The 128,339-nt window shown below is 38.4% G+C and overlaps 6 protein-coding genes across 17 annotated transcripts in view; 4 read left to right on the forward strand and 2 right to left on the reverse strand.

The window, feature by feature from the left end:
* gfi1ab (growth factor independent 1A transcription repressor b) overlaps nt 1-2,846 on the forward strand; it is a 6,784-nt gene extending 3,938 nt beyond the window's left edge. For both annotated transcript variants that reach the window (XM_027146362.2, XM_027146363.2), the window contains 5 exons: nt 1-92; nt 780-1,150; nt 1,338-1,475; nt 1,570-1,735; nt 2,192-2,846. The exon at nt 1-92 is cut by the window's left edge and continues 97 nt beyond it. In XM_027146362.2, coding sequence (XP_027002163.1) covers nt 1-92; nt 780-1,150; nt 1,338-1,475; nt 1,570-1,735; nt 2,192-2,370 — 946 coding nt within the window. In that variant the 3' untranslated portion in view covers nt 2,371-2,846. The remainder of the gene's footprint in view (nt 93-779; nt 1,151-1,337; nt 1,476-1,569; nt 1,736-2,191) is intronic.
* Nucleotides 2,847-16,603: 13,757 nt separating this feature from the next.
* On the forward strand, nt 16,604-24,883 carry glmnb (glomulin, FKBP associated protein b). Its single transcript, XM_047813614.1, has 18 exons — nt 16,604-16,614; nt 16,730-16,880; nt 18,273-18,383; nt 18,464-18,572; nt 18,909-19,161; nt 19,340-19,442; nt 19,520-19,698; nt 20,007-20,060; nt 20,151-20,181; nt 20,279-20,368; nt 21,362-21,403; nt 21,492-21,565; nt 21,673-21,757; nt 22,544-22,656; nt 24,138-24,195; nt 24,275-24,410; nt 24,583-24,674; nt 24,756-24,883. The coding sequence occupies exons 1-18, from the start codon at nt 16,604-16,606 to the stop codon at nt 24,837-24,839; spliced, it is 1,776 nt and encodes a 591-aa protein (XP_047669570.1). The 3' UTR covers nt 24,840-24,883.
* Nucleotides 24,416-28,796, reverse strand: LOC113642951 (protein SPO16 homolog). 2 transcript variants are annotated; one of them, XM_047813663.1, is made up of 6 exons: nt 28,179-28,796; nt 27,964-28,057; nt 26,262-26,430; nt 26,050-26,128; nt 25,281-25,388; nt 24,416-24,945 (listed from the first exon to the last, which is right to left on the reverse strand). In XM_047813663.1, exons 1-6 carry the CDS (start codon nt 28,239-28,241, stop codon nt 24,940-24,942), a joined length of 519 nt encoding a protein of 172 aa, XP_047669619.1. In that variant the 5' UTR covers nt 28,242-28,796; the 3' UTR covers nt 24,416-24,939. The 2 variants fall into 2 exon arrangements, with proteins under 2 accessions (XP_047669619.1, XP_027002592.1); XM_027146791.2 differs by having other exon boundaries at nt 24,416-25,388.
* A 133-nt stretch (nt 28,797-28,929) lies between these two features.
* On the forward strand, nt 28,930-43,506 carry tomm70a (translocase of outer mitochondrial membrane 70 homolog A (S. cerevisiae)). Its single transcript, XM_027146788.2, has 12 exons — nt 28,930-29,226; nt 34,905-35,078; nt 35,176-35,302; nt 35,404-35,513; nt 35,776-35,924; nt 37,656-37,863; nt 37,956-38,090; nt 38,434-38,541; nt 39,156-39,272; nt 39,434-39,531; nt 40,956-41,078; nt 41,237-43,506. The coding sequence occupies exons 1-12, from the start codon at nt 29,011-29,013 to the stop codon at nt 41,388-41,390; spliced, it is 1,719 nt and encodes a 572-aa protein (XP_027002589.1). The 5' UTR covers nt 28,930-29,010; the 3' UTR covers nt 41,391-43,506.
* Nucleotides 43,507-44,410: 904 nt separating this feature from the next.
* Nucleotides 44,411-67,665, forward strand: tbc1d23 (TBC1 domain family, member 23). Of its 2 annotated transcripts, XM_027146587.2 has the most exons (19): nt 44,411-44,565; nt 54,930-55,044; nt 56,638-56,743; nt 57,423-57,627; nt 58,212-58,335; nt 58,450-58,574; nt 58,683-58,729; nt 59,780-59,883; nt 60,087-60,209; nt 60,350-60,442; nt 61,060-61,230; nt 61,519-61,561; nt 61,687-61,793; nt 62,084-62,211; nt 63,156-63,200; nt 64,105-64,193; nt 64,310-64,445; nt 65,010-65,204; nt 66,383-67,665. In XM_027146587.2, the coding sequence occupies exons 1-19, from the start codon at nt 44,528-44,530 to the stop codon at nt 66,465-66,467; spliced, it is 2,079 nt and encodes a 692-aa protein (XP_027002388.1). In that variant the 5' UTR covers nt 44,411-44,527; the 3' UTR covers nt 66,468-67,665. The 2 variants fall into 2 exon arrangements, with proteins under 2 accessions (XP_027002388.1, XP_027002389.1); XM_027146588.2 differs by lacking the exon at nt 63,156-63,200.
* Nucleotides 67,666-68,308: 643 nt separating this feature from the next.
* On the reverse strand, nt 68,309-109,544 carry tp63 (tumor protein p63). Of its 9 annotated transcripts, none has more exons than XM_047813519.1 (14): nt 109,285-109,540; nt 101,324-101,458; nt 101,056-101,188; nt 86,706-86,951; nt 78,808-78,994; nt 78,594-78,709; nt 78,212-78,321; nt 77,984-78,120; nt 76,954-77,033; nt 76,714-76,838; nt 72,071-72,216; nt 71,281-71,428; nt 70,417-70,510; nt 68,309-68,889 (listed from the first exon to the last, which is right to left on the reverse strand). In XM_047813519.1, the coding sequence occupies exons 1-14, from the start codon at nt 109,335-109,337 to the stop codon at nt 68,593-68,595; spliced, it is 2,007 nt and encodes a 668-aa protein (XP_047669475.1). In that variant the 5' UTR covers nt 109,338-109,540; the 3' UTR covers nt 68,309-68,592. The 9 variants fall into 9 exon arrangements, with proteins under 9 accessions (XP_047669475.1, XP_027002393.1, XP_047669478.1 ...); XM_027146592.2 differs by having other exon boundaries at nt 101,324-101,461; XM_047813522.1 differs by having other exon boundaries at nt 77,996-78,120; nt 109,285-109,539.
* Nucleotides 109,545-128,339: the final 18,795 nt, after the last annotated feature.

A 128,339-nucleotide genomic window follows, 5' to 3' on the forward strand; every position in this document is an offset into this window, starting at 1 on the left:
GCGCTCTCCTCTCAGCTGCAGCAGCAGTGTGTGTGATCGCGCTTCAGACTATGAGGACAGTTGGAGGCCTCCATCACCTTCTGCATCACCAGGTAAAAACCTATTGTTGTGTTGTATTGTTATAGTAGTTTACTTTTAGGCTCTCTAGTAATACATTGTTTTAATCTTTAACGCCTTGAATCAAATTTTTAATTAGTCATTTTTAACCTTTGAACTTATTATTATTATTATTATTATTATTATTATTATTATTATTATTATTATTATTATTATTATCAGCATTACTTTTTATAATAATTATTATTAGTAGTAGTAGTTTTGGAAATAAATGTATGTATATATATATATATATATATATATATATATATATATATATATATATATATATATATATATATATATATATATATATATATATGAGAACAATGTTTTAGACTCATGGTATCTTATATGTAACCTAGTGAACCAGAGTTAATGTACCCAATGATAGAGACTTAAGCACTTCTGTATATCGTTCTGGGTAAGGGCATCTGCCAAATGCTGTAAATGTAAATGTAAATGTACTAAAAAGACAATAAAATATAAGAAGTTCGCTTCCAGATAAAAAGGATACTAAACGCTACCTTTCTAAGTTACCTTGTAATGTAGACCTCCACTTAAATCCATTTCTAATATGCGTGGGAAATTAAATGTTATCAACACAATGTAACAAAAGGGTAACCTTTGTAACAGACTCTAGAAGTGAGAAAAATACTGACTCATTTTTTTTTCCTCGATAGACTCTGAAAAGTCATTTTCACCCAGTGTTGATGAAACCCAGCCTTTTGCGGTGCCCTTTGAGCCATGGAGCAGCAGTTATTCAGGCTCTGAGATGAGACAGCTGGTCCGACAGAACTTTAATCACCATCATTCTTCCTTAAGTTATTACGGAGAAAGAGTGATTGGACCTGCTCATTTTCGTGAAAGGGGATCCAGCACAAGCATTTATGGCAGTTATGAGTCGACTACAAACCTGTTTGAGCGCCCTGCTGCTGCCACTGGACTGTATGTAGACAGGGAAATCCATAGACCTGAGATGAAAACGGATACAGCAGGGTTATGCACTCGCCTTATTTTGAATGGAGCCTTCAAGTGTATCAAATGCAGCAAGGTAACAGCACACAATTTTACTGTTTACTTTGTAGTAACTTGTAGCAGTGTTTCCAACTTATTTGCTAAATTCAAGCTTGTAGCCTGTCTGAAGATCCGTGGAACCTTAACAAAAAGCTTAACGAAAAGCTGTGCATATGTACAGTATACTGTGTGTGCTGAGGGACCTCTCTGTTTCTGCACTTTAGGTGTTCTCCACTCCACATGGTTTAGAAGTACATGTCCGGAGGTCACATAGTGGAACGAGACCCTTTGCTTGTGACATTTGTGGGAAAACTTTTGGACATGCAGTCAGCCTGGAACAGCACAGATCAGTTCATTCTCAGGTAACAGCTGATCATTTCACCGAAATCTACTAGGTTCAAAGATTTAACTATTAATGTTTTATTCCCCTAATTATCTGTCATCTTGTTTTCACAGGAGAGGAGTTTTGATTGTAAAATTTGTGGAAAAACTTTCAAAAGATCCTCTACTCTGTCAACGCACCTTCTCATCCACTCTGATACGAGGCCTTACCCGTGCCAGTACTGTGGCAAGAGGTTTCATCAGAAATCAGACATGAAGAAACACACGTTTATTCACACAGGTAGGTTTCTTATCAAAGAATGTTTTTTTTTTTGTAAACATAGTATAGCATAGAAAATACACATGATCTTGCATTAAACAAAACTTGTACAGTAGTCTGATTGGAGCAGTGTAGTGGGTTGTAGATGCTTATTCATTATATCACTTCAGTTTTGTAATTAGACCATGAATACTGGGATTGTTTTCCTGCTTGGCCATGAAAGCAACTTTTATAACTGATTTCTGAAATCCCACTGATCTCACTGATTTTCTTGAAAGCCATGAATAAATTATTTACAAATGTGAGAACTCTGCCATGACCCTGCTCCTAACTTTAGATTGATCCTTCTTTAATTTTAATACAAGTTATGTAAATTATTATGGCTTATAGGCCTTATGTTTAGACTATAATATAATCCGATAAAAGTAACTTTAATGTTTCAAATCAAGAGCTGAATTAGTTTTTTCTATTTTACAGGAGAGAAACCTCACAAATGTCAAGTATGCGGCAAAGCTTTCAGTCAGAGTTCAAATTTGATAACACACAGTCGAAAGCACACAGGTTTCAAACCTTTTGGCTGTGACTTGTGTGGAAAAGGTTTCCAGCGCAAAGTGGACTTGAGGAGGCACAAGGAGACGCAACATGGACTGAAATAAGGAGTAAATCAGATTTGAGAAAATTTACTCAACATCTCTGGAGAGTCGGTTGCCTTTCTTGGTCCTGGAATAATGCTGCAACATGGCAAATTATCAGGGCTGAAGTAAAGTAGGTCTAACTTTTCCATTAATGGAATCTAGTGTAGCCTGCAATTGACATGACCACATTAGCAAGAGGTTATGCATCGCTTTTACAACAGTGTTGACTAAGCTACTATTAACCATATACAGAGGATGTGTGGCCATGCAGCCTAGGTACACTCTCAGAAATAAAGGTACCAAAATGTAGTTTTACCTTGTGTCTGATGACATTGTCAAGGATAAATCTTTCCTAACTTTAGTATTTTTTTTGGTTTGTTTACCTGGGAAGATTTATGTGCCGTACATTTTTAAAGTACATCAGTGGTAGTTCCAAGTGTGCTCCATGAATTATTATTATTATTATTATTATTATTATTATTATTATTATTATTATTATTATTATTATTATTATTATTATTACTTAACCAATTCACATTTCCAGGAGAATGTTGTATAATAAAGGTACAAGATGACATCGGATGACCATGTTGATGAGAGAAAAGTATAGTTGGTACCTGCATTTCTGAGAATGTAGGTGTTAATTTTTGTACTAGGCCATGGCCATATAAGCTGACAGGGGATTCCCAAGCAAATGTTTATAGTGTGGGCTAAAGAGATTTCCATGATTTTAATGTTTCCAAAATGCTATTTGTGCTTTGTGTAGCCTAAATTGTGAGTCAGAAGTTGCCCGGCAGGTCTGTCTGGATTCTATAAAATGTACAGCAAAATCTCAAGTGGGAATTCAAATAACAATAACAATTTGAAAGAATTCTGTGTAACACTATACAGAATTATTTCTTAACATGTTTGTGTCCTGCTTTACGATTAGAAGCCTGGTTTAACTGTTCAATACTGGACTGTTCAATACTTTTGCTTTGGTATGAAAGCCCAGGTGCATGTCAGGAGCGCATTACCCAAAAAACTAAAATAAAAACCAATACTACAAAAGGGCGGTGTTTCCGAAACCCAAAATATTATCACCAAAACAACCCGGGAGGTAGTAAAGTGAGTAACGGCCGCGGGAAAGGACACAGCTATCACAAGCAACATCAGCTGAGCTGCAGGAAATCAGCGCCGCTCACAGTGACGCCATGCTGCTCCTCTGCTGGCAAAACACGCACTACAATAACCACGAGATTTAATCAAAACCAAGACTGTTTGTGTATTATATAAACCTTGACTGATTTGTTGACTTTACAAATATTTTCCACTCTTTCAACTCACCTACCCAGATGTGTTTGTGCTCTCCGTTTATTATTATTATTATTATTATTATTATTATTATTATTATTATTATTATTATTATTATTATTATTATTATTATTATCAGGTTGGACCCCACAAATCACCTGCATCATGTTAAGTACAACCTTTTAAACTTATTTAAATGTATGACATTCTGCTATATTTTGGTTTTTAACTATAAACATTATTTATTTCTAAAATACAATAATTGTTTGGCTGTATGAAAATGATTAAAATCAATACCTCCGATGAAAAGTGCTGTGATTTGTGATCATTATTCTCACAAATATTTTTACACTCTACAGATCCCCACAGCTATAAAAACCATGGCTTTTAACAAACCAAAAAAAAAGCAATGAAATGTTCAATTCACCGCAAACAACCGAAATGAAATGTTTAGACACGTGTTTTTATTGTTCGTCGTGTTTGCATCGTCAGAAATGAATGCTGCTAATATTGATGTACTTTTTCTACGTAAATGAATAAGTTATCTGTTTAAAATTCAATCTGCAACATCAGTGGCTAAACCTTGCATTACTGGTAATTAACTCGTCCAACACATACTAACATACTACTAGTATTAATACAACCACTACTACTAATATAGCTAATATATAAACAAATTTTATATATTATTATTATTATTATTATTATTATTATTATTATTATTATTAAGTATACAATCAGCAAAATAAAAAATAGGCATATGGGGCACATATATTTAATAATGAATAATAAAGTTTTCTTTTATAATAAAGAGGTTTTAGCACAACAAATTTACCAGATGTTTTAATTTATCCATAATGAGAGCATAAGGTATTTACGACATAGGCTACACAGAAAGCAACACATTAAATTCACTTTGGTCTCCAAATCACATATGTGGGGGGGTGGGGGGGGGTGGGGGAAGGGAATAATTATTTCGGTTCTAAGTGTGAAAGAAACAAAAACCCTAAACGAAAAAGTAGGCAGTTGAGTGTCGGATTAAAACACGCTGCGTTTCTGCACGTCTCTGAGTTTCGATTCTGTGCGTGTTAAAGTTTATTCGCTGTTCTAAAGCTACGTCCTGAACTGCGTCTCACTGTAGGCTACTAAATAGGCTGCCTACTGTTTACACCTTATTTAATTCGGATTAGGATTGATTAGGGTCATACCTCAGCTAGGAGAAAACACGTAGGTCATATATAATAAAACATATTATGTTTTATTATATATGTTTTATTATATATTTAATAAAGCATAATATGTTTTATTATATATATAATAAAACATATTATGTATTTAACTGGTTTCTCCCTTAACTAGTTAAATTAAATGTAGCTTTATGTTATAGTAACCCGAGTGTCAGAAATGGGGGCTATGAAGTCAAACATTCCTTTATTGCTAAAACAACAACAACAACAACAACAACAACCATAAAATACACAACTAGATCATGTATTAAGACTTTTCATATCTACCCAATATAAACAGTGCACTCGATGCGCTCGAGCATCTCCTGCAGCAGACTAATGAATGCTCTAAAGGCAAGCAACAGATGTCTAGTGTAGGCACTTTACTACTGTACATTGTTATGGGATGACAGTAATTAGGCCTCTTTGTTTACACCTAAAACACTCGAGTCCCACCATGTCATCGAAAGCAAAGGCTCCATTTATTCAGGTTAAACACAGCAAAGGATCAATCAAAACGACACATTTCTAACTGGACCTGAGTGGCAGTGGTTATCATCATGCTTTGTGTATTTGCTTTAGTCAGATAGCTATAACAAAAAAATTCTTTTGAAATTACGAAAATGTCATTGTTCCTTTTATTATTATTATGTTTACCTTCAGGGGTATTTAAATGGCTCTATTTAAAGCTAAAAACCGGACCTTGATCTGTATGGCAAATAGCAGTGTTTATTATTGAGTTCTTATAGTTTAATACTGGATTGTTTCTTCAATTGAATTTCAAAAGTTGTATCCCTTGTGAATCGTGAATGAAAAATTCAGGAATAAAAAGATCTATGGTTTAAAAAAAAAGATGTACACATTTGAATCATGATCCTAATATATGACCATTTTGAATCGGTTATGTATGGATAATTGTGTGCTTCCAGATTTGTGGTTACAGTTTAGGGAAGGCACATATCTGTGTGTGTGTGATGGTCAGATAACCACATATATATGTAGCATGTTCTTTATATATATATATATATATATATATATATATATATATATATATATATATATATATATATATATATATATATATATATATATAAAATATCTGTTGCATTCGGGAAGTCTAAAAAGACTATTACAGTAGCAGTGTTGAGAAGTAAGTCTAGTCCTAAATGTAAGGTCTGGACATGGTTCATTAAGCACACTAACAGCAACAGCTCCAATCCTGTTTCACTCAAAGGGCCCTTTTAGTCTGGTCAGATTGGTGATGGTTTTAAGACAGAGCCTCGAGGCATATGAAATATGAATAGAAAAAGGCCCTAATCAATAGGGTGACAAAGTAATCAAAACACTGCATTCACACACACACACACACACACACACACACACACACACACACACACACACACACACACACACACACACACACACACACACACACACACACACACACACACACACACACACACACACACAAAGCATGGGTGAAAGAGAGAGAGAGCACTTAGTTTATTAAGAGTTAACTCCATAAATAATGCCTTGTAATTCTATCACCTTTACGAAGCATAAACTTCCTGTTTTCTTTGCATCACATTTATTTATAATTAATATCACCAGCACAGCTCATTTTAAGCCTTTAAGAAAGCTGCACACCTTTTATATAGAGCAGACAATACAGTGCTCAATCAACAGACAACAAACAAATGCCGAAAACATATATTACCTGTGTGTCTAAACAATAGAGCAGTGTGTTATGCCAGCTTCATGCCTGGAGGGATGAACATTTGGTTGATGATGTGCGTGAGTGTGAAATCTGTGAAAGGGTAAAGATAACAGGGTTTGTGTTATGTGGGTGTGGGTTACAGGTAGAATATACTGCTGAACAAAAAAAAAACCCTTAATACTATGAGATATACATATATATATACAGTAGGTGTGACAAGACAAGAAAACTGTTTTCACTATGATGGTTTTCATTATATATTAATATTGGCTCATGTTTTGTCATGGCTGAACGTCCTACAACTATTTGCACTTATTTCTGGGAAGTTGATGGAAATATAGCACTTGGATTGCAGTGGGCTTCTTTAATATAATCTTATACTTCCTCACTCAATTTGGACACACACAGTTGCCAAATAAATAACTCTAGACGATGAATACAGACACCATATTTTAAGTTTAGTAAGACTGAATTGGCATAAACATAACAGGCACATTAAAAAATATTCAAAGACAATAGTCATATTTTTACTCATTGTTGTAAAAGAACACAACACTTCATATTTTTACTCATTGTTGTAAAAGAACACAACACTTCATAGGAATAATTTTTTTCTAGCTTGATTAATACGAGAGACAATGATTAATTGTTGCCAGCAGGGAGACACAACACAGAGTCCTGGGACCTTCACTGGTTGTAAAGCAAAATTTCCAGATAAACCCTAAATTTCTACAAATAATTGTATTGGATGTTCTATTTTCCTGACCCAATCATGTAAAATAGTAGAGAATTACTGCATTTTGAATCCTTATAGCCTTGTTCATCATCCTCTGCCATTCATCAGCAGGCAAGTAGCGGTGAGATTCATGCTTTTGTTGTAGAGCTTTATTCATTATTTACCTGATCTGAAAAACAGCCTGCAAGACTACTGCACAGCTGTCATCATGCAGCGCAGCTCAGCCACAAATTATTCATGATATTTGGAAAGAAAAGAAGCACAAGTGGGAGAAAGAAAACAGGTGATGTGGTTAGTAGAGATAGGTTTGTGGGAATGACTCTCTGCACTGGATAACTCACATGAACCTATAAGCATCATTTGGAACATATGGAGTGCTGGGACTTAGACACCTTATTTTTTATTATTATTTTATATTTAAAAATTTAAACCAAATATTGGCTGTTTACAACTCTTTAATGTAAAAAAAAAAACTTGATTCATTTTGTTGTTTTTAAATAATTATAATTAATATGAATGATGAATCCAGGTATAGACATACACTATATGACCAAAGGTTTTTGGAGACATGGCCATCACTACCCATAAGTCATATGTGTCCCAGTACATATTAAAGGAGTTTAGGTATTAAAGGTGGGATTGAGCTGTAGCGATGAGATCAGGGCTCTGCACAGGACACTAGAGTTCTTCTACTCCAGATTCAGGCACAGTGTCTTCATGGAACTCACAGATTTGTGCTTCTTAGTTCAGGATAGGAACTAAGATATATATTACTACTAAATCTACTAATAATAATAGTAATTCAGTAATCCCGGTCTGATATGCCACCTCAGCTCAGGCTCCTCAGTTTGAATGATTATACTAGCATGCTGCAGAACTGAGAATAAGCATCATACACACACACACACACACACACACACACACACACACACACACACACACACACACACACACACACACACACACACACACACACACACACACACACACACACACACACACACACACACACACACACACACACACACACACACACACACACACACACACACACACACACACACTATGCAGTTTTGTTGTGCTCAAGACTGTTCCAAAGTCAAGTCCCTCTGCTCCCATCACATTCCCTGAAGTGAAGAGGCAGTTTTATGTGAAAGGGTGGAGTGGAGGGATGATGAGGGGAGTGTGTGCTTGTATGTGCGTGTATGCTTGTATGTGTAGGAAGTGGATACCGAATGATCCAGACCAGCGGAAGTGACCACAACAATAGGACGCTAGAACAGGCAGAACTGTCAAATGTGATCTGACATTTTCCTCCGTTTTCCATGGCTAATGGAAAGCTTTTCCATTAGCCACCTCAGCATGGAGCCAGCACAGAGTCCCACCTGCTGCTCAAACGGAGTCCAACAAGATCTAAAGAGATGTTTACCTGCTTCATTTAACATTACATATCACTGACTGATCAACTGTCACTGAGAAAATATTGGACAAATTCTACTAAACTAATCAGCTCTGTGAAGGTGAAGATTTATATATGACACAGCAACATGAACAGATCATTGGCTAACTGATCAAAAACATTGTGTATTTTTGGGACACTACATTCTATTATTTTTTGTTTTTTGCACTGCTCAGCTATTTTAAAGTTGCCAGGTGTAACTCCAGGATATGAAACAGTAACAAGAAATGTATTTCAGATAAATCACCCTTATTACTTAGAAAGCTATTGAAGATAGTGTGCAAAGATAAAATTTGGAGTTCATTTATTTCTGTGAGTCTGTGAGTAAATAAATGAACTCCAAATTAGATCAGGTAATTTGAGTGAATAAACCAAACTGTAAAACTTACTTTTAAAGCAGATGTTAGTGAGTCAGTGAATAAAATCATGCAAAATATATCAATCTCTTGTCACGTGTCCACATTAAGTACTTTTGTCTATATAATGTGTATATTTAGTTGTAGTTATACTCACAAGCTAAGAATAACTGCTGACTAGATAATTAAAATAACCAAATTATTCTGTCTGGATAAATACAATTCTTTATTTATTTATGTTTTTTAATAAAAACAATAAATGATTACATTATTATTTTAAACACGCCTCTTTCAATATCACACATACATCACTTTAGTTAGCATGTTGCTTAAGAGCACAAAAGCTCCAATAAATAAAACTCTTGCCATAGAGCCTTGGAAGGACAGGACGCTCAGGAGCTGTTACTAAAAGCTATAAACTCTAAAACACATTTATTCTGTAATACCAACCCTCACACCTTCTCAAACCTGTCATATAAATCTACAGAATAGTATGATGGAAACTCTGACGTCCGGTGTAGTCAAGAGTTCCATGTGCATTAGCTGTTATAAATCTTGCTGTTAACACAGAAACACCTTTAGCAGCTCAGCATTAAAGCAGTGTTCCTCTCTTTTAGTCAGCTCAAATCTTGTCTCTTTAAAGAATGTGATTTTCAAGTAACAAAAAAAAAACCGAGCTGCTCTGTAATACAGTCATCAACTTAACCAGGGATGATGGAAGCTATGAATCTCTCTAAAAAATTCATGAGATCCATTACAGGCCATGCAATGCCAAGCCAAGCATATGGTGGTAAAGAAAAATGACAAAAGATTTTTTCTTAGATATAATAAAAAATGTATGCTACGACATTCAAGTAAAGTTGCTTTTGATGTTCTGATTTAATGAATGATTTGATGCTTGGATGTAGACTTGGTCAAGCCTGTAGTAATGTCTGTTCAAGGAACTGGAGAAGGTCATGGGTCTTTCTACTGATGAATCAAACTGATTGTAAGCTAGCAAGAACTTCTGCTAAATATCACTTCTGACATTTCTGTGTGCCTCATAACCAAACACCTGCTCTGCAGCAAAAAAAAAAAAAAAAGGAAAAAAAAAAAATTAAAATTTCACAAACACACTTCCACATTTTCTCTCCCACTCGGTCAGACATGCCTTGTTTATCTAACCTGAAACATAAGCTTGGTTTTACTGAGCAAGTCAGCTACATGAACAGCTGTGATGCTGTTACAGTGTTGTCGTTGTTCAATCTTATGATGGGCAGTGAGCTATGAACAGAACAACAGTGTTCATTAAGCACAGCCTATTGTATCTGAAAGCATGCTTTCACTGAATAACAGCCTATACAGAAAAAAGTCATTCGCTTGTTTCCACATGTGATTATGTGAGTAAAATGTGATCACACATGAAGGAGCATTTCAGCACATTGTCACTGAATTGCATGTAAACACTGGTTCAAAACTATATAATTATATAATAGATTATATGAATAAAACAAGGAATATTCATTCTGTGTAAAAATTGAACAGAAATAATTCTGAGGATGTGAAATAATTTGGAGAAACAAAAAATGTGAAAATAACCACGTGTCAAAATCGTGATTTATTTTCTAAGGGATAATAAACACCTGAAATATAAAGTTATAAAATGTCCAATATAAAATGTCCAATCTCTTTAATCAGAACATGGCACAATAATACTCAGGCCTAGAGCAGTGAAGCATAAGGAGAGGACACAGATCTGGTCTGTAGGGGTTCTCTGATGGAGCTGAGTCTCCACTCCTGTTTGAACTGAAACATTTATGATGCCAAGTAGAACCTGATCTGCTTGTGTCGTATCAAAGTTCTTCTAAGTGGCACACCACTCCGTTCAGCCAGAGACTCAACACAGATGTAAATACACAGATGTGACGGTAGAGAGATTTACAAACGAGCCCCATTAGGGTCAGTAGTAACATGTATTCTCGTAGAAGCACTTTTCTTCTTATCTTTAAACCTGAAGCAATAGCCAGAGGTAAGACATATTATTAGACATAGCTCTTGAGCAGGCACTCAATTGGAAAACGAGAGACAAGAGGGAAAGAAGGGAAGGGAACCGGGGGGTTAGGGCGGGGGGGCTAAAAGCCTCCATCACCTCAAGAAAAAGACACAGGAACCCCTCAATGTAGCATGTTTGGTTATCCAAATACCAGAGAATGAGTGGAGTGACAAAATCGTTGTGACAGCCTGTTCACATGTAACATCCTAGCCTCTGTGGCCTTTGGGAGTTGCCTATAGAGATGGGGCTTCATTGCTGGGGGAAACCCAGGCGACAATGTATTGATCACTAAAACACATACGGTGTCTCTACTCAAAATACAGGCTGTACTTGAAGCTTCCCTCTCTGTATGTATTGATTGGGAACAAGTCAACACTAGTATTTACCATCAAAATACTGGTTGACTAAAGGTGATGCAGGCTTCAGCTGTAGTTGTGCTGGTGTGGAAGTATGGATCTGTTGTTTTTTCCTCCCTCTGGTCCCAATGTGTAACTAAAATGTAACATGCACAGGAAAAAAAGCCTACCTGGAAAACTTTCATTTAAAGTGAAAGTTCTTTTCAGTTCAGATACAAAATATGTTCAAGGGAAAACATACTGTACTTGTTGTCAGTATTGATACAAAGCGACATCAGTGTGTAAACAGGGAAAGTTAGCATCATCAGAGAGGGGTTAAGCATATGCTTAAGTTGATTTTTCAGCTATTCCTTTTAAATGAAGAATATCACCAGCTTCAAGTATGTAATAGGGTCAGAGAGAAACTGTACAAACAGCAATAAAAACACATCTCATATTTCACCTTATCCGTGCCTCTGAGCTGGCCAGAATTTTCTTGGTTTTTCCACAGCACCTTTTAAATTTCCATTAAGCTTGGAAAACTCAGTGATCAAACACTGTTAACAATTTAATGTAATATAATGCAACAAAAAAACAATCATTTGAAACTGAGAATTTCAAAATAAAAAAATAAAAAAAAGACCATTACGGTGATATATGAATTAGATGACACCAAAAAGAAGAGTCTAATACATTGCTGCCTGAATAGTCCTAGTTGTCACACAAATTTAGTTTCATTTAACATTATGGCCTCCTCTTAACATTTAACAGCTTATAAAATAGCACTCGATGCAGTAAAATGTATTATTCTGTATTTTCTATATTGTGCTTCAACATTTAATTGTGTGCACAATTTATTGAAGCCATGAGATATTAATTCAAGGTCAAGTAGTAGGACTTCAGTTTGATTATGACCAAACTGGGGATCACATGTGATTTTAGACTGTAACACTGAACCTTCACCTGATTGTTTTTCACATGATCACATATTAGTCACATTATCGTGTGAATTTTTTTCAGTTTTTCAAACTGACTGTTGTAACTTCAAACCTCTCTCATAAATTCTGTTGGGGTTGCAGAATAATTTATACTAGCTAGTGACTAACGTGTAGGAACATTCAGCTTCAACCATGTAATAGGATCAGATAAAAACTGTATAGTCATCACCAGAAACAAATCCAGCTCAAATTTCTCCTTATCCTGTGATGCAGAAAAAAAAATTGATAATGAAGGACCCCTATTAAAGACGCTATTACAGAAACTCGTTTCACATAACATTTAAATGTTATCTACAAAGGGCCGGCGTGGCTTTAGGTTTTCATTTCAGGTAAACAGGAACCAAAACAAATTGTTGTTTGCAGACCAAAATCAATTAAATAAACAAGTGGAATTGAGTGAGGCTTCTGATTGGCTGCAGACTTTCCCTTTGCGGATAACATTAACACAACAGTACAGTATGTACAGTACTGTACAGTATTTTCCTGTTCATTTCATAGCAAAACATTTTCATTTAACATTGGTTAGGATGATTATAGTGAATTTCAAAAGGCTAAGAGCATCAGTCTAGCAATGGGTAGGGTATGTGAAGCTAACACAGATTCACAGGGGATATAGCTTTAAAGAGATCACTGTTTTTTTGACATGGTAACTGGGCACCGGGGGCAATTTTTGGTAGACAATTTCAATCTCTGACAAATTCTCTGAAGACCACAGTGCTTAAAACTATCAGAAGGTATTAAAAGAAACTACGGTTCTGGCTTACTACTTCTTTTTAAAATCTAATAGGATAAGATATACTTCATAATCATGAGTGGTGAAATCAGGACAACTCCTGTGTTAATTAATATGTGCTGAATATCATACAGATGCCACAGTGTTCTGAGATCTAAGCCTGAAAGGTCAATGTGTGTGTCAGGTAATCAGGTTACGGAGGTGTTGTCTTGTTGCTGGTGCCTTTTAAAAAATACATGGTTATGTGATAGCAGTGACCTGATGCAGGTCTGCTACTTAACACATGCCTTTAGCAAAGCCCATACTGAACAATGAGCAGTTGGATTACTTGAAGAGTGTTTCATAATACACATGCATGCAAAAGGTATTTAATCTGTGTACTCACAAAACCACCCAGGTTTAATAAGCACAGGTTCAGTGAATCTGCCCTGTAAAGTCTGTATATCTTTTTTAAATGCATTTCCGCTGTGTCTCAAATAAACAATGAGGAAACGACAAGAGAAATGTCAAACATCTGACATCACCAGCCCTATAGATCTGTCAGCGTCGTCTAGCAGAGAGACACTTCTTTCCTAACTCCCAATAAACATCACTGTCTGCTGTCAAAACACTGAATCAGCAGTCTCCAATTAAGCAAGAGCAAATCTGAAGCAGACACGCGACAGGCGTGCTCTTCCATACACTCTATTTGCACTATGCCTTTTGTGTTTGTCCTTTCATCACACAGCAATAGACAGAGCAAACCATCGAACCAGCTGCAGGTTAAATCCTAGTGCTCAAACCTTGTCCTCATCCATTGAGCTAAAATCAGGGTCTTCTATCCATACACTGAGCAGGAAGTCAAACACATGACCCATATCAGCTTTCATACATTGGAGAAATGTTGGATTAAGGCTTTGTGTATAAAAAGAACCCACAACCCAAGCAATCACGGATGCCTTTTTAATATTATCATGGCATGACATGTTTAAATAACCACCGTCTGAGAGAACTATTGTAAGTCAGTGTGTTCTGTATGATCTATAATGCTAACATGTATTGAATACTGAATGTCAAAAAAGCAGACATAATCCAATCGTTAATAATATATATATCCCGTGGACCTCAGAGAGTTCAGTGAAATGATTAACATGAATTTTTGGGTTTGAGTGATTCCTCTCTAGAGCTTTCGAGAAACGTGTCCTGCTCGAGTGCATGTCAAATTGCTAATCTTGTATATTGTAATCCTATTAGCAGACGCTCAGGCACTGTGCTTAATACAAGCTTTACAAAGAGATCTCTCCATGCTGCTGTCCTTTCATACACTTCAGTCTCGACATCATGGCTTGCTAGACTCTTTTGTGTATGTATCATTCCAAAAAAATCTCTGTGATCAAAGAGCAGAGAGGGATAGTGACTAATCCAGAGCTGATTGAGGCCATTTGTAGACGGCAGACTGTCGCAGGACGCTCAACCGTGACAGCGAATCCAATGGAAGACGTCATTCAGAGATGGGTGAGTGAAAAGCAAGTCATGTGTCTGAAAGAGTATTTGTATTCCTTAGATGTATAAAAAACTGTTCAATTTAAAATTACATGGGGTTAGAATTACACTGGTCACACTTTACTTTAAACTGTGACAAGAAACTGGTAATTAATAGTAAATTAATAAGAGAGTAGTTAGTATGTAATACTGAATTTTTTGCAACATACCAAAAACAACATACCTAATTCAGATTTCAATAGTTCAATCCAAAAGGCAATAATTACTCAGATGTTAATATTTAATGATATGTACAAGTAATAGTAGGTGCATGCTTTGTTTTACAAGTTGTAAATGTAAGTGCATAGTTAAGACAGAAACAGCTATTGTTTCAGTGTTTACACAATCATCATTAGTATACAAAAATATCAAAAATAGGTATGTAACTAGAAAGTAATAGACCACAAAGAGATCAAAATTACCAGGTACATATACATACAAGAAAACCCTTTGTGATGCAATGGAAGGAATTGTAGGACTGTGAAAAAGTGTTGGCCCCCTTCCTAATTTTTATTTATTTTTTTGCATGTTTGTCACACTGGGGGGCACGGTGGCTTAGTGGTTAGCACGTTTGCCTCACCTCCAGGGTTGGGGATCCGCCTCCGCCTTGTGTGTGGAGTTTGCATGTTCTCCCTGTGCCTCGGGGGTTTCCTCCGGGTACTCCGGTTTCCTCCCCCGGTCCAAATACATGCATGGTAGGTTGATTGGCATCTCTGGAAAATTGTCCGTAGTGTGTGAGTGTGTGAGTGAATGAGAGTGTGTGTGTGCCCTGCGATGGGTTGGCACTCCGTCCAGGGTGTATCCTGCCTTGATGCCCGATGACGCCTGAGATAGGCACAGGCTCCCCGAGACCCGGAAAGTTCGGATAAGCGGTAGAAAATGAATGAATGAATGTTTGTCACACTTTAATGTTTTAGATCAAACAAATTTAAATATTTGTCAAAGATAACACAAGTAAACACAACATGCAGTTTTTAAATGAAGGTTTTTATTATTAAGGGAAAAAGTGTGAAAAAGCGTTTGCCCCCCCTGTTAAAACATAACTGTGGTTTATCACACCTGAGTTCAATTTCTCTAGCCACACCCAGGCCTGATTATTGCCACACCTGTTTGCAATCATGATGTCACTTATTTAAGACCTGACGGAAAAAGTGAAGTAGACCAAAAGATCCTCGAAAGCTACACATCATGCCGAGATCCAAAGAAATTCAGAAACAAACGAGAAAGAAAGTAATTCCGATCTACCAGTCTGAAAAAGGTTTTAATGCCATTTCTAAAGCTTTGGGACTCCAGCGAGTCACAGTGAGAGCCATTATCCACAAATGACAAAAACATGGAACAGTGGTGAACCTTCCCAGGAGTGGCCGGCCGACCAAAATTACCCCAAGAGCGCAGTGACGACTCATCCAAGATGTCACAAAAGACCCCACGACAACATCCAATTCCTCTACAGCACTCTAACAGACTAAATGCAAGTTATCACAAACTCTTGATTGCAGTTCTTGCTGCTAATTGTGGCCCAACCTGTTATTAGATTTAGGGAGCAAACACTTTTTCACACCACTGTATGTGAATCCTTGAGTAGAAACCTGATCATTTATACATAACTTGATATGTACAAGAATATCCCCATGTTTACATATTAACACAAATGTCCCTATGACATACTAGCTACTTGCTACATTATTTTATGTTATTACTAGCTAATCTCTATACAGTACTTGATGTACTGTAAAATAAAGTGCTATCACTAGATTTATTATTCCATCTCATAAACGGTATTAGGATTATAATGCACACATTCACGTTTGAGTTATAATATACGAGAATACAGTGCTAGGGTATGCTATGACTACAAAGTCAGAAAATACCCAGAAATTAATGCTGATTAATGTAACTGGATACACATTAATTAAAAGTGCATCGCTTTACGCAAAACGTAAAATGTGCAAATTAAATTGTTTGAATAATAAGAATATTATTATTAATTGTGTTTCAGCGAAATACCCAGGGAAAAGATTTGAAAGCAGAAGATCATGAACTCTTTGTGAACGTTGGTCAAATGTGCATTGCTCAGGGTGACAGTGCACAACTGCTGGATTTTATCAGCGATGAGAAAAATCAGGTGAATGTGGAAGTATGTTGACATGCTTCTGCAAAAGTGTTGCTTAAAAAGATTTGTGATTATGTTCCACGTAGTGTTTCACACGGTTGCAAATCATACATTTCATTTTCTATGCTTACAATCAACAGATTTTAATGAAAAAAAAAATGAAAAAGAAACAATAAGGAAGCTTTTCAATTTCAAATCCCATAGACATAAGCAGTTACTGCAGCAGTCACAACTCTGCCATCATTCTGTCCCACTGAGGACCGTGAACCCCAGGAAGTAGCTGTTCCTACAAAACCATCACTTTGCCCTAATTCCTAACTGACTTGCCTCCTCACCCCTTGGGTGTAAAAATGTAACTACAAATCAGTCAGATTTCTCGCTCCACTGGTAGCCCTTAGAAGCAGTGCTCCATTAAGTGCATCTGCTTCTCCTGTCCCTTTCACTGTTTCCTTTCCTGAGCCTCAGGAGCATGTGTGTTTTAAACCAGAAGTCCATTCAATAGATCAGGGTCTGTGTAGATAAAAAAAATAAAAAATAAAATCAGTGTCAGATATTAAGGTATAATAATAACAGGAAACATGCTTTTTTCATGCATGTACAAAGGGAAGTGAAATTTAAAATGTCTTCTTCAGAAAGCAAAAATCTCTGCACAAGGTGCATCAAACCATTTCAACTTAGGTTCAGTAAGAAATAAAACACTTCACTCATGTGCTGTTAGAACTGCAAATGTTGTTGTGGTGCAGCATGACATTAAGTGGAGTTTACTTTTAGCAACCAAAGTGAAGTGTTTTATTTCTCTTTTACCTCAACAACGTGTTTTAAAATGTCTTGTTTCTAGTTAGCATACTGTGCGTTTAATTTCTTGGAACATCAGTGAGAATGTCAAGTTGCTATTACTTATGTTGTAGCAATTATAAACATTTATTAGTCCTCACATGCTTCTTTCTTTTCTCTGTCTCTCTTCTAAGTTAAGAAGGCAAAAAAATCTTGTCTTGCACACAAGAAACCAGAAGGCGTTAACTGCTTTGAAGACTTTCCTGTGGTGGAAAATTTGGTGACTGTTAAAACTGACAATGAAGACCCCTTCCATTAATGTTAAACATCTCCACACAGAAAGTTTCACCTTAGTAATGATGAGACATTTGTCTTTGTTAAATAACAAACTGACTATACTATACTATACTATATATACTAATACTATAAAAACAATAATGTATTAGAACAAACATTACTCTTAATAATTAACTTATTTGAATCACAGCAGGCACTAGAGTGTAAGTTACAGATAAATCGACCGAATAGAAAAAGAAAATCTGACCGAAAAGAGAGATCTCATCAGTGCTGTGTTATAAAATGTCAAAAATATTTACTTACCTTTCAGTTAAGTGGTTTATTTTTATTCAGGACATAGTGAAATCTATGGGTAGTGGTCTCATAGGGCCACTGATTAAGGAAGTGGTGAAGAAAGAGAAGGATTCCGTACACTGTCAGGCTGTGATCACACACCTCATACAGGTAAGTATATAATCTATAAAATATATAATCAAACATGACTGAGTTAAAGAGAGTTTGAAAACAATGTTTGTCCTCTGTAGATCTGCAATGCAGACGAAATCCTGGACGTCTTGATCAAGCAAGTGGAGGAAACTGATCCTGTTGTGATTGCAGACACCATCACTCTGCTCATGCAACAGATTCAACCAGGTAATCGAGCACCTGCTGTAGCTTGTTGTCAGCACTTACAGTTCAAATATGAGACAATTGGAGCTGATAACTTTAGCAATAATTACAAACATAACTGCATGCAGGTTTCCCAACACCACAGATTAATATCGTTGAACTATTATCACTTTGAACTATAAACACCTGTTAGTGATAACCGTCTTACAATGACTAGCCAAAAGAGCATGAACTTGTCCACTTCAAAACACGTACATAGGAAATTGTAGAATGTGTCTCCCCCTGCAGTCTCCAGAAGTAATTACAGTACTGATTTGTCTACTACACCCCCCACCCCACCCCACCCCCCAATACACACAGTGCTGATGAGGCTTGGTGATTCAAAGCCTGCCTTGTTGAGCCTGGCCCTGGATGCTCTGCACAAACAGATCTCGAAGCTACCGGTACCATACACACACAAACAGGAAGGGGAAGACATGCACGGTCTCTGTCGCTGCTGCACTGCTCTTCTGACCTTTGTGCAGCCATTTGTGCAGGAAGTCAAAAGTCAAGATGCAAAGAGTCCAATGGCAAGCACGTATCATTCGAGAATGAGGACCGTACTTTACAAATTGTACGTTTATTCTATAACTTTGCAATTATTCAAAGTAGTGTTAAAAAACATTATAGAGAATGTGGTGTGCTACCTTGACCTTGCTTCTTTCTCCTATTTTGTTCACTCTGAATGACACCAGTTACTAGTATTCGTATTCAAAGTCTTAATTGTGTCCTTGTATGCATTTTGCTTGAAGCTGCATGAAAGGTCTAAGGGAACCTCTCCTTGAAGCTCAACTTGATCGGGAGACTCACAAGTCTCACAATTCTCCCCTCTGGAACTTTGCCACAGAGATCATGGTGAGCTACACAAGCTTTCTTCCATATTAAAATAATGTAAAGGTGCTTTCCACATTCTCATTTATGCTTCATTTTAGAGCACTCTATCAGCTATCCAGGAGCCTCTGCCCAATCTCCTGCTCTTCTATCCCTTGAGAGGGAAGGAAGACAAGAGAGTTGTGCAAGATGACAGTCACCTGCCTGAATCAAGGGCTTGCCTGGCCTACTTGCTCTTCGTCCAGCTTATTGCCATTGAGCTGTTTCCTGCAGTCTTCAGGTAGGATACATTAATAAAGGTCTGCTTTTTGTCTTTTTTATTTTGCAAGTCTTTACCAAACTTATTAACATAGGATGCAAATTGGCCTTCTGAGTTTTTAAAATAATTGAAAGCAATTTCATATAAAACAAAACAAAAGAGAAATCCAAGTATATCCTGTGCTAGCTATTAGACAGTCATTTTCAAACCCCAGCTAAATTCTACCAAAATCAATAAACATATTTTCAGGCAGAATGGATAAGTATAACTTATTGTCTAAAACTTTTTGAAACACAGTTCTCATATCACATTTCATTTCACAATTTTAGCCCAGTGTTTATCCTGCAGTGTAACATGGAGTACATCAACATTTTACTGGGCAGGTAATTTAACAACGTTTTTTCTCTCTCTATAAGTAACAGTAGCCCGTCTTATATTACATTAAAATAACACAACTGCACTTTTTTTCACAGAAAAGATGAACCATGGATCTTGAAAGGTTTGGTAAGATGAGGTTATGCTCCAGCATGTCATGTGATAATGTCTGTAATCAGTGATCAGTGAATTTATTATGCCTCTTACTGGGACTCTGTCTCTTTAGGACTTGTATGTTAAAAGCTTGGAGAGAGTTCTGGACCACAGTCTTCCAGTAGAGTTGCTGGAGCAGAAGATTTTTCACACAGTTACACAAGTAAGACAATCACTAGACAGCCAGTCAATACACAAATGCTCTGAAGTGTTACACTGGGTTGTCAGGTACAAATACCATCTAGGTGCATTTTCTAAGTATACAATTATTGCTTCGGACAACTGCTGACCTGATATCATTCAGGTGGTGGACTATTCTTGGTATAGTTGTGTGAGCTGGGGCTTTAAATGAAAAGTGTTAACTTGTAGATTTACACTGTTTTTTCGATGCTCAATTAGAATAAATCAGACGCAATTGGAATAAATCAGACTCAGTTCTCATTTTCAGTGTAAATGCTTTATCTGGATACTTTTGCTTGATGAAAATGTTCAACTTTGCACTACTGCTAATAATGAACACAAAGCAGAGAACTAGTCACCTTGAATTTCCCCATCAGGAATAAATAAATGTGTATCTCTTCTCATTACCACCCGAAAGTTGAATATTTTTCAGGAAAAAATAACAGGAAATGCCAAAATGTGTATTCCTCTTATTCCACAGCAACTTGTCAACAAATACAATTCTGAACTTATTAATGAATGACGTCTTTCATTTAATGTTAGTAAACCTACAAAATACACAATAGTTAATTCCATATAACTTGCCAACTATAAACAGTTGTTCCTTCATCCGCTTTTCTTATTAAAAAGACATTTAAAAAACCCCAACAAGGACGACTACAATAACAACAATACGATTTCTCATGATGACGAGAAACCTGAAGGTGTAAAAATCTGGTCTGAAAACTTTCCCATGGTGGAAAACTTACTGACGGTTACAAAGTGCTGACAGCCAAGATTCCTTCATTCTATAAATATTAGATAAACCTCCTCTTACAGAACCCTTCACTCTATCAACGATTAGACGTCTTTAAAAAGGTCCTAACACACTAAATATTGTGTTGCTGTATATTTTTGCTTGGTGGACTGTTTCTAAACCCAACTCACTTTAAATAAGTAATTGTAATTATTAATATTTTTGCTTTTCATGATACAGAACCTAATTCACATCATGACCGACTGTCCTATCCAGCATTTGGTAAGTGTGGTGTAATCACTAGTTATTATATATTTCAATAAATGTGCCTAAGTAATACAATTTTATGATAATTCCTCGCCTTTTTCAGAGAGTAAAGGCTCTAGTGGTGTTTCAGCTTTTTATAGAGAAACTCAGTTGGGAAGCGAAGCATAAATTCTTCAGGTATCTCGTGATACAACTTTCTCAATATATTGTATATTGTCATAGAGTAAGATAATATATAACAGATTTTATGCAGAAGGTTAATAATGCACTTCATACAATCCCAGGTGCATAATGAAAACAAGTCAGCACGCAGGAGTGGAAAGTGTTATTCTCACAAACATCAAAAATCAAGTGGAGAATTCAAGCAAGGTCAGATGCAGGTCATGTTCTCTGACTCACATTACGAGCCACAATTGTAACTACAATTATCAAAGCGAAACTTGAAAAGTGAAACACTTTTTTACACCTTTTTTGCACTACAACACTTTAAATCTGTACCGTCACTTTAACTCTGGACTTGCACAGCACAGTGCCACTTTATACACTCTATACACACCATACCACACATAGACACTTTAAGGAAAATCATTAAAAACCATACGCATTGATGTATATATTTATGTATATACATCATTTTCCCCTCACATATATTTTTCATATTTTCTATAGTTTTTATATAGTTTATACTTTTTATTTATCTATCTCCTTTTGGTTTTGGTTTTATTTATTTATTTTATCAATAATTGCATTGTTTTTATGCTTAAATACCGGACAGATGCAAAAAGCATTTCACTGCATGCTGTACCCGGTATGTTATACAGTATGTATGTGACAAATAAAATTTGATTTGATTGTACTTTAATGCTTATTATTGTGGCTGAAAAAATATTTTAAATCTCAGATTTTATAATGTTCTGTGTTATCTGGGGAAAAATAATCATCATTTGAAACATGTCCTCATGTTAATGCATACACCAGAAAGTTAGTGCTGCTACTAAACACATTAATACAGATCACTGTTTTGTTTTAAAACAAAAACCAAACAGTGCTAGATACATTGCATGATTTGGGTTCCTCTTACTCGTATTATTTTTAACAGGAGAAAATGATATTTTTTCTGCTCTTTCTCTACCATGATCTGACTTGTGTTTGTAGTCAGATGGACAGATGGGCAGCTGGTTTAAGGGGACATTACTGCTAGCGCTCCTGAGGAACACGCTGAGCTTACCTCAAGGCCCAGAGACGGACTTATTGCATGGGATGGACAGGTGGGCAGGTTACTGCTTGTGTACTAAATACTTGTTTCATTCATTCAAAGAAATCAACTCTCACTACAATACATGTTTATTTTATGTGCATATAATCTGGTGTTTGGAGACCTTTACGTTTTAAACCTCAGATTTGATTTCACAATACCAGCGAATCTGCTAGTATACAATATAACACGAGATAATTGAATTCGGCCTCTGATTGACATGTGACAGACTTTGATCCAATTCAGTGGTAGACCAACTGTAAAGTCGCCACTCATAATGATGTAGAGAAGAATTGTTTTAAGCATCAGAGCCTATGATAATAGATGTTAGCCTATTGAATTATTCAGAATGATTTTAAAATTCTGATTCCTCCCCCTTTTCAGTTATCTGTGCTTTTCCAATAATAATCTCATTAGTCCATTAATTCTCATTAGTTGATTCTTTCTGGAAAAAAAACAAAACAACAAAAATAAACTCAACCTCAACAAACTCAACCTTGTATGACTTTCAACAAATAATCACAAATTCATTCCACTTAATATAGAAGAGATAGTAGAAAAACATAAGAATGCTGACCCTGGCCCCAACCATTAACCTTTTGCTCTATACTTACAAGTAAATCCATGTGAACTGTTACAAAGTCATGAAATGAGTCATGCTCATGTCTAAAGAGCGCTGTGCAGGCAATAAAATGTCTGACATGTCCTAGTGGCTGTGTTATATCTTGTAATTAATCCCTTTCACTGTTCCCTAACAGGTGGGGCTTACAAAGAAGTTAGGTTATAATTAGGTTATAATTACTGAATAGATCTAAAGGGTAAGCATGAAAGTACTGTAATGTAAAATATCTGAGCTGATATGCTAATCTGTAAAAACATAGACCTAAATTGGAACACACAATCCATATATGCCACCTGCCTCTGCCATGAGAAATGTTTTATTCAAATGATATCATTCAGCCTTGACAATTATTTATTGATGATTCCAGGAAAATACCCATGATCCTACAGCACACAGCATATGGCAGGCAGGTGGGTGCTGTAGGGCAGATACTGTGTCCTTCATAAAAAAAGACCAGAATGAGTGATTGACATAAACTGCTCTGGAGCAACATGTGAACTGTAACATGTGATTTAAATTTTTTTTACTGAGCACTACAGGTTTGATATGTCATGCATTCTGAGATGCTTTTCTGCTTACCATTGTCACACCATTCAATGAATAATCTATAAACTGTTGTATATGATCTTCCCATGAAATCATCGTCACAGAGACTGTACTGTACTTTCCAACATTCTGATGTTTGATATGAACATTAACCAAAGCTCTTTACGTGTATCTGCATTATAAGCTGAGCAGATACTCAGGTGCTCCTTTTAAAGTGACTAATGTGTGTGTATATATATATATATATATATATATATATATATATATATATATATATATATATATATATATATATGTATGTATTTTCCATCTTTGATATATTGTAGGGTCATGGTGTCTCTAAATCTTCTGAGATATCTTCTCATCAGAGAGAGAAGCAAATCTGTAAGTCTGTAAATCTGTCTTTTAATGGAACAGATGAAGCTCTATGAATGGGATGTCCAATGCATTTGTCTTTGTTCAGACAGGTATTTGGACAGAGCTTTGTGACATTGCTGAGAGCTACATAAAAATACTGCGTGTATGTCTCACCATGTCAAAATCATACTATGGGTCAGAACTAAAGAGACTGCATGAGGACAAAAAGGTCACAGTAAGGGGTAAGTGGTTTTCATTTTTAATTGATGATAAATCATTTTAACTGTTGGCAAAAGAGCTTTCCATCTATTATTGTTAGCAATGTCATTTGAAAAAGCATACCCAAGTATCAATAATATTATTATTCTACTTTATTACTTTATATAAGAACATCTTATCATTTTTTATCTCTAGAACTGAAAGAGGCCTCAGGAAACAAATCAGTTCAACGTATGATTGTGAAAAACAAAGCGCTAGCTGGAATGCCCTGTGAGGCACAGGAGAAGGTAAATCCTCTCTCTCCTCATATCCTTCTACAGTAAGTCAGTGAGTGTCAAGATAAAAACGGACCTGTTTTGTCATTTCAGGTATTACAGTGTGCACTTGTTACATATGATCTGATGGAGAGTCTTGTCATCCGAATAGAGGAGATCCTAGAGGAGAGAGTGTGATGTTGTCCAAGCCGTGGTTGCTTTTTCCTTTGCTGGGTTGACTTGTAATATTAAAAGCAATATTAGGTGTGAGCAGTAGGTACTGCATGTTAAATATGTGTTAAACCTGCTAGAAAATAAAAAAATCTCTATTCAAGAATATGTTGTTTACTTAGACAAAGGAAAACACATATACATTGCAGAATACTGTCAGTGTGCTGTTAATAGAAAATCTTTGTAGATGCTGTAATAGAAAACATTCTGAAGGCAGCAGTTAGTCTTAACTTTTAGGTAAGCTCTTAAAAAAGCAGACTAGAACATAAAGGTGATTAACTGTTGTGTGTGTGTTGTGTGTGTGTTGAAGTGTGGCTGCATGGCTAGTGTTTGTGTACTTTGTGCTTTTATATCTAAAGATGATGACACTCTGACTGTAAGACTGTAAGCTGGTGGAAATTAAATGACCTTAAAAATGTCCAGTTTCTTTAAAGTTTCATGGCTGTGTTTGATGATTTGAGCTTGAGCTAAATGCATCCGCTCCCGCACTCTGTCCTTGTGTGGTCTACTGGTGGCCTGCAATATATAACTGCACTGTGACTGTTATAATAAAACTAGGTAATACATGAAAAATACATGTATAGTTGCAAAAAAAAAAAAATTGTTTTAATCGCTCATAAAATGTGATCATAAAAACAAGCAATCTGATTAAACTAATAATACAGAAAAATAGATGTTTTGTAGTGTTACTGAACACAAGAGCATCAAATATCTCCACCAAATATTTGATACAACTGCTGATCAAACCTGCACAACTCTAAATAGGAATGTTTATGCTGTTTCTCCCTAGGATGTTTCATCACTATTCATCACTTTATCTCTAGTCTTTGTATAAAACAGCCATATTCACCATACAAGTTGGTTTTATGCTCTGGCCATTTAAAAACACAAAATGTCTTCTTTTTAAACCAATCTGATGTTGATTTGTATAAATATGCATGTCTGCTGTATGACTTCATGTCACAGATGAACAGATCTGTGACTATCCTGACATTTTATGAGCAATCAATTCATTAATCCAGATAATTGTCTAAGGTTTGCAAACTTTTTTATGTAACTATATGGCTGTTCCACAAATTGAATATAGAGCGCTGTACAAACATAATACAGTATAATTAAAAGTATAATAAAGTGATAAAAGATGCAAGTAAATACGATTATATGTTCTGCTACTTACTTTAGCGATGGTCATCATTCCTTTGACAGTGTCCACAGTGCTATGGACAGGTAAGATTTTGAGGTTACTGCCAAAGAACCTGGTAGAGAAATCAAAATACAGCTTATGAGATGTAAGTTCAATATTATTAACAACTCATTTATTCATGTTTAAAAAACTCAGCAACCAAGAGAAGCAAGAGATTTTTAAAGCACAGTTTTTTCTTTTTGTACCTGTTCTGCACTGCAGACACAATTTTCAATTCTCTTGCACCATACGCCCGTGCCTGGAGCAAAAGAAAGCTGTTTCTGTGGACCTGGATGAATTTTTCAATCTTTTTAAAGAATTCTTCACACTCAGTTTCAGGAAACTCCTCACTTGTGATCAACAAGAATGCCACACCTGGACATGAGATTCAAATCACACTAATCTGAAGTAAAAGGTACAGAAAATCAGATATACTGGTTGTGACTTTAACCATTCCAAAAAAACCAAAACAACAATAAAATAATAAAATACACTTTACACATCCCTAAGGGTCTCAGACCCTCAAATTATTATTTCACCCTAAACAAATAATCTTTATGTCTGTTTACCAATGAGATATTTCAATGAGAAGAAATTAGACATTTTACTGAACTGAGAAAAATAATGATCTCTGTGATGATTGCATACATTACGGCATTTGGCAGACAGCCTTAACCAGAGCGATGTACAAAAGTGCTGTCAAGTCTCTATCAAAGAATACATTAACATTGGTTCGCTAGTTTAGACTTAGGATACCATCAACTTAAAACTGTTCAGTTTTTCTTTTAACATACACATAACAAACAGGAAAAAGAGCTAGTTCAAATGTTTCAGCAAGAGGTAGGTCTTCAATCGTAATTTAAAGATAACCAGTGACTCAGCTGTTCGGACATCTAGGATGTTCATTCAACCGCCGCAGTGCCAAAATAGATGCCGGGACTGAGCTGTAGATGGTGGGACTGAGCGGTGGATGGTGGGACTGAGCGGTGGATGGTGGGACTGAGCGGTAGATGGTGGGACTGAGCGGTAGATGGTGGGACTGAGCTGTAGATGGTGGGACTGTGTGGTAGATGGTGGAACTGAGCGGTAGATGGTGGGACTGAGCTGTAGATGGTGGGACTGAGCGGTAGATGGTGGGACTGAGCTGTACATGGTGGGACTGAGCGGTAGATGGTGGGACTGATTGGTAGATGGTGGGAGTGAGGGGTAGATCTGAGTGAGTGAGGTGCAGTGTAAGGAGTGATAAGTTCTCTAAGAGAGAGCTGGTCCATTTTTGGCTTTGTAGGCAAGTATCAGTGTTTTGAATCTGACACGTGCAACTTCCGGAAGTCAGTGGTTGGAGCACAGCAGTGAGGTGTGTGAGACCAAGTTGAAAACCAAGTTGAAAACAAGTCATGCAGCTACATTTTGGATCATTTGCAAAGGACGAATTCCGTTCAAAGGAATTGCAGTAGTCCAGTCTTAAGATGACAGGAGACTGAACAAGTACCTGTGCAGCCTGTGTGGACAAAAATGGCCAAATCCTTCTAATGTTGTAGAGAAAACCCGACATGAGCGTTTCACATTTGCAACATGCGAGGACAAATATTACAGAAGGGTAGGATGGACATCTGACTGGAAAAACATTTAGTAGAGATGATTCGGTATGGTGATTAGCAAAAAAATGTACAGTGTAACACGCTGGTACTCGTCTAACTTACAGATCAGTAGGTCTCAACTCTGGTTCATTTAGTCATATTATATCCCTGTTTCAAGCCTAAGCTCGGGGCTGTGTTGTATATTACACATTCACCCTGTATCTGCATGGGATCCCTTCATTATTCTCAAAAAAACATGAGTGACTTTAGGTGCAAAGAATCTTTAAAAGGTTTGAATGTGCCCGGTGTATAGGGGTGTGTTTAATTTTACCTGAGAGAGGAAAGACAAGTGTACCGGGTTCAATACTGTCTGAATAGCGAAGTAGATGTTCTTGTGCTAAAAGCAGCACTGTAATTTCCTTATTCTGTCAAGGAAACAAAAATAATTAAGGTTAAGTGTAACGTTAATCTTAAATAGAGGCTAAACTCTAGAAGACTAGCTAGATAGTTAGCTAAAAGCTAATGGAAAAAGTTCAAGCTATTCACCTGAAGGGACGTACTGACAATAACAGTTGTTTTCCACGAAGTATTCGTGTTGTTATTTGCCATTTAAACCGATAAAAGCACCTGGAGATAAGAATATTTCACAAACTAATCCCTGCTAATATTCAGTATACAGTGGCATCTAAAGTTGATGAAAAATCAGTAATATTTCCGTCGCAGATAAAACATTACAATGCAAACAGGATTAACAGTGGAGAAAACTCCTGAGTAATAAACCCAACAAGGCTTAAATCACATTTAATAAACCATTTGACAGAAGGAGAGTAAATCTGAGACGATATGAACGCTTTCGATGATCAGTCTGTTTCTTGTAAACACGGCACAATGGCGCCATCTGTCGGTGACAAAAAACAGACATTTCGCACTCTGATCGTGTGATTTCTTTATTATTTAATTATTTCCCAAACACGCTATACATACCCTCGTGTTAACAACATTACATTTTATAATTTCACTACAATAAATCAATACGACGTATAGTGTTTCCTACTTCACAAAAACACATACTTTTATTGAATACTATATATAAGTATAGTATCGTGTTGTATAAAATCTTTTGAGTAAATCAAATACGAGTTTAAACATGAAATAAATATAACTCATTGTTTTACGACGTAAAACAACAACAACAACAACAACAACAACAACAACAACAGATGGAAACGACCTTCAACATATATTACTACTAATATGTTGTCACCGGAAGTGACGTTTCTCCCTAGTTACTGAGAGTCCTCCGGTATCCCACAATGCCTTGCTTCCTTCTCTGACCTTTCAGCGATTTCCGCTGCCTGCTAAAGTCGGTGTGTGTTGTATGGTGGGACCGATGGCCGCTTCAAAGCCCATCGAACCTGTGACCGGGTCCGGGCTGCCCCGGTGGCAGCTGGCGCTGCTGGTCGGGACTCCCGTCGTGCTCGGGGTCGGAGCCGCTTATCTGTGGAGCCGCAGCCGGAGCCGCGGTCAGAAACAGCCGGGTAGCGAACGCAATGAGGAGAGGAAAACTCCCGAAGGCAGCGAACAGGACAACATGGTAACCACTTCCTAGCTCATACATACATACATACATACATACATACATACATACATAAATATAAACGTGTACTGTTATAAACTCTGTGCCTGCTTGTATCCTTATATTCGACTTATATAGCTGTGACAAACACATCGTGTCTTATCTCACCTAAACTATTAAAGGTCGCGTCCCAAATCGTTGCCTTTCGTATATGTAGTGCACTACTTAGGCTGTAGAAGCTCAATTCAGGCAGAGTGTTTAGTGCACGTGTATAGGGAGCTGTTTAGGTATTTGAGACGTGCCCAGAGGCACCAGGCCAGTCCAACCCCCACCACCCGTTTGGCGTCCTTGCTATGTGCTGCTAATTTTCGACACTCGCTCACTTTGGTGTCGGTTTGGTATTCCTTTTGCTTTATAACGTCTATATATTTCAGCACAAAAGCCTTCAGGACGTTATTTCTGTAGCTTTAGAATGACACATGGGACTTTAAGTAGGTTAGCTTGCTAGCTAGCTAATGAATAGAAAGTGAAAGTGACACTCCGGAAAAGACATTCTGTGACATTTGGACATTCTGTGACATTTTTTCCCCCTTCAACTCTTTTTATAGTTTGAAAGTTAGTGTAATGCAGATTGGGGTGATTTTTTTTTCATGTCCGAGAAGCAGATACGACACCATGGTGGGTCCTGGATATATTCTATATGTACTGATTTCACGTTTCCACACAAGTGCATTATACAGGTTTTAAACTAACTAGATTTGTAAAGTTTGTCACGACAAACTTTGATGTTGGCTTTGCCTTTGCGAATGCTTGCACCGTCAGGTGTTTTTTAAAGTCGAGTGGACATAAGGATCAATGTTACGTTTGGAGGCAAGTGCACAGAAAGCTAGGGTGCCAAAACATATGGAGGCGAGCATGTGACGTCATCCGAATACTATTGAGAAAGTTCCCCACATTGGGCTGGGTGTTTTGATATGTTTTCACGTGACGTCATCAAAATACCCGTGAGGAAGTTCCCCTCATTGTTTTGAGTGATATGTCACATGTCCATGTTGTAAAAAGTTTTTTGATTTAGCATATTTTGGGGGCGGGGCTGCAGGACAACCGAAAGGCCAGTCGGTACACCAATTTAAAACTTTACTCAGAGTATCACCCTAAAGGAGCTGGCCGAGTTTGGTGTAGATAGTTCCAAAGCTTGCTGAGTTATAGACCTCCAAATTTGTAATGGGAGTCTAATCGAAAAAAGGCCAATTTGAGACCCGGTACCGGAAGTACCGGTACTCGGATTGCTTAGAAAAGTAAAAGCAACAAACTTCAGACCAGGGTCTATACAACATTTGGTGCATGTGGCTTGAAAGCCCTAGGAGGAGTTACTCTTGATAAATTTTTGTCTAAGGAAAACTCTTGATAAATTTTTGTCTATAGGAAAACAGAATGTTGGCTTCTACAAAGCCAACATAATTACTGAGGTATACAGTGGATTGTTTATCCAAAAGTCAATCTTTGGCATTGAGTGATTAATAAAATAAATCATTAAAGTGAAATGAGCTGCATGTCATGAGCCATTGTGCTCCAGGTATTAGAAGCAGCTCGTCCTCCAATAAAGCCATGTTTTTCTGCATTCAAAATATAAGGCCATAAACTTTCTTTGTCTAATCAGGCAATGAAGCCGGTGTGAAGCCTGGCATGTAACCTGGACCAAAATGAAACACCCACACGATAAATAAAATAAAGCTATATGTGTAGTAGCTATTGAGTAGACAATAGTATGGATGGTAAATTAGACCGTTATAATAGAAACATTTATAGGTGTTAAAAAATATGAAGCTTATATTTATGACTAATATTTGCATATAAGAGAGATGTAGGTTTAGACAACAGTACCCAGATCGTCCATGGAGTATTCTACAGATATACAAATATAACCTAGGGTATGTGCTCAGAGTCTGCATTTATATAGAGAGAATACAGAATATGCGGTGCAGACAAAAAACCTCCATGACCTAATAGTGTAATGCAGAGTTGAGCAGGAGAAGAAGCTGGCCCTAGTGGGAATATTCCTGTATGTGTTTGGGATAGGAGGAGTCTCTGATGATGACAGCGATGTGTGTTCCAGGGCTCTCAAGTGTCAAGCGTTGAGCGTGACAGTCACGCATTTGGGTATTTTGTCATGCTCTCCTGCCACACATTGTATTTCTCACAGAAAAACTGACTATTTATCATATATTTAAGATGCCACAGCGCCCAAAATGTATCTGTCTGCACCGCTCTTTCTATGTAACCGGGCAGGAATCAAGCGCGTCTCCCCTGAAGTTCTTAGTCGAGCTTGACACTTATCAGCCAATCAAAAAAAGAGACTACACAATAGCCAATCAGAAAATGGTACTATTGTATCTGGCTAAGATTTAACACAACAACCAATGGGGGAAAAAAAGCAAATCCTGGTATTGTTCAGCATCATCCTTGTTCACCCACAGAGAAAATGGAGCTGCGAGCTTCACTTTGAGCACAGAGTACGTCATGATCTCCTGTTTTAATGTTACAACAAATTCACAACTTGTTTGACACAAACAATGACATTTTGACTGCTGTTAGAGATGTTTCCCAGATCATCAGCATCAGTTTTTCATGAGCGTCTGTAACTTAGCCAACAGTTTTACAGCCTGTTCACGGACAACACCTGCTCAGAACATGTAGTTTAGGCCAGTGGTTCTCAAACTGAGGGCCCTGAGATGGTGTGAGGGGGCCCCAGTTCACTGACAACACCTGCTCAGAATAAGTAGCCTTGGTATTCGTGCTTCCACATTGTAATGCTGATGCCGAGAGGGTATTTTTGATGGTCGGTTTGAACAAAACCTCAACACGAAACAGCTTGTCTCTGGACAGGACATTGTCCTCAATCATGACCCTAAAAATGGCTGGGCTTGAGCCGAACTGTTTTAAATGGGAGCCAATGGGAGTGGAGATGTCACTCTTGCCTGTCTTCAAAACTAGAGCCCTGGTGTTCTATTCAGACTTGGTGAAGATGTTCAATCTTCTTTGGTGATTAATAGCTGATATGTTGCACTGTTTTCACCACATTGTATACTGCTTTCCTTTCAGATGCTGCGGAACTACAGTATCACACACTGTCACAGAATCAATCATGATGGTCTTTTTCGATAGTTGTCCGATGATACACATTTTTACAAAGTGATTTATTTTCCAGGCTTGGAGCTAAGACATGGTTATACATCAAAAACATTACATCTAACATTTTAATTATATAGAACATATCACTATAACATAACATCTTTTATAATGTGATTTGGTACATTCTTTAAGAGCTACTTGGCTGCTTCTCACATTACTGATGTTTTCTAACAATAAATGTCACTGCTTCATGCTTATGTATATTATTATACAGCAGAGAAAGGTTAAAAAATAAAAAAGTTCCACATTTGAGCAGTTGGGACAAAATAAGCAGTTTGTGTCCTTGTACCATGGCAAGGTTCAAGGTTATCCTCTATATAGGATTCTCTCTCTCTGTCTGTTTTTTCGAAGACATGTAATCGTTCTAGAAATATGTTATTGTTGTTTTAAGTATTCAGTTAGACAGACATTTTACTGAGGTTATACTGAAATCAACTAATAATCAGTTTGTTACACTGTAAGTTGTAGCACAAGAGAACGGTCAAGCTCCAGCACAAGTGTTTCTATAGCTCTCTAAAGGTAAATGTTTAATCTCATGTTAATCAGAGGTCCAAGGTGTAGTAACACTTCAGTCTCTAATCATTGATCATAAAGTAAATAAGTAGTGAACTATTCTGCATAACGTGAATTTCTTCGTTTTTTTTTTTTTTTGCCATTTTTGAGCATTTAAAGAAGTTACTAGATGTTACAGTCCAGAGTCTAGCTATAACATTTGTTCTATCTTGATATGTTTAATTATGACATGGACGTGTTGTGCTAGAAGAGAGGCATGCAACAGTATCACACTGAATTTGCTCTACTTTGTCAATATTTCTACATCCTAACGGACCAAGTCTCGGATGAAATGTATCTTGCAGCAGGTGGTGGTGTTCAGATCGAGTAGCTCGCACTATAGTGTTAGTGTTGTGCTGCATCACATGTTTATGAAGCCTATTTAGTTTAATCAACCTGTATGGCTGCTTTGTATTCCAATTTGGTTCTCCTGCTAATCTCCCACACCAGCTCCAGCTAACTGCTGTCTTTGTGAACCTCTATGTGCTTGGAAATGTTTTGATGTGAGATCACTGCATGTTCAGCTTCATTATGCAATGTTACCTCATGTTCATGCAGAAGACTTGGGTGTGTTAGCTGCGAGCTTTGTCTAAATGGGATTTTACTGAGACAGCCTGTCTTTTCCTGAGGAAGAAAGCTTAAGTGTGATGGAGTGGATTTAACTCCTCTCCCCTTACTAAGTGGTACCTAATAATTGCACTGGCAAAGTTTTTCCGATGACTTAATTTTTTCTCAAGATTGATTTAAATCACACAATCACATCACTCACTGTTAAGACCCCGTGTTCAGTCTAGAGGGTTCTTAGGATCAGCAACGGCGATTACCAAGCTGGCTGTAGAAAGGATGGAAAAGGTTAATCGGTTCTGTACAACAATTAACCATAAATAACCAACAGTAATAACATCGGCGAACAAAATACCTGTGTTGATTTTTGTTTACTTTGCTGTACAAGGTGAATGCCAAAATCCTAACTAAGCTTCCCTAATGTATCTAGACAGAAGTATTCTAATCGATCACTTCCCTCACACCACCAGTTTAACAACACACCAATCAACAACGAGTTGACACCGCATTCACTCTTTTATTCTTGCGGGCGTCTTCCGGGTGCTCTTCCATACGTTCTTTTTAGTCAAATATTCAATTTAAATAAATCCTAAATACACAACTGCATATTGTAAACAATGTAAGTCCTTGAAAATGGGGAGGTGCACAAGATTCAATAAACACTGACATCTAAGTTTCTACAGCTAAATATCTGTAGCGACATGCACTGATATCACATCTGACTTTAACTCATTGAGGAAAGCAGAAATTGTGATAATGAGACATTGTTAAGAATATATTGTTAAGAGGAAGCCTATATTTTTGTCACACATACTTTATTGCACAGTGAAATGCTTTTCTTTGCATTCAACAGCTTTGGAAGCTGAGGTCAGAATTGCAGTGCTCCTGGAGCAGACAGGGTTAAGTGTCTTGCTCAGGGGCACAACAGTGGCAGCTTGGCTAGAACTCTGACCTGCCAATCAAAAACCGAGAGCCTGAAGCACTTGAGCTATCTTTGTGCTCATTGATTACAATGTTGATGACACGGTGCTGGTCAGAGAACTATAGAGTGTTCAATGTCAAATTGGTAGAGCGTTTTATTTTTTGACCAATTTGATTTGGAGGTTTTTTTTTTTAATTTTCAAAGCACTGAGATTATTATATTCAGTATCTGTATTGAATTGCAGGGATGCATCAATCTCACAATTTCTCTATTATATCTGTTATGTAACATTATGTGTATATATACATGGTGTATATATCATGATTTGAAATACAAATGAATGGTAATGGTATTATTACAGTCTATTATTATGTACTGTCTTCATTTTCCTGTTCTTATTTTTATTATTATTTATTATTATTATTATTAATTATTAAACATGGAATGCATGTTTTGACTTGTGTAGAGCCCTCTGGATAAGGCACAGGTTGCTAAGAACAGGGGCAACAAGTATTTCAAGGCTGGTAAGTACGATCAGGCCATCAAGTGCTACACTGAGGCAATCAGCCTGTGCCCCAAAGAACAGAAGACTGACCTGTCCACCTTCTACCAGAATAGAGCTGCAGCATACGAGCAGCAGGTTTGTTGAAGTTGCCCAAGCCTGTACACTACAGCTGTTGACATATCAAATGGCTTCTAAGTATTTTTCAGCACTGACTAAATGTTTGTGATTGCAGGTGAAATGGACTGAAGTGGTGGAAGACTGTTCTCAGGCTGTCGAAATGAATCCACGTTACGTAAAAGCTCTCTTTAGGCGTGCCAGAGCCCTGGAAAAACTAGACAACAAAAAGGAGTGTCTGGAAGGTGGGAGTAAATAATTGTTGTAAATAGTAACAGGTGTAACACAAATCAGGACACAATTCAGTCAGCTTTACCCGCTAAGATCTGCCATCGTGCTCTTCCAGATGTGACAGCCGTATGTATACTCGAGGCCTTCCAGAACCAGCAAAGCATGCTCCTGGCAGACAGGGTGCTGAAACAGCTGGGAAAAGAGAAAGCCAAGGAAAAATACAAGGTGAGAGGATTCACAAGAGTGCAGCTTTGAGTTTACCTTAGTGTCAACATCTGTAGTTTAGCTTTCATGATTTATTCTGGTGCTGACTTTTGAAAGACACCTGAAAAGTATGCGATATCAGTTAAAACAGCTGTCTGAGCGATTAAAATAGGAATTACATTTGCCCGGCCTTCAAGGAATTTTCTTGTTGCCAATTGTCAGTTTCTCCGCACTTGGTTTTCTAAACCCTTATTGATCATGCACTCTTTGACTGAATATTTAGAACCGGGAGCCTCTAATGCCATCACCCCAGTTTATCAAGTCCTACTTCAGCTCCTTCACTGATGACATCATATCGCAACCCCTTCAGAAAGGGGAGAAGAAAGACGAGGACAAGGATAAGGAGGGTGAAGCTTCTGAGGTTACAGAGAGGTCAGAATTCATGTACTATAGAGTGTTTGTCAAATCAGTAGAGCGTTTTATTTCTTGTTCCTACCGGTTTGATTTGCAGGTTCTGTGCCATTTTCTGAACACAGGTTATTGTATTCAGTAAACATCATGAATTTAAGGGTATGTGAAAAGTGAGACTGATTTATATTTATTATTACAAAAAAATCATAGCTTTTAGTTATTTAAATCTGAGTCATCTTGGCAATATTTAAAGATGATGGTACAGATGTAGCAGAACATATCTTTTATTATCTCATATTCAAGTACAGTATAGTGGAATTATTGATTTTGCCTGTCATAGCTTGCTAGGAAGCAGGGCAAAACAATTGTTTGTGTTTAGTCAGTCAGACTAGTTAACTGTACTTGTCCTTCAAAGGGCGAAACTGTTACGGTAGTCATTAGAAATGCCATTTCTCCTTTTTCAGTACCATTCCTAATTTTTGACTGGTATCTTGTTGACCTGCTCCTCACAGTAGCTTCTGTTGCCAAGTTATCCTAAACATCAAAGGTATAATGGAGCTTGGATTTATTGTGTTCGATGTTCCTGTGTAAGCAAGATATTCAACGCCACACACTTGTTCAAAACGTAAAGGTGGGAAAATTGGACTGGAAACCAGTTTAACTTTTCAGACCAATAGCAGTGTTGGATTCAAGCACCCATAATAATTCAGAAACAAAATCAGAAAGAGATTTCTTGCACATACAAGGAATTTGTGTCATACGCTTCAAGCACACGGAGAGAAGATGAGAATCCAAAAATATATATATGTAAAACAGTTGTGCTATTAGGTGATAAAATGGAATAGAATAGAATGAGATGCAGGGATGTACTAGGATGGAGGTGGTAAATAAATGTAAGGTTATTGCATAATGGGGGAACATTTAAAGGTTCTTGAGGTAGATTGCCGGGGGGAAAACCTGTTCTTGTGTCTGGTTGTACTGGTATTTGGGGCTCTGTAGCACCGGGAAGATGGTAAGTTCAAAAAGTGGATGACTTGGATGTGAAGGATCCAGTGTGATTTTCTGAGCTTTTGTCCTCACATTGGATATATACAGTTCTTGAAGGGTGGGCAGAGGAACACCAATAAACCTTTCAGCATTCTGAACCGTTCTCTGTAGTCTTCTAAAGTCTGATTTTGTAGCTGAGCCAAACCAGACAGTTATTGATGTGTACAGAACAGACTCAATGACTCGCTGAGTAGAACTGTTTCAGCAGCTCCTGTGGCAGGATAATCTCCCGTAACTTTCTCAGGAAGTATATCCTTTGCTGGGATTTTTTAACAGTGGTGTCGATGTCCCACTTTAGGTCATGGGAGATGGTGGAATTTAAATGCCTTCACTGCAGTCACAGTGCTGTTCGTGGTGGGGAGTGCAGGGAGGTTTCTCCTGAAGTCCACTATCATCTCCACTGTTTTGAGCGTATTGAGCTCCAAGTTGTTGTGACCGGACCAGACAGCCAGCTCTTTAACCTCCTGTCTGTAGGCAGACTCGTCTCCATCTTTGATGGGGTCAATGACCGTAGTGTTTTCCGCAAACTTCAGGAGCTTGACAGAGGGGTCATTAGAGGTGTAGTCATTGGTGTACAAACAGGAGAGTGAAGCACCACCATGGCTGCCATGAGCGCCGCCATTAGAAGAAAGTAATTCAGTGTTCTTTGCCAGGATTTTTGCAGATTGTACTAAAAACAGTATTGAATATTTTCTGTTCATGCAGCTCAAACTATCTGAAGGCCAAGCAGTACATGGAAGAGGAGAACTATGATAAAATCATCAGTGAGTGCACTAAGGAGATTGAATCAAAGGGCCGACACACTGCTGAAGCTCTGCTGCTAAGAGCCACATTCTACCTGCTCATCGGCAATGCCACAGCCGCCCAGCCCGACCTGGACCAAGTCATCAACATGCAGGATGCCAATGTCAAGGTACTGCGAGCATGTTCTGCTTTTGTACTCACGTGCACTATACAGTGTTTGTATTAAATGTTTACTGAAGGTGATCTGTGATCTTTTTGCAGTTGCGAGCAAACGCTCTGATAAAACGTGGCAGCATGTACATGCAGCAGCAGCAGCCACAGCTGTCCACCCAAGACTTCAACTTGGCAGCTGAAATAGATAATCGGAATGCTGACGTCTATCACCATAGGGGACAGGTGTGTGTGTGTGTGTGTGTATATATATATATATATATATATATATATATATATATTTTTTTAAATATATATCTGATGTCATTTCCTGTACTTACCTGGCTGAACCGTTAAAAAAAATAACTTTGTCCCTTTATCTTAAACATTTTTTGAATTTTATATTGTTAAAGTTCAGCTTTTAAGGTTTGTTTAACGTGTTCTTTTTTTTTGACAGAATTTAGCCGATAGTAATATTTAAGAAGAAACAGAAATTTGGCTTTTCTGGCTCATTTGAGCTGTGATTTAGTTAACAATGCTTCCACAGATTGAATGTAATGTATGAAATTTCTCACCTGTCATCTCTCAGCTGAAGATCCTGCTGGACCAGGTTGAGGAAGCAGTGGCAGATTTTGATGAGTGTATTCTGCTCAGACCTGACTCTGCCCTGGCTCAGGCACAGAAGTGCTTTGCTCTGGTGAGTAGCAGTAGGGGGCGCTCATGGGCATTCAAATCTTTTGACCGCTGACTATAGTACCAAGGTAGAATTGAACTGATACTGAAGGCATGGTTTATAAGCTGCAATCAGGCTGATTTGTTGTTAATGAGAGGTATTTAAGGTATTTAAATACATGTGTGTGTGAGATGAAACAGATGTTTGTCTAGTAATAATAAAAGTAAACTCAAATTGCATTCAAATTATGTAATGACCTTGTTCTTATAAGCTGAAAGAGCACGAGTGCACAGCAGTGTGCAGTGTTGCCCAAGTCAAAACTAGGTGGTTGTTTTGAACAGTCAGCAATGCAGTGTTTTGTGTATTTGATAGCTGTCCGGAGGTAGCAGTGTATAGACTTTACATCAGTATCAGGTGGTGTTTTTTTTTTTTTTCAACCTACTGATTTTTTAATTCAGTATTTTGAAGAAGTAAATGGCAAGATAGCCATCAGAGCACGCACCCTGATTGTGATGCTTGAAATGTAGTGAATTAGATGCATCACAACATGTATAGGAATGATGAAATGCAACTTTTATCTGCTCAGTTATTAGCTTTTCTGTCTGTAAATAGAATAATCTATTGTCTCTGTGCTTTAGTATAGACAGGCGTACACAGGAAACAGCCCGTCTCAAGTACAGACAGCCATGGAAGGCTTTGAGGATGTAATCAGAAGGTTCCCAAAGTGTGCAGAAGGCTATGCCCTGTATGCTCAGGTAAGGTCTTTACTATTCTATTCAGCACCTTACTGAACTGGCAAATCACTGTGTACCTACTTTTATGTTTTTTCTTTCTTTTTCTCTCTCTCTCTCTCTCTCTCTCTCTCTCTCTCTCTCTCTCTCTCTCTCTCTCTCTCTCTCTCTCTCTCTCGGGGTAGGCATTGACCGACCAGCAGCAGTTTGGGAAGGCAGATCAGATGTATGACAAATGTATTGAACTGGAGCCTGATAATGCCACAACCTATGTCCATAAAGGGTTCGTGTTCAGCCATATGACTTAATTACGGCTTGCTTGGTTCATGCATGAGCATTTATTTAATTTTTACAACCTTTCACTCTGTACAACAATTAAACAGCTATTAAATAATGCAAATTCAAAAACTAGGGGTGGCACAGTACATGAAAAAACACCTGCACTGTTCAGTTCGCTTGTCTCGGTTCGGTTTGTGTTTGCGTCGCACGGTGCGACGCATGCGCAATGTAGCCCCGTGCTCAGTTTCGCCTCAGACAGTTTCGTGCGAACATACATATATAGACAGTAAAAGTTTAGTAAGGAGTGCTGCAGAAATGGCAAGTGGAGGAGATAATGAAGGCTGCCCGGAGTTGGTGGATGCGCCCGCGTTGTTCAAATCCGGTGTGTGGGAACATTTTGGATTTCATGTTACTTACGATGGCAACGGAAATAAAACAGTAGATAGAACTGCGAATGTGTGCAAGCATTGTGCAAATGCATTCAATACTATGCATTCAATATAATGGCAACACTTCTAATATGATAGCTGTGTTTAGATGGTTAAACTTATGCTTGATTTTATGATTATGGCCTTTGCTATTGTTATAGCCTTATTATATTATATATTTATGATTAAAATATTTTGACTTGTTTAAAAGACAGAGCTTGTAAATTTTTTTTTTTTTGTAAGAGCTACACTGAAGTTGGCAGTTTGATAAATGCAAGTTAGTTTCAGTCTTTGTGTGCTAAAAAGGCACAAGTTCCTGTAGAGATAACAATACACATTCTTTTTTTTGCCAAATAAACAAAAAGCATGTCTCTCTTGCTGTATCAAAATCTCACCTAGCTTTTACTCAGAGATGGTCCCAATAATGTGCTTAAAGTCAAGTCAAATTCAGTTAGTGCGTGATTACATTGCAAAAATGTTAATGCTGTATCCTAAATTGTGGATAATTAAGCTAATAAGCTATATATAATGCTGAAGGAAATTTCTGTAGTGTTGAAGATGAAAAGAAAAAAAATAACAAGAACCGTACAGAACCGAAAACCGTGATACGAACCGAACTGTGGGTTTTGTGAACCGTGCTACCCCTATCAAAAACTAAAGCAGTTCTTGTGAGTCTTAGGAAGAGACAAACAAAGATGTCTTAATGAAGCTATATTACATAATATACATATGATTTTTGAAAGGTTTTGTAGTATTCAAGCATGATCAGGAAGGAAATGTGGAAATTTATTTCTCTCTGTCTGTTTCCATTTATGGAAAAATTAATTTTACAGATTTAAATGTTCCATATACAAAAAACCTGAATAATTGACATTAGAAGTGAGCAGCCTTTCTTTTCTTAGTAAAAGGGAACTTGTCTATACTTGATTGTATTAATCGGGTGTGTGCTACAAAATACAGTGTATTGAGATTGAGCACTGATGTGTGTGTGTGCAATCAGGCTGCTGCAGCTCCAGTGGAAGCAGGATCTGGACATGGGCTTGGATCTGATTAGCAAAGCCATTGAGATTGACAACAAATGTGACTTTGCCTATGAAACTATGGGAACCATCGAAGTCCAGAGGTTTGTTCTATAAGATCTATTCACATCTTTAATTAGTTTTATCTTGTTCTCTAAAGACTGCTATATCATGTTTCATTGTTAATAAAATCTTCATGTTTAGACCTAATCTTGTGGAATTAAGTAGACTAATATCTTTTTTTTTTTTCTTTTCTCAACAGAGGCAACTTGGACAAGGCCATAGATATGTTCAACAAGGCCATTAACCTCGCCAAGTCTGAGATGGAGATGGCCCATCTGTATTCACTCTGTGACGCTGCCTATGCACAGACCGAGGTGGCCAGGAAGTATGGGCTCAAACCCCCAACATTGTAACTCTCCACCACCAATCCCAACGTCTACTGCTGAGCCTGAGTACACATCTTCTATCCACGAACATTTGAGTTGTTTTATTTTTGTGTAAGGTGTTCATTCATTATTACAAGACAGATGGGCAGAGTCTGCTCTGGAGTCATGCAATTATGTTTACCTCATAGTAAACATTAAGGTGATCGAATGATGAAGGGGAGTCCAAGCGGGAGTGAGCCGAGGGAGAAAAAAGACGGGGCAAAATAGAAACAAGTTCTCAACTGCTTGGAATTTGGTGGTGAAATCTAATACCACCCTTCGTAAAGCATGCACACAACATTGCACTTTGTGTCACTTATGTGTCCTTATGAAATCACTAAATAATCAAGTATCCTAATATCAAGCTCCTGTATTAAAAAAAATGTTAGTAATTTCAAACAAATTCCCCTCATTTGTTTGAAATTACTAATTAATTACATTTTAATTGTCACTAATTCATATTGTGTGCACACTGTTAGAAAAAGTCAGTGTTTCTGAGCTTATTGCTTGTTGATAATTCTGATAAATTGTTCCAATGTTCTTGAGCGTTTGGCCATTGTCACATTATAGGACTCTATGAATAACTGTTTTGAGACCTGCAGGAAAAGTTACGTATGTGTAACATGTCTGTCAGTTGGTGTGTCACCAGTGTTATTGACACATGAATTTCTATAACATTGGGAAGAATTTGGGTAATAATGAACTTTTTTCCATATACATCCTGATTTATTTTCCTTTTTTAAAACTAGGGAATTGCTTTTTTTCTTTTTATATTCTGTACAGCATGAGTGTAATTTCTCTATTAATAAATATTATGAAGGCTCTCTTGCAGTAATAATGCCGTCCAGTAAGTTGGGTTATTGAAATGAGTGTCAGAAGATCCGCTTGTTTGAGTAGATGTGATGAATGTTTCATGCAAGGAGGGAAAAAAAGCATCAACCAAAACTGGTATCTTTCCGCTAAATCGGTCCAACCAGTTGAAGAGTCTCTAACCTGTGCACTAAAATATAAAATTCAGTAATTTGCCCATTTATTTAGATGCAACAGTGTCTAAGAACATGTACATTCCCCACTTTGCAACATCCAGTTTTCTTTTCATTGCGAAATAAATTCCTGCTCTCTGGTCATCTGGAATATTTTTTTTTCACTGTTCACAGCAAATATTTACTGTCTTGATGGGTTCAGTGTGTTATGTCAGAAATTATGTCCTCAGACGATGCTGAAGCTGATGATAAATGTTGTAGCATCTCAAGGGCTTTCATACATTTCTTCAGAACTGTAACAATCTGCATATTAGAAATAGTGTTTAATATTTGATTTCCAACTTATTGTATTTTATAGTTGTAACATATATTAGTGTTAAGGAGTAACTGAGGTAGAAGCTACTATGATACTAGTTTTAAAATAAGAGGTTTACATTTAAAGCAATTATGTATTAAGCATAGAAAGTCAGATCCTTACAAACTCAGTAAAAATTCCACCGCAGGAATTATTGCGGTCAGTTTATTTATGTAACTGATGAGGTTGTTTAATGTCAATGACCTTATATTCCACATTCTGCCAAAGAAAAACCCACATGATAATCATCTCTCTGCTGTGCATATTTAAATGTTGCTAAAGTTTTAGAGGGTGGGGAGTCAATTTTCTGGTCTCAGGATGGGATTTTGGGGGAATTGCAAATACAAAGTTCATAAGTAGACGTTTACATTAAGAAGAGGGAACATGAACGATACCTCTGCATGTATGTCTTATCACATTCGCCTGTGGTGTTGAATTTGCTTTATATATTGAGTTTAAGCTTAAACTAACATTAAACTGCCATGCAAGCCAAAAGTTAAGACAAATCATTCCTCACATGACTGCTGCATGTTTGCAAATCAGTTTGATGACATTGGGTTTTAACCGTTCTGGCTTTCAATGAACATGTTGCATTAAGGTCCTGCTCCCAATGTGTGAAGCCCTGAATGAAAAAATGTACTTCTGTACACAAGCTGTGCCCCTCGAGGTGAAATTTCTCAGTTAAAAACAGATAAAGATGTTAAAGAAATAGCTGATTCGTGTAATCCTAATGTAACATAAACAATAAAGGAATACTGAAATTGTGGATTGTGTTTCTATATTCTATGGCGTGGTATGCTGGTGCAGCAGCCTCTCTACTGCAGAAAGGAAGAGACGACAAACTGATCAGGAAGGCCAGCTCAATCCTGGGGATTCCTCTGGACACTGTACAGGAGGTGGGAGAAAGGAGGATGGTAGCAAAACTGTCATAATTGCTGGAGAACGACTCTCACCCCCTGTATGAAACGGTTTCATCTCTGAGCAGCTCCATCAGTGACAGACTGTTACCTCCTAAGTGTCTGAAGGAGCGATACAGACACTCTTTTCTCCCTGCTGCTATTAGACTTTACAGTTGACTCCCAGTGAACCAGTCACCATAATTACACACTAGATCACTGTTTAACTGAAATAATAATAAAGTATTTTAAACATGAGCAATAACAGAAATTTTGAAAAAAAAACCTGCATTACCTGTGTGCAATATGTACATCGGGTTGTGTATATACTGTATATTATATTATGTCTCTATTCTTTTATATATTTGCATTTCTTTCTCTTGGCTGCCGTAACAGAGAAATTTCCCCATTGAGGGACACATAAAGGTATACCTTATCTTACTGTATCTTACTTTCCATCTCTCAAAGACATACAAGAAGGAGGATTGTCTGTGTTGATTGCACTTTTGTCTGATTCCCTGAATCTTTTCTAGAAAGATTTTCTAGAAACTGTGCTTTACTTTACTTAAAATTGACCCCATTTACCTTAATTACACAAATGACACTGCAGTTACTCCATAATATTCCATTCATACCTATTAAGATTACAGTCCAGATAACAGATCAAAGTTAAATCACTGTTTAATATGAAATATCCCATAAATATACATTATGTGGGAAACGTGCCTTCATTAAACGAGCATATTTTATTGCACCATTTTAGTTCATTTTTGTTGTTACTGGCGGAAAACAAAAAAGCCACGAGTGTGAAAACAACACACTACGCCTGTGCTTATTACGACACCACTGTGCTACTTTTCGGCTCTGTGTGACGTGGACGTCACCACAGCAATGGCGGACGCTGTAGAGGAAGTGCTCCAAAGCAGCTGGTAAGCGAGCGACATCTCGTCTATTACGTTTTAGTTTAATAAAAAAAAATATATATATATATGGAGCTCATTTACTTGTCTTAAAACCAGTCGGTACCTTACGCAGAACTGAACGTGTGAAAAAAAAGAGCAGCTGTTTTGTGCTAAACTGCTATCCTGGCTTTTTTCTTCTTCTTCTTCGAGTAGTATCTCAAACGGCTGCTTACTTCAAATCTAGTGCACTAAAAAGTGTACAAGCTAGCATTAAGTCACACTCGCGTAGTGCGCGTGGATAGGGAGACATCGAGTGATTTGGTATAAAGCCATTGTATTGTTAAGCCGCTTCAGTCTGACATACATTTCTCACTAAAACGGCTTTATTTTGAACGCGTCGGTTTTTTAACAATAGTCACTTTTACTGTTAGACGTCATAATGATACTAAAACTAGTCGAATATTGTGATGAATTAGATATCCGTCGTGCTGTCTGTTACTATTTAAAGTGATCGATAAACGTTTGTTTTTAATCTCACTTAGCTGTGTGTCTCCCAGTGTAAAATGTTACCACAAAGCTAATCAGTTCTTGTAATATTTAGATTTGCTTTAATCATTTGAAGGGTTGTAGGTATTTTTTTTAACAGATGCTAAATATTTCCGGGTGCCACCTCTGATTGTGTGTGAATATAAACTGGCATCAGAACAGGATGAGGTTGGAAATTAGAAATACAACCAGTCAAAGGTCTTGTTTCTTATCTCTCAATGATTACAGTCTTGTGTTTTACTTTCTAGCTTTTTTGTTCATTTGGAAACGTGACCTTAAACTCTATTGACCTTAAACCCTGAAAATGGGATGTGGTAGATCAGTGGTCCACCAAGCTGCCACTGCTGGGCAACCCTCAGTTGTATAAATTGAAATAAAAATGTAATTCAATAAGAGTGTCTGCTAAATGATGCCGTAAATGAAAACGTTGCTTGATATCATTTGTCATTTATTCGACAAAAATATCTATATATGAATGAAAGGCCCGATGGTGAATGATAAAATGTCTTCATCAGCACTTGCTCCAGAAATAAAACACTTTATTTATTTATGTATGTATGTATGTATATATGTGTGTGTATGTATTTTATTTTTTTTACAAAAATATCCTAATTCTCTGAGACAGTTCTCCAATGCATGATGAACATAGATACAACTTTGTTGTCATTACATAATACAGGTACATAACAACGAAATGCAGTTTGGCATCTACCAAAAGTGCAAAGAGAATCAATTGTGCAAATAGACAAGTGCACATCCAGAGCGACTTAAATTTATTTCATTTATCCGTCTGAGCAGATGAGGGTTAAATGCCTTGCTCAAGGGTCCAACAGCGGTAGCTTAGCAGTCCTGGGATTTCAACTCACAACCTTAACTAGAGGTCTACTATTTATTCAGAGAGTGAAATTTTGGAACCATTCAATTTATTTAAGTTTTCAGTTATCTCTTCTCTTTTCACTGATGGAGACTTAGGCAAAACTGTTCATATCAATTGCAGAAAAAAGCCATCTTTATGTTTTCTAAGAGCTATCATCCACAGTAATATCGCATCTCTTTATGTTTTCTGTGTGAAGCCATCCTCAGCAGAAGTGTGTGGTTTCCAAGTGATTAGATCTCCAGCTAGAAGTAGAGCGTCAGATATATCGTGTTTCAAATCATCATGATCAGAGATTCATCCTGTTTCACAATGCCCTTGCAGGCTTAATATCGAGTAGGTTAGTCATTTTGGTATTGGTAGTGTTGAGTACCACATTTATGCTGATTCATTCATGATGGTGATGGACAAGAATTTACAAGCATGATTTATGTCCTCACTTAACGTCATGTAACATATAATTCACTGGATTGATTGTGAAAAAGTGCCATGTTAGATCCAGTACTGACCCAGAGACTCAAGATCGGATCTAACGTGGCACTTTTTCACAATCGATCCAGTGAATCTTAACATAATACATGTTACATAACGTTAAGTGACGACATAAATCATGCTTGTAAATTCTTGTCCATCACCTCATGACTATTGAGAAAAGCTACAATGATCCCGCAAACTTTCATTCCACTCAGTCAGGAGCCACACCTGTGAAAGAATGAATAACTCAGTGCTTCATTGCTGTGTTTTTTCTGCTAATTGTAAGTATAAGATCAGTGCGTAGCTGAGATCTGAGCATTGGCATTTTTGTTGGCCAAACTTTGGGAAGTGCTGATCTCTGTACCGAAGATCCTTGTTTTCCTTTTCCTGTTCTGCTGAATACAAGCCCAGGAGCTCTTTGTTGTACATTGTCAACAGTCAAGAAGAAGCTGTCTGTATACATTATCATCATATTATGTTTTATTTGTAGCTGGGAGTTTTTTTATAAGGTGCAGATGTGCAGCCAGGTAATTTTCCAGACAGTAATATCATTCATACATTGGAATGATTTTTCGAAAGTTGTTCATCTATCATCTAATTTCTGTCTCTTTATAGCTGGAAGTTTGACTGTCTAAAAAAAAAAGGTTAAAGGTTGGAATGTTGTCAAATGACGTGCTGAACGACAGCGTTACCATCTACAGAACAGACCGTTTCTGTTTCACTTGTACTGTTTTTCGTCCTTTTTTTGTAATTAAGATGGATTTTGAGCATATCTTTCTTACGGGTTGGTATATATGACAAAATGACTCGTTCCAGGGATTGGTTAATAGTTCTGCTTTGTACACACCTCAGCAGAAACCCACTTCATCATCTTGACACATAGAACAGAAGATACCTTTGCAAAACCAGCCTCCAGTTGGGTTGGTTTAAAGCTTATTTATTCTCTATAGTCAGACCCACAAAAACTTGCCTCTTCTGAAAGGGCTGAATGTTCGATCTGAATCGTTCGATTCGAGTTTAGACCTGACTGAGCTTTATTTTTTGTGAGATAACCCAGTACATATCCTGTATAGTTGCTGTCCCTAGTCTTTTCACCTCTGAATAAACTATAAAAGCTTATTTAGTACTCAGAATTGAAAAGATTTTAACTCAAGATTTATGGTTTCATTTCCTTTTTTCACATGACAGCAACCTACCAGGAATTGTGAAAGCTAGCTTGGGTTTAGATATGTAAAACCAGGTACTAAACCTTATCTAATTGCTTCTTATCATAAGTCACAGGACTAAGTTCTCTCTTACATGACATCACACATTATATTACTGCATTATAAAGCTTTTTTTTTTTATTTTAAAAAAAAGGACATAAACCTGGACTGACAGTTGGCACTTGACTTCTTGGGTGAATGTAGGGTCAGGATATCTTTTGAAATTCCTATAGATATGGTCTTTGAGGACAACAACCTCCTAATCAATACACAATTGTCAGACTATATATGACTGTAGAAAGGAAATGGTTCATCACACCCTCCAGTGTCACCCGAACGAGGACAAGGTTCCCTTTTCTTGTGTCTGGCTTCTCTCAAGGTTTCTTCCTCTTCCATCTAAGGGAGTTTTTTTTATAATCTTTGTATAATACAAAACTTTTTGCACTATGTTTAACTATGTCCATTGTTAAAAGAGCTATACAAATAAATTTGAATCGAATTGAATATAGACACACTGTATGGTAGGCGTCATCAGATTTGATTGGACCTGAGGCCACATTTACATTTACATTTACAGCATTTGGCAGACGCCCTTATCCAGAGCGACGTACATAAGTGCTTAAATCTCTAACATTGAATACATTAATGCTGGTTCACTAGGTTACATACTTAAGATACCATGAGTTTAAAACATTTGTTCAAAGTTACAATGAAAAAGTGTCAAAGGTTTTTTTTTTTTAAATGCAAAGGATAAGGAAAGAAGTGCTAGTTGAAGTGCTTCCTGAATAAGTAGGTCTTCAACCGCCGCTTGAAAATAGCCAGTGACTCGGCTGTCTGGACCTCTATGGGAAGTTCATTCCACCACCTTGGTGCCAGTGCAGAGAAGAGTCTTGTAGTATACTTGCCTCTTACCCTGAGAGATGGTGGAACCAGTCGAGCAGTGCTGGTAGATCGGAGGTTACGGGGTGCAGTGCGAGGAATGATGAGAGCTTTGAGGTAAGAGGGAGCTGGTCCATCTTTGGCTTTGTAGGCCAGCATCAGTGTTTTGAACCGGATGCGTGCAGCTACCGGAAGCCAGTGGAGGGATTGCAGCAGCGGGGTGGTATGCGAGAACTTTGGCAGGTTGAAAACAAGCCGGGCAGCTGCATTTTGGATCATTTGCAGAGCACGGATTGCGGTAGAAAATGGATGGATGGATGGATGGATGGATTGCGTTCATAGGTAGACCTTCCAGCAGTGCATTGCAGTAATCCAGTCTAGAAATGACAAGAGACTGAACAAGTACCTGGGCAGTCTGTGTGGACAAAAATGGCCGAATCCTTCTAATGTTGTAGAGAAGAAACCGACATGAGCGAGTCACATTTGCAACATGAGAGGAAAAGGACAGTTGATTGTCCATGGTTACCCCAAGGTTGCGAGCTGTGGCTGAAGGGGAGATCAGATCGTTGTGCAAGGATATAGCAAGATCGTGACCTGGGGATGAATCACCTGGGATGAACAGCAGTTCAGTTTTGCTAGGATTGAGCTTTAACTGATGAGCAGTCATCCATGATGAAATTTCTGTCAGAAATTTGTGTTTCCCATTGTGTTTCCTTAGTCATCTCATACCCTCTCATCCAGTGAATAATAATGTTCATTACCATATATTAAAAAATATTGTTTTTGATAAGAGGGTTCAAACATTACTGCTTAGACCTGTGCTCATATGCTACATAATGCATTGTGTACATAATAAAGCCAACATTTTGCAGGCATTGTTAAAGCTGTGCTCATGGGCCTTCTTTAAACTTTAAACTTTAAAACTAAACACACTAAACTAAAAAGTTGGAAGCAGACAACTGTAAAAGATGTCACTGTATATTGTAGTCTGACCAAGAGGCCAAAACGTGCTTCAACATGACCGTGCAAAGCACGTTCCATGAAGACCTTTGCCAAGTTTGGTGCGGAAGAGCTCAAGTGTTCTACACTGAGCCCTGACCTCAACACTTCTGAGATGAACTAAAACACTGACTGCACTCCAGACCTCCTCACCTGCCATCAGTGCCTGAGTTCAGTAATGCTCTTGTAGATAAATGAACACAAATCCCCAAAGCCCCACTCCAACATCTAGTCGAAAGACTTCTGAGAAGATTGGAGTTTATTATAGTAGCAAAAGAAGACAACATGTGGAATGGGATGATCAGTGTGGTGTGTACAAGGCTGTGATGGTCAGGTGTTAGGGTATGCTATTTAATATTTAGTCATATGCATTGGGTTAAATTTACTTTACACAGTTACATTTATTTAAAAAAAAAAGCCGATGGAGAATTCCAGCTTACCTTTCACTTCTCTTTGTGTGTTTAACGATTGGCCTTTCCGCATGCATCCTGTTTAGTCTAATAGTTAATGACACGTAAATTTCCTCCTGCTCACCCACATACATCTACAGTGCAAGAGACTTATCATCTGTATGTAGTTCTATATATTAGTTCATCTTCATGACCAGACAGTGTTCAGTACCTTACCTTCTATTTAGTTTATATTAAAGTGTGTATTCGATAGATCGAACTTCCAAAAAAAAAACATTTGATGCCCAAATTGTGCCCTTTAAATGGACAATATCAGTCAGATACTGTAGACTTGTACCTAAGAATTTCAATGCTTAAAAATTGTATACAATTGTAGAAGGGAATTGATTACATATCCTATTGTCTGGTGTCACTATTAAAAAGGATGACTTCCTCTCAGAGTTTTTCTTGCACATTGATTAAAGCACTGTTTAACTAACTAATATGGAATGGTATCACAGCTGGAGTCACAGAGAGAAACACAATAAGGAGGCTTTTTGGAAACAGCACATGTGAGTCTTCTTTCCTCAGGAAACTGTTTGTTTTACATGTTTGCCTGACTACACTTCCCAGCGAGGCTCATCTGGCTGTTTAAATTGACTTATTAGAGGCATTAAGCTGCTCAGATGCAAGTGGCCACAATCCATTATAGTTTTTTTTTTTTTTAACATTCCAGATTTATTCCCTTTTTTGTTGTTACAATAATCCTTACTCATCTAGGAAGGCTTTCCACTAGATTTTGGAGGGTGGTTGTGGGGATTTTGGCTCGTTCATCCCCGAGCTTTAGTGAGTCAGGTAGTAATGGAGCACCATTGGTGTTCCAGTTCCTTCCACAGCTGTTCAGTGGGGTTGAGGTCAGGGCTCTGTGCACCACCACTTGATTTCTTCTGCACTAACTTTGACAAACCACGCCTTATGTATTACCGAGTTCCAGTGAAATGAAATTGTAAAACTACAAAATACAAAGTTATTCTATCCAACTGTGTTTTCAATTTTGGAGCAACAATTATGAGACAGTTAATTGTTATATATGAACCATTGTGGCAGCTTTTGTGTGAATAATTTTTTTTTTTATTCTAAAACATCCATTAATAGTTCACACGCATGCTTCGTCCTGTCTGGATTCACAGCACATCCACGCTCGACAAGATCACTGTGTCGTCACTGTGTACTCACACTTGTGCTCTTCAGACACGAGAAGAAACACAGATACCAAAGCAACCTTTTCTGAACGTGTCTGCTGTGCTCTAGCTTTGAATCTAGGTAAAAAATGCTGACTTTCTACTGTTGCTCCATCAGTCAACAACATCTCTGCCGTCAGAAACCCACAATAGCATCTATTTTGCCATCTTTCATCCACGCTATGATGGTGGAACCAGTTTGGTGACTGTAAGTGATGGGGATTGTTTTCACAACAGAAGGAGAGAGTCTGTATGTTTGTGTATGACGTAGAGCCAGAAGGTGTGTGGGAAGGCGGCGCTTTGTTCGCAGAGTTGTGTTTATCTCAGCGGCTATCTGGCAGATGGCAAATCATCTCAACCCTGAGACTGTCTGCTTGTGTACATCTTTATTTGTTATATGTATTAGTTGTGATTTATTAATATCTCTATTTGTCTTTTGTGAGGTTCTGAAAGGAAATCATACTATATGAAAGAGTGATTTCTAAATATCACCCTGTCTTCTGTAACATCCCAAGAAATCTTGGAACTGTCCAAAATGCTTTTTTTTTATTTTATTGGCTTCTCGATACTCACAGTGGCACTAAATTACAGGATTGGAGAAGGACCACTAGACTATAAGTGATTTTTTTTTTACCCAACAACCCAGTAGCTAGTTCTACTCCTGTAGCCTGTTACACCAGTAGAAAACTGTATTCAAGTTCAGTACATGCTACAAACTGACTGAAATACACAGCCTGTAATAGCACATATGAACCTAAGCCATGATGAGAGACAATATCTAATCGCAGTACTGGTTTCCTTTTACCTTCTTTTTTAAATAGGGAATTTGTAACTTTTTTGGTTTTTGTGATACAACAACATTCAGAACTCACTTTATACCCTGAGCTCCAACCAAAAATTGTGTTAATTTTTATTGCACAGGTAACCGAGCTGGACCACATGTACTATACAGCAACATACATTATGTACAACATATGTGATCAGAACCAGTGTTGAGAGGAACCAAACGAAAGAATCGGAGTGTAGAAACTGGTGACTGCTGTGAATTTCTCATACCGTATATTTATGTACTTATTTATGTTATTTGTTGTTGTCACGAGTGCTCATGAAACATGAATGCAACGTTCATGGTCCTGAATCTTGTGGCCAGAAAACTACAAAATCATTAGATGCTCTGAGGCCTTTGGGGAAAAATGTCTAAGACTGAGAATAATTGCTATGTGACCCATGAGCACTGTTTTGTAAATGCACTTCTTACATGCATGTGTGTATTCTTACTCTGCCTAAAACCCTAATGATTTATTTATATCTTACGTTTTCTGTTTCACTTTTCTGCCGAATTTTTATACTTTTTGAATTTGTTAGGTTATAGAAAATATTTTTTTGTTTTGCTTTGGCATATTCTAGGTCGTGCCTCTCATTGTGATGTGGCTAAATGGGTGGGGTTTTTTTTTTCATTCCATACTAAATGAAACTGGTTGAATGGCGAGTCAGAGTCAGTGTTGATTTATTAACCTGGAGAATCATGACCCAACTGCAGACTTTACATCGCTAACTGTATCCAGTTAATCTCTTTATTCGCTGCTCAGAATTAGACCTTGTGTTATTGTGTCATGCAGACATTCACACAGCGCTTGCATACACAAAGACAGAAGCCATGCTCATCCTGTCTGACTTTTATAAGATTTGCTTTTTTTTTTGTCCGTAACCGCTAGCTTTTTGTAAGCCGCTGGCGTCTCTCCCACACGTCGTTTTTTTTTGTCTCGGCCATTTTTAGACTATTTTCCTAAGGCTGTTCTGATGATTAATTGCATTCACATTTGCACGTCAGACATTTTTGCTCTGTACACATTAAGTAAACCACATTTGTCACACTTTGATGGAGGCCTGTTTTCTTGTGGGGATTGCATGAGTCCTTGTTTGATCTTTTAGCTTGAGTAGGTCTCTGATCTCAAGCTGTTCAGGTGCCATTTAAACTCCACTAACCTCAGTCACTGAAGAGCACTCATCAGAATCAGAATCAGAAAGAGCTTTATTGTCAAGTATGTTTGCAAGTACAAGGAATTTGCTTTAGTGTCATACGCTTCCAGTACACAGAGCACCAATAATCCTTACAGAAGTCTGAATCGTTCTCTGTTGTCCTCTGATGTCTGATTTTGTTGCTAAATAAAAACACAGATTTAAGCAACCTCTATCTGGAACAACACAGCAAGGTAGTGCGTGTGTCCGTCAGTCTGACAGCGTGTGTGACCCTGTCTGTATTTGCGCCAGTGACCGTGTGAGAGAAAACTCTCTTGCTACAGACTGGTAGAATAAGTGCCTACCCAATTCTAGCTAGTCTCACAATTCAGATTTCTAGCATTTGCACATGACTGACCCAAATAGCAGGTGACTAAACGCAGACATTTTCCTGGGCCTTATCATCAAAATGTATTTACATTTTGTTTTTTTCTCGTTAAATAATATATACTTGGAGCATTTAGGTGCCTTGAAACAACCAAACTCCTTAGTTATCTTTAAAGACGAGATTATGTAAAAATATTTTTGTGAGTAGTGACTATAATGACATTATTTACATTTGCACTATTTAATGTAGAGTATCACCCAAATGAGTCTGGTTCCACTCGAGGTTTCTTTCTTGCCGCCGTTGCCTCCGGCTTTCTCATTAGGAATAGGGGTAGATATATATAGTATAATAAATTTTAAGTTTAGATTAAATTTAGAACTTTAATCGTATATATTCATTTATTTATTTTTATCCTTATTTTTTCTTATTATTAATATTAATTTTTTAAATATACAATATACTTTTCTCTCTCTCTCTTCTGTTTCCATACTTCTGTAAAGCTGCTTTCAGACAATGGGAAATTGTTTAGTCTAATTGTTTATTCTTTTGTCTGTCAAAAAAACACACGTTTTGACATATGAAGCTTTCCTTTCTTCGTGACAGAGCATGTCAGAGCCTTTAAGAGTCTGAAACATGCGGCTAGAAAAGTGTTAAATAAATAATAATAATAAAACAAAGGACAGACATTCAGATGGTCTGTGTCCTGTGGAGCACTATCTCTGAGTTTACAGCATTGCTCTTTACCAGATTTCTTCCATTCTGTACTAAAATATCCTAAAGGTCTATGATGTCAGCTTCTAAGGATCGCAGGTGATATCTGATGTCTGCTATTTATTTGACCGCTCATTAGGATATTTTTCACAGAAAGACGTAAAAGTATAAAATACCTTTTAACTCCATATGTGTGTTTAATGTAATTACTCACTTTTTAAGGTGACAAACCGTTTTGGTTATGGTTGGTGAAACTGACAGTTTACTTACACAGTGTGGTTTAAAGGGTTGGTGATACGAGAAATATACTATAGCATGATACTTAAAGTAATTTCTCTGACACAGGATATTTATCACAATTGAACATTAAACAAAACAGGAACACTGTGGAAAACCTAATGTGGCGGATTTTTCTTTTTTAAATGTGTATTTCTTTTTACATATGTGAAAAATAACACCAAATTTAACAAAGAGAGAAAAATGTTCACAAATATCTTTAGTGAATGTAACTTTTACAATTTCTGAGCAACATAACAGAAAAGATCGATGTAGGCGTAATTCCGAAGCGATAGTATGAACGACTCCTTCATCCTGTAAACCTGATTATTGAGTTGTCTAAGATTTGTTTATTGAGATGATCTTATGAATATCACTAGTTCTTATTTAAAAAAAAACTTTAGCACTGATGCACATACACCTTTTTCTAATAGTGTGTGTATGTTGCAGGGATGATGACCTAGCTGACGCTCGTGACTCTGTAGGTGGAGATCTGGATGCTGAGAAGGATGGCGTCATTCAAGTCCAAAACCTGCCACCTGCTCAGAGAGCAAAGCTTTGGATGGTCTGTCTATATCTGTCTGTGTCTGTCTGTTTGTCTCTGTCTGTCTGTATCTGTATATCTGTCTGTCTATCAGTGTATCAGTCTATCTGTCTGTCTACACACGTGGACAAAATTGTTGGTACCCTTCGGTCAATGAAAGAAAAACTCACAATGGTCACAGTAAAAACTTTAATCTGACAAAAGTAATAATAATATAAAAATTCTATTAATGTTAACCAATGAAAGTCAGACAACAAATCATAAAAAAAGCTAGATTGGAATATGCTAAACTACATGTTGACAAGCCACAAAGCTTTTGGGAGAATGTCCTATGGACAGATGAGACAAAAATGGAACTTTTTGCCAAGGCACATCAGCTCTATGTTCACAGATGGAAAAATGAAGCATAATAAGAAAAGAACACTGTCCCTACTGTGAAACATGGAGGAGGCTCTGTTATGTTCTGGGGCTGCTTTGCTGCATCTGGCACAGGGTGTCTTGAATCTGTGCAGGGTACAATGAAATCTGAAGACTATCAAGGGATTCTAGAGAGAAATATGCTGGCCAGTGTCAGAAAGCTTGGTCTCCGTCGCAGGTCATGAGTCTTGCAACAGGACAATGTCCCGAAACACACAGCTAAAAACACTCAAGAATGGCTAAGAGGAAAACCTTGGACTATTCTAAAGTGGCCTTCTATGAGCCCTGACCTCAATTCTATTGAGCATCTTTGGAAGGAGCTGAAACATGCGTCTGGAAAAGACACCCTTTAAACCAGAAACAACTGGAGCAGTTTGCTCATGAGGAGTGGGCCAAAATACCTGCTGAGAGGTGCAGAAGTCTCATTAACAGTTACAGGAATTGTCTAATTGCAGTGATTGTCTCAAAAGGTTGTGCAACAAAATATTAAGTTAGGGGTACCATCATTTTTGTCTAGGCCTGTTCCATGAGTTTAGTTTTTTAAATAATTCTGTTGAAGCATGGTTGAAAAGCAATGTCTGTCTTTCATTGGTTAACATTCATAGAATTTTTATTTATTATTACTTTTGTCAGATTAAAGTTTTTTCTGTGACCATTGTTTTTCTTTCATTGACTGAAGGGTACCAACAATTTTGTCCAAATGCGTATATCTCGCTATCTATCAGTGTGTGTGTGTGTGTGTGTGTGTGTGTGTGTGTGTGTGTGTGTGTGCGCACATGCCTGTGTAAGTGTGTCTGTATGCTGCACTGATCTTATGAACTGCTAATGGTGTGTCTGGTCCCAGTACTGCCAGCTATTACAGACAGCTTGTGTAAAAGAAATCAAATGTATGAGTAATGTATATGAGCATGGTAAGAGCATGAGCAGGTGAACACCGTGTGCAAAATCTCTGTGAGAGATCTTAACAGCGGCTCCAGCTGCTCCCCGAAGGACACTGAGAGCTGCCTTATTGATCCCACGCTCATTAGTGAAACCTGAGATGGTCACTGTGGGCAGAGAAGAGATGTACTGGGATCAGCAGGCTCCTTCTAATGCAGCTTGCCACATTTCTCTTTTTCTTCTCCTGTCACTTTATCCTGTCCTCCCTCTTTGCCCTCCAGATTGATGCCATATGATTTTGCTTTCCCCGTGTTTCAGATTGCTCTAAATGTGGCAGGAAAAGGAGACAGTTTGTCCTCATGGGACGGGGCTTTGGATTTACCAGAACAGACCCTCATACACAACCGAAGCCAGCAGCTCATTGGTGAATAAACGCTATCACTTCATCTTTATATATTTATATCTTGATTTGTTCATGAATTACAATTCATGCTGACTGACACACGCATCATGTTTCCTCTCAGGATATTTGTTTTTGATTTAAATTTGTCACATTTAAATATCAGTGCGTAATTAATTCACATTTATATAGCAAGTGTTAATCATCTAGACTGAGTGTTTTTACTGTTGTGTTTAAGTGGCTTCATCTGTTACATTAAAAAGGAAATTGAAAGCATTTTAGAATAATTTGTGATTTATTTGTTTGAATTCCTACACATGTGATTGTTAGTCATTTTTAGCACAGATTGTGGAATTGTGGACATTTATTTGCACACGATCCTAAAATGTATTTAGGATTATTTTAGCATTTTCTATGCTGTAATATCCGACAGTTATTTGGAGGTTAGAGCGTTGTAAGTAAAATAATACCAGAATGGAAATAAGAGTCAGTGTGTAAAGCCTTCATCCATGCAACACTGCATCTGGCTGACCCAGAAAAACAAAAATTACAAAAATAGCAAGTCCCAGGTTCAAAATGACATTGATACACATACGCACACACTTACATGCACACAAAAGGCAGTAAAGGACCATTGTGTCTGTTTGGTGTCTCAAAGAATTTCCATGCATGAGATCTTGACCCGTGACCTTTGTGTGTTTAGATCAGCTGGGGCTTCCTGCAGAGGACGGCCGGGACCTGGTGGGGGACGTGGAGGCGGTGATCACTTTCTATTGTAAGTCACGAAATGTGACGTTCACAGCTGACCTCTGCTGGCCCAACCTGCTCAAACCCCTGCTGGGCCTCCAGTTAGCCCGCAGCGACCTCTACAACTGCTTCTACGCCATTATGAATAAGTACATTCCCAGGTATGTATGGTGTTTAGGATTTTAGGTTAAACCCATGCAAACTGTTCACTTTAAGTTGCCAAAATCTGTCCTGCGAATCTACTTAGCTTTGTCAGAAAGACAAACCAGCGTTCAAGTCAAGAGTCAAGTCAAGAAGCTTTTTATTGTCATTTCAACCATATATAGCTGTTGCAGTACACAGTGAAATGAGACAACGTTTCTCCAGGATCAAGGTGCTACATAAAACAAAGACAGGGCTAAGGACATGTAAGTAGTCTTAGCGACATAAAGTGCAACTGTGCAACCTGGTGCAAACAGTGCAGGACAAGACAAGCAAGACAGTGCAGGACAAAAGACAGTGCAGGACAAAAAACAGTGCAAACATTAAGTTACAAGACAATACAAAAAGTACAAAAAATGCAATACACAAAAGACAATAAACAGTAACAGAAACAGCGCCGACCGACCGGTGTAAATACTGAATGTTCAAACAATATTTTGTGCAGTAAAAGAATGAACAGCAGCAGGTATATCTTTGACGTATATCTATGACGACGGCCGTGCTCCATTTACACTTCCCTTATCGAGTGCACTTCTCTCTGTAGGGAATGTGTGCCGAAGGGACGACCATTCCACCTGTACAGACTACTGCTGCAGTACCACGAGCCTGAACTCTGCTCATTCCTCGATACCAAAAAGATCACACCGGACTCGTACGCTATAAACTGGGTCAGTATATTTATTTACTCACATTGGCTAATCTATAAATAAATTGTAATATGTGAAATGTTGTATGAAGCATATTGACCTCTAAGTTCCATGTTTGTCTGTGTGTCTCTACAGCTGGGCAGTCTGTTCTCTAGCCACTGTAATCCTGAGGTCACTCAGGCCTTGTGGCACATCTACTTCCAGCAGGCTGACCCCTTCCTCGTCTTCTTTTTTATGCTTGTCATTCTTGTCAATGCCAAGTACTTGTTTCTTCACTCTGCAGTTTTTTAATTTGCGTTTATTTCAATACATTATATGGATTCTGTGTCGTTGTGTAAACATTTTTTTTGTTTCCCTTTTTTATCTAGAGACATGATTGTTTCCCAAGAAGGAGACAGTAAAGAGGAGCTAATAAGTGAGTTGATGGTCTAATAATATTCACTTCATGACCATGCTTTAATGTTTGAACAATAGCTGCATCCCAAATGACGTACAATACACTGTGCACTTATACTATGCACTGTGTACTTTAGCGTCCCTCTGAGTTTTGTCTCAAATGGAACACTAGCGTTTTATTTATTCCCAGATGATGGCAGATGATGTCAAACACATGTAATGTGTCACTGGAGTGTCATCTCTCATCAAGCGTTGAGTACACAAACATTAAACATTCAGTATTCTCAGCTGAATATGTGTATTATCTTTGCACATTATGCAGTTTCTTGTCATCTTTTTGACAATTTCTTGTCCTATATTCCTATCTCTATACTTAACTCAGTGTAGATTTAGGTTTCCATTTCAATTTAGAAGCTACAACTCATATATTTTAAAAATGAGCTCTGCGTGGTTCATGCCTCAGCTGTGCCCTTGCAATGTCAGGGGAAAGTGAGGAATAGCCAGCAGTGTTTTCATACCCTGAGAGGCACGGCTTGCCCGTCACTAATGGCACTGTATGCAGCAATTAGGACAAGGATCTGTAAGTGCTCATCAAAGAAGTTCAGGTACCAAACAGTTAGGGATTGATCATGTGTTTTGCCCAATTCCATCAGGGTTTGGCAAACATCCTGCTGTGAATTATAGAAGAGATCTGACCAGTTAGAAATAGACTTTTAAAGGTTATGAAAATAGTTCCACTGCATCGATAGTGCATATATTTTGTTTAGCAACACCGTCATGATGAAGATAGTAGTACACAAGTAAAAGTAATGTGGTCCAGAATGAAAAAAAAAAAGTAGAAATAAATAATTTCTGTTCTCTTATAGAAGATACAAGATTATCTATCGATCGATCTATCTAATAGTTTTTTTGTTTGTTTTTTTCCAAAACTATATACGAATAGAATATCCTGTTTAGAAATATTTCTGCTCTTATAATGATCGTCAGATGCACTATACTAATTCAAAGGCATAGTGCTTTATTGTCTGCTTTATTGTATGTTTTGAACTGCATATATGTCTGTGTTCAGAAATGTTGGAACAGTCACCTGCCCTGTTGGAGGCCGAGGACATCGAGGATCTGTTTTCACTGGCACAGTATTACCAAAGCAAGACACCCGTCTCTCTCCGAAAGGTCAGTTATACACAACATTAGCAGAATTATGGCCCTACTGCACTTCTATTTCATAGATTTTACACAAATAGCTCTTGTAGAGAACTTTTTTGAATATTAATTTCAGTGTACAAAAACAGAGCACTACAAAAAGACTCAAGCAGCTACATGGGCACAATACAGTAAAAGAAAGGACGTCAATTTACATGAATGTCTGTGTGCAGGAGAACCAGAACCTGTTTGGGAGCAGTCTAGTGGCTCTGAAGGAGGAGGACATGGACCTCAGTCAGGCGCTATGTCTCCCTGTGTCTGTACCTGAGATCCTGCAGGCCAATCAGCTGCAGTCTGTGAGTAGATCAGATTCTGGCGTATTCCAGTGTGTCAGACATCTTGCTGCAGTAAGCCTCAGATCTTTCCACTCTTGTGCGTCTCAGTGTAGGATGCAGTAAGTGTGTGTGTGTGTGTGTGTGTGTGTTTGTGCTCTCAGGAGGGAGTGCGCTTTTTTGTAGTAGACTGTCGGCCAGCAGAGCAGTACAACGCTGGACACTTGTCCACCGCCTTTCACTTGGATTCTGATCTGGTAACATGATCTTATAGATTCATCTTCATAGTTTTTCTATTTTCTTGTCCTTCTTTTTCTTCCTGCTTCACACCTTCCTACCTTTTTACTTTTTCTCATCTTTTTTCTTTCTTCGCACTGTTGTCCTTCTCTTACTATGTCTTCACATTTTCATTGTTTATCATAGAATTTGGATTTGTCTTCTCCTCTACTACTTTTATTTTCACTTTCCTACTTCTCCTCCTCCTCCTATCTTTTATCTTTATTCTTTCTCTTGTTCTTTCCTACTTTCCTTCTTCTCCTCCTCTTTTGTCTTCTTGTCGGTCATCTTCTTGATGTAGATCGTCATCTTCCTACTTTCTTGTTTTTCTTCTGCTTCTTCCTTCTACTTATTTCTTATTTCTTCTTTTTCTTTCTTCTTCTTTCTTCCTTCTTTCTTGTTTTTCTTCTTCCTTCCTTCCTTCCTTCCTTCCTTCCTTCCTTCCTTCCTTCCTTCTTATTTCCTTCCTTCTTTCTCCTTCTTCTTTCTCCTTCTTCTTCTTTCTTCTATTTTATTCTTTCTTCTTCTCCTTTATAAGGCTGTATACTTTGCCCCAGCTACACTATCTTACCTCACATCATTTCCCTGCCTTCCTCAGATGTTGCACAATCCATCAGAATTCGCTCTGTCAGTGAAGTCTCTGCTGGAGACACAAAAGCAGTCTCTGGAGACGGGTTCAGTGGCCAGCGGTGAGCATCTGTGCTTTATGGGCAGCGGCCGAGAAGAAGAAGACATGTACATGAACATGGTGCTCGCTCACTTCCTGCAGGTCTGTAGCAAAAGTGAAGAATGTGAATTAGTGTAGTGTTTAGTGTAGGTTAAAGAATATTGCTTACAATACACACCCTACACACACTAATAGTTTTTGTACTATTTTCTATACCAGTATGTTCTCAATAGTGTTCCTCTTGTACTGTAGACATTTACCTGCCGTTACATTACATTACGCTGAGGTTTAACAATGATTACGAAGAGCTCTTCAGTGTTGTGGTCATTTACTGCTTTAAAAAATGGAAAAAAGGAATATAAAAAAAAAAATTACTTTTTTCTTTGTTAGAAAAACCAGGAGTATGTCAGCATCACTAAAGGTGGATTCATGGGTAAGTGGATGCAGCGTGTCATCACACAGACGTTTAGTTGCAGTGTGTAAATGGAGATCTTTGTGTGTGTGCACTGATAAGGGCTTTCTGCTGTGTGTGTGTGTGCGCTCTTTTTGTGTGTTCAGCACTGCAGCAGCACCTGGCAGACATTAATGTGGAAGGGCCAGACAACGTGTATGTCCACTGGATAGTCAGCACTTCAGGATCCCACAGCAGCCTCAGCTCAGCAGATGTGAGTTTAGTGTGTGTGCATGAGTAAAAAAGACTTGTGCATTTTCTGTTTTGTTCTCATGGGTACAATTTTCAGGCTGTTGTGTCTTCTGCTTGAGTAAATTAATGAGCATAAGTACCCTAAAATCTATCTGTCAGTCTTCTAATTTGAGAAGGAAAAAAAAAATCACAAAATAAGTGTTTTAGTGCCATCTAGTGGATCTGATAGTAATGTCAGCTACTTTGCTTTCTTTCTCTGCATCTATCGCTACAGCGTATTAACTGTTTAAATGCAATCTGTCTTTCAAACAGGGGGAGCTGAACAGCACAGGCGTCAAATCTCTCGTCAACAAAATGACCTTTGCACTCAAATCCAAATCAGTTAATGTGAAAGAGAAGGTGATCAGCTTCATTGAAAACACCTCAACTCCAGTGGACAGGTGAGAAATCACAGCGCCTTAAAGTAGCCCTGAACACGTCATTCTAAACTGTTAACATCATGTCTGTTGTTATTTTATGTATTATAATATTTCATATATTTTAATTGACAAGTTTTTAATAAATGTGTATAAATCATTGGATCTATAAATGTGCACAAGAAAGACCTAAAGACTTCATTTGTACCAGAGCCTTGTCCTCAAACCGAGGACACTAACGCCCCAGCTCACTAATGTTTTTGTTACTGAATGAACACAAAGCTCCACAACCACGCTCCGAAATCGAAATCAGTGTCTCCCGACAAGAGTGGAACAGGATTATTATAACAGGAAACGAGACAAAATCTGTTATGGGATGCTCAGAATGCACACATGAGCATGATGGTTAGACTTTCACTTACTTTTGTCAGTATAGTGTATAGACATGGATTGATCTATTTTACTCCAAAGGTTTGTGTCCCCTATGGTTTCTGTGTGGAAATGAGCTCATCCTGGTCTCGTATCAACTATACAGTCTACCTCCTAATTGGCTTGTGTGAAATCTTACAAACACACTGGCTATTTGTGAGTAAGGTTAAAGACCCCCTGCTCTAGAGACTTAAAGACAATGTATGATAGTCATGTTAACAAGAATGACTAAAGATTGCTAAATCAATGCGGCGAATGTTCGATCTAAATTGTGGGCATTCCAGTTATTTGTTAAACACGTTCCATGTTGTGCTTTTGTCTTTTTTTTTTCTTTCTTTCTAACTAAAAGAAGACAGTAAATGAAAATCATTTTTCTTATTCATTTTATTTAATCTAATTGTGTTTAGCAAGCCAACAGTTTAATAAACTGATTTCAAATCATGTTCTTGTATGAATCAGTAATCATCTGTGCTGTTAATGCGTAATCATCTCTGTTAATTCACTTCCTCTTCACTCGTACCTCTGTTATTCCACACTAGACTGTCTTTCACTCTGCCCTGGCCCGAGAAGGGGATGCCTGATCGGTAAGAGCCTGTTCCTGTCTGTCTGCCCTCATGAGTGCCCCACTGCCATTGAAATGCCCATGCAGGGTGGCCCTGCCCTGCCTTACATACCTCTGAGGGGCAAAGGGCAAAGTTCAAGCCTTGCTTACTTGCGCATGCACTGTAGCAGACTAACACTCATCTTCATCTATTAATGTAGATTTCTTCTCTAGCAGTAGTCATTTTTATGTTTTTGTCCAGGTCTGGTTTATGATAGTGGACTTTATTCTTCCTTCACTGTGCAGTGCTGGTTACTTGTGTCTGTAGTTGCTCTCCTGTTGTTTGACCTCTTTCTACCTGGAGGCATTTCTTCCCAAGGTTTCTTACATTTTTCTTCCTCTCGTTTATATGGAGATTTTCCTTGTTTTGTGAAGTAGATGTTAAAGATTGGACACGTTTTTGTTTACCAGGACGCATTCTGAAGCATCACCCTGTCAGTGTGGCTCTTGTCTGTCTGTGTGTGTTTAATGCAAGAGGCTCCTACAGTGTGTCCCATTCACAGAGTTTTCAAGCATTCTTCATCTCTGACAATGTCACTGACCGGATGATGACCAGAGCTGTGGGGTGCTCATGTGTTTTTAACCCTTTTGGGACGGAGTGAACATTTTTAGCTGCGATCTGTTAAAACAGACGTGTTCTGTCCTGTCTGTCTCCTGCACGCTTTGGTTATCATCTCCGATATTGCTGTTTTTTTTTTTTTTTTTTAACCTTCCAACTAACATTACTTATCTTTTACAATCCTAGATAAGGTTTTGTGCTGCTGACATTTGGAAATGGGTGCAACCGCTAAATTTGATGATGTGCTTTTAATTTGTAGCTCCAGGGTGTGTGCATGTGTTTGTGTTTGTGTACACGTTTGGTTTAATCATTTTGGTTTTTACCACAGGCATGTGAGCAGTAGTGACAGAGTGGGTAAACCCTACAGGGGCGTGAAACCCGTCTTCAGCATCGGCGATGAGGAGGAATACGACACAGGTGGGTGTTGTGCAAGGAGATGAAGAAGGAAGCATCTGTTAAGATGTTAGTCCGTGAGCCATGATTTGACTCCGTGAGTCTTCTTCATCTTCATTGTCCTCTTTGCCTCTTTTCAGATGAGATTGACAGCTCTTCAATATCGGATGATGACCGCAAAGAGATAGTGAACATACAGACATGGATTAACAAGCCAGATGTGAAGCATCACTTCCCATGTAATGAGGTGAAAGAGACTGGACACATGTTCCCCAGGTGAGACCTTCCTCAGAATGAGATCTTCTGCCTAAAGATCCTGGAGCTTTGTCGCATAGCTCCATGGTCCCACTTCACTCCTGAACTTGGGTTATTGTTCTACCAGTTTCCTCTATCTTCAAAAAAAAAAAAAACAGGCCACTAGGTGGATTGCTCTGGGTGTAAATGTGTGTCCATGGTGCTCTGTAATGAACTCTAGTACCATCCAGGGTGTATTTCTCATAATCACAATTGTTACAGAAGAATCAAAATCAAATGACACAATACCACTCTTACTTCTGTTGAAAACAATTCAGATGACAAAGTAGAAATTTACATTGTTTTACATTGGCTTCAGTCACTGAACACATCCTTTTAGTCTTTAGTTAATAAACACAGATGTAATGATAAATGTGACAGCAGGAGTGTGTGCTCCTTTTAGAAATAATCAAATCAAAAAGGTTGTTGGTTTTTGAACTACCAAGCCTCCCCCCCAGCAAGGGTGCCAATAATTTGAAACACATCAGTATATGCGACACTTAGCAGTCATATTGGCTGTAAGCGTTTTGTTTGGGTTTTTCTCAGCCACCTGCTGATCACAGCGACACACATGTACTGCCTGAGGGAGATCGCCTCACGGAAAGGATTCGCCTACATCCAGTCCAGACAGGCTTTAAGCTCTGTGGTGAAGATCACCTCGAAAAAGAAACATCCTGAGCTGATCACCTTCAAGTTTGGCAACAACAACTCTGCAGGAGTGGAAATTATGGCTGTTGAACGGTATTTACACAAACAGTTCATGATAAAAGAAGTTGTGGAGTAGAAAATTAATTTACAGGCCACTTTTTTTTGTTCAAGTGTCATTTGTCCAGTGTGGTGCAGCATGACATTATTAATAAGTCTTGTTAATGTTACTGTAGTTCAGCACTGTAATGTTTGTCGAACTGAAGCTTTAGCTACAGTCTGTAGCCTTAATCAAAGGGCCGATGTTGGTGCAGCTTTTCATTCCAATCGCACGTGATCATCTGTGGCTTTCAGTAGACTCGGGTGTAGCTTCTGCTTGATGGCAATGAAACCCACAGCAGCTCTTTGGGGGTAATATTGGACATCCCTGGTGTATATTGTGGCTATGGTCATTTTACGCTTGCGTGAGTGCTTTGCTAGTAGTAAAATGCCTTTCTGTCTTATAACAGGCCTGTAATTGCTCCACAGGTGCCCATGTCTATGATTTAGCTGTTTACATGTATGAGTTTTCTCTTGCTACAGTTATAATGGAGGCACCTGAAACCTAAACACAAGCAAAATTCATCTAATGGTGAAAGTAATTCAGTGAAGGGTGAAAGGACACAGGATTTGAAACCCACCATTTTGTTCTGGGTGAAAGTTTACCAGAGAAAAATTGTCTTGTGAGACAGTAGAAAGCAACAGAGTAGGACTGAACCGTAGTGTTTATGATTGGTTGGTTGAATAAAAAATGCTATTGCTAATTATTAATGATTGCACGTACTCTGGTGCACATCTGTATAAAATGTCTTATGAACAATGGGGAGGTTTTATGGTTGTATAAAATAAGATAGTAGGGAGATTGTAGTCAGTAGACACTACGATCCTTGTCCGATCTGACCTCATCACGTTACGCTACATTAAGAGCAAAAGCGTTAAGTTGAGCCAGTCACAGACCCTCCACTGAGAGAGATATCTGGATAAGAATATGAAAGATGCACAGGTCAGATAGAAGTAAGTTTATAGTGTGTTAGGACACAGTGTGTGGATTTGCATGTTTTGACTGGGTTTTTGCCAGATGTGTTGAAGGAGCAGTCTAAAAATCCTTTACGATGACTTATTCGTATCCTCTTTTATTCACGACGTACATCACCACTAAAAGGTGCACTCTCTCATGTGAAGTATGTAGAAGTATCTGTTCAGTTTTAACACATTCTGTACTTTCTGATCTGCAGGTATTTGATCCCGAATGCTGGTGATGCCACTAAAGCCATCAAGCAGCAGATCATGAAGGTTCTGGATGCTTTGGAGACCTCATAGATTCTCTGTTGCTCTGAGGCTTCCCTCTGGCTGTATGCAGCGAGACTGCCGTGACTAATACAAGTCAGCACAACCGTGCAGAAGGGAACAAAAAGTCTTTCTTTCTTTCATCCCATCTCTCTCTCTCTCTCTCTCTCTCTCTCTCTCTCTCTCTCTCTCTCTAAATGGTCTCCTGGGACAGTACTGACATTCAGTATTGCCAATTACATCGATGGGAGACACTCAAGACTTCAACATAAGTCTTCAACATAAGCCGTCGTTCTGTTTAGCCTTTGGCATTTTTTTCTTGTTCCTGTCAAGAAAATCTAACCCTTTAGGTGTAAAGTTGGACTTGTCGCCTCAGTCTGGATGTCTGTCAAGCCTTAATCCTGTCGCTAATCTGCTGTTTTTTTTTTTTTTAATGCAAGGAACTCGAAGGCAGAGCCTGCGGTGAGATAAAGGACTCAACTTTGAAATGCTCAGTTTTTCATTTGTCTTGTTTAATTTATTTTCCTAATTCATTCGCTCTGCAGTACACTTTCAACGACTTCTATCCATATTTATCAGAGCAGTATTTATGCCTGTGAGTTAAGAGCGCAGAATCAATGCCGCATTTATATTTTGAAACTGTTGTGGAACATGGCGGAGCACAAAAGTGATGCACAGGGGATGGATACCATCATGCAACCTTCAGTGCCCATGTATGTCACTTAAATTACAGATCTCATAAATATAATTAACTCATATGTGAGTCGTTCCTTATGGTCTGTGCTCGCAGCCTTAAAGCAGAAGTAAAAGATAAGAGAAGCAGTCTGTGGGAAAGTGATGATATTTGTATATAATGTAAAACTGTACCTAACGGTAGGCTTTGGAAAAACATATTTCTGAACAGACGCTGATGCCACTAATAAGAGCAGCCTCACTGAGGATCATGTTTTGTAATGAAAGTATTTAACATTAAAGTCATGGTTTGAGGCAACTAGGATGATAAACAATACATCACAACTCCTAACCAGCGTTTTGAGTATAAACACACGGTTCTGTTTATGAACTGAATTCCTAGAACAGATGAGGAGAGTTCACATTGCTGATATATCCATTAACCATTTGCTTTACAAACAAATCTCAGCACTTCACCCTGTACACATGTTCTGTTGAAACCTCATATTATTGTTCTTTGTAAAATCTTTTGTTTTAATAAATTTACGAGTAGCCTACACATTTGTTTGCTGTTACTTGTAAAAGTTACATCACAGATAATGTACTCAAGTAAAATCTGTGACAAACATCAACAACAACAACAAAAATAAACCGATCGTATAGTAATGATCTTTTATTTTTTTTGTTTAGAATGTATCAAAATAAGCATACATTATTTACAAAATGTATAATTGTAAAAAAAAAAATATATCTGTACAATATTATTAAAATACTGGAAAGGTCACGTGAGTGACTGGGTTTAAATTTGTCCAAGTATTAAAATTCATCTGCCAGTATTACATCAAGTAGTTTGACAGTATAAAAACAGACAAATGTTACCAGTTAAAACAAATTATCACCAAGCTGAAACAAAGAGTTTACAGCGAACCGATTAACAAACAGTATAATACTAGGAATCTTGGAGTTCTTTACAATCCAAAAAGACACCGGGTATAAAAAATAAAAAGCCCCCAAATATTATTTCTTCTCTGCCGAGAATGAATGCCAACAGCTCAAAATAGTATTTCTTAAGTGCTGTGTCTCAAGAAATTTTAATCGATAAACCAAACACGGCAAAGCACCACTTACCCTAAAGCTACAGTAGCCTGCATCAAACTAGGGGCTTGAAATGACAAGCAGACCGAAATACACCCAAAAAACACTAGCCGTTAAGTGCATTTAATTTGCATGCTTTTAAGTGAAATCAAACACTTGGTAAAAGCTGTACAAATTTTTTTGTGTTTGCGGCATGCAGGAGTTGCAGTATGTTTTTAAAGCTGTTTTGTATGAGTGTGTGTGTATGAGTGAGTGTGTGTGTATGAGTGAGTGTGTGTGTATGAGTGAGTGAGTGAGTGAGTGAGTGAGTGAGTGTGTGTGTGTGTGTGTGTGTGTGTGTGTGTGTGTGTGTGTGTGTGTGTGTGTGCGTGCGTGCGCGCGCGCCTGCCGCTCACTCTCCCTCCTCCTTGATGCGCTGCTGCTTGTTGCGGCGCGAGTCCAGATCGAAGGAAAAGTCGGTCCAGTCGTCCCGCGGTGGGAAAGAAATGGTCTGTCGCAGGGTGAAGCGCACGGCATCGATCACACGCTCACCACGTGCCTCCGTGGAGCCCACACTCACTGAGGATGCCCCGCTGGACGAGCGCAGGATGTGTGCAGGGGGCGAGAACTCCATGCTCTGCCGGTGTTCCATAATCCCCTTCCAGATCAGGTGCTGGAACTCGGTAGGGATCTTCAACCTGGACAGGTCCTGCGGATGCAGTGACTCATGAACAAACAGGAATACAAAGGGACCACAACTGCACATACCCTCACTCTCAGGGGCGGTTCTAGGATTTCATCTTTAGGGGGCTTAGCCCTCAGCTAGAATTTAATACAAGAAGAGTTTCACATAGTAAGCCAAAAGTTTGGTATTATTTAAAATGGCAAAAGTGGACAACAAAATTTTATGCGTGATGTAATGATGCCAGTCTTGAATCAAAACAGTTCATGTATGTGTGCATTCTCTACAAACAGTGTGTCCAATGAATGCAGTCATTAATAAACTAATATTCACAAGACAAAGACCAAATCAATAAATGTTATTTTTATTTAGTATTGACTGGATTGTTTGCATTAATAGTTTGTGCTATCAACTCTGGTAATAAGAATAGTGACATGTCACTGCTTTTAGTTGCCGTCTTTGCGGCTTTCCGCCGATTAACGTTATAGATAAATGCCTCCAGCTCTGACTGCGCGTGCACGTTGCGAGCCCGGACTCCGTTCAAATAAAGCAGACGGCTGATGACGCACTTTTGAAAGACTACAACACACGCGCGTAAAAGCAAAGTAAAAAAATTCGCTCTTGGATCAAACTGATAAATAATTTTCTTTCCCATCGACGACATGTTATGCATTTTAACGTATTTTTTATTTTTGAAAGTAAAAATTACACATAGTATTATGGGGGCTGGAGCCACCCTAAAAAAAAGGTCTAGAACCGCCCCTGCTCACTCTCCACTTTAGCAGGAACACCTTCTCATTCGTGCATGTGTGCAGTTATCCATTCAGCCAATCATGTCAGCAGCACATTGAATAAAATCATTTAAATACAGTCTAAAAACTTTTTTTGTTAGCATTTTTCTCTTTAGGTGGAGACTGGTGGAGACTGAATCACATCTTTAAATGCAATTTCCCATTTTCTTATTTTGCAGGTAAACAGATTTTAAAATTCAGTAGCTTTACTTGTTAAAAGCTATAGAAAAGAGAAACACCTTTACAGTCCAGTACAGTAACCTGGTTCTCACATGATGTTTTTATATACTCTCAAAACTCAACATCATGTGACCGGTGTAGAGCCTTATATTTATAATTTATTATCTAAACTTTATATATGTTAAATAATATATCAACAACAACAACAACAACAATAATAATATAATTATAATATATTAACTAATATAATTTCTTATTTGGAGAATGATTTGAGTTCTTAGATGGTCTTAATAATACAATTGCAAAGTAATACAGTTTTAGAAACTGAGATGGGATAAAACTACACTCAGGAAAAAAAAACTCTCAGCCTTGAGGGTTCAGAAGTTAAAAGGGGGTCAAGTTGTTTTGTGTCTCTGGTGAAACCCTACAGCAGACTGTTCCCCTTCAAGCTTCCAAGAGGTTCCTGATTTTAGGTTTTGTCTCAGTTTATAACATGGAATTGAATAACAGGCCAATTAGCTCTGAAAAAAAAGAAAAGAACTGGATACAGAAAAAAAGCACAAGGTAGCAAGCAGAGTCTCACCTCCAGGTTGTAGTTCTCAATCTGGTAGATGCTGGTAAGGCCCTGGGCTGTAAAGTAATCCAGACAGGAAGAGCAGCCCAACCGTAACAGGAAACTGAAATAAAGGTGGCGTTCCAAGTAAAAATAATGGCAAACAGTTTTAACAGGATATAAATCATCATGACATTGTTAAACTTGTTTCCCCAATCCAGTCCAAAATCCTGCAATCTCCATTTGTTTCTAAGTTCAGAGCTCAACATTTTTAACTTGCCCTAAACAATACACTTAAACTCATCCTGAACTTATAAACCATGCATTTGATTAAATGCTTTTAGTAGAGATGATGTAATTGCACTGACTGACTACGGTGTGAAAATAGTCATTAGAGCCTTTTGCTACATTACTTTAGGAAATGGTGGAAAGGTAAAATGTCGTTGGAAAATTACTGCTGAGAGTAGAAAATTTGGATTATATAACTATGAACCACTGTGAGTCAGTGTTTATTAAAGAAAACATTTAGATTTTTTGCTTGATTTTAAGGTGTTCATGATCCACTACTGACATCAATAACAATGCTATAACACACACCTCCACATGATATTGTTGTTATACCAGATAGCCCAGATCTTGTTATTCACCAACTGCTGTATTCCACTCAACTACACCAGGACAATTTCGTTTCTGAACTTCTTAGACCTTTCAGTTTCTATATTAATGATTGCTATGTATTATAATTAAAAAAAAATCTGCTTTTGATTTTTGTTTCAAACTAAGAGTTCAGGAGTGTTAAGAACTTCAACAGTGAAAAAACCCCCACAGTTCATCTGGACTGGATGTGGAAACACAGTTGTACTGCACTCATAATGAAACTGAATAAACATGTACTTGGAAATGCTGCTGTCCACAGGATATGGCGGTGGGGGTGTGCAGTGAGAGGAGGGCACCATGGGTAACTGCGGCTGCAGGGCATGAGTGGGACTCAGTGAACTCATATCCGTGTTCATGGGAATGTGGGCGCCCATCATGGGAGACACTGTAGGAAAACAAACCCGAGAGGAAGACACTGTGAGACACTTTTAATCTCGCACCAGCTGTGGTGTCATTGTCAAGGCTGTAAAAAAGAGTGTGTTTGATTTGAACAAAGACCTGTGGCCCACTGGCAACAGAGGTGCTGATTAGGTAATAGTGGACAACTGAGCCTAGTTTCATATATTATGACAAATGCTGGCAGGAGCTGTGATATCCATGGATTAAGGAGATTTTTGTCCCACACAGATCCAGTTCACTAGTAAAAGGAAACTGGCTGTCAGAGAGACACTGATGCAGAGTGGTGCTCAGGAGCTGTCGTGTGCAGACAAGCTCGGAGGTGAACAAAAGCAGGAAGACGCCTGCTCCTTTTCACTGAAAACGTGGTTACCGTACACTATAAACTCAATGTATGCTAACTGAAAGCATACTGAATGTATGTAGTTAAAACATAGTAAGAAATAAACTATATTCAAATATAATGGTCTTTAGGGTTGAATCGTTTGTTCTGAATATACAGTATGTAAGCCAAAACTTTAAATCTGTCTGAAGCTACTCTGTTATCTCCAGTCAGTTTGTCTTCTCCTCTCCAGACATATGACTGCTAGGTTGCAATGGTCAGTAATGTCTGTTATTGTGAAAGCCTTACTGTCTGTGAGTCCTCCGGTCATGCTGGATGGGGTGAGCGTGTTGCGTTGTTGTGGGTTGATTAGCTGGCTGACTGACGGCAGTTTGTTCACCTTGCTGTGTGGAGGTGAGGCGGAGCCAAACGATGGCTGAGGAGGCAGCGGGCTCCTGGAGCAGAGAGGAAGAGGAAGAGGACATGGCCTGTCATTCTGAGTAGCACACAATTCCCAACACATTCAACACAGGATGCTCTCCAGTGACTCAGCATCATGGACAATACAAAACATAGAGATTCTGTGTTCTATAACAATACATTAAAGTGCAAAAAGTAATATAACAACACTTTTCTCATTATTACACCAGTTGGCAAGTATAGAAAAAATGAATGAGAAGATAGAACAGTAACTAAATTCATGCTGTTATACCTGAATCCTAATTTCCTTTTATTCTAATCAGGTTTTATGTAGCAGGCTGACAAGATGAATGTAATAATGTAGACTACTAAAGTGAAATAATGTTTAATCAAGATCATCTTAACATAAAATATTCTGCACTAAATCCGAAAGCACTTTAATGTTCCGTGAAGCCCCAAGTGAATAAACACGCTTTCATTTAGTTCCATCATGACGGCAGAATGTCGAGTGGCTTACAGCAGTTCCGTGTCATCTTTATTGGAAGGTGAAAAAACTAAAACTATACCAGAAACGTGATCTCACATGCTTAATAAAATGAGGGTCACTGCCACAACAGAATGATGTTATGCTGATGCATGATTTCTGTAAATATATTCACGGCACAACAATATGATCATATATCTGCCAAGATCATCCCTTATGTACTGAAATGATAGCTGTTTGAATGTGAGTATTTTTTCCTGGATTATTAAAATAGATTTTTTTTGGGATCAGTATCTGTATTGTAAAACAATATTTTATGTAGACTTCTATTATATATCCAAATGGCAGGAAAATGTCTCCAGTATTATTTCTATACTAGAAGTTTTTAGAAGTAATTGTCAGTGTAATTGTCTTCCTTAGCTTTTCCACTTTTCCTTCTAAAGTCTAACATGCTTAAGATAGGTTTGGGGAAAGTGTAAAAGCTACATAAAGCTTCAGGACACTTGCTTGAATTAAACTTCATTAAAAAGAGTATCGAAACCAATATTTGTGATATAAGGTTTCATTCTTGTACTTATGTGGTCTTCATTTTTTTTTTGCTTAAAATAAAAACTCATTAAGGATGAAAAAAGGCTAATAATAAAAGAAAGAATGGAATAGAAAGTCAAAAGCAGAGGACATTTATTGAAGAACAACAGATAAAAGAGGCATTAATTATACATCTATCACCCCCCCAACACACAAACACACACACACACAAGAACACACAAGCTAAATTGCATTTGCACACTTTCTAGCATTTGTTTCTCATTCTCTCTGACTCAGACACAAATACATTTCTCTTAAGAAAATGTCCATATAATCCAGTGAAAACAACTGCCCTGCAGTGCACTTTATAAAACATGACCAGCATTATTAAAGTTATCAATAAAGTCCTTGCCCCGGAAACCCATAGACAATGAAATGAGCCCAGCTCCAATAATAAAAGAAAGACTGATGCAAAAACAAGCCTGAAATAATATCAAGAACAACATGAGTCCCATAGGAAAAAAAAACGTGCTTGGTTCCTGGTTTAGACAGTCAGGATTATGAGAGAGAAAGAATGAGAGAGAGAGAGAGAGAGAGAGAGAGAGAGAGAGAGAGAGAGAGAGAGAGAGAGAGAGAGAGAGAGAGGCTGAGGTGATCGGCTGAGCGGCTGCTATTATTTCTGTGCAATGTAATTTCTGTGCAATACCAGCAGATATGTCCAACTAGTGCTGAGGAAACAGCCAGCTCAGTTAATAAGGACCCTTCAAAAATAACAGGAAAACACTGAACATAATGAAAAAGTTCACAAGTAGCATAACATAAAAATAGGAGGCCTTTCATTTTAGTATTTCAGTTAAACGTACACTTGTGTAGGAGTGCATCATGATCAGAATTATACAATTTTTCACACAGTCTGATCAGTATGACTGAGACACGAGAGTCATTCCTAATCTGAACACTTGGAGGGGGAAAAGCATGCAGTTCCAGCAAAAGGTCTTTAAGTAATTGCTTAAATATGTGACATCTTCTGGGGGGGAAGAAGAAAACAAAATCCAGCAAGACTTTATGTTCTCTAAATTAGCCACAGAGAAACACACGAAGAGGCAGAGGGTAGAAAGAAGAACTGAAGAACAGAGATGTGATGAATAATTTGAAGGAGGAGGAGGAGGAGGAGGAGGAGGAAGAGGAATGTGTCTCCTGCTTTTAGGATGCACTGAAACGTCTCTTCTGCTCACCTAAAGGCTCCAGCAGCTCAGAGCGCAGACGGGCCCGAAGGAGACTGTACACACAGAGGGAGAGGAAAGGAAGGAGGACAGAACTGAGACATAATACAGTGACAGAAGGATAAAGGGAAATGAAGGACAGTTTCTGAGAAAGAGGTGTGAATATAACAGTCCCAGTGAGCACTGACTGATCAAACTGTTTAACATTTAACATCAAATGTGGTCCAGATGAAGTCTGAACCCTTGTATACAACCACACTTGTAGTATTTTCTATATTCCTTCACTTTGGTCACATAAATGTTTTTAAATATTTCTAAATATTGCTTGTCGGAGTACAAAGAGGAAAACAAGCAGAAAGTGCTGAAAAACAGGGATATGCTGCTAGTAAAATAAAGTATATATACACTAGAGCTGACTGTAATGCAGACTTCAGACTTTTTGTATTGGTCATGTCCGTGTGTCCAGAAGAGAAGCAGATTTGACTCAATGATTTGGAGAATAAAAAGGGGAGACTGCTTGAGATAACCTTGTGAACCTCTCAATAGAGAAGAGAACATCTTTATGCTAGCTTTATAAATGATATATATATATATGTTTACATATGGAAATAAGTTTTGTAGTATATATGTAACTAGAGAGCAGACAATTTCTGCTCTGAAAATACCAGATGTGCTTTATAAGGAAAATAAGTATATTGTATTTTTTTAGCTATTCTTTTTTTTAAATAGGGACAAAAAAATTGAAAGAAAGAAAGAAAGAAAGAAAGAAAGAAAGAAAGAAGAAAGAAAAAGCAAAACTTTTGAATTGTACTGTATGCAATAGACACTTGCAGTGCTAATGATGTCCACTGTGTGGCACTACTGCACAGCCATGGGAAAGTGCTTCCTAAACCCAGGAAAGCAAAAAGACAAACAAGAGGAACCACCGAGTCAGATAGAAGGAAGTTTTATTATTTTATTTGAGATGGAAAAAAACAAAGGTTAGGCATACAAACAGGACAGATGAGAGGAAAGATCAACACTGTGGAAAGGATGAAAGCACGTAGAAGGAGAAGTGAGCCAATATCAATCTTTCAAAAATCCATCAAAGCACTCAGGGGGAAAAAAAAACAAGAAAAAAAGAAAAAACTAACAGCTAAGTGTGGATTTTGGGGTAATCGTCCAACAGAGATAGCAGTCTTTGGGTAGAGGCCAATGTAAGCTCATATAAAAAGCTGTCTGACACTTTGGGCTCTGTTCTTTTCCTAAGAGAGGACAGTTGGAAAAATAATGGCTTCCTTCACCTACTCATTGTGTCCACACCAGAGAGCTTGTAAGAAGCCGTAAAACAAGCTTTAATTTTTTTTCAGCTGTGCCAAAATGGCCTCAAATAATGGTCCTGCCTAGCACATTTTCTCACTCCACTTAGGGCCAGGATGAAATAACAGGCAGAAAAAAAAGCTAAATGGGGAGTGTACAGACGCTACATCATCTGTCAGTTTCTTAATGAGAGAAGCAAACAAAAGCAGTAATTATCACAGGGCGTCGAAGTGCATTATTCAGAGGTATAATTTTCAGCTGTCTCCCTCGCTTTTGTTTATTTTATTTTTTTCGCTTTGCTCTGTCTCTAACACCAGAATATTTGTGCCGTTGAGAAAATACGCACCAGCCAATTCCTTAAACATGGATGATGACTTGGAAGGTAAACCTGGGTAAACCTGACTGACTCTCCTGTAATTCTGTTATTCACTAATGCAGTTGATCAAACTTATCTGACTGCCAAACACTAACGCAGCACCATGTGAACAAGGCGCACCCCTTTGTTAGACTGCCTCAGATCTTTTTAGTGCTGAGTGAGAAGCTTTTCGTGCTTCATAGAATAAAACCGTAATCGTGTAAATCCAACTCATGCAATCTCATCACAATGCAATCCTCATGCAATCTTGCCATTTTATGCAACACTTCCAGGTTCAAAACCTTAAAATGCAAATGGAGCGTAACTGGGGCGGGTCTGCGGAGTACGTCTGTTCAAACGCATGTCACAGTGAACTCGTCTGAGAAAAGGATTAAATCCATGCAAAAAAAAGAAAAAAAGTGCTAGTAAACATTCAGCTCAGAGTTAAACAACTAAACACTCCAAACAAGCAGCAGGGTGAACCTTGTTGGTACTGTGTGTGTGGCCTGAATGTGTATACTGGCTGCAGTCTCTAAACCCGCAAACAGAAGGTCCAATACAGTCTTATTTAAAATGTTGAGAGCAGGACTGACCCCTCCTTTTTGCGAGCATGGGCTAATCTCCCTGTGTGTGAGGTACTCACTGTTTCTGCAGAAGGCTCTGCTGCTGCTGCCTGTATGACTCTATGGTTTGTTGAGGGAGATACTGCATGAGCTCCAGAGACTCTTTGATTTTCACCAAAATCTCATAGATTTCACGGCCTTTAATCTGTTGGACAGAGATAGAGAGAGGCGGTTGGTACTGATGCCTTATTTCACTTCTTTTCTTTTCCTTTTCTGATTTTACCTGAAAATTTATAATATAGCAAAATACTGATACTCACAGGCAAACAAAAAACTTCCTCATCAGTGGATCTTCTCTTCTTAATGGAGGATATCTGAATACTGTGAGTCTGGCGAAAAGCTGCAGGAGACAGAGATAGATAGATAGATAGATAGATAGATAGAGAGAGAGAGAGAGAGAGAGAGAGAGAGAGAGAGAGAGAGAGATATGAAGTGACAACACAGCTATAGCGAAGGTGTTACATGCAGTTGATTAGGACCCAGACAACATGCAGTTTGCCACAAGCAGTGAATCCCAGTGAGCACTAAATGACCACAGATGATCTCTGACCCATACATATAAATCCTATTTTTACATATTTTGCATATAATCTAAATTGTATTTTTACTTCATTTCCCTCCCCACATATAGTAAACACTTTCACTCTAGCCAAAATCTAGACATTTGACATACAATTGGGTCAAAAACATCTATTGTACCTCTTTTAATTGCTTTTGTGGTCACTGGGTATGTTAAAGTTTCAGAAACAAGCACCATGCTGTGTGTGTGTGTGTGTGTGTGTGTGTGTGTGTGTGTGTGTGTGTGTGTGTGTGTGTGTGTGTGTGTGTGTGTGTCTCAGGGTCAAATACAAAACAAGTTTTTTGTTTTTCCTCTGAAAGCTTTTTCAATATCTATTCAGATTAATGGTTGGAATCACAATAACATGAAATGTTTGGAAACATAAAACGAATTAATTTGTGTGTATTATTTTTAAGATTTCATTCCTTTTTTTCTGTTTGTGTCTTTGACCCATAACTTGGTGCATGTCTAAGTTTATTTATAAGCACCAAATGAACATTATAGCAATATTACAATGGTCCAAAAAATGATGCACTTTTGTTTTATAAGTTTAGTTTTCAGGACTAACAATATTCCACAGCCACATGAAGGTCCATGCAAAACTCCATAAAGACAGTGAGCCTGTGCATGTTTGTTTGTGTGTGTGTGTGTGTGTGTGTGTGTGTGTGTGTGTGTGTGTGTGTGCGTGCGTATACATGCAAAGCCCCATCACCAGCCCCAGCACTACTTACGGCGTTTCGTACCCTCAGAACTTTTTGTGCCATCACTGACGTGCTGCTTGCGGATGCTGTCCTCATCTGCTTTGCGGTCGCGCCCTGGACATGCACAGATACGAGCCTCGAAACACCGCCGTCCCAAAACCTGACCACTGTGAAGACACACACACGCACAGATATTTAGTGTCTTAATCACGATGCCACACTGTCATATAAGACTCTCAGGGAGAGTCAAGGACTTACTCTCTGGTTTCCAGAGTGACGATGATGAGGATGGGGCGTCTATTCATTCCACCCACGCAGCTGGAGTTGCACATGAAATTGTAGAGGATGGTTGTGAACTCAGTTCCAACCTGTTGGAAAAAAATCATCCATAGATGTGAATATCATGCAAATAAAGTAGAGAACATTTAAGTAAACCAACCTGGATGTTCATTTTTAATATACTTTGTGTAGTATGAGTCCCTGGTAGTATGAGTTTGGATGTTGTGATGTGAGTTGGTGATTGACCTTTCATTTGAATCTCAAGCTGAGAAACTAGAAATCTAGAACTAAGTGAGCAAAGGTGTGTAGTGACAAGGCAAATAGGTGTGTGTGTTTGGGTGTAGGTGAGTGAAAGACTTACCTGCGGGGGTTCGTATGGCACCAGAACACTCTGGCGCCCGGTAATAGAGTCTTCCACATACTGGGCGTGGCTGTTGCCCTCCACTCTGATCAGATGACTGGGTGGTGCAATTTGGCCTGTAAAACAAAATGAAAAGAAGTCAGTCTTTTTAAAGTCATTCTATATTATACTTAAAATCATGAGCATGTTTTTGACCTATCGCAGGTTTGCATACCGTCGTTGAATTCTCGGCTGAGCTCGTGGTTAGGGCATCGTTTGACCACCTCGGTCACATGCTCAGCTTTTTTGTAGACAGGCATTGCCCGGATGACCGCTCCCTGAGGTGGGCTGGTCAGAACTTTGATCTGAATGGGACATGTTTTAGCGATCTGACAGTATAGCTTCTTGAGGTCTGTGGAGTACTGGAAAGAACAGAACAAAAAGGAGAAGCGTCAAAAGCCAGTATAAAGTCTTTTGTATCTCCTTTACCAAAACCAATGCAATAAAACTTTCAAAAGCAGAAAGGATGTGGCCTTGGGCCCAGTAAAGTGAAACACCTGCATCATCGTGGCCGTTTACCTGAACAACAGCCATAAACCATTAAAAGAGGAGCAGCATCTGGCTACTTCTGCCTCTGGCCTTAAGCAGTAGTGGTTCAAATATATGAAGCCTGGAATTTTGGCCACGTGAACAGAGAAAAAGAAGCTACAATTTCAAACTGTAGCAATGTATGATAGCTCATCTGTTAAGCATTTCCCAATAGGTCCCAGTGACGACAACCTGATGCTACTTGAAAGAACGTTGTATCACTAACCGCAAAAATGATTCTTGCATCACACAGCAAGACTGACTCACCCTTAGTGCCATAGACCAACAATACCACCAAGAGGCATGGGCTTACTCATATACACTGCATCACCTAAAACTCTCCTACACACATTCACACAGCTTGCAAAACATCCTGATCAATGATGCAGCAATGAGTAAGAAAAATAACAAGCTGACTAGACTGTAGTCACAACAGGAACTACAGTATGCAGAGCCTCACCAAGAGAATCCGAGGTAAGACGAGTAATTTGGTGGAAAACATTGACGTCTGAGTTCGAAGCAGACTGACAGCAACTGATTTATTCAGAAGAGTCAGGATAGATTTTGGAAGGTGGTTTATGAGAAGAAATCCAGTGACACAAAAACATTGGATGCAGTCAGTCAGTTTAGGGTAACGACATTGTGCAAGTTTGATCTAATCATTAGTTTGCTCATTGCTTGAGTAAATTTACTAAATCTCTAAATGTGCATCTTAACACCAAATGAAAATAAAGTGCAAAATGGCTCGTCAGTGTCTTTCTCACAAACTCTTAGAACCCTGCAGTGCTCAGGCTCATGGAAAAAAAAACTGCAATGAAAACATACTCTTAAGTTCATTTCTAAAGCTGTGGAAGGAAGGAGGGGTAAAGAAAAGAGAACATTGCCCCTGGGCTGATTGGAGGAACAATAGGACATTAAATTCCATTTCTATTAACTTTTGATTTGAGGTGTTCTAGTGAGAGGGGCCCATCCCAACACCTGCCTATTATCTGTGTGAGTATTACACAAGCTTGGCAAGGATATGTACACACACACACACACACACACACACACACACACACACACACACACACACACACACACACACACACACACACACATATATATATATATACACATATATATACACACACATATACACACATATACACACACTCTTGCAAAAATCCCTGCCATTTCCCTTGGGCTTGTAATTAACGTCCCTGAAAGGCTGAAAAGAAACAAAAGAAATTGGAAAAACAAAGTTACGAAAGGTGTGTCAGTCCACAAAAGGGTGTAAGACTAGACTATCAAGATTACTTTAGTTCTAAGACATACGAATCTTTTATATAATCTGAATGATCAAACAGGGGCGAGGCATCAGTGTGAAGTCTGTGTAGATGTTAGCTATATGCCCCGGATTGGCCGCTTCAAACTGAAAACAAAATACTACACAAAAAAAAGTCAAGATCTAACCAGCTCTGCTCTGGCCTACAAATTAGGCTTTCACCAGTGAAACCATGGAGGTGTTTAAGGTTTCAGAGAGGTCTGCTATTAAAAAAGAAAGATGAATAGCTGTAATTTTCCTGCTGTTCCCAACAATACACATGTTGAAAACGTGACATTTTTTGAAATGAGAAAAGTGAGAAAAGGTAACAATATTTATAATTTATAATTAACAGGATATATGTAACAAAATAACCATCATAAAATGAGAAATACAAAAAGACACTACCAAGATGAACTGCTGAAAAAAATATAATTAAAGGAAATCTCAAGTCATTTCATAGCAAAGATGCTGGTCTGTCAACACAAAGCAGAACAAGTGGAAAAAACAAGCTTGACATTTTCCCTGCATACAACAACCCATCCCTACACACACACACACACACACACACACACAGCATCAGTAGGAACACCAATCCCAGCCCTGAAGCAACACATTTCAAACATAAAAATGTGTGCCGGCTGCTGTGTTTGCTCTAGGCCAAGCATGAGCTGCTGCTGAAAGAGGAAAACACACACACACACACACACACACACACACACACACACACACACACACACACACACACACACACACACACACACACACACACACACACACACGCACAAAGGGTGGAGTTGTACAGTGATCTGATTGATGGGAGTCGGAGGCTTTTTCACAGGGAAGGGCATTTTGGCGCTAACATGCAATTATCTCCCATTCATTGGACACAATCTGAATTACACAGCTTGGGAATGTAGTACATACAAAAGCTGTAAGAATAACTCTTTGAACGGGGGCAAGGATTTGTTCCAGTGACATGGCCTACAATAGGAAGAGCTCAATAGCGGACTCCACTAAACTGCTGGTCTGACACAACAAGAGCGACAACACCTGAAGCTTGGTGTGTGGCATTTCTTTAAAAGCCGAAAGCAAACACCTGGTGTTTCTGATCCAACAGTCTGCTGACGTTAACAAGAGTAAGGATCTGCTCTCCTCTATTTATTAGTACATCAATGGAAATTTAAAATCAAAGGAATAAAAACTGCCTAATGGACTAAACAATGATCCCTTTCACATACATCACATATAGACAGTGATCATTACATTAGGCTCAAAGATTAGAGAGAGAGTACAGATCTGCACATACATATGCAGAAATACTTCTACACACTCGCTCAAAACCCCTGCGTGTCAGGGCAAGTCTGCAGCTGCAGTGTTGGCGTTGAAGTGAAGAAGAGCTGCGCGTTCAGGCAGGATGAGGCGGCTAGGCCCAAAGCCCTGGCGCCTTCGGTCTTGTCCCCCCTCATAGCAGACATGTACCATCACGCCCCAGGCCGCTCGCAAAACCGGCTTCATTGGACAAAAATGCAGAGCTGTCCCCCTTCCCCACACACACAGCAGGAAGGAAAAAATATAGGGGAAAACACCTGTGATGGTGATTGTGATGGTGATAGTGACAAAACAGACTGGAAAAAAAACCCAACATGCATGGAAACCATGGATAAGGGAGAAATATGTGGAAGGCAGAAATGTTGTTCAAATTTATCTGTGTGAATTAAAAACATTAACCAAAATCCTTATAGATTCTAAAATTGAATTGAAGATTCTCTAAGCACATTTGTTTTGCACCGGATGAGACGTCTAAATGACGTATGAAAGAGACAAAGTAGGCAGGACAGTTAGCCGAGGAGCCAGAGAGATAAAGTGTGTATGTAGAAAGGTAAAGCGACACATAATCTATATCATGGTATGCTTAGGTTTTAGCACTTCACCAACAGTAAATCAGCCAATCGGGTGCATGGTAGCACTTAGTTACACTTGGTTAAAAAAACTGCAGGATATTTTAACACTTATGTTGAAACTCAAAGCTGGTCAGTTGGGTTCTTGGTTTGAACACTCTACAATTTAATAGATGATGTTTTCTTTACATCTCTACCTTGTTTACAGATGCAAACAGAACCCACTGTGCTTTCTGTCACTCCTTAAATGGCTTTTCATTAAATTATATGCTTTCAGAACGCATTCTTTCCCTGAGAAATGTGTGACAACTTCATGTAATTATGCTGGATTTCCCCAGTTTTCTTGAATGGTTGCCCTGCTGCACACCGCCAAATTATTTCCACTCACAAACCCCTTTTCATATCCTTTCTAGAGCTTTTCATCTGCATCTGTGTGCACATTCAAATACATACAAAAACCCATGGCACAAAGGCTGGGCTTTAGCGCCTGAAAAGGTCAGGAATTTAAAAAGCTAGTGTCGGCTGCAGACTGTGTTTTGGTGTGAAACGATAGCTAGAGGAGATCGAGATCATGACTATATGATCTGAAACAAACATGGCTGCAAGGAAATGAACAGTGTTTCATTGAATTGATTCGGTAATTGTTGTTCTCTTCTTCTTTAAACACTGTAGCATACACAAAATCTTACTATACAGGAATCCCGGTGTCTGTACTTCTTAGAAACATACATAGAAATAAGTCCCTGCATAAAAAATCTTTTCAACCAGAGCTCATCTGACATGAAAAAAAAAAAAAAACAAGCACTCCCTCCTCTTCTTTCTTTTTTTTTTCAGTAGGTTTTAGAACTTCATGCTGTGGAGTCAGACGAGTCCTGACAAGCTCTTTGACACAAACAAGCCTTGGCTCCATCTCATGAGGCATGGGACGGGCCTGCAGATGTTCCCGGACAAGCTGAATCTTGTCATTTTTTGCTGGAACACTCGCTTCTTTGAGAGCTCCCCCCACCACCACCACCCGCTTTTCCCTCCGCCCTCTCCCCTCCGCACTCTGCCGTTTCCTCCGGCACAGTACAGCATTAAGTCAGAGAACTTAATTCATGGAGCAGTGATTGGCCTCTCAGCACGATAGGGTTCAGAAAGGAGGCACAGAGTATTTACACAAGTATTATCAATCCATTCCTCTAATCCCCTGTCCTTTGCCTGAGACTACCCAGTATATCTGCAGTGGGGTCCAATGGGCTCACAGCATACTAGTGTTAAAATGCGTTAAAACGCTAAAATGCAAACAAAGCTGATGGTTCATCACACTTGTGATAAGTTGACAGTGGATTTCTAATGAAAGGCTCTATGCCCAAATCAAACAAATGATTCATCAACACCTTAAAACAATAATTTCTCTGGAGTCCCGGCTCAGAAAGTGAGACTAATCAGTGGAGTCATCTTACAAAAGACAGTGCAAAAAAAAAAAACAAAAAAAAAAAAACAGGATTGCAAAAGCATTCCTGTAAGTGAGGTAGGCTGGATTCAATACCAGGAAATGCATGAGTGTATTTTGTGTGTCACCGAAGCCTTACTTAGGAAGACGTATCTGGGATAAAGGTGTGTCTGCAAAAAGCAGGATTTATCTAGAAATCTGAGCCTTCTAATTTTGAAAGGTTGAAGCGTCAAAAGCAATATATATATATATTAGATGAATATATATTTGGTGAATATTACATTTTTTGTTGAATTTCTATGACTGAGATAACCCCCTCCCCCTCTCTTACAATTTATTTTAGATAAAAGTCCATGTTAAAATTAGAAGTGTGACTGTGACTGGTAAATTCTGTAAAATCTAAATTTTAACAAAGCATTTGTCTCTACACTCTCAGAGTATTTTGGCTACAACACAGAGACAGTTGCCCAGTGCTCATGCATCCTAATCAATTCACCACTATTACTGTACAATGGACAGGTACTTGGGGTTCTGTGCTAGGATGAGCCTCAAACAAGACAATGGAGTGCATTTTTCTCACACCCATAAACTTTCCACTGAACTCTGATGTCAGGTACCTGCTGTTTTTTGGTGGAGTAGGCCACATGAGCAAGGATGACATGGGCTGTTGTGGGAATCAGGCATATGTCACTATCCCACAGAGCCCGGCAGCCAATGAGCATGAAGCATGACTGTCTGAGAAAAGTTCCTTCCCTCCACTTGTTTACTCAGAGGCATAAGACATTACCTTTTATCATCAGTGTAATGGAAACACAGGTTTTTCCAGACCATCTTGTGCCAAATGGCACATCATTCATGATGCTGAAAATCAATTCCCATAGAATCAGAAACTTGTTTAATGAATTAACCCCTTACGTTGAAACGGCTGGAAATTCTAGACCTGCATTGGTATTAAATAGCCAGCCAAAACAAACCGTCACTGCCAGTACACTAGCTTTATTCTTTAGGTATTCTCATTGCAGACGCAAACTTTAGCTACAGAATAATTTTTTTATCGCCACCTGCCGGTGACATTGGATTTAACGGTAACGACTGTCCGCTGGGGTGCGCTGTCCCTTAAGATGACCGCCTTGTGGTCTCATATGGTTGGCTGTAATTTACAGCTAATATGTTTACTGCCTACAAGGGACAACCCCTAGAACCACTAGAACTTGACTAGCTGGTTTTGTCGCTTGTCAGTTTGAAGTGGCACAAATCTGAGCAAAACAAACATGACACTGACACATAAGTAGCTACTGTAATATTCACTGATGCATGTTATTGACGCCATGCGACGATAACATAGCATTTACCTCTAAATAACTAGCATTTGGAGATAACGAACCAGCAGGAGGCACTCATGAGCACTGAGTGTTTCGTCAAGATGTAATGACTTCATCCATCCATCCATCCATCCATAATCAACGAAATACATTTAATAATTTCATACATGTACACAGGACCAAGATTTTTGTGAGTACTAAATGTGAGTAAAAATGTGTACTAAATCATCTGGTAATTTGTAATCTCTGTTAGGGTATCCTTCCATTATTTCATCAACTACTGTATCTTCTTACTGTTAAGTTTATTGGATAAAATATGAAGGTGAGTTGGATGAAGACCTGAAATGTGACTTAGAATAGAATTGCATATATATTTTTGAGAGGAATCCGGATGCCTTTTAAGTGCTTGCTTAAAACACTTGAACTGAACCACTTGAATTGAATATGGGGGCACCTACAGTATATGCAATAAGTAATAAATAAATGACAGAATATTGAGGTTTGCAAACACTTTACAAAATGCCAACTGTCTTTATAAACACTTACAATGACTAAATGATATGTTTTTGCATACTTTCACACATTTATATATTAGAGCTTACGTTGTACATGTCCCTTAGTGTAATGTCTCAGAGTTAATCATAACAGCTGATTATTATTGATTATTACTGACTAAACTGATGTCTTCCTCCCCTGCAAAGTCTGTACCTCAGAGTCCACCTAACCAGTAACACTATGATTATAAATAAATATTTATCTGATTATAGGTAGAATTTGAGCCAATCCCACAGATTTGTACCACAGAACCCTATTGGGCAGTAACAAAGCTGCAGTCAGGGCTAAGATTTAGTGTGGGAGAACACACCTCTCAGTAAGAGTAGGCCAGTTAAACCTCAAGGGCTTTTTCCTTTTGACAGGTGCAGTTTGGTAATTAAGACTTCCATATAGATCACAGAAGAGCCTAGAGCTGAGATCAGTCAAAGACTTCACACTGCTTCAAGAGAAATAATCTTCCTTCTAGCGGCATGTGAAAGGCCATAGCTGGTTAATTTATCTACAGTAAATGAATGCATCATTATAGATAGGAACAGACATAATGCCTTTTGTATAACAAATGAAAATTTACATTTTCTCCGAAAAATCAGTCTCTGAGGCTTCTAAACCATGTCATAATCAGCCTGTATGACTTCTTGGGAGTGGTAATAACTGGAGGGCACAATGTTGTAATTTTAGTAGCAAAGAGCTTCTGTTGTATGTTTTAATGTACAGTAGGCATTTCTCGCTTATGACTTTTTCCACAGAAATTGCATTACAGTTATTAAATTAATTAATTAATTAATTATATTGAAGTTGCATTATCTCTTATCTGAGTTAATCAGACCTCTGTAGGAAGAACTGAACTGACTCGGCCAAAAGTTTTTCATTTCATTCATATGACAATAAAATGAGTGTTGCTTCTGTTTCAGGTGAACCAATAAAGCCTGTGTTTGGATTTCTGTAAAGCTGCTAAATGTTAAAAGCACTACATACATAAAATTAAACTGAACTGATTAGAATAAACCTAGAGTTCCTGTGTCTTACCGTCCAGGTGGCTGACTTGGCTGTGCTGGACTGCTGGAAGGACACGTCAAAGGTGTGAGGACCAGCGTAGTCTGTGTTGGAGGGGATGGCGGGAGATGGAGACAGAGCCTCGAAGGTTGAACTAGGCTGGGCGTAGGGCGACGGTGCCGTCACATTGTTCTGAGCATGCTCGTTGTAGGGGCTGGTGGAGGTGGAGCCGCCATTTTGATCCATTCCGTTGAAGGGCCCCAGAGTGGTGTACTGCGACTAGAGAAAAAAAAAAATAGAAAATGAAAGTCATGCAAAGAAACCCCTATATTCATAGCCGTGCTAGACCTTCAATAGAGTAAAACAGCATGTTATAAGAACAGAGGTGTTATAAAGGGTGAATTGAATCTGTTACCATTAACTTTGATGCTGGTACATCAGATATTGATGTGAAGAAGACCTTAGTGAAGTGCAACATGCATGGCGGCTAATTTGTAGTCACAGAAATATTGTAATGTTCTCTCCGGCCTTTGTCTTTTATTTATTCAGTTTTTCTCTCCTGTAAGGTTTTGTGTACTTATGGACTCAAAAATAAAACCAAACCAAAAATACAAAACTATAAAGGGAATGCATTTTCACTGATCAGATTCTGTACATAATTCAAATTCATGCTTAGATGAGCAAAAAATGGGCCAATGTTTGGTCTGACAGAACCACACACATCATAGAGAAAACAAATCCATCAGACTGAAATGTGCTTTCTGTAAAAACCCCCCCCCCCACTTCTATACGATTAAAAAAGTAAGTAAACATTTCAGTTGTACCTGCCACACTTACACCGTACCAGCATGCAGACTACCACAACTAGTGAAGACATCTAGTTATTCAACATCTAAACTAATGTAAAAGTCCAGTGTGAATAATCAACCAAATAGTGTCCAAATCTAGGACTCCAACAATGGCATATAATATTTCAATTAGATGTCTGTGGATGTGAATGGAGATTATCCCTAGTTGTGAATGGAGACTAATTGCAGGTCTAAATGGAAAGTAATTGGATTCTTCATAATATGATGGGCATTAAAGAAAGGGACAGTCGATGGGTAGACGCTACATTGCTCTACATACATTGTTTGAGCAGAGGAATTAATATGACTGTCAACTGAGAAGAGGGAAAATGTCCTGGAACTCGGCCAGCCTTTTCCTGCCCCAGTCCTCTGGTGGCTTAGTCAATTCCTTTCCCTTTATACATACCACATTCCTTTCCGAAGAAGCATGGCTGGGTGGCTATTCAAACCGTCATTAATCTCTACTAGAATATGTGTACATTTCAGGACTGAGTCAGCTGTCCAAGCAATCTCACACACACACACACACACACACACACACACACACACACACACACACACACACACACACACACACACACACACACACACACACACACACACATACACACACACATACACACACACTAGTGTGTGAAAAAAGCTAGTGGCCAAGGTGATGAGCTAGTTCACATTTATTCACAATTAATAAATAAAAAATGAAAATAAAATTTGTTCACTTCTTTGTCCAACACAGTTCATTCCCATACAGCCGAGTACACCTGGTTTACTTCTTTGACCTCTGCATACCTACAGCTAAGAGGAGTGATGCATTTCACCTGTGCAGATAGGGGTCAGTGTACGTGTGTGCCACGTAGAACCAATGAGACACATGTTTTAAAGACACCATCTGTGAAAACAATACACAAGCTCAGCAAGTATAGAAAAAAAATGGCGCAATAGCAGAACACACACAAACTCACTGCCTCGAGCTTCAACAGTACTACAGCTCTCAGACACAGTTACACAATGTAGCACTTACAACATAATGGACTCCTCTAGAGATGGAGGGGCCTGCAGTAGCTGGGCATACTGTGTGTGTGTTTGTGTGTGTGTGTGTGTGTGTGTGTGTGTGTGTGTGTGTGTGTGTGTGTGTGTGTGTGTGTGTGTGTGTGTGTGTGTGTGTGTGTGTGTGTGAAAGAAAGAGAGATCCTACCATGGATTAGACTTTAATTTTAAAACCGACAATAATCTGTTCAATCTGCTACGGACTAGGAGGGGCCCTTATTGAATTTTTAATACAAGGTGTAACAAAGTGGTAAAAACTGATTTTACTGCTCATTAAACTGAACCGCTTATGAACAGCTACATTTCACGCTATGAACTCAGACACTCAGAGGCAGGTTCTGTGGAAGAAAAACATAAGTAACAGTAGGACAACCAGCTCAAGCATTCAGTGGGGGGTGAATATCCCCCATACACTTTAAGTCACTCTGACATCATGGACTGTGGGTTTGTGGCATAGAAATACAGGTGCCAGAAGCCAAAACAAGGCAGGGGTGAGAAAGAAATGCTACTATTCATCAGAAGTTTGGAAAACAGAAATAAAGTTCAACAAATGCATGATGAACATGCTTGAAATTGAATGTATATGCCAGAAAGTTGTAGAGAACATACGAGCTCTGGTTTGCTTGAAATATTAAATCAGTGAATACACAACAGTGAGAAGACCAAAACTCACAAAACAATTCATTAAACTGTTTGAGTGCATGCAATATAAGCAATTGTCAAAGTCAAGTAAGACAAAGACATAGTGTGACAGCGAGCATGAGATTACACTGCCTTCAATCTTCTCTTTAATCAGGTATCCCCATAATATAACAGTCATCTAACTACTTTAACTGCTCTTAAAAATACCACTCTGTTTATAGCCTCCTCAGAGTGCAGGCCCATGAGATAAAGAGAGGAGCTATAAATCAGACACCCATGATGGGGCTGGTATCCTTTAATAACGCTGGTACACAGGCCACATTTCTTTCACAGTGGACAGATGCTGGGGTAGGCGCATCAATTCAATGGCAAGCGTACAGAGCAATAGAGAAAAATAACTGACCTTCGGAATGATAGCTCTCAATGCCACCCTTGGAATCTCAATAATGCAATAGCACATTGCAAAGATTTTTGAAATGCAAACAGTCCCTTAACTAAAAGGTTACGATCGATTTCAAGCCAATTGCATAAGCTTTGGTTTTGGCAACTGCCAGGATGAATTAATTACTGAATTTAAATTACTGATAAAAATCTTACATAGTAGGTTTTGGCCCATGTTCCTAGACAACCAAACTAAACTCTTTGTGTCATGCATCATTTACCACAGAGAATGGTATCAAATATTGACATTACCTCCACTATGATATTTTCACTCAGTTACATAAGATATGTGTAATACATGTAAGAATACAAATACAGTATGACTTGTTTGTCTTCAGGGACCCAAACTGTGTTCATTATATTTCAGCAAATGTAGAAGCTCTATGCATATTTGAACTTGTGTTGATTTTTACCTGATATATAGTTAAAGTTTAAATTACATAGTTATATAATAAGAAACATAATTATGCAAATCTTTTAAAAAACTTCGTATGTTTATAAAAGTTAGGAAAATTAAGATAACCGTTTTGCAATTCGAATAAATAAAACATGATAATAAATGTTTAACTCACATGTAGGCCAGACTACATCGATAAGTATGGTTCCATTTTATCTCTCATGACATTATTATAATAGAGAAATTACACTTTGTGCTTTATTTTACAAATGAACACATGGGCACTACATTCCAACACAACACAGTTAAAGAAGAAATCTAATCAGATTAGCAATCCTCATGGTTCTCATGGATAACTATCACCAAAAGGTAACTAGTTAGGTCCCAATTCCACAAGCAATAAATCATATCAGCATCTTGCTAGGTTCAGATTTGTATAAGGTGATAGATAGGATTCTTTGTTGTCCAAATCTTTGAGACATTCTAAGCTCCAGCAAAGAGACACGAGTAAGGGGTGACCTGGCCTGGGGGGTAAAATAGCTGCTGTTCTGATGAGTGCTCCAGTGACCTGGGCAGTGTGTAGGTGCTGACAATCTAAGACATTCTTGAGAGATCTACAGGGGGAGAGTCCATTAAGCACTAAATTGAGGAGGGGTGGTGGAGTAAGGAGGGGTTGAGTAGGGTGTCTTCACTAGCTTCATGCCCAGTGGGCTAGGCAGAGCAGGCGATTGTATCTGTATCAAAACACTGTTAAAGCAATTAAGCCTTTCACGCTCGACACCCCTTCTCTGGGATAGTATAGACACATTCTTTGAGGAGACTCTACCAAGCATTACATAAACTGGGGGTCTTTAACCAGATACCTTCCCCCTCCTTGAGATAAGAGAGACATGGGCATCACTCAAAGACCAGTCACTGCTCATTGCAAAACCTGAAGAAGCTCCTAACACAACCGATATACTTCAATGTATTTTGCCACCTTTATGTATATGAAATAGTGTCTGAGTGGGGGAAAAAAATCCTTCTACCTGCCATCTACCTCTATGTCTCCTCTTACAACCTTTTACACGGGTGACTCTGGAGGTCTAAAGACTACCATCATTAGAGAGGGAGAGAGGAGATGAGAGGGAAAAAGCATCTAAGAGCATTAATCAAAGCTGTGTGAACTGTGGATTGGTTACCTGAGCTTGGCTTTTAAAAACTCATAGGTAGTTAGGAGGATTGGAGTGTGTTTCTAACAGCACTCAGGTCAGACACCAGGCTAACGGTGTTGTGCTGACAATAGCTTTGTACCAAAGATTGGTGACTCTAAAGTCGGCAGTCTCAACTACCACCTGCCAATAAAGAATGGAGGGGATTTTGGAGAACAAACACACAAATCCACACACCATCTTAAACACAGAGGGGGGATTTCAAAAAAGACTCAAATCCAAATCCTGTCTCCGAAAACACTGAAGTAAAAATGTCTGGCATAGTTTTATAGGTGAATGCGTCACTGTGATTTAAAAACTTTCAAATACTCACTTGGATAATTAGTAAAACACACATCCTGTACAAAGTCCAAAAATGATCAATATAAATGCAAGCACAGTATAAGAAAATGTTTTGGATGCAAAAAGTTTAATGATCTAAAATATTTGCTAAACTAGGTGTTGAAACTTTTGATCTAATTTTTATTTATTCCCGCACTAAAAACAATCTACAAATCTAAATCAAACCTGCAAATTGACTGACGGAAGATGAAATTAAATTAAAAAAAATAAATGTACAAATCTCATTTCTAATTAGCTTAAAAATAGTATTTTTATAAAAAATAAAGTTCCCATTGTTTTAAAAAAAAAAATTATTTAGGAAGCTTTTTAGGCGCATTTTAGAAGTTTACTTTAGTAGATTCATCTGGTAACTTGATCCTATGAAAGCTATTTACTGTGAATTAATGTATTTTTAAGATTAGGTAGAGATGGAATACACTACAATAATAAGTACAAATATAAACTCTACTAATTTTTTAGTAAAATGAAAACACCGCTGACCACAAACCACATACTTGTTTTTCTGTAGTTTTTTAGTTATTTCAGCTATTGCTGTGAATGTTATGTTTAAGATGCCTTCACCATCTGTACTAAAGCTTTGCTAAACTTTAGCACAATTATTCTATGCAAATATGTTCAGCAATCTTAAGCAAACTCGCATTATTTGCCGAATGCCTTGGCAATTCGACAGACATAACAACAGTTGAACAAACATATTTGTGTTTCCTTCAAACAGACACAACACAAACAATCAACAACAGGCAACTGTTTGAGAAATAAAAACCTCATCACACACAACAAAGCATTTAGTAATCACCAAAGTAAGCATGCAAAAAAACAACTATAATGTTTTTCATATAAACCGGCAGGTTTTTTCTTGACACTATTTTTAAGCTATGTCCAACTACCTGTAAACAAATTTTACATGAATAACTAATAAAATTGATGCAGTGTTTATAGTTAAGAAAAAAAAGTGGGTCCAATTTTGCCAGTCGCTCCATGGGATCCTGCGTAAGAACCCAGAGTGAAGACCTGGAAGATCCGTTCATAGACGTGGACTAGTAAGGGCCTTACCTCACTGTATGATGCTGGGTTGTTGGTCTCCAGGTACAACATGTTGGCGCTGAGATTGAGCAATGCAGCTGCTGTTTGCTCCACAGGCTCCAGGATTCTTACCCCTTATTTTTTATCTATTTCCCCCTAAAACAATGGTGATAAGGACTACAGATGGGAATGGGACAGTCTTAAAATCTCTATAGGAATTCTATGGGATTGCCATATATACCTGGAACCCCAAAGGGGAGGGCCTGAGGAGCTACCTGTCCACACCCTTTTTTTGGGAAGGTGCTACCTGTCTTCTAGCCAACCTTTAAGAACAATTCTGCAATGTTCTCCAAAATATAGGAGAGTTTGCTGTCTGATCTCATTTCTACTAAAGACCATCTTGCTTGGTGCCAAATGGAACATTTTGAATAATGATGCTCTAGACAATTTGGACAGATAATCTTGAGATTTAAAAAAATTTGGACACAGATTTGTGTGTTCCCTGTAAAACAACAAATCTGTTGTAACTAACATCTCAAGTCATGAATTTAAATATTTATGGATAGATAAGCAACCACTAATTCTGTCCCTACTTCTCAAAACAGCAATTTAAAATTTGTCCATAATTTGGTGGTAAAAAACTTCTAATCATTTTCAAAGCTTTATTATTTGAAATGACAGACAAAACACAAAGGACACAATTAATTTGTCTGCATTTTGCAAAACAGAACAGAGACATACAAATTTTGAGGACGCTATGCTTTAAGAATCGTAAGCTGGCCTTCAAACATAAAATTTAGTTCACCATGAAGGCTCGGACAACCTCGAGCAGTCTCAGTCTCGTTATCTGCATATGAATGGATGCCCTCCCACCCCAACATGCCCCTAGCATTGTCTCTATTAGTGTCACAAAGGACTGGCTGTAGACTGCTTGTATCTATCAAAGATGACTGGTGTAGATGTGTTTTGAACACATAAATGTTGGTTCAGGGCAGGGGAACTGACTCTCTCCTTTGTAACCGAATTAACATGCCAAAAGGACTGTGGTTAAAAAAAATGCAAGAAAAAAATGAGAGAGAGGGAAAGAGAAAGACACAGGGAGACAGAGACAGATCAAGACACAGACAGTCAGTCAGTCCTGTCTGATACTGTATTAAACAGATTTTGAAAAACATTAGACTCTTATGGGTCCATATTTCATTTGAGTTTTTCTAGGTTTAGCTTTTATACTTTCTTGCATTTATTTCTGAAAGAACTGCTGATTTAAATTTCTGTCCATTAGTTTGCCAATAATGTTATGGTAATTATAAACATTAAACAATATCCAAAATAAATAATGATGCATTTATGTAATTCTAACTTGTTTTAACATCACTTCTCTCTATTTATTACAAAATAGTTATAATGACGTGAGATAAGTGCTCTTGTGTCTCCTAAATTATAGCAAAGTTGTAAGTATTTTATTTTCTAAAATAGAGTAAAAACCTTCTGATTAGTATCTGTATTATATTCTAGTCATAATGCAGAACCATAGGTCTGAATATGATACATTGCTGGCTGGTCAGCTGACATAATTTTTAATTGAAAAGTTATAAGTCTGACAGTTTTTTTATACTCCCTGTAGATTGGATGCCTTACAATGATTTCTCAATATATGAAAATTTTATCTTTACAGATCTCTATTGTACTAGTAATATTTCCAGGAGGGCAACATCATTTTATATTAAATCTTATATAATATTATGCATTATTTCTTTCATTATAATAATGTTATATTTAAATACTGGCTGTATTTTGTTTTGTATTTTAGTTTGTTTAAAAAATCCAAGTTTTGGAAAAAGGGGTGCACTAAAGACATTTGGACACATTTAATTCATTCATAAAGTGTGGACAGCATAGACTTGAGGCTCCAGCTCTGGGGTGGGAATACTATTAAGGCTCAGGTCAGAAAAGAAGAAAACTAATGCCTTTAGGTCATGAGGCTTTAAAGTGCTGTCACCACAGTCAACCCCCTTCTCCTAGCTGTAACTACTACCGTCTCCAATCAGTGGCCCACACCCTGTCTTGCAATTGGGGGGCATTTAGCCTTAGGTCACCTGGTCCAAGTACAGCCCAAAGAGACAGCACTACTCCACTACAGCACTATTAAATCCAGGGGTGGCAGTAGCTCTTATTCACAACCGTTTGATGAGGGCAATTAGGTTAGCTAAACAAACTTCTAATTAGGTTAAAACAACACTGGTGAATCCTGAATAGTGTGCTCACTACTATGTCTTTGAAATCCCAGTAGCTTACCGCTTCTGAGATTTGGTGAGGGCGGATCGGGGTGTTGTTGCATGAAACTACTAAGGAAAACTTTCAAAATCAACCGTCAAATAATTTTCCATTTATGAAATAAAAAAATGGCAGGCACCTAAAAAATTAATTTGGAAATGTTTGGCCTTAACAGTGTTTACAAAATTGACCATGAATAAAATAGAGACTGAACCTGTCTCTGGGGACCCTGTCTCTGCATCTCTGACCCTGATAGCATGCCTATTAATAAATTGTTTACAATATAGATTGTGGTACTGTATGGTGAATTTGAAGGGAATTTCTTGCCCAGTGGCAATGTATACATATATCCCATCACCACAATGAGTGGAAATGCATGTGTATCTGTTGAGATATACATCACTTGGCCTATATTTAAATGTATTTTTAAAAATAGCAATGGGAGCTCTTCAGCACTAGTTCATTGTTATCCAGACAGGATAGTGGAATAGTGATCATTGCTGCATTTGTTAAATGGTACACCACATTCTGCAGTGGAGATATATTAGGTACAGAATGTCAACACACAACACACGACAAAAACATTTGTATGGCAATAATCATCAGCTCTGGGAAAAGAGAGGAAGTAGAGCAAACACCAGTCTTTTGGTGCTCTAGACAAAAGATGCACTTAACCGAATGTCTCTCTTTGGGGGCTGTTAGGGCTTAGAGCTTCTGAATTAGTGCAGTATCGTGTGTCAGGTGCTTGGTGTTTGGCAAAACACCTGTACAAGGAGCTGACAGCGACCATCACCTCTCTGTTGAGAGAGAGAGAAAAAACCATAACAACAACAAAAAAGTTTTAAAATACCAATGGTGAGCCACCTAGGACTCAAAGGCTCAGCTTTGCTCTAGATTGATTTACCATTTTAAAATAAAACACTTATGTTGAACTAATAATGAAATTAATTTGTTCTAAAACAAAGACATAGAGGACAAGGTGAATAGTTTAATGCCTGTTGAGGGAAAGGATTTGCACTCCACTGTGTGCTATTAGGAGTTTGCTATTTGATGAGGATGCTACTCCCTGACCTTTGATTGGAGCAACCAGAGGATCTATAAGCAACCCTGGCTGAATGTAGTGGTATACTGTCTGTATAAGTTTCAGGATGCAGCCTTCAAGACTATAGACAGTACCACCCCCTGAGAGGCTAGCAACTGAGCAAAAGCCATCCATACATAAAAGATATAGGAATAACTGATTAACAATGAACAATGCTTGTCTGATTGTGGGAGGAAAGTTAACATCAACCTTGATGAACAAACATTTATGATTCATTCCCTGAGGTCTTAAACAACATTTATGCTTATTTTATGTCATCCACCACACACCACACAAGGCTACCCCTCTCCAGATGAACAGTCACAGTCTGCAATATGTAGAATTCTATACTGCTCACTTTAATTTTGAAAAATTTGTCTCTAACACCTTATTTGCCCATGCCAAAGTATCTACATGTTTTAAGTCAGCCATCATGACCACCCTTCTTCTGATGTACAGTTTCAGGCCTAAAAAACTACCATCCAGTAGCACCCACTTACATCAATAAAGATACATTGAGTTGAAAGGCTATGTATGATACACATAAAGGACTCAATAAGCTTACAGACTAAACCAGATAGTATGTGAGCCCTAACTTACCTGGAAAACAAGGACACCAATAATATAATATTATAATTGAATTGAAACTACTACACCTTGATCTGAATATATCTCTCTCAACAACTTCTTGACAAATAGGTCCCATTTCAATAGGATGTATAACAACCCTACAGTAATCAACACCCCTCAGGGCTTTACATTCTGCCAACTACTGTACAACACTGGACAAATGTCGGTTTGGCCAGACACCCAAGTCAAATTACAGTTGAGTTTGCAGATGATTTCACAGAGGTGGATCTCATGACCAAAATGAATGACACAGAATTCCGCAGCCTACAGAGACAAGACAGCCATGGGACTGGTACGAAATCAACAGACCCTTCTTCCACATCAACATGACTCCTGGGATGGTGGTTGACGTGAAGAAAGTATGCACCACACTCACACGAATGTGGAATTGGTGAGCAGCTTAAAATTCCAGTTAGAATCCTTCCTTGTCCCAGAGCAGATCCTGCACTACTAAAAAGGTCCATCAACACCCCTTCATTTTTAGTAGGCTAGAAAGACCTGGGCAAAGCTATTTTCCTTCTACAGAGATGTTGCATCAAACAACAACTGAAACACTGACGATAGGGAATTCTTCTTCTGCTAGTGAGAGCAAAGCAGCTCAGTACACACCAGCACCAGGCTTCCCACTATGGTGGACCTTTACACGAACAAATGTCAGAAAAGGGCCAGAAGTAGCAAGAGTCCCATAGAGGGTAGGACTCACCCCACCCATTACCTATTTATCCTACTGTCTTTGGGAACACCTAACAGAATTCTGAATAATATTTTTTTCCAGAAGCCAAATAGCTCACCAGCAAGATAACTGACAACTTAATGACCTTTTGATATCTGTATAAAACTGTAACACGACTTAGCAGTTCATACACAGCTAGGACTGCTCAGATTCTCTTCCTGTCATCTTATATGTTTTTCCTATAACTGTCATGCTTGACTTATTCATTATGCATCTAAATACAAAGTCAAAGTCTTGTTTAATGTGGCGTACAAATAAAAAGGAACTGAATTGAATTGTATATTGTTTGCACCACCTGGGCAAATGAACTTCACATACTTCAATATTTTTTCATGTATTCAATTCCTTTAAATCATCAACATCAAATTTTAGCCTGACTTATTATCCTGGAATATTGAGCCAGAATAAATACTGGTTCATTTTGTTTATACTCGTGTGCTAAAGAATCTTGAATGGTGTTAAAAAAGGATAATAAAGTGTTAGTGAAGTCTAAAGGACCAGACACCTGTGGGATCCTAAAAACAAAGGGTGGGATAAAAAGTCAACACCTGCACATAAAGATGTGGAATAACTTTACTACATAATTAGTTTCAGTAAACATCTTTCCCCCTTTTTTTTGCCCAATGCACAGACCAAATTATCAAATGATTGTAGAATCTCAATGGTTCTTAGGATAGTTTAAGTTTTTTTTTTTAAACGTCATGCTTGTACTGATCAACCAATTTATAATAGACATAATTACACTTCTGTAGAAGTTACAACAAAAGTTACGGTTACTGCAAACCACTGGCAAAAGACCTTCCAGTAAAATATATGTACAAAAATGGGTGAACAAACAGTAATTTTGGAAGTGGTGGCAGCATGTAAGCAACACCGCTTTTTAATGCTCTGTAACCACCTCATGCTGAGTCAGGGTCTGGCAGAAAAAGCACTTCAAAAGACCCAAAATAAAAGTCAGACACATTGTAGACTAAACAGTCAATACAATCCAAGTGAAAGACATTCCTATATTATGAAATGAACTAAATTCTTTTTTGGCTTGTCTGAATCCACGCCCCAATGTAAATTTTAGTGGGAGATATTCTCTCCAATCTGTCAACACCTAATTCAGGTGCTGCCTTCTCATTGGAGCACAGGGTGAGGCCGCTGTGTCTGGGCCCCTCCAGCACAAACATTACTGATGCACCAAAATCACTGACAGAATATTCTAGATACTTTCTTAAACTAAAAAAAATGTCAGTTAAACAGTGAATATAAAAAAACACCCTTTAATACACAAATTATAAATAAAAACTAAAAAATTCCACAGGATCCCTAAAGAAAATATGTAATTAAGGAACTGAGCTTCTGCTTTCGCTGTTATCCTTAAACATCTCTTAATGTCCCTTATTCATTATCCAAACCTTGTCACTATCTCTCTTGGACAGTAAGTTTGTAATCCTCAGCTGAGCCATAGCTCTGTCTTGTCATGAATTATTTTTTTTATTTTTTGGAGTTCAATACAACACTTTCTTCTGTCACCATTTTTGTCACATTCCTCCATGTTATTTGATGCCACGTTCTTGGCTCACGTTTAGTCTCGATTCCACCTCCACCACCCCCCTCCTTCAGTGTGACAGAGGAGAAGGCCCAAAGCTCAAATCCGCATGGCGGCAGGTGCTGCTCTAAATAGTTGCCCTGCGGCTAGTGAAAAAGTACACACCTCCCAGAGGAAAAGGAATTTCAGATTTAAACATAAAATGCCTTCACAATACAAACAGCAATCCCTGAGGGTGCTAAGTCTAGCAGTGCGTACCTTTTAATGACTCATCAAGCAGTCACACCCCTTGAAAGTATCCCCATCAAAAAGCTGGCCAATGCCCACCACCCCCCTACCTCAAATAGACACACCTCAGAGTGCTCCATCCCACCACTGCTGTGGCACGTCTGGTAGCTCAGGCAGGGGTGGTAGCGTGCCATGCTCACTGCACCACACCCAATATTAAAGTAAGGAAGGTGGGGGCGGACACGGGGAGGCAGGGTGCAGGGTGGTGCTGTAAGTATGGGGGCATTAATCACCAGTTCAAGAGAAAGCAGAGCCCTCCCCACACTCAGCACCCCAGGGTAGAGAATCACAGCGATTTGTGTGCCTCTCCTTTTTATCCTCCTCCTTTGCTTTACTGCTGGACAACAGCATTCCTGCACTGGGAGGAGACCCATCACCTCACTTCCCCAGCTTAGAGACCAAACTGCAGCTCTATCTACAACTCACACTCTCAGATGCCACACTTTCCACTGTACTTCTGGTGTGTATATGCTTTTACTTAGGCAGTTAATGATGCCTGACAGTTAAATTCTCACACACCCAGTATTTAAGGAAAAGAACGGCTGAAAGAAAATATTTTTTAAGTAAAAAGGACCGGGTGAAAAGCCTGGTGCTGAAATAAAAATGCAACTATCAAAAATGAAGGGCTACATGTTTGACTTACATCAAAGTAGAACATTTCTGATTGATAGTTGTCTTGCAGATCATTGCCATGTTCCCAGAGCATGAGTTCCGTTTATGCGCCGATTGTAGCAACAATTCAGAAATCAGTTCAGCTGTGTAACTGCACATCATCGGAAGCATAAATAGCAGCAGGACGACTGCTCAGTTTAACACTACAGACTTTCTATTGGTACACAGTTTTACATGCATTCAACCTAAGTGCAAATCCAATCAGATAAGTGCTTCCTAACTTGACCTGGGAAACCCCACACCAAACAACAACCACAGATGTGCATGTGGGCAATAACGGTTTTCACTGGAGTTTACCCCAGAATTTCCCCCAATGCCAAAGGATGCACCTCAATGGTCACACCACACAAAACAGGTTTTACTTGCAAAGTGCTAATAGGAGTTTTCTGGGGTTTTTGTGTCATCACATTTTTATTTAATTGACAGCAATTATGTTTTCAGCAAGGCAGCCTATAAATTAATTTATAGATAATAATTATAACCTTAATTTCCATAAAGGAAAATAGTGGAACATATAATGGCTATAATTGTTGGAAGAGGTCCTTAGCAATAGATCTTTATTATTTATATACAGGCATTTGGTTTTTATCCAGTTCTCCCATGGGAACACAATCTGTAAGTATTTCCACTGTACTAGCCTGTTTTTCACAATTTTAATAGTTTGGTCTATTACTAAAATAAATAAAACAAGCCTGTATGACCTAAAGTATTTTTTTAATCTATGGAATATTTAAATAACTTTTATATAAGCATATATTTACCACAATTACATTAAAATAAATAAATAAAAACAATGAGTTTTTGAAATGAGTTGCGAAACATTTGGCATTATGAAGAATGTTATTGCATTCACAGAAATGGTTTCTTCACTTGAGGCATTTTTTAAACCATTTAGAAAAAACACTCCAGATGAATTACTAACATCTGAAATCAGAAATCACTTCCTGCATTGCAAAATATTTGATCTGCAATAGAAGTATTAATCCTGAGGACATGAAGATGATGCAATAACCAAGAAGAGCTTCTTAAAAAAGCTTCTTAAAGTTTACTCTGTGAGGCTCAAATTCTCCTAGTACTGTGAAGCAGGGATATGTACACATTGTCAGTGCAGTTCACTGAAGCAAATAAAATGAAAGAGAACACTAGAAGGATCGCTGCATCGAAAAACGGACAGCTTATAACGCTAGTAATGCTGAATAGGTAAGTGGGACACTCACTGCGAGGTGATCGTCAGAGCCGTGCATGGTGATACAGTCCATGCTGATCTGAATGGTGTTGGATGGAGAGTTGACTGTTGCACCTTCTGAGAAGTTCAAGAGCTCAATGGGCTGAACGGTGTGGAACGCCGACCTGAGGAAGTACAAAAAAAAATACCCAAGGGGAACCTTTTAAAAGGTTCCAAGAATTTTTGTAGTCTTTCATATTGTTTTTTTGCAGTGCCCATTCACATGTGTAAAATAACCTGTGCTGTGCAAATATACATACTGGTCCAGCATCTCCAGCAGCTGGTTAAAAACATCCGGCCCAAGCATGTCAGTTCCTTGTGAGCTCGGACTCTGAGACATGGAGGCAAGGAAGGATCCCTCAGCCCATGACAGGCATGCTGCTGGTTCACGCAATCTGCTGAAACATATATGATACACAATACATATAAAATATTATCTAGTGCAAGAAACCCACATTCCTTGATTGGCCTATATCAGTCTGGTTGAGGCTGAAGGTCTGTATGTATATATGTATACTTGTGATTATATAATTATAACTCACAGTCATAAGAACTCTGGTCATTTTGTTTGCTGTGTGGTATTTATTGAACATTTTGTTGTTGTTAATTTTTTTCTTCTTCAAAAATTATAGTATATCTGTTTAGTACATTATGTGTCTTTGTATGAAAGTATCCATATTACCAAATCCACATCCACGTTCATTCATTCATTCATTCATTCATTCATTCATTCATTCATTCATTCATTCATTTTCTACCGCTTATCCGAACTTCTCGGGTCACGGGGAGCCTGTGCCTATCTCAGGCGTCATCGGGTATGAAGGCAGGATACACCCTGGACGGAGTGCCAACCCATCGCAAAGCACACACACACTCTCATACACTATGAACAATTTTCCAGAGATGTCAATCAACCTACCAAGCATGTCTTTGGATCGGGGGAGGAAACCGGAGTACCCATAGGAAACCCCCGAGGCACGGGGAGAACATGAAAACTCCACACACACAAGGCGGAGGCAGGAATGGAACCCCCAACCCTGGAGGTGTGAGGCGAACGTGCTAACCAATAAGCCACCGTGCCCCCCTACATGTACATGAAGATAATATAGCTACAATATCAGAATATTGTCTGTTGTTGAGAACATGAATATAGAAATGCTCATGACCAAGGTTTCTATCTGATGACAGGCTAATAATGGAGTGAAAGAATAATATAATAAGTGAGTAAGATTCAATTTTCATAGAAAGTGAAAGATAAGTCATATTCAGATGGCATTTAAATTGGGTTGGACTTGTTAATAAAGAAAGTAAACATCGACCAGTGTGAAAGTAAAAGTTTTCATGTAATGAGCAATGTCAAAAAAAACCATGAAAAAATAAAAGACTAGATGCATCGCAATGCTTAATTACACAGACAACAAAGCACACAAAGTACACTGTGTTTCAAATCAACACTGCAGTCAGAAGTCAACAAAATAAAGTCATGGTCACCTGAAATGCTGGTTTGGACTTTAATAACAAAGCTTAAGAGCTAAAAACATAAAGGTGGAGTATAGGAATGAAGCAAGAAACTCCCACACAGACATTGCCGCTCTCTAATTGCTTGTAAGTGTAAAGAGAAGCTTTTCAAGGAAAAGGTGACCATCAAATAAGTAAAACAGACAAATGAGTGTTTGAGGTGGTTAAGGTTGACCAGCTTGACAGGAAACTGATACAGGCTGATAGTGCTGTTCAAATGCTTTCTGGTTTCAATACTCAGTAAAAAAAAAAACTGTGTACACTTGATGGAGTTATAAAGACTGGGGCTTCTAGGGAACAACCTATACTAAGGGCAGTTGCTGGGGCAGTTTAAAAATGTTAATGTAGCTTTAGGGAGTTTTTATGAATTCTAGTCATTTGTAAATTAATCTCTAAACCATATAATATATACTATAAAAATTGCTGCTCGTCACTCGTCACATCTTTTGAATTTTCCAGTGCAAGAAAACACGTTGAAACGATTGTTACTGGTATTTATTCATTTATAACAGATGCCAAAGTTAAAGAGAAGATTTGAAATAACTGCATTTATACTTTTTTCAGATCTGTAAACTAAATCAGAGATTATTTGTGGTTCTGAATGAGAAAAGAAAGTATGACTGTCAGCACAGACACTGTGACCCTTCTCTCTCTGAAACGTAACACCAAGCAATGGCCTGAGGTCTTATTGTTCTTGTTGAAAAGCAGCGCATGCTGTGGGTCTGAGCAAAGCGGAATTTCCCCCAAAGTCTACATGACAGCAACACGACCTCTGTGATTTGCAGCATGCAGCATGTGTGCAGCTGGACTGGGCTTGGCAGTGTAGAGTGTTTGGTTATGTGTGTGTGTGTCTGGATGAAATAGTGAGTGTGTGTGTATGTGCCTGTCTGTGGCTGGGACTGGGGGTATCATGCTATAATGTGAGGCGGGCACTTGGGCGTAGAGCCGGAATTTCCCCACATTCTGTGAGCGAGTGATATTAATACGCTGCACGACGCAGACATACCTAATGAATATCTTCGAAGCAGGATGTGAGTTTACCACAGCCTAGAGATGAAACCCTACCACAGGTGGTTTAATACAGGAGTGTCAAACTCAGGAGGACAATCAGATGTTGAATAAGTCTGATACTACTGGATTAAAACCAAAAATAATAAATGCCCCTAAAACAAACCTGAAAAATTGTCAAAACATTTAACCTTTTAACTTTGTTGATGATTTATTATAGTGACTTTTGTCAGTGACAGTGTCACAAAGAAAAGATTATATTGTAAGCCTTTTTAAAACAATATAAAGAAAATAAAATGTACATACTTTATCATTTTTTTGCACCAAGGAAAAAAGAGGAGACATTTTAACTGGAGAGACATTGTTTACACTAAGAAGAATTTTTTTTTAATTATAAAATTATAAAATTTTAACATATAGATTTATGAGCTAACTTATAGGGAACTGTAAGTGTAGCAGATTAGTGTTTGGTCAATTTTCAAAAACTAAAGAGCAAAAAATAGCATGAGGTCAGGACATATATCAATTTCTAGACCTGTTTTTTTATTTGATGTCTTTATGCACAAGTGACTTTTGGCTCACAATATATTGAAAAATTATAATAACAGGAGAGAAACTTCTAAATAATAAGGGTGGAAACCCTATTGTCAAACTGAACCAGATTTGCTGTGAACAATCTGATAATTACTACTAGGTTGATTCATGCAGCGATATACTGGAAATATACTAGATTCCTATTATATGTACATTTTAATGATTTCCATCTTCTTATTCATACATTCATACAAGTCCTGTTTCTATGTTGTAGATCTTATGCAATACATATACACAGATGTTATAAACATTCCCATACAGCCGTTGTTGTTATAGGTACAGTATCAAAGAAGTCCATACCATGTATACAACCTGGACTTGGCAGGAGATATAAGGAACAAGAAAAACATGTTCAATTCCCCCTTTTAATACCTTGCCAAAAAGGAGTGGCACAAGCGGGAATTACTGAACTAACATTAATGCATTCATGGATTTTAAACCCATGTTAGTGTAATATGCAGTCCTGCCTGATTCTGAATCCTGAATGTCAGAAAAGCATACACATTAAGGGTTAGGCCTAAGACTGGAAATACAACAGAATTAACACTAAATCCTAAATGATGAAGGGGTGAAGACCGGTGGAGCAGCTTCAATAACACTCAAAATGCATCTTTCTTTGCTTAAAAGGTTCCCTCAGAGAACAGCTCAATAAGAAAAGCGTGGTCAATCCCCCTTTTATGTGCAGCCAAAGAGGTGTGGCATGGGGTGAATGCTTGAGCTGATTTAGACGGATATTGTTGTGCCGCCAGGTTTGTCACAAGAGAGAAACCATGTTTTATTCCTAATGTGTGGTCTAAGCCTACAGATAATGTCATTAGGTCTTGTGAGAAGTCACGTATGCCAAACACAGACAAGTCTATTGTCATAGTTTCAACATCCAGTTTTCAGTTGACTGTACAGACAACAAGCAGTGTGATGACTCTCCAGATCATATCAGAGCTGTGGGTTATACAAAAAACTACCACTGCTTCTTTCTGTCCTTCACATAAACATACAATATATGGTCAAAGGATTGCGGACACCTGGCTATTACACAAATATTTCAAATTTAGTCCAATGTTTAGTGTTGTAATTAGCTCAAATCTTCTTGGAAGGATTTCCACTAGATTTTGTGGGATAACTATGTGGGATTTATGTTCATTCTGCCATAAATGCATTAGTGAGATCAGGCACTGAAGTTGGGTGGAAGAGGTTTGAATTCTAGTTCATTCCAAAGATGGTCAGTGGGATTCATGTCATGGCTCTGTGAGTTCTTCCATTCATTCTAGGGAGACTCTGTCTGCATAGAATTCAATTTATATACATGGCACTGTCATGTTGGTGCAGATTTGGTTCCTCCTGCTCTGTGCCTTAGTTTCAGTAGTGATGGGAAAATATAATGCTCCGTCATACCTAGGCAGTTGTGTGCTTCCAAATTTGTGCCAGCAGCATGTGGAAGACCACATATAGGTGTAATGGCCACGTGTCTACACGCTTTTGCACATACATTGAAGTTTAAAAGATACCTAATCCATATATGAGGGCTTTCTGAGGGGACACACTACCCAGCATTCTGTTTTCCTGTTTTAACACTCCAGACTCAGCTAATTATTAACTTCTTTATTGTGTCCTCAGGACAGCAGGGACCAAACCTTGCATTATGTTTAACAGCTGTAAGGAACTTAAGCAAAGTGTTTATATAATATGCAAAAAATGTTTCATTTATAATCCAAGAGCTAATGGGGTCACTATCCATTCGACCGGCTCCCGAATCAGATCCGCACTCCATACCACAAAGCAAAATGATACTCATATACCACAGGATGTAATGGATATTAAATCGCATGGTGTCCATCTCTTACATTATAAATTATTACACGTAATATTATCAACATTTTAGGCCAGTGAGATCATGAGAAATATATATGTCCTCAGCAAGTGCAGACTTGCTGCTTTCTCAGGTCATGCATAGTGTGGAGCATGTTTCAGATTCACTGCTGGATATTTGACAGCTTAACTGAAAGACCACTGTCATGACATCATCATCAGCCCTGAATCTGGAGGCACAGAGCTCTAATCAAACCTAACATGATTTATGCCCTGCAGCAAGGAGGAAGTGTTGGAGGACTGAATTGACCCATGTTACCCCCTACAAGGCTGGGACGTCGCCAGAAACACAATCCAGTTGACATGGAGTGTTGGCCAAGAACGACATCACGGTTCCACAAAAAGGCACAGCACCCACACGTCAAAGCATCCAGGCCTTTTTCATCCATGTGTTGAAGCTGTGTGATTTACAAGAGCAGAAATGACAGAAGTTTATGGTCAGGTTATGTGCCATGGTGAGTGGTCCACAGATAGATGTTTCAGTTATATTGGACAGGTCATGTAGACACATCAAAAGTTTTATCAGGTGCAAAAGCTCACAGACAGACAGACCATATGGCCTTGCCCTGCCTATATAAATCAATCAGAACAACTCTTATCTGCTATTAAATTGAGTCTGCTATTTCTTATTTTGATTCAGTGACATGTATTCTAGTTTTGCTTGCAAATCACAACCCCATATTGCCTATCATCCTCAGCTAAGGCAATCTGTACCTGTCTTTCTAAGAGAGAAGATCAAAGTTTGTTTAAGGAATACTTTGAAAAAATCCACTCTCAGCTATGTAAAACTTCACGCTTCAATTGCATTTGAATTGGGCTCCCACTTAAAAAAGGCCTGAAACTCTCCTTGGAGACAATAGTCGTCTCATCTCTATTTTTTCATTGCGGTTATTTTTTGCTCTGCTCCCAAGTGTGGTAGGTTTGATGTTTAGTGGATCTGGTGTGTGTGTGTGTGTGTGTGTGTGTGTGTGTGTGTGTGTGCAGGGGGGCTGTGGGCAGCCTGGTGTCTGGTTACTGAAGGACTTATGTATTCAGCCTAAGGGGGAAGGTGTGCTGCATCCACTTAAACGCAAACCGGGCCTCTCGCAGACGGAACAGGGTTAAAGGTGAGAGCTAAACAGGGCTGCCCATTGTCTCCTAGCAGGTTGGGCACATCCAGCGATGAAGATGCAATCAAAACAAACAGAGCCAGCGATCTGCAAGGGTGTAGGGGTCTTCTCCTGTGACTTCATTAATCAAAAGCCAAGCGGTGTTCAAAGAAAGCAGTCCCCTCCCTTCCTCATCCCTCAAACCAGAGGCTGCAGGACAGACATGAAGGCTCAAACAAAAGAGGATCGGCCCTCCAGGTTTCTCCTCCTTTCTGTCGCGTGCTTTCATTGTGCCTCATTGTAGTGAAAAAGCCTGAGTGATTTCAAATAGTGACTTCCACTCACTCTGTAGGAGTGCTTTCTTCGTGATTTATGATGTTTATCCAAGTTTCTTTCCCAAAGCAGCACTGACTATGGGAAAGCAATTAAACAGGGAAAGTCACTCTTCGATGAGACAAAAGTCATATTTTTCATGTGAGGTAAGAGCAGATGCCTGTTATATTACAAATAATGATTTCTTAGCATAGCATTAACACAGAACAACCAGAAAAGGATCTCAGATACACGAGTCTCATATAAATATAAATCAAAAAGAGTTTCGCATTTTACAGCTACTTTAGGTAACATAAATTGAAGAATAGGATGAGTGTGGTACAATAATACACTTTTATTTGCCATTATATACACTGAATGCTTTTTATGCTCAGAAAACGCTAAATGATTATTATAATTATGTGTAATTTGTAATTACGCTTATGACATTTTTAAAAAATAAGCAAAATTATTTGTTAATAAAATAAGAAGTGTATATTTTTAAGATTTGAAATGGCTAACATTTTTTTAAACACAAATACCTTTCCACTATAGTTACAGTAGTATAGAATGTAGCATTTTAATGTATTAATAATTATCTCCTGATGAATATTATATTAGAAATTCAAAAATAAATGAATTTCAGAATCTGAAGTAATTTGTTAAGCTCAACTTCATCTCTTGTTTGTTACTGGTCTCCTTTCATATGGAAGCGATAAGGTCAAGTGATGGCTAAAGGTCTAGACTGTAAAACAGCACTGCAAGCTTATTTACACCTGTATCAGTGATGTTAGGCTTCTCAGAGTCAGGGTTTTGATTGACATCAATTATATGATATGATGTCTAATCAAACTCCCGTTTCCTTTATGGTATTACAAAAGATGAATGAATATTAATAAACATCAAAACAACACACGATTTGTACAGACCAGAAATCACAAAGCTTTTTTCAGTCCTCCAAAAATGAACCTTCTGGTTTCTATTTGGGGTTTCAAAATCACCTGTTTTACATACATTTGTACTTAAAGTGAGTCCATCATATTTTTTAAACATGAATATCACCATCACAGGTGATATTATGGCCCAAGAGATTTTATGTTATTATAATATTATTTTGTGCCTCGATGCCCGATGACGCCTGAGATGGCACAGGATCCCCGTGACCCGAGAAGTTCGGATAAAGCGGTAGAAAATGAATGAATGAATGAATTAATGAATGAATGAATAATATTATTTTGTGCCTCAGCTGCATGAAGGCAATATGACCGGCAAACAGAACATAATGGTTAGCAAGATGAGCAGTGATACAGTAGTACAGGCAGGCAGTTCAGCCCAGTTTAACTCTGCAGCAGAGTGTAAATTGGTGTGTGAATAGTGAGGAGGTTCAAGGTTTCAAGTGTCTTGTTTGACTGCCCTGAACCCTGGACACTCCCATACACTTGCATTGTTACCATAAGAACACGTGTCTATAAATATCTGAGCCTGGCAGCAGCTGGACCTTTGGATTCAACTGTTTGCATCTCCAGACACGGTTACATAGTCTCAAGCTGAACAACCATAACTGCAAATATTTATAGAAATTGAACAAAATTTCAATAGTGTGATAGCAACGGTGTGATATTCCAGTGAAGGTGTGTTTTTACACTCATGCAAAAGTGAGTAAAATTTCATTTCAAACTAATTTGAACAATCATTCCCAACATGCACTACTTGTGTTACTAGATGTAACCAGTACAATTAAACATACAGTCTGATTCTGGGTCATGTGACATTTCCATAGTAATCTTGGTGACTCAGACTTATCACCTGGCCATGAATAGAAGATTGTGTCTTACCGTTGAAAGGCGTGCTCGGGGCAGAACTGTACAGCCGCATAAGGAGACGTCATACTGCCACACTGTAGTCTTCTCTGAGCCTTTTAAAGCTATCGGTAAGTGGCACAAGCACATCGATCAAGGCAAACAAAGAGGTCAGATGTATGATAAATATTAGCAATGAATAAATAAAAGAAACAAATAAAAAAATCTATTAATCACAAGTAATATCAGACAGGGTAAAGTGCGGTTAAGGTCAAGTGCACAGGAGTGAGTCAAGTGTGGAGGATGTTTTGATTTTGGTTATTCTTTCTACAGAGCCTAAGCTGATGGGGTGGGGCCAAAGCCAGAGTGCTGACCTATCCCTGACAACAACTGCATGAGGACCCAGACTCCCTCAGTTGCTAGGATATTGATATTAAACAACAACCTTCCTCACGCCCTCTCCATTCCTGGTCCATGTCCCCATTGATGGTTGTCTAAGCACTATGCTGAAATGTTCATTCCAACTTCCCTTTGCTGCCTGAAATTTCCTTTTCCAATCAGTAGAGCTGTCAGTCAGGCATTTGCAATTGCATCACTCTAGCTGCTAAATCATCACTCTGAACCGATGAGGTGAAAAACATGTTTCCATAATGGTCCTCTCTGTCTGTCAGGAAGGTGGCTTCCTGATCAGTCAATGAGACTAAAGCCTGAAGTAAAATGCTTGGTTATGGCTCTTTCCTCTTGCTGCTGACATACATTTGGGATGTACACACAGAACTTCTATAGCGCTTTGTAGGAAAGAAACCTGACGATTTGTAATATACAATTTCATGCTGTTGCTTATACCTCTTCATTGTGGGATTTCTTAAATTGAAGCATACGCTTCTTCCTCTTTCAATGGTGCATAGATTCCAAAAAAGTGAGATCAAACTATTGAGATTACTAAAATATAAACCCAGATATTAACCCAGTCTTGCTGGAGTGGCCTGTGGCCAAGGGACTGTAAACATAGAGGCGTTTTTGCATTTTTAAGGGAATGAGCAGCAGATGAATCAGAGTGCTAAATTAAAGAACAGGGTCACACTGGTGTACAGATAATAAATAGATGCTGAGTATCCAGGGAACATGAGCCGTCACGCAGGACTTTTGTACTTTTTGGAAAGCGAGAGGTCTCTCTAGCGCCCTCTTCTCTCCTTGGCTTCACCATCCTCAATGCACCTCTGAGACCTTGATGATGTCAGCATAGTTTGTCAACTTAGTGAGATCAGGCTGCAGACTGGCTGCGTCTTTTTAATAGCCTATTTAGAGGGAAAGTGACGTAGAAAAAAATCCCCTACACAAGTAACCAACCAGCAGCTCTCTGCAAATGTCTACTTTACTTCTTCCTTGCCACACATGCTACAGCAGCAGAGTTATTTTTAATCCAACCCTCATATCACCCACCCAATGAGCATGAACTGTATATTGCCCACACTTAGACAGATAGAGAGCTCTGCTAACATCTGCAAATTGTGCCAGTCCTGAACAAAGTCCAACTCAAAAGTCTCTGCTGAAGTGTAAGCTACATTAAGATTCATTAGTGAGTGGCACATTTCCATGATCACAGGAGATCATCCAGTTTGCTGCTAAACACTTAGATGTTACATGACACTAGTAATTAATAACTATGAGATTAAATTATTAACTGTAATTTGTGAGTATTTGTGAATGTAAATACTTGTACTCAGTTACATCCCCCCCCCCCAAAAAACAACTTTTTAGTAGTTATTATACATAATATAAAAAAATATTTTCCTCTTTTTCTCTCCTCCAGCCAGTGATTTGACAGTACTCACTAGAATGGGCTCAGGTTAGCATCCAGACATTTCAGATTAACACCCAATTGTTCCAGTTTAGCACCCAGCCATTTCAGATTAATATCCAACTCTACCATTTTATCGTCCAGTCTTTTCAGATTAACGTTCAAGGCAATTCATAAATGGTAAAATTAATTAACACTATTGCTGTCTGTGGATCTGAACAGGGATAAGTCACATCATTAAACTTGTTAAAGGATGCGTTCCCTGGCTCATGGTAACAAGGCATTAACTCCATTTGATTTCAATACATGATAATATTGCTAATATTAAATGTCTATACTGAGTTAACCTGTTTTCTTAACCTGAAATTCAATTTCTCACATATGGTAAATATTGCAAAATACAGGGCTCTCAAGTTTTGAAGACAGGCAAGAGTAACATCTCCAACCCCAACCAATTATTCCAGGATATGCTTTTTTCATTGGTTGTTGCGTTAAATTTTACCCAGATACATTAGTGCTATTTTCTGATTGGCTATTGTGTAGCCTTCTTTTTTTGATAAGTGTCAGGCTCGACTAAGAACTCCAGGGGAGACGCGCATGATTCCTTCCAGGTTCCATAGAGACAGCGGAGCGGACAGATACATTTTGGGCGCTGTGGCATATTAAAAATATGATAAATAGACAGTTTTTCTGCGTGACAAATGCAATAAGCATCTGTCACAATCACTGCGTGACACTTGATAGCCCTGATAAAATATAATTGATACTTTAAAATTAAAACAAAAATCTAACATTTTCAGATTAGTAATAATAGTTACTTTTCACATAAAAACATGACATTAACTTTATTACATTACTAAAATCACTCACTTAAAGTTTTAATACTTGAGTACATTAAAAACTAGAAATATTTATATTTTGTTTCGAGTAAATGTTTTGCCTGGATAATGCTACTTTAAATTGAGTAAGATTGTGACAGTATCTATAAATTCAATGGACTAGAATATTTTACTACTGTGCCCACTTGTCTTTTGTGTATTGTCTTTTGTGTGATATCCTGTATTTTTTGTTTCTTTTTGTCTTGTCTCACATTGCACCAGGTTGCACAGATTCACTTTATGTATCTAGGACTAACTTACTGTAAGTTAGCACTGTCTTTGTAGCACCATGGTCCTGGAGAAACGTTGTCTCATTTCACTGTGTACTGCGACAGCTATATATGCTTGAAATGACAATAAAAGCTTGACTCTACTTGACTTGACACTTCCTGTTATTATAACTCCCACAAGTGAAGTCATGTCAGGTGATATCCTGTGTGAAAATGTAATTTACGGTATCTAGCGTAGACATGACAGTTCTGCTTAGGGATGAGACACTGTGTGCCATAAAGCTAAGTTTATATAAGTTCTGTGAAAAATGCACAACCTGCACACTCAACTCTATTAACCACCACACCCATGCCTTTAGTAAAGTTCATCACTTCTGGAAAGAAATGACTCAAATGCTGGAGATGATCCTGGTGCGTTCTATCTAACTTTCTACTATCTCCCTGTGTGTGTGTGTTTCCTCCACAGTCCTTCACATTTAGACCGCTCAATAACAGAACACAGCTAACTTTATTGCTGTAACTCTCACCAAGAAAACAACAAAAGAAATCCAGAAATGAACTTAACAATTCACACTGTCTGAATTTTATCTCTGACCATTTATTATCTGAACAAAACACAGAATTATGTAAGAACCAATGTAAACTCGACCAGTCCCACCACCTCTCAGGTTAAGAGATAAGCATACATCAAGACTCTTCTGTTCTGGCACCAAGGTGGTGGAATGAACTTCCTCTAGAACAGCTGAATCATCTTCAAATGATGGGTGAAGATCTACATCTTCCTGAAACACTTAAATTAGCACTTATTCTCTCTGTTAAAAAAACAAAGATAAAAAGCACCCATTAACAGAGGATTAGATTGACACTATTCTATGTATGTAACCTATCATCCATTACCAATAACACCTACAAATACAAATACATTAGAAGACAGTGTATATTTGAACACTCCCACAGAGCATGCAACACACACCTAGATGAAGAAGACACATTGTCTCAATATTAACCTTACACATGAAGGCCAGATCCACCTCACCTTGACCTTACATTTTTCTTTCCATGACAACTGTTTTTAAAATATTTTAAAAAATTAAAGAACGATATATTCGAAGTTTAAGTTTCCAAACTTGCTCGCAGCATGGCAGCCATACTCACTGCCATCTTGGAACCATCAAATTAATTTAAAATGGTGACATTTTGTCACTTACTCATTAACGGAATCAAAGAAGGCATCAGAAAGAAATGCTTGAAGGAAATATAAAGCAAAGAAAAGTGTGCAAGGGAAAAGTTCTAACACGAAAACACAGTGAAACTGAACAGGAAAAAGAAAAAAAAATATATAGGGAAGTCAAGATAAATGTACATGTGGTTAATTTCCAGCAAGATTCCAGGAGAAATGAGAAAGTTAGTAACTACAGTAATGACTTGATATGTTGTCAAACCTGTTGAAGCCAAAGTATGCAGGGAAAGAGAGAGAAAAACAATGTCACTTTTTACATTTTCTCTCTTTCCCTCCTGCCTAATTTTTGTTAGACGTGTGAATCAACCAGCAGATTAATTTGATAACAGGCTCAATTTGATCGTGGCTTGTTAGTTGTTGGTGACAGACAGCTGGGTTTGCAGAAACTGCTGATCTCCTAGGAGACATACAATAAGAGTCTCTAGAGATAACACAGAATAGTGAAGAAAAAGAAAAACATACAGTAAGCAACAGTTGGCCGTAGTGGAGATATCTTGTGGATGGAAAAGGTTCAAAGGAGAATGGCCAGACTTGTGTGAGCTGTCATGAAGGCTACAGTAACTCAAACAAACACTAGTTACAACTGTGGTGAGCAGAAAACCATCTCGTGTTGAATCTTTGGGCTCATCAGCTCACACTAGGTTTCCTTTCGGATCGACAAGAATGAGAATCTGAAGCTATAGCAAGCACGGATTCACTGGAACTATTATTTGATCTGAGAATGCACATAGCACATAAGTATGAGAGCACATCAGTATCTCAACATTCACTACTGTTCAGTCTGTGCAAGGTCCTCTATTCTACCTTCTTTTTTTGACTCTTAGAAGTGTATTGAAATGTCTGTATTGTTCTCCAAAAGGGGCTAGTGGCAGGCTTAACAACCAAAAAATCCCCACTTGGAAATCGTTGTATATGGACATGACAAGGCTACTAAGAAACGACTGCAGCTACAGTAGTACATGTCCATCTAATATCAACCTGCCACTTTCCTGGAGTAGATGGACGGTTAATCCCAAGGTCAAGCATATGTTTTGGTGCATTCCAGTGTATTGACAGGCAGCTGTCTTCTTATGAAATAAGAACTGAGATGCTAAGTGCATTTGTAAATGCATAACAAAATACTTCATCCTGCTTCACCGATGACCTTGGGAGCTTGTGCAGCACTGTCAGGACTAATTTCTGTCTTTCCTTTGTGCTAAATCTTGTTCAGCCCATATGATCTAAAGCAACCATTTTTAGAAACAGCAGTCAGGTTGCACGCCTGTATGGTTCGGACCATACACGTCCTTCTTGCACAAGGACACGCTACCTACATGCTCCTGATGCGACCTAGGATCGATTACGGCTGATATTCCTAACGACACATGAAACCATTACGTCACTACACTGTTAATTGCTTTTAATATGCAGGCATAGCATGTCAATCACCACTGTCCTATTACTTCACATCAGATGCATGTCCTCGTTTCGCACATTAACAGTTACGTCAGTCTTTGCCTCGTCCAGGCCCGCATCTCTAATGCGCTTATTATCCCTGCCTGGGGTTTAACACACAGCACCATAACTCTGTGCCATGGTGTTAAACCCACATTAATCTGTAACTGTATAGGTCTGGGTTATGTAGGCCTAGAGCATGGCACATGCGCTTTACACACATCATCTTCCTTAATTTGTCTTTATGCACCTATTAGATTCCTTCAATTACGTTCAGCCAAAAAAGCAGTTGTCGGAGAGAAGCAGCTGGCCAAGAAGGAGGGTCTTGGGTTTTGGCCTGCCTCGCAACACACGGGTCAAACATACAAATACGATACACACACATGGAAAGGCTTGCATGAGTATATGTTGTGAGTAATGAAGGGGATGTCCAATGAGTCAGAAGGTCCAGTGTATTGTACAGAACTTCAAGGTTGATTATGAATCGTAGTATTAGCTGAAACCTCCCAATCAACCGAGCCTTGTTCACAGGATAATACGGCAACAGGAAATTACTTTTAAACACAAAACAAAGACACTTTAATTGTTCAAATGCTAGCTAATTGACATCAACACATTGATATCACAAAACACATTTACCCCCAAAACAAACAAACAAACAAACAAACAAGCAAACAAACAAACAAGCAAAAAAAAAAATTTAAAAAAGAGAGAGAGAGAGAAAGAGAGAGAGAGATTATGACTGGTGTTGTTTATTGTAAGTGTTTGTTGCCTTTTTGGACTCCTTTATCATTTTTAATGTTGCTCCCATTTTAAACAGTTCAGCTCAAGTCATTTTTAGGGTCATGATTGAGGACAATGTCCCGTCCAGAGACAAGCTGTTTCGTGTTGAGGTTTTGTTCAAACCGACCATCGAAAATACTCTCTCTAATGTTTTTTTTTCCCCATTGGTTGTTGCGTTAAATCTTATCCAGATAGTGCTATTTTCTGATTGGCTATTGTGTAGCCTCTTTATTTGATTGGCTGATCAATGTCAGGCTTGACTAAGAACTGAGACGCGCTTGACTCCTGCCCGGTTACATATTAAATATATGATAAATAGTCAAAAAGTTTTTCTGCGTTTGAAATACGATGTGTGGCGGGAGAGCGTGAGAAAAGACCAAAATGAGTGACTGTCACTCTCAATACGTGACACTTGACAGCCCTGGTTCCACAATATAGAGGAAAACCCAAGTTCTTTATATTTACATATTTAACAATTTTATAGTTATAACCATAGGCATTTTTTGCAGTCATTGCATCTAATGAAAAGAGCAGGCTTTTTTATGTTTCACTGCAACTTGTCAGTATTGCGCATCACATCTTGGCTGTTACACCCAAACTAGATCGCTACATCGATTTCATGCACATAAGGGCACTGAACTTTGCATCCCATAGATAAGTGCTAGCAAAATTGTAGAGATCATCAGTATTGCACGCATGAATATCGTATCATGTGTTGATCTTAGCTATAAACAATAACAACGTCATGAAAAAATACTTGTTTTTATTTGAAGCAGCTGCTCTGTGCACTGTCAGTGTGTGTGAAAAACAAAAACTTGTTTCACATTATAAAAAATAGTTGGATACAATGCCCTGTGATCACATCTACAGTACATATAGGCAGCCCCACATGGGGGTGTGAGAATCTATACATTACAAAGTATTGCAATTTTAAGAGCTGCGATGCTGTAATTTAAAAACATTCTCTCATAACCAGCATGAACTTTTTTGTGCCACAGTTGCTCCTCTGTAGCACCAGACCAAATGGGCTAGACTTCAATTTTCATGCAGTAATGAGCCATGTGAGCCCATGACCATGTCACCACTTCACTGGTTGCCCTTCCTTTGACCAATTTTATTTGGGTGGGTACTGCTCAGTGCATTCTGGGTACACCTCACAAGACTGGCTCAAGCAGATAAGGCTGTGGATCTTTTGTTTGGAGGATCAGGGTTCAAGCCCCATCACTGCCAAGCTGCCACTTTTGGGCCTTTAACCATCTCTGCTCGATGGCACTGTATCAAATCTGACCCTTTGCTCTGACTGACTTCCAAAGTTAGGATATGTGAAGAAATAATTTCACTGTGCTTATATGTGACAAATTCAAGGCTTCTATCCTATTCTATTTTTTTCTGCTTCAAACACATCGACTTTGAGAACTGAACTTTCACCTAATGCTTCCCAAAACTTGAAAAGAGCCATTGTAATGAGATAACCAATGTTGTTCACTTCACATGTCAGTGATCTTAATGATAAAGCATTGTTGTAAATCATAACTTTTACTGTCACATCAAAAAGGGTATGACCTTAAACCTGACAAATAATAATTTATTGAAATTGTCAATTTTGCATACAAACAAGCCCGAATGTGAAACCCGAATGCAGATTTGTGATTAGTAGTAAAACATTAGAAGGTGTGTCCCTACTTTGACACATTGCCACTTAGCGGTTGGTTGAACGTGGGACTGTGACATATTAGTCTAATTAAACAATGCAGAAAAAAAGTTGAATGTTTTCCCATGTCGTGATTCAAACTTTTCTCTCTTCACTTTTGTCACAGTGACTTCTACACCTAACATCAATTCATGGGAAAATTTCACATCACCTGCGGCAACCAATAAACAGGCAGAATGCCAGAGCGTGAATTATCCTGAAGGACAACTTTTGGTGGGAATGAGATTTGTTTGTATGTTTTTTTCTTGCTTTGTGGCATTCATCGGCAGATTACCTGTTTTTTTTTTTTGTTTTTTGTTTTTCCTTGCTGTCTGCTAATTCACATTACTTAGATTTAGTCATAGCTGTTAGTCCATTGACTAAACCGGTTTGTTATTTGTTACAAATTGCTGAGCCATCGAAAGGTGGAGTCAAAAACAGTCATTCTTTTTGTAAACTGTCAAAACAGTAAGGTAAATATCTTTTGTCTGATAAGACTATAATACACAAAATACATGCTGTACAGTATAAGACATCACAGATATCTTAGAGATGCAATAGCACTATACATTTTGCAGGTTATTATTTTATTACTGAGCCATAAATATATATATATATATATATATATATATATATATATATATATATATATATATATATATATATATGTGTGTGTGTGTGTGTGTGTGTGTGTGTGTGTGTGTGTGTGTGTGTATAAATAAAAAAATATGTTTACAAATAAGCAGATATGCATTTAGCAAAAATTTACAGTATCTCATTAATTTTTTCATTTAAATCCTCCTTCTTTGAACACATTTTTTAGTAACAGGAAAATAAAAATGAAATGAATGCTGCCGTTCTCACTTAAGCCTAGGTTACTTCATGAATAATTTTACAGTCATATCAGGAAAAAAAAAGTGTTGCATAATATCTGAGGCTTCCACTTCCAAATAAACCCTAACAGCCGCAAACTATCAGCAACTGAGATCCAGTTTTAACTTTGTTTTCGCTTTGGTTGTCTGATTGCTCTGTAAATCTTGGCAGCACATTGCTGTTTGTGGTTCTTTTGTTTGCTTGAATTAGCAGAAGTGAAGATTCTGTAGGAGCTGTGAAGCTAATCCCACTTTATCCTCTATTGTTTAAAATTAATGCATGCTGCCCTTAATGCTAACATTAATCATTCAACAGGTTGAAGGCTCATTTGCATAAGTATTTTATATATATATATATATATATATATATATATATATATATATATATATATATATATATATATATATACATGTAAAAGTGTGTGCATGACAAATAAAAAAAAGAATCATGTACAGCAGACAAACAGCGTGAGGAGTGCAAGTGAGTGCAGTCAGTGGGGTGTGTACAGTACAGAGTGTGAAAAGACACCTAGTTTAACAGCTCTCATACACATCTGAGCAGGTGTCCCAAGCTCAGCACTTCTATAGCGTAACCTTATCTCGGATATTCAAACTTTTAGAAAAATAGCCCATGATGTAAAACGTAAGGCCTGGTGTTTAGCAACCAGGAGAGCTGTGTCCAGGCAACGGAGTGACAAGTGTGATTGGTCTGAACCCTCGACCTGTGTACTGGATGTGTGTGTAGCATATTATGATGCTTGGTGGCATCCAGCGACATTTTATCCTGCGCGTATGAAGCAGCACCCATCTGTGGGTAATCTAAGAGAGGCCTGGAGGTGCCCTTTGTCACTGGATAGCTCTTAAAAATAAAACATGGTGAGATGATACGAAGGGACGCTGGAATCCGTACAGAGGGCTTGAAAGACCAATTTAATAACAGATTGTTGTGGTAACTTGTCAAAGCAATAAACTATACAGTTAAAGCATTCTATAAAGCATCTGTCTGTGAACACGTATGAGAAATGTCTGAAGGTCAAACTGATTTTTGAGAGCTGACGCTGTCTGGTTCTGGTGTAATTTCAGTTATCATTTAATTCTCTGTGAACCGTTCAATGTACAATCCATACATTTCTAAATGTTTGACCTAATGGAATGTGTCCGCAGGAACTCACAGGCAGCTGGCAGCAGAGATGTGGAATTACTTTACAGGTGCTCATGTTGCAATGTTAAATTTCCAACATGAGTCATGCTAAGAAAACAGGACGCAGAGTTGTCAACAGTAACTTGGTTTCCATTGGTTCTGAATAGACACAAGCTGAAGCAGTAGGATTTAGATTGATTAACTTAAATGGACACCAGAGTCATGCTATTTGCATTTTTAATCAGTTAAGGAATCACAAAGCAGTTACAGTAAATGAAGTTATCAAGGAAAGTGTGTGTGTATGTGTGTGTGTGTGTGTGTGTGTGTGTGTGTGTGTGTGTGTGTGTGTGTGTGTGTGTGTGTGTGTGTGTGTGTGTTTGTGTGTGTATGTAAGGAGGTTAGCGTGACTTATTGAGTGTGTTTCCACTGAAACAGAACAGGTTGTGAAAGCTATTCATTCTTTTCCACTTTCAGTGAATTCTCCTTGCAGGGGATCATCGCCTGACTAAAAACATTCTCGCGTTGCTGCTCCTTCATGCAGAACTGGAGTGGGCTCAGTGCTGAGCAAAGCCGGATTGGTTTTCAGATGGAGGTGCTCAGGCTGAACAGATATGTGCATTTAACTGAACTGACGCCGACTCCCAAACGGGACACGATGAACACAGTTCAAGGTAATAAACACGTCATCTGCTCAATTTACTTTGGGCTCAGTATCATGGTCTGTCACACCTGGTAAAAACACCTCCACCATTTCTGCAGATTTCACAGGACGTCCGAGATTAAAAATCAGACAGTATTTGATCTAAAGCATTTGTCCAATCAGATATGGTCTTAAATACACTGGATTTGTATTCATGGAAGTGCTAACATTAATATCTATTTTTATAAAAGTCGAATTTTGTGTTAATTTTTTTAAAATGTATTGATAAATTGACTACAATCAGTACATGGAACAGTGATATGAAAATCACTGAATATGTTAAAAAAAATATAAGCATATATTTAGGTAAACAAAAAGTTTAGTAAAATGTAGGAAAACAGAAAAAATATGTTTACGTGCAACAAAAATGTGAGATAAATAAAACAATGTGAAAAAACATCCAGTACATAAAATTTGAAAATTAATTAGGGTGAAAATCACAAATATAAAAATAAAAAATAAAGGGAAAACAGGAAATTGAACAGGAAATGTGGTGGAAAATATAGTGAGATGCAAAAATCTAGTAAATTGGGAAAAAAAACATTGTGAAGTTAAAAACATGGAGGAAAATCATGGGGAAAAAAATATGGGTATCGTGTAGTGCCCAAAAGTATAAAGAACATATAATGAAGTTAAAAAGGGGGTTGGATGAGATGAACTGCATTAAAATATGGTGAACTTATACGGTGCGAAATATTGGTCGGGGGGTCTTGGGGGGAGAGACAATTTATAATGAAGCACCAAATTTTTAGTGGAGGAAAAAAATGTTAAAATATTTCTATAAATTTTTCACTCTGGTGTGTGATGTGAGTGCGAGTCAGTGTCTGTGTGCTGGTGTATGTTTAAGACTGTCTGGGGGTTTAAGGATGACGAGATGCAGAACAGGTCTGCTGAAGGCTTAAAGAGCTGTGGATTCTCCCAGACCTCTCTCACAATGTATAGATCACGGCTATACGCCTTTAGGGCTGATTGCACACAAGACAACAGCAGTTGAGGAGGAATTAATCCAGCTAGCCTAGAGTGTGCTTGGCAACAAGATAACTATGGAGCTAGAACATTAACAATCTGCTAGATACACTGCAGATAAACACACTATCACTGGAAATGAAAAAAACCTTCACACATTCTGCATTTAGTGTTGCAACATCTTTATTTTGCCATGCAGACTAAGAGCTTTCCAGCATGCCCCGATCCAAAGCTGCTCACTTGTTGAAAAATGTCTTCCACCATATCAAACCGTTCTGCTCTAAACTGTTATCTGATGCTACAGATTTGTCGTGCAAAAAAGAAATAATATATGTAAAAAAAATAAAAACACGCACCAACACCTTGGTTTTTGAAGTTGGCTGTAGCAACAACACATACCTCCAAAACAAAACCAAACAGAAGTCAGCTTCAGATGGGATAATACATTTTTGAATATTCTCTAATCTTGGCATTTGTAAACTGATTGGGTTTTAAACTACAGCTAAAAATCAGACTACAACTTTACGCACAGTTAACGATCTTTACAAAGAACCAGAGAAGCAGCTATCATTACAGAATGGTGAGAAAAGCTACTTTATTACTTTATTGCATAATAATTAACGATTAATTTATGCCTATAAATAAGACTGGATTTAGACCTGAGGAGCAGAATAAACAGGCACTTCTTCTTTTTTTTTTTTTGCTATTAACTTTTTATTTTTATTTGTATATAAGCCATGTCATCAGTTAGCTTATCAGATGCTTCCTTTTCTGATGAGTTGCCTTTAAAAAAACATAATCTTAAAGTTCCACTGGTTGAGGATATCTGCTTCATATGAAGTATAAATGTGTCCTGTGCAACTTGGTGGCTATTGTGTGAAGCTGACAGGAGCAAGAGGGTGATGAGAGTTGGGCAGACAGGGGTTGACCTCTTGTGTCATCACGTCGCTGCCCCCGATGCTGCTCCGAGTCGCACAATCAACAGGCCTGCTGCCATTGTGCCGCTCGCTATGGGGAAAACAAGCCATCAATCAAGTGTTCATCAAGCCTTGTTTTGCTTATCAGAATCATTCATCGCATATGTGCGAGAACCACTGGACTGGACTCCTCATGCTCCTGAGCAAAGAAATATAAACTACAAACATCCAAGTGTTAACGTTGTGTTAATGTTGTTCAGGGGTAGTTTAAATTTGGCACTTATTTTTAAACCATTCTGTATCTGAGATGAGATTATGCATTTTAAAAGTTTGTCTCTTTTGGTTTGGGGAGCATTTTAAGTAAGAAGGAAATGTAGGTCTTCTGCACAGAAAGTTCACCTTGTATAAAGTAAGCCTATTTTGTGTGCAGTTTCATTTCCTGTATTGTGTCATTAAACCAGGACTCCATTTTCCGGTCTGATCAGTAACTCGTGATTGTCATGTCTTTCTTTGTAATGTTTTTGGTCTTAGAGTGTAGTGTTGTGAGCAGCATGTAGGCTTGTGCCATTAACTTATTCAAGACTTTTTTAGGAGGGATTGAGTGTACCATGATGAGTGATTCCTGTGACCATGTCCTTTGGCCAAACTCCGTCCTGTATTCCCTCTATACACCACCAGGTGGCAAATCACTAGGTGAGATTAATAATAGCAAGACCACAGGAATCCCCCGACTTACAGATGTGATTCTACTTAACAGAGGCACCTCAAGCTCTTTGCACCACCCAGGTTATTAATGCCAATTATGAGATGAGTGTCTCACACTTGCTGGCAAATTTTCAATCCTGCACAACCAGCCTCTCCCTCTCTGTGCTGAAAAAATATTTACCATGCGTCTCAAGTGCCCAGAGAGGCAACGGGGGGAATGCTAGCATGTTTATTGTAAACCATAAGCCCACAGCTGTCAAATCTCTTTACAGACTGTGAGGATACATGCCAGCAATATTGAGGAAGACATATTTGTGTGATAAGAGTTGCTGGGGACACAGTGGCAAGTTATCCCAATGGAAGGGAGCAAAAAGGGAGAGAACACTAGAGGAGGCTGAGAATGTGTTGGGTTGCTGGGGTCAGGACTCAAAGATGGTGAATGTGTACAAAGCAAAGACATACATGTGTTACACTGAGTAGAAGAGGCTTGCAGGGAAAGAGGGAGAGAGAGTGTTGTGTGAGGATTGTTTTAAGCAACAACCCATCAAACTCTTGCCCCGCTTCAAGAGGTCAAGTAGGGAGAAGCTTGAGGGCAGAAGTAGATGAGGACGAGGGTGTCAGGAAGCAGCAGTGTGCATTCTATGAACTCACACTCTTGTCTGACCTCGCTCATAAACTCTCCCACTTGTCAGGAGAGGATTTAGTCCATAAAGCTCCAGGCATGAAACGGACAGGAATGGCCAACGCTCCTGTTCAGAGGGCGCTCAAAGCCTCACGCCTCTCTTTACTTTTAATAGCGTTGGTTAGAGGCAGAAATTTATTACTGCTTTCTCAAGTCAGGAGGCTTGTTAGTGTGAAACCGAGTTTGAGCAGTGGCAAGAAATCAAAAAGATGAAGTTTTATTACCTGTTCTGAAAGGGCAAACAGAACATTCTTGAATGGTGAGCTTCACCATACAAATTCATATTACTGTCAGGAATAATGGGTGAAGTGAAAGAGAATAACTGCTTGTTTAAATACTTGAGGGCAGAGACCGTGTTTGGCTGAGAAGCAGTTTTGCTGACTAAACAGAAAGTGCACTGGGCCTGATTGAATTACATTGCTTCTGCAGAAAGGCATGCATTGCCCCCTGTTGGCATACAATCACATGTATGAAGAACCACTTACACAGTACTTTACACATGACACACGACACATATATACGGCACTGTGCGGCAAATGGACTCTATTTTTATTACACAGTACATCTGCAAAAATGTTTGAGATCACTGAAGAATGTGTTTCTATTGCAGTTTGCTTATTAACTACAGAATGTAGAGAACTCCAAGCAGCATGGCACGCAGGGGTTGTTTCGTGGGGCATTTTCAAGGCTTGGATTACACAGCAGGCTAAAAAGTTTAAGATTGTTGGGAGTAACGGCAGGGACAGAGTGAGTGTGAACTCACCTCCGGGGCTCAAGGAGGGCCCCTTAGAAGCATCTGCTCTTTCTGCCACTAATGATAAGCCCCCCACACACCCGCCTGTCATCGGGCTTTAGGTCCCTCTGCCCTGCAGCTTCTGCAGCCTAGCTGCATTTCATTGTTTTTTTTTGAAGATTTTTTTTATTGAACCCATTGAACTATATCAGAAGTGACAATAGTAAATATATTATATATAGTATGCCAATACTATCTACTAATACTCAAATATACAAATATATTTAGAAAATCTACAGGATATGTTTCACTTTTGTATCTTAACCACAAAAAACGTTCCGAATGCTTTTTATTAATGACCTTTGCATTCAATATGTAATGACTACAAATTATAAAATGACCATGTAAACACTCCAGACTTGATTAGCAGGCTATTCAGAAGTGTTATCCATCCAGCTGTCATTCGATGTTCATCTCCTTTTATAAACTATTTATTTATTTAATTACTACATTCACATTAAAGAGTCATTTTCTGACAATTTACCAGCTTCTACGTCATCTCTATATTATATCACTTAGATGTAGCTGGTTTTAATATTAACCTGAGGTAACATTAGGCTATAGCAAGCCCTGCCCTGCTCACCTCCACATTTGTAACCCTAATCTATTTGTGAATCACTAACACTTTAATACAAAATAATTCTCAGTCTATGATGGGAAATATGTACATTTTTAGTCTCTTACAGCATTTAAACAAGCCTCAGTATTGTCTCTTCACATCTCTTTTCTTGCTAACATTTGTGCTGAAATCATCACTTACTAATTCAGAGGCTTGTACTATTGGCCATATTTCTATGGGGTCATTTATAATCATTCAAAAAACTTTTGTTTCTGTACCGTTTGTAAGCACTCTTCTCTGTTTTAATGATGGTGTGACAGCCGGTATCTGATTACAAGTTGAACCGATCAGGCTTATGTCTGTTTCACAATGGCACACAGCTATAAAAAAAACACTGATTGATGACTCCCAATCACTGTGTGAGGAAATCACACATAGCTAACAAGGATTTAGGAGAGTCTAATATTTCTTAGATATATAAATATTGTAAGAGAAATATATTTTCTTAATGTTGAGGTCTCAAAATGTGTTCTAGGCAGAAAGTGTGTTCTACGTTTTCCCAAAACCCTGATTATTTATATATTTATTTATTTGGCTGTTTGGCTGAATTGCCATAGTGAAATCTGACATGTTTTCCCAGACCACCAAACACACACAAAGATAAATATATTATAATGGGATCATGTCAGCAGATTTGGTTGGAATCACACAAATAAGAGAGAATCTAGTGTTGCTATCTACATGAGAAAATCAGTGCTGAACACCCTTATTTATGTTGCCATTGTAGATGAGGATGATTTCTGCAGAACACAGCCATCCAAATGGCAAAGCCTACCTAGCCTGAAGAAGATCTTTATCTAATGTACTGTAGGTGTTGTTTTCTCCTGTCCCTCTTTTCCACGTTTTCCTCCCCCACCTGAGCTGACAGGTGTAACAAGCAGCCATGATTCATGTAATCAGTTATCTCCTGTTCCTTGTATGAATTACAGGAGGATTTTGGAAAACGCATGTCGAAATGGTTTCATATTGCCAGCTGCTGTGCTGTTCTGCTGTAATTCGTCCTTAACAAAATAAACTATACACAAATAAAAGACATTCCTGTAGGTATTTGACGGGCTCAGAATAATCACTAGGTTGGCAATCCTGTGACTCTTACCAAAGTTTTTTTTTAAATGCAAGTCAACAGTGAAGCCATTCTAATAGATGAGCTGCTGGAACACATTAGCTTGTTGCTCTTATGCTACATTTTATAAAACCCAAGTGAGCTAAGAACTAGTCATGTTTGTTCTATTGTCCGTGCCTATTACCCATCTTTTTACTTCAGTATGGCATTGGATGGGGCCAAACGGACCCTCTAATAATGTGGAAAATGCCTGGTATGTTTTTGATATCAATCAAAATATCTCACTAGTGAAGAAACGAAATGGCTGAGCCTAGCATTTCATGGTGATGACGTCCGACAGGGATGGCATCCTCACATTTTTGCCATAGCTATTGTTTTCCGAGCGTAGAAATCCAGGGCGTGTTCCTCTCTGCATTCTGCATAGTTGGGAAGACTGGCAAACTTGAGCCTTTTCCAAGAGTCCCATTCCTCACAAAGTTCAACACACTGCTCCAGACACAACACAGACAGCTGGGGCAGAAACAGCAGACAAGGGCGTAAATAAAAACAAATATTGCTATCAATGTGCTACTTACATACAGCTGTATGAATGACAGATGGAAAGAGTAGAAATGGAAAAAGGAGAAGTGGACAGCGGGGATCGTAAATGTCACTGGACTATCCTAGTAACCTGCATTCCACTAACAGGTGCCTCATGTTTACTGAATAAACAAGTTACACTATAGTAGTCAAGTGACCTGAGGACAAGTGTATCTGCCAGCTGCTTCCTCTTCCCTTTCTACCTTCAGTATATTCCTGATATTAAACACAAAAATTTTTTGTTTGGGAATGTGATGAATAGTTTTATTCAAACTATTTTGAATCTTACCTGATAAAAGCGGACTGCTGTGAGAGGTGTGATTTGGAGCCTGGCCTGAGTAACCTGCAGCATCCTTTCCAGCACTTCAACAGCGCCTGTATCGAGCGCTCCTAGAGTGCTGTCTGAGCTGTAGGCCTCGTGCCATGTAAGCCTGGCAAGTCTGTCTAGTGTTACTTGCTTCAGGCATGTTGTGCAGCTCTGGTGTTAGCCGGGTCATTCAGGGTCATGGGCGCTTGGAAAGTTTTTCAAAGCCCCTCCACCCAGCTCTCACTTTGCCAGTTAAATTCCACTCCGGGGCAACGAGGAACCTCATTTCACATCACAACAAACTCCAAAAGCACCTGTCTACAGACATGCCATTTCCCCTTCCACTAAAGCTTAACCTGTGTGAAGACATGAAGACAAGGAGTTGCCCGTAAGGTACAGACCTGACAAACATGACCTGTATGATTGGCACTGATTTTAAAAAGGATTTGATGGACAGGAAATACAGAACATTAAAGAGTAGAAAATATTTTAGCAACCTTTACATTTATTGTAGCCCATACAATATACAATTCAATATGTTCATGATCCCCAAACTGTTCAGCACATATAATTTTAAAGGATAGAATTATACAAGTTTTCTTATTTATCACCATAAATGTAACACAGAATACTAATGTCCATATTAAAACTTTCTTTACTTTACCCATTTATATCTTTTCTCGTTTATACAGTATGACTAAAGTTAAAACCTAGTGCATATGTGGAAGCAGTGGTCCTCTCTCTCTCTCTCTCTCTCTCTCTCTCTCTCTCTCTCTCTCTCTCTCTCTCTCTCTCTTTCTCTCTATGTATATATATATATTCCTCTATATATAATTTATATGTAATAGAAATCTTTATATAAAACACCTTGGTATACCGTCACTGAGCACTACTGGAACTTGCTCTCAAAACAACCTTAACTCTTTATCGCATGGATTCCAGAAGATGCTGGAAACATTTCTTGGAGATACTGGCACATGTTGAAGTAGTTGCATCATGCAGTTCCTGCAGATTTTACATGTAAAGTAAAGTTCTGAATCTCTTGTTCCATCACATCCCAAAGGTGTTCTATTGGATTCAGATCAGGTGACTGGGCAGGCCACTGAATAACATTGATCTCATTGTCATTTTTATATAGCCAGTTTGACACCACAATTATTATTTTTTTTTAGAAGTGACCATTGAAGAAGATGTGAAATGTGGCCATAAAGTTAGTCGCACGGTCAGCAACAATTCTCAGATCCCTAGGCTGTGGCATTCAAGCAATTGATTGATATTAAAAGGCTCAAAGTGAGCCATTGAAACGTTTCCCACACCATTACAACACCTCCACCAGCCTGGACTGTAGACACTAGGCAGGTTGGGTCCATGGATTGTTGTTGGTGTTGTGTCTCAGCTAAAATCAAGATTCATCAGATAAGACAACAGTTTTCCAAGCTTCAGCTGTGTAGTTTTGGTGAGCCCGTGCGTACTGCAGCTTCAGTTTTCTTGCCTGACAGAAGCAGGACAAATCTGCCATATTCAAATTCACTAAAATCCCATTTCTCATATTCTGAATATACTGGCTATCTCTGCATGATTTATTATGAAATTGTACAAGACACTCTCACTCTCACTCACTCATTTTCTACTGCTTATCCGAACTACTCGGGTCATGGGGAGCCTGTGCCTATCTCAGGCGTCATCGGGCA

Source organism: Tachysurus fulvidraco, chromosome 5 (genome assembly GCF_022655615.1).
Source record: "Tachysurus fulvidraco isolate hzauxx_2018 chromosome 5, HZAU_PFXX_2.0, whole genome shotgun sequence".
Lineage (NCBI taxonomy): Eukaryota > Metazoa > Chordata > Actinopteri > Siluriformes > Bagridae > Tachysurus > Tachysurus fulvidraco.

Excerpts from the sequence above, each read along its gene's own strand:
- tbc1d23 (XM_027146587.2), top strand. The coding sequence starts at position 44,528 with ATGGCGGACGCTGTAGAGGAAGTGCTCCAAAGCAGCTG. Across the intron at positions 60,210-60,349 it reads AGGCCAATCAGCTGCAGTCT|GAGGGAGTGCGCTTTTTTGT; the intron begins GTGAGTAGATCA and ends TTGTGCTCTCAG. Across the intron at positions 61,562-61,686 it reads CACTAAAGGTGGATTCATGG|CACTGCAGCAGCACCTGGCA; the intron begins GTAAGTGGATGC and ends TTGTGTGTTCAG.
- glmnb (XM_047813614.1), top strand. Across the intron at positions 16,881-18,272 it reads TCAGCGATGAGAAAAATCAG|GACATAGTGAAATCTATGGG; the intron begins GTGAATGTGGAA and ends ATTTTTATTCAG. Across the intron at positions 24,675-24,755 it reads CCTGTGAGGCACAGGAGAAG|GTATTACAGTGTGCACTTGT; the intron begins GTAAATCCTCTC and ends TTGTCATTTCAG.
- tp63 (XM_027146592.2), bottom strand. The coding sequence starts at position 109,337 with ATGACGTCTCCTTATGCGGCTGTACAGTTCTGCCCCGAGCACGCCTTT. Across the intron at positions 78,121-78,211 it reads GTCACTCTGGAAACCAGAGA|TGGTCAGGTTTTGGGACGGC; the intron begins GTAAGTCCTTGA and ends GTGTCTTCACAG. Across the intron at positions 68,890-70,416 it reads TTGAGAACTACAACCTGGAG|GACCTGTCCAGGTTGAAGAT; the intron begins GTGAGACTCTGC and ends CTGCATCCGCAG.
- tomm70a (XM_027146788.2), top strand. The coding sequence starts at position 29,011 with ATGGTGGGACCGATGGCCGCTTCAAAGCCCATCGAACCTGTGACCGGG. Across the intron at positions 29,227-34,904 it reads GCAGCGAACAGGACAACATG|AGCCCTCTGGATAAGGCACA; the intron begins GTAACCACTTCC and ends TGACTTGTGTAG. Across the intron at positions 35,514-35,775 it reads AAGCCAAGGAAAAATACAAG|AACCGGGAGCCTCTAATGCC; the intron begins GTGAGAGGATTC and ends CTGAATATTTAG.
- LOC113642951 (XM_027146791.2), bottom strand. The coding sequence starts at position 28,241 with ATGGCAAATAACAACACGAATACTTCGTGGAAAACAACTGTTATTGTC. Across the intron at positions 28,058-28,178 it reads TTGTCAGTACGTCCCTTCAG|AATAAGGAAATTACAGTGCT; the intron begins GTGAATAGCTTG and ends TTTCCTTGACAG. Across the intron at positions 26,129-26,261 it reads GTGTCTGCAGTGCAGAACAG|GTTCTTTGGCAGTAACCTCA; the intron begins GTACAAAAAGAA and ends TTTCTCTACCAG.